General features: G+C 42.3%; 4 protein-coding genes across 24 annotated transcripts in view; 2 read left to right on the forward strand and 2 right to left on the reverse strand.

The window, feature by feature from the left end:
• Nucleotides 1-904: 904 nt before the first annotated feature.
• gtf2a1 (general transcription factor IIA, 1) lies at nucleotides 905-9,711 on the forward strand. 2 transcript variants are annotated; one of them, XM_031872860.1, is made up of 10 exons: nucleotides 905-1,118; nucleotides 2,854-2,955; nucleotides 3,093-3,306; nucleotides 4,071-4,135; nucleotides 5,043-5,118; nucleotides 5,935-6,074; nucleotides 6,518-6,622; nucleotides 6,881-7,156; nucleotides 7,481-7,570; nucleotides 8,409-9,711. In XM_031872860.1, the coding sequence occupies exons 1-10, from the start codon at nucleotides 1,089-1,091 to the stop codon at nucleotides 8,514-8,516; spliced, it is 1,206 nt and encodes a 401-aa protein (XP_031728720.1). In that variant the 5' UTR covers nucleotides 905-1,088; the 3' UTR covers nucleotides 8,517-9,711. The 2 variants fall into 2 exon arrangements, with proteins under 2 accessions (XP_031728720.1, XP_031728721.1); XM_031872861.1 differs by having other exon boundaries at nucleotides 5,935-6,056.
• A 5,729-nt stretch (nucleotides 9,712-15,440) lies between these two features.
• tshr (thyroid stimulating hormone receptor) lies at nucleotides 15,441-35,837 on the reverse strand. Its single transcript, XM_031872840.1, has 10 exons — nucleotides 35,464-35,837; nucleotides 29,973-30,044; nucleotides 28,106-28,180; nucleotides 25,212-25,286; nucleotides 24,580-24,654; nucleotides 23,765-23,842; nucleotides 23,055-23,123; nucleotides 21,115-21,192; nucleotides 18,506-18,694; nucleotides 15,441-18,028 (listed from the first exon to the last, which is right to left on the reverse strand). The coding sequence occupies exons 1-10, from the start codon at nucleotides 35,634-35,636 to the stop codon at nucleotides 16,576-16,578; spliced, it is 2,337 nt and encodes a 778-aa protein (XP_031728700.1). The 5' UTR covers nucleotides 35,637-35,837; the 3' UTR covers nucleotides 15,441-16,575.
• A 514-nt stretch (nucleotides 35,838-36,351) lies between these two features.
• On the forward strand, nucleotides 36,352-74,327 carry cep128 (centrosomal protein 128). Of its 3 annotated transcripts, none has more exons than XM_031872791.1 (25): nucleotides 36,352-37,103; nucleotides 37,260-37,346; nucleotides 37,601-37,724; nucleotides 37,952-38,070; nucleotides 38,407-38,498; nucleotides 39,242-39,314; nucleotides 39,988-40,134; nucleotides 43,275-43,361; nucleotides 43,748-43,822; nucleotides 44,000-44,138; nucleotides 44,930-45,069; nucleotides 46,335-46,406; nucleotides 46,702-46,887; nucleotides 49,928-50,116; nucleotides 50,659-51,120; nucleotides 54,089-54,253; nucleotides 55,377-55,541; nucleotides 59,575-59,634; nucleotides 61,485-61,677; nucleotides 65,529-65,578; nucleotides 66,589-66,612; nucleotides 68,914-68,991; nucleotides 70,513-70,626; nucleotides 72,294-72,402; nucleotides 73,092-74,327. In XM_031872791.1, the coding sequence occupies exons 1-25, from the start codon at nucleotides 36,924-36,926 to the stop codon at nucleotides 73,163-73,165; spliced, it is 3,204 nt and encodes a 1,067-aa protein (XP_031728651.1). In that variant the 5' UTR covers nucleotides 36,352-36,923; the 3' UTR covers nucleotides 73,166-74,327. The 3 variants fall into 3 exon arrangements, with proteins under 3 accessions (XP_031728651.1, XP_031728653.1, XP_031728654.1); XM_031872793.1 differs by having other exon boundaries at nucleotides 40,012-40,134; XM_031872794.1 differs by lacking the exon at nucleotides 70,513-70,626.
• An 11,504-nt stretch (nucleotides 74,328-85,831) lies between these two features.
• Nucleotides 85,832-106,339, reverse strand: part of nrxn3b (neurexin 3b) — a 389,076-nt gene continuing 368,568 nt past the window's right edge. For 11 of the 18 annotated variants that reach the window (XM_031872805.1, XM_031872815.1, XM_031872812.1 and 8 more), the window contains 2 exons: nucleotides 98,972-99,050; nucleotides 85,832-88,717 (listed from right to left, as the gene is read on the reverse strand). In XM_031872805.1, coding sequence (XP_031728665.1) covers nucleotides 87,729-88,717; nucleotides 98,972-99,050 — 1,068 coding nt within the window. In that variant the 3' untranslated portion in view covers nucleotides 85,832-87,728. The other 7 variants (XR_004213678.1, XR_004213677.1, XR_004213676.1 and 4 more) reach the window with 3 other exon arrangements.

Here is a 106,339-nt window from a genome sequence, read left to right on the forward strand (position 1 = left end):
CCCCCCCCCTTATTGAATTCAAATAGTTGTATCCTAGACCGAGTGGATGGATCGTGTGTGTTTGTGTGTCATGGGATCAGAAAAGGAGAGCTTGTTTCTGGAGCTCTGCGATGTGGTGTGATCACACTCTTGTGGCAGCAAGATGTTACTACATTAACAGTGCTCTGCAATCATAAACAAGGCATCAAATACTCCCATATAGAAGTTCCGTTACACTACAGAAATTTAATTACAATGGTAATACACTTAATGGAATGAAAATCTATGAAAAGGGAAGGTACGTTACAAACTCATCGTCAAACCTTAACAAGCAATCATTGACATAAGTACAGGCAAAAATAGCTTCAAACAGAATACAGAAGTGTTTCCAGAGTGAGTTATAGTTAGCACATAGATATAGATTAAAATAGAGTCAGATTAAAGTCTTAATGGAGACCAATTACTAAACACTGGGTTGAATGTGGTTTTACAGTCCTTTCTCCTCTCTGTCCTCAGATTGTGCAATAATTCGCACCGTTATGTCAACTGACTTCTATCACCAAACACTACACATGAATGCTCAAACTGAGGTCCATGTTTTATATGGGTTTATTATTTAATGATCTAGCAGTGTGTGGAAACTATGGCTCGAGGGATATTGTGATTATCTCCTTATATGGGTCATAATATTTACACTTGGCCTAATTCAGTAAACAAGATCACTTCGCATTATAACGCTAATGCGATCTGTGCACGTTTATTTACCGCGTACCACGTTAAACACGTTTAAACTACATTTCCCAGCGGCAAGCGTGTCGCGTGGTCGTCATACACCGTACGAGATCTCGCGCGATGTACGGACTGACCCTGCCCTATGTCTCGCGCACTCGCAGCTCCATGCTCAGTATATAAAGCAGGACAACGACGGAAGGAGGACGGCTGGGAGTCGCAGCCCGGGATTGTAAATAAGACCGTTAAAACTGTGTTTTATTTACAAAAGTAATGCCGGCTGTTTTAAGAGACCGTTCCCAGTTGTTTTAAGTCGTTTTTTGTAATTTTTTGGCTCTATTTCTCGCCTATTTCCGTGTGGTTTTTACACTACGCGTATAATGGCGAGCTCGGCTAACTCGAACCCAGTGGTAAGGATCAATCTCTAAGGATTGTCAGCGGGGAAATGGGGGTTAAGATAAGAGAACGCTGTCAACGAGCTGTTTTTTTTTTTTTTATCATTCAGTAAAATGAATGGGCTTTAACAAACACTTCACTGTTCTATCAAATAAAATGAAGACTAACTTCAGTCAATCGGCCATTTTAATCATTCTTCGAAACTGAGGTTAGATTGTTCTTCAGATGAAGCCGTCTGGTGGAGCGATGGCTAATGCAAGGAGCTGTAACGTTACAGAGTCAAGATGGTGCTGGAAGGTTAGGGTTGGATGAAAATGCAAAAGTTGATTTATGGGCCATTTGTCCAGTCGAGGCTTTCGTGAGTTGGCCGTTAACGTGAGTTAGTTCATAAGAGTATCTCTAAAATCATATGTATGGCTCAATTAATTGGAGTTGATACTGATTCTCTGGATTTGATGTCTGTGCTGTTTCGTTGAGGTCAAAGCAATGCTTGTGTCGATCAGTCTGACATCAACGGACAAGTCGGTAACGTTAAATGAGCTAAATAGTTTATTTTGCCTAATTTACTATATGCCGATGTTCGCAAAGCACCTCGCCACCATCCACTGCGAATGAATTATGCTTTTTCTTTTGATTAAAGTCTCCTTAGCCGAAAACCGCCAAAGCTCAGTCTAATGCCTCCTCATTGTCCACCATTCCACGACCAGCAGCCAGGATAGCCGTCCCAAACCACCACTTGTACCCATCTCATAACAAAGTAGTCCAGCGACACGGACATACTACTTGGTCAAAGCCGAGCAGCCATAAGATAACACACCGAAAACATCCTAGCATTCCGCCACATAATGTTTAATGTACGGGGCTGTCGGGCGCGCGTTTCGCCGCTCCGTAAAATGGCTTCCACGTCTCCCCTCGCTCCGGATCTGGCCCTCCTCTTTTCTGCCGCCTGGTTTTATACGGCCATATTGGCTCTCTAATATAGACTGGCCGGGATGGGAAGGTGCTATTCGACGCTACGTCACCGCCTCTACATATAAACGGCAGAGTATGCTTTAAATGGTGGAGGAGCAGCCGGGCCGAGGGGGAGGAAGGAGAGACCGAGGTCCGTGCTGCGGACATTAGGGACGATGCAGTTCAGTGAACGCAGTGCGGTGTGCTGTCTGTGTCTGTCGCGGAGGCTTCCATTGTTGTGTCGCTTTCCTAACGAGCGGAAATGCGACTGTTGTGTCGCTGTAGACATTTAAACGGTTTACATGCACTATAGTTAGCGCGCGCAAGGTATGCTACATTATCCCGAGGGACACACTGAATACTGTTGGTGGTGACAGATGGACATGTAGCCTACAGACCAATACATACATACTGTATCTATAATAGACGCATTTTAGCTAAAGCCCAGCTTTTATTTCCATGGACCAATTTTAGAATTGAGTTAAATATTTGAAACAGATATACACCGGCTATTACTTTATTATAACCTACTAATTTATACTTATCTGGCGAGGGGAAGCTGAATGTATATCCACATGGTTTGTTAGACATTTAATGTTCTGCTGCTGTCATGGCAGCTGTGCAGCACTATTAGTAACTGATGTGTTCCTATTAAACATTTCTGAATACCAATGCCATATAGTCAATGTAAAAGTAGGCCCTAAATGGTAACTTTGATCATCAGATATGTTTGTTTCCTTACCAAACACAGTGATGAAAACAAGTGTCTTTCCTGTTTCTGTTCTTGCCTCCTCATAGCCTAAACTATATAAGTCTGTGATTGAGGATGTGATCAATGAGGTGCGAGAGCTGTTCCTGGATGAGGGAGTGGATGAGCAGGTGCTTCTGGAGCTGAAAACGGTAACTGCCCCCCCTGTACAGTAATGAAGTATATGCATATTGTGAATGCCCTGGGTGCATTTATGCTCTTAATAAAAATGGGAAATCACAAAGTATTATTAAATCTCACATTCTTTTTCTTTGGCCTGATGCTCCAGCTGTGGGAAAACAAACTGTTGCAGTCCAAGGCAGTGGAGGGCTTCCATACTGAGGAGCAGGCAGCCCTGCAGGCCGCTCAGCAGCAGCAGCAGGTTCAGCAGCAGGTTCAGCAGGTCCAACACGTCCAACACGTCCAGCACGTCCAGCACGTCCAGCAGGTGACCCAGCCAGCACAGGCCCAGCAAGTCATTCTGCCCCCTCAGCAGCAGCAAGGTTGGTCGGCACTGCCACACTGCACTAGTAAACAACAACTAGCTCTAAATGCTACAGCAGAATTATCTAATATCTGTGAATGCTCTCTCTACACAAAGTCCTATACTGACTTCCTACTGAAATGAAGTGGTTTGGGAGAGAATTCCTCTATTAAAAGGCATTTTTGACAGAAGTTGATATACAAAAAGTTTAGTTATTATACTACCAGAGTATTTTTTAACCTTTTTAAAACTGCACATGGTAACTCAAATAAAAGTAACTGTTTGGGTTATTTGCTCAAACTGTCACTATATCCTGACAGTAGTACACAAGTAGTACAAGAGACAGAAACACTCGGGTTCCTCTGCCTCCCTTTAGTGGTCCTGATGCCGTAAGAATCCACCAAAACAACCAATCGCAGCTGTCAAGCTCTGTCAGTGAATTACGATAAGACTGTCTAACTAGGCAGCACTGATCAAATATGAATCAAGACTATGTTACTGCATTGCATATTTCTCTCCTCAAATCATTTCAGAAACATATTTTAGTGTTTTATCTGTAAGATGAGTAAGTTTGTGACCCACAGCACACATTCTCATTTTACAGCTAAACAGAACGCTTAAATATGTATCTGAAGTTATTTAAAGCAAGAAACAGGCGATGCAGTAACAGAATCTTGAACTGTATGTGATATTCTTTTCTTTTAATAGTTTTGTTTGCAGGACATTCTAATCAGTTTTGGGGCATATTATGGTGTGTTAACATCAAAATGTCTCTCTGCACAGCTCCCCAGCAGCAGGTTATTGTTCAGGATTCCAAGATTCTACAACACATGAGTGCAACAGGGATGGTAAGTAGATAATGTCCAGATACAATGAACATACTACTATAGTTTGATGATTCATGCTCATAACAGTAACAGCCAATGCAATGTGACGATCGCTGATCTCAACTGTGCACACATTTACAGTGACTCCCTTATTCACTGAGGCCCTCTGATAGTGTGGTATGTTGTTATTGAGAGAACATGTGTTATCCAGGCACATATTTTACAGTCAGCCAAAAAGAAGAGGAAGATCTGCATGTGTCTGCCTCAGAGCAGGGTGACTGGTGTAGTAGCAGAGGAGAGGAGAGGAAGGACCTGTAGCCTGGATGACAGTGGAGATAAAGCATCCTCTCACACGCTCCCGTTGTCTCACGCACACCGACAAACACACTCTGTCGTCATCGGTTCAACAGAGTGTCAGCACTTCCCATCCTTTTGTGCTTCCTTCTCTCAACAACACTTCGGTTCAGCAAGCCATCTGTTGGTGTCAAGGCCTGCACATGTGCTGTATTAGTAAAGTGTTGTTTTTGTCTTGATTCTCAGACGCTTTGTTTAAGCTTTACTTGCAAATTCCGTTAACCTTTTTGCCATCAAACCTGGCAGGTAAAATGAACAAATGCAAATATGAAACGGCTGCTTTTATCACAGAAGCCAAGGAAATATGAATATTAGCACTTTAATGGTTTAAGTTGTGTTGTATTTCATGAATATTAAATCTCTCCAGAGAAATGTACTTAACACTTCGCATATTCCTGTGTGTGTACCTGGTGTGTAGAACATTTACACCGTGACAACCTTAAACTCTCACATTGCTTGAACCCTAACATCCTGCTGAAGTGAGTGAGTGAGTGAGTGTGAGAGAGAGAGAGAGAGAGAGAACCTGACTGCCGTGTTTCAGTCCCTCATGTGTGTTCTCCTTTTTCTCCTCTAGAGTGCAGCAGCTACAGCAGCAACCCTTGCTTTGCCCACAGGGGTCACCCCGTACCAACAGCTCATCACTAGCCAAGGTGAAACACTCACTGCTTTATCTGTGCATCAAAACGGGAAAAACATTTCTCCCCAAGACATTTTTTGCCCTTTTACCTGTATTGCTATTTATCAATCTGGATAGTCTTGGTGTGAGCTGCCTAGTGTTTGAGATATCGGTTGTATCGTCGGCTTGTGGTGCTCAAAGCTCCAAAAAATACCTTTTGAAAAATTCAACAGCAATGTCTCTAGAAATCATGACCTGGTTACTGAAGATAATCCACAGACCTGGTTGTGAGCAGTTTGATGTCGGCTCGTGGATGAGGGGCTCGTGCTCCTGGCAGCGTGGGATGTAAACATTAATGGCGTCCTCTTTGGCTGACCTCAGTGGTGCTAGGTGAGCTAGCGGTATCGGTTAGCTATAAGTACTCTCGTCCACAAGTAGATGCACGCTTCCTTTTGCGCAGTGATACGGTTGACGGATGTGGTTTGATAGAAAGAAAATAATTTCGACATGAAGCTGCTCATAACCAGGTCTGTGGATTATCTTCAGTAACCAGGTCATGATTTCTAGAGACATTGCTGTTGAATTTTTCAAAGGTATTTTTTGGCACTTTGAGCACCACAAGCCAAGTGCCATATAGTTCCATTATATTGTAGAGAAGACTGACATCTCTACGGTCGATATCTCCAACACTAGGCCACTCAGATAAAAAATATCTAGACTGATATAAAGCCCCACTGGTGAGAGGGGAACTATGTATTTTTGATTTTGGGGTGAACTGTCCCTTTAAGTTAGTTCATCGATATGTTCACTCTTCCGTTACTCACAACTCCTCTGTTTCACGGTCTCTCAGGTCAGATCCTGCAGGTGGTCCGTGCTCCCAACGGGGCTCAGTACATCATCCAGCCCCAGCAGCAGATCCTCCTGCAGCAGCAGATGCAGCCTGGCGGCGTGCAGGCCCCGGTCATACAGCAGGTATGCCCCATTAGACAGGTAGGAACACCTCACTTTGGTCAACAGTCCACCTATCTTTGTTATCTGTGGTCTTCAGAACAACAATCAACAGCTCATAGTGTATACAGATCAGGAAGCTGTTTGGCTGCATGGCTGTGGGTCCTCTGGTGTTGAAGCAGTGGAAGAACCATCTTATGGAAATAAAGACTTGAAATATGTGAAAAGAAATGGCATGAAAATCACTCAAACATCACCGCTTCACCCTAAGAAATCTTATCCATGACCTTTTATCAGTAGCTTCTCTAAATGAAGCAGCATCACTACATGATGAGCCACAATTACAATAAGTCAATTGAGTTTTAAATGAATAGCTTTTGGCATTTTAACATGTAATTCCTTCACAGGTCTCCAAAGACATTACACTAATGTTCATGCCAGAGCTTTTGCAAAATGTGAGTTCTTCCTGTTTACTGTGTGTCCAGGTCCTGGCTCCTCTGCAGGGAGGCCTGCCCCAGCAAACAGGAGTTATCATCCAGCCGCAGCAGATCGTCTTAGCTTCAGGAAACAAAGTCCAGGGCAATACACAGGTCAGCACTTCTTCAATTCCTCCAAAACATATCGAGTTGCTCTCTTCTGGAAGGTTGCTTTACTATTAAGAGTTTTGTCTAAAACATTCTTATGTGGTTCCACTATATCTCCTACCTCTTTATGTTTCTAATGGGCATCTGTGTCTTGTTTGGTGTGTTAATGATATCCGTAGCACAATGTCAGACAGGAAGCTTGATTTGGATTTAAAAACGTTTTTAATACAAATTCTTAACCTGACAATCACTGTTTGCCGTTAGGTGATGCAGGCAGCAGCTCTGGCACAGCAGCCTGGCCAGGCAGCAACAGCTCAGGTCCAGCAGGTCCAGCAGGTCCAGAGCGCAGCTGCACCACAGGTCCTACCGCAGCCACAGAACCAGCAGCAGGCCCAGCAGCAGCAGCCTCCCATGATACTGCAGGCGGACGGCACCGGAGACACCTCCTCAGAGGAGGACGAGGATGAGGAGGAGGAGTATGATGAAGATGAGGAGGAGGAGAAGGACAAGGATGGGGGAGAGGACGGGCAGGTGGAAGAGGTGGGCACCAGAGGAACCAAACGTTGTAGTGAAACAGACACAGAGCAGATGCTGCTGTTTAGTGGCAGCTGTACTGTGGTTCTGGATGAGGTCAGGCTCAGCAGAGATGAGCTAAGTAGCTGTTAGTGAATCAGTGTTTTAAGAAGTATGGCTTTATCTGTCAAAAGGCAGTATGATCTCATGATGAGGAGAAAGTTATGTTATATTGTGTAGTGATATGTTCATTTCCAGATATAATAAATAAAAGACCTTCCTGTAACATGATCAATGGGACACTCTGTGTTTTTATCACGAGGTTTAATGTTGGTTTGGTTTCCTCAACAGGAGCCTCTGAACAGTAGTGATGATGTCAGTGATGAGGAGGACCAGGAGCTGTTTGACACGGAGAATGTAGTGGTGTGCCAGTATGACAAGGTAAGAAGTCATCCATTCTGTGAGAGAACATGGCACAACTAAATGTATGAATATTCAAAATGTGTAATTATCTTATACCTGTTGATTTACACTAGCCCGCATCAATAGTTAGTTTAATTTCAGTATATTAAGTGTGTAACCCTGGTCAGATCAACAATCTACTGCAGGACTAACACACAGAGGCTAACGTTGATTCTCGTTAGTTTTTTCAGTAATAAATAAATAAACCTTTTCAGCCACTATAACAAAATGACCTAAGTAAAACATTCATGTTATCTCAGCTGGAATGCCTCCATCATACAGTCCCATTGTAAAGGTGATCAATGCCTCTTTAATTGTTTGTCTCATGGCAGTTGCTAGCATTTAGTAAAAATTGAGACATTTCGCAATCCTTTACTTTTGGATATTGCCGCTGCTTTTGGTAGATGCCCCTTTTTGCCTGAAGTGTAATGTTTGATCACCAGTTTCATACACCTTTAAGTGTATTACAGAAATATGAAATGCTAATAAGAGGTCTCAGCGAGAATATGTCGCGCCTGTTTCTCTCCTCCGTCGGGGTTTCACAGCGAGCAATATTAGCTGCTCTGTTTCAACAATGATGGGCTAAAAACCGTGCATGCAGGCGGGCTGAAATTCAACGGTGGTGTTATTTCGGGAGATGTCTGCCTCACCCCCCCAATTCAGTGCTTCTAAAGATCTATTGGTCAACGCTGGTTAATATGTATGTGTGTGTATGTGCGTGGGATAAAGACATTAGAGACGTGTCCACTGTAAGATGAAACGGTGTCCATCTGTCTTTGACGCCTACAACATTGATTTCCTTCGCTTTCCTCCCCAGATTCACAGAAGTAAGAACAAATGGAAATTCCACCTGAAGGACGGGATCATGAATCTGAATGGGAGAGACTATGTCTTCTCCAAAGCCATTGGGGATGCTGAATGGTGAAGGAGAAAAAAGAAAAAAACCCGGAGAAAGCAACAGGAGCAGGAACTCTATAAGTCCCTTTATCCAGTTAACAGACACTTCAATATCCTTCCATAGCCTGTGACTGGATTCCTGTCAGGAAACAACCTGTGAGTCTTTGAGAACTCTGACTAACCCAGCGGACTGTGAGGTACCGTACAACCCGGGTGTTGTCAAAAACACCCGGCTGGCCTTTCGGGATGAGAAACCTACAGCGGAAGTGAAAGCCTGCGAACAGAATCCTCTTGATCTTTCTTTGCTTCTTCCTGGCTTCTCTACGTTTTTCCTGAGAGAATTCACACACAGTGGAAAGTAAGCATTTCACTTCATGCAGGTGTAGTGGACCAGGGTGACCTGCCCCGCCACAGGAGGGTCAGAGGTCATTCATTATATCCCCGTAGATGAGAAACACCTTCATGATGCACTGTAGTCGGTTGACTGGATTGAATTTAAGTACATTTAAGTCCAAACTTAGTGCCACCAGTCAAGATCGCTGCCTTTAGAGCGGCCAGAATCAACTTTTGGCTTCTAATTTTTGCTCTTGGATTGTAATTCTGTCTCAATTCATGTTTATGAAAACGGTGCTCCGGAGGGTTTTATGTAGTTAACAACCTGTTATTGTTTTAAACTTTTTTTTAAAAATGTGTTTCATGAAGGGTTAAGAAAAAGAAGGTACAATTACATGAATTCTATAATAACTAATAGTGATTTAAAGGCATTATTTTAATCTAATGAGTGCTCAATCCAAAAATACTGTTATTTTTCTCATCTGCTTCTCTGGAGTTTCATTGCATCTTTAATCTTAACAAAAAAAGGAAGCGCAGTTCCAACACTGAATTCATTTTAGAACTGTACAAACTGTCTGAAGGTGTATCTTCTTTGCTCTTATTTTAGTTCCCTGCAGCCGTCTGAGAATTTGCACTGTCAGTTTATCAATGTTGTGAAATCAGTCAAGTTAATCAATAGCCACAGCGTGCTCTGTTTGTGTTGGGAGAGAAAGTGTGATACAGTGACTGACTGTACAGTGTGTGTGTGTGTGTGTTTGTGTTTGTGTGTGTGCGCGCGCGCGCGCGGTCACCGCTTTACTCTGGTAATGTATTCGTTTGGTTTTTTTTGCACACCCATAATCTCAAAATGTCTGTTAAAACATATTACAATTTCATTTTTTTTCTTTTTTTTTGGTGGGGACAAGGCGATGTCTTCTTTTTCTTTTTCTTTTCTTTATTCCTGAAAATTCCTGAAATGTTCTGTTTTGAAAGGTTGGAAAGCCGCACCAAACTGTGCTCTTATAATCTAATAAGTGTTCCTTTTTTTCTCTGTTGGTTGGACAAAGCTACATAATGCTGTGTTTCAAATCATTTCGTCCACCGTATGTTCTCCTGGGCTTTCATTTTATTCATGACTTTTAAACAAGAATATTTTCTATTGAAGCGAGTTTAACTCGGGGGGGCCTGTGTGTTTCTCTGCAGTTTGTTTTTAGTGCCCCTGTTGCAGCAATTTGAAATAAAGTATGTGTTTTTTGACTGTTGTGTCAATTTGGTTGATAGTTGGCAATATAGAGTATGATTTTAACGAGACTAATAATACCAAGGAAGCACTGACAAGATTACCGATGCAGAACCAATGAAAAATTAAAAGATTTAAATTCTTTTTTACATTTCCCCATACATAATCTAACGGGAATACAATCATATTTTTAATTAAGATTTTTTTGCACAGACTACTAGTAATTGTCTGCATCTATTTTGATGAATGTACACTGAAAACAACGGGCTGAGAAAAACAGGCACTTTAAAATAGACTTCAAATAATAAATATAGATGTGCCAACAGGTTTCCAACATATTTCAGGAAGAACATTCCGCATTCAGTAGCTCTCCATTAGTAAAAGGAAAAAAGTCAGCTCACAGTTGCTTAGTTATTTTATGTTCTCTTTATTGTTGGTTGTTGCGTGTGCCTTTTGAACCTTTTTAATTTTTCTGATAACAAATGGTAGATTAACATGAAAAGAATGTCTATTAAAAATGTATTCTCTGCTTTCCGAATGTTCTGTTGTGTGTTCTAACTGCTGTTCAGATAAGGGAAATGTATTGTTCGCACACTTTTTTTTATTACTTTTTTTTTTAACAAATTAACTTTCGAACAAAAGCCCTATCCCTACTCTTACACAGGCTAAGAAATGAGTGTCACTGTAAACCTCTTAACTCAAGTGGAAAGGTATTCTCTATTACAATACTACATCGGTTCCTATTTTGTAAGATTAACTCCCCAACCCCATCTGATGAACAATTCGTTCATTACCTTTAGTTACTATTGTAACAATTCATTTATGACCTTTAGTTACTATTGTAACAATTCATTTATGACCTTTAGTTACTATTGTAACAATTCGTTCATTACCTTTAGTTACTATTGTAACAATTCATTCATTACCTTTAGTTACTATTGTAACAATTCATTTATGACCTTTAGTTACTATTGTAACAATTCATTCATTACCTTTAGTTACTATTGTAACAATTCATTCATTACCTTCAGTTACTATTGTAACAATTCATTCATTACCTTCAGTTACTATTGTAACAATTCATTTATGACCTTTAGTTAATATTGTAACAATTAATTTATGACCTTTAGTTAATATTGTAACAATTTATTCATTACCTTTAGTTACTATTGTAACAATTCATTTATGACCTTTAGTTAATATTGTAACAATTCATGTATTACCTTTAGTCACTATTGTAACAATTCATCCATTAACTTTAGTTACTATTGTAACAATTCATCCATTATCTTTAGTTACTATTGTAACAATTCATCCATTAACTTTAGCTACTATTGTAACAATTCATCCATTATCTTTAGCTACTATTCATTTATTACCTTTAGTTACTAACAATTCATTTATTACCTTTAGTTACTAACAATTCATTTATTACCTTTAGCAATTTTAATCACTTTGCTTTGATTTATCTATTATAACTATCAATTATTTGTTGCTAACTATTCAAACCATGTATGTATTACCTTAGCTAAGTGTTCACCTGACTGCTCACTTGCAAACTACACGCTCAAATGCAACTTGTGGTGTTCAAGTCTTACAGCTGACCCAAAATGTGTAGACTATATATTCTTTAATCATATCTTATTTTCTTTTCTTTTTTTTCCAAATGAGTTTAGTCACACTAATCTTTCCACGTGTGTTAACAGCTGCAGAAGTAGCCTGTGGGGTACAGGGAGCCCTGTTTGGAAATCACTTCCTTACTACATCTGATGCTACATGGACGTGTGAACCCTAGAATCTGCCTCAGCCTGTCTTCAATTCAACTTTTGGAGCTGTGTAATCCGGTGTCTGGATGGCTGTCAGTGTATGCACAGCACTGGGCGTTCTCCCTGCCTTTCCTCTAATTCCTAACTAAACTCATACAATCCCTGTGTATTTCCTTGTGGGCAATTATGAGATAAAGGTGTGGTGCTGTCTGGGATTAAAGCTGAATCAGAAACTTCATGGAGATTTCTGCCCTTGATTGTAAATGGATTTGAGGCAAGCTGTCACTTCTACGATATATCATGCTTCACAAAGACTTATTCAGTCCCGAACAGACCTAGTGGAGGAAGAATGTAACCCTGGCTACTACTGATGAAGTGGGCCCCCTTGCTACTACTGGGCACTCCGACCTAAGAGTCTGTGCTGCTGGCCATTGAAGCTTATAATGAGGCCCTGGAGATGTCTGACTTAGACTCTATAGCTTTCTCTGCTTACCACCCAACTGACGGGGACTGCCAATCAGCTGCATGGTAAAATAGAGTTTGTAGGCTTCAGTGGAATGTAGTAGCCAGGCCTGTTGGCTGAGACATGTTGAGTTTATCGTAGTCTGTGAAGCTCTTTCAAACAAAGAGCCTCTATCCATTTCTAATGGAGATTCCTCCTTTCCTGGTTTTCATCCATTGTTGAATTCCATGTAGCTACTTCAGTTTCAGGGTTCTGGTATAGGGCATGCTGGCTCACTGTCACACTGTCATGGCTTAATGGGACACTTGAATAGAACAGAGCCATTGTTAGTTATTAATAACCCCTGTGCTCTTCCTGCTATGAATCGCCCACTGTCCTGTGAGGTAAATTCTTATCTTTGAGCTTGCAGAAGATATCCAGTTATTTCAAATCAAAGGGCAAAAAGTCATGAGAAATTGTGTTCTCATTAAAGTCAAGTCTTTTGTGATTTTGTCAAATCAAGTCTAAATAACAGTAAGCTCCAAGTGAAGGGCATGTTTGTTAAACAGTGTCTGACTCCCCCCCCCCCCCCCCCCAAAAAAAGCTTTCCAGCATATGACAAGTATGCCCACTTCACTGAACAATTGAGCAGGTGAGTTAGCAGGGTTTATTGTGAAACTTGTTTTTTTGTTCTTCACACAAATACATCTGTCACTTTATGTATGTACAGATGAGTTCCACACTGTGAAATGCATAAAGGTAAAGAAGATTGGGATTTCTATTGCCTCTCTTGGGCTCTGGGCTCTCAACATGTTGACTTCTGAGCCGGCGGTTTGCAGCTAACGGTGCTAACGGTGCTAACAGCGCTAATAGTGCAAACTACTGCAAAACTGCCGACAGAGTTAAAGCTCTGTTTACACTTTTTGCGTGGCACCGTGGTTCAAGTGCTCAACATGCTGTTTGTTGCATTTTTCTCCTAAAAAAAGGCAGACAAACTAAATGTACTGTGAAGAAGTGTAACCTGTAAAACGCCCTAAACCAACCTACACAATGCACTACAACAATTTGATTTAGCTGGCAATATATATACTCAAACGTAAATGTTTTAGACTTCCTGTTTCTAGAGCATTTCAATAAGAATTGGCCATTTTTGTAAAATCCCCAGACATCATAATAGTGCATATATCAATTAACTATTTAAGACAGTCAGTCTGAAAAGCTCAGAGGGTGTTAGCAGTGAGTGCCTAGTTACAAAACTTTAGAGGTGCACGACTAAGCACTGCGACCACTTGCTGGCTTCACCAGGGGGAGTCTAAACCAAGCTTAACAGTGTTTACCTGCGGGTGAACCAAAGGGCGAGTGCTATGCTTCCATGCATCAGCTGCCACCACTGTATGAGAGCAGTGCAGAGCAGCGACCGTGAGCCAAACAAGGACTTGCGGCTGGCTATGCAAACAAAGCACAGAGAAGCTCGGATTCATTCTCTGCTCAGGTAGACATTACTCTTCTATATATTTACATAGACAATAGTTTTTTGGTTCAGAATGTTAAATACGGCTCTATTAAGTATTTGAAACACCGTATTTTTGACAGAGACCATTAGCAAGGTGTTCCTCCTGTGCACATTTAATTAGCAATAAGTCGTTCTGATTTAGTCATTTTGGTCTCATGCCATGCACTCCACCTGGGCAGCGTAAAAGAGTTTGTAATGACCCAGACATTCACACAAATAGATAACACACAGAGTGAGGTTCTTATTGCCCTGCGTGGATTGTTCACGGATCAACTGTATGTCATGGTGGAATGTTTGGTGACAGTAGAAAATATAGAACTTGTTCTAAGTGTTATGGTTGAAGAGTGGAACCACTTTCAGAACAACGCTGACTTCAACTCTGTGGTTCACTCTAGTAGTGATTGAAGAGTTCTTTTTCTGTGAGAGAGAGAAACTTGACTCTTTGAGAGGACTGTCCATGCCTACTGGCCCATGGAATAATTTAAGGAGGGACGTCATAAATGCAGGGATTTTCTGTTCCCAGCAACAAGAGCTGGATGGATACTTGAAGACTCTGACCTCCTCTGAGCGACCAAGGCTATTCTAAATGTTATGATAAAAACCACAATTCCTCTGTTCAGTGCTTCACATGATTCTTTTCCCACTGTATTTGAGTTTAGCAACATAATCTGGTGTAAGCGCGATTCATTGTCGTGTCGTGCCCTGCTTATTTGAGGAACTGCTTGGCGATGGGTTTATTTGAAATACCGATCGAGGAATGATGAGGCAGGCCTGAGAACCAGCTACATGAAGAGTGTCAAAATAAATCCAGTCCAAGTCTCAATCGCTTCGTTTGGCTCTTTCAGTCTGTTGGTTTCTCTGATATAATCTCTGATATTTTGTTATCCTAAATTGAGGTGTAGTTTCAGAGGGCAGGTATGTCACCATCCCCAGTACCTTCGCGCTCACCCTCGCAAATGTGAAGTGGTTTTGATTTTTATCAAACTGGACATGTGCACACTCGTGAAACAAGTATGAAATGTGGCTTAACATTAACTGTCAGTGGAAGGGAGGAGGCCCCTCACAAATGCAGCCAGGCACATCATGCTCCAGCTCCAGTGCTTAGCATTTGAAGGGTCCACACTGGATTGTTGTTGATGGGTGATTGGAGGAGATGGACACAATGCTGTGGGAAATATTCAGCTGAAAATAATGACCCGAAAGCCTGGAACTGATGCCACTCTTAATACTTTCCACTTTAAAAATCAAAATCCTTCCACTTTTTGAGGTTTCATCTCACTGATATTTTGAGAATCCATAAGAGTGGTATAGGGTTGGGAATGTACTATATTTTCCATACTGAAACACACTGTTCAGCTGTCTGGTCAAATAACTTCACAACGACTTTGCAAGCTCAATTAAAAAAGGTCTGAAATGATCTCTCTTTCCTGGAAAGTCCCCCCTGTTCATCTGTATATTTCCTTGAAAAAAATGTCACCCAGCAGATGAAATGCTAACCAGATGTTAAGCTGCCATTGGCAGAGGGTGTCCTTTAACTCATAATGGCTCAATATCGCACAAGTTACAGCAGTGCAGCTCACACATGTCTCAGCTGTATTCGCTTTAAGCTCTCCCGGCGAAGGCAAAGCTATCTCTGCTGATTGTATAAGTCACTTGTTTCCGTAAGAGGATGGAAAAATGTCACGATCATGCTAGAAAAACAATCATGACATTCCAGAGGAGAGACAAGGCTTTAGCAGTATATATTTGTGATTATCATACCTGTCTGTAATTTGTAGAAAATTGCTAATAATCAAAATATGTCTTGTGTTTACTTTTGTAATTGGATCACATGCTCTCTGGAGATGAGGACGTACCTCTGCAAATTGTTTTGCTGGATCAATGTGAAAAAAGGGAAAGTAAAATATCTGGTTACGTAATAATAAAAAACTCACAATAACACAAAGAACAAAATTATACAAATATTTTATGAATCTAACAAAGTGATACATCCGTTTGGTGCAGGTATAAGCCACATGAAAATACAATTTCAGAGCACTGTAAAAAACACTGCTTTCCAACATCACAGTCTAGTATTATACGATTCCTGTCTATATTTACTGTTTAGTTTCTGGTTAAAAGGTTAACACCAACAATGTGTCCTGTTTTTATCCATAAATCACCAAACACTATTGTGTACTTACATTATATTTGGAGGTATTGAGATGACAATAACAAATGCAGTATTTTTTCCATTTTCTGGATAAAGTTTCCACTGTGAACAGCACTGAGCCAGCAGGCTGTCCTTGAATAGAATTACCAAGTATTAATAGGGTGCCTCAGAAAAGTTATTTTATCACAGGAAAATTAAGTATTTTTTAAAATCTGTTATAATTCCTTGTATATCAATGCTAGATTGTGCAGGGATAATCTGAAATTAAAGAAAATCTCAACTAAATTAAAGGTACTGAAAAAAATATTGTATTCATAGTTATAAGTATGTTTGAGTTCTTATCTTTACTATTTTTAAAGATAAGAAGAAGAAAGATATTTTTTCTTTACTGTTCTTTTCCAGTCTGTCCCTCCAAATACAAAGGACTGAGATGAAGTCGGGCTCACATTTCATTGACATTTGATATTCTCCAACAACTGGAACCGTAAAATCATCACAGCCGAAATTGTGAAAACAGCTGAACTTGGCCTGCAAGCTGAAGCAGATACAGAATACTGGATCTTTCTGTTAAATATCCAAACAGATCTGTCCACAAACGCATCAAGGCCTCTCATTTCCCACCGGAACCTGCCCTGCATTACTACCTTGAGCTGGTGTTTGGCTCACGTGTTCAGTCTCTGGCTCTCTTCAGAACTTGTCAGCTGGCAGACTGCTTGGTGGTCGGTTTGTCCGGAGCACTTCTTCAGGTGGATGGGCACTTCTTCCTGGCCCCCATTTCCAACTTTCTTAACCTTATCCTTGTCTTTACGGTTCTGAGATGTCCCGCTGCTGCCCTTTGACGAGACCGCCTGGCCTCTGAACAGCTGTGCTCGCTGCTGACAAAGGCCCACCTTACTGAGGAGGATGAATACGTCCCCCCTGAAGGCTTTTGTGAAGATGGCGTACAGGAACGGGTTGGCACATGAATTGAGCGGGTAGAAGAGCACTAATAAAATCTTGGAGTTGGAGACGGTGATGAGCGGCCGGTCCAGCGCGGCCGACATGGCGTAGAAGGAGATAGGCGCCATACACAAGAAGTCAGTAAAGATGAGGACAGCCATGCGCTTGGCGATGTTGGTATCCTTGGATCCAGAACGGTAGTGAGGGTTATGCACTGCGCAGTAGATCTTGAAGTAGCAAGCACAGATAACAAGAAAGGCCAGGATGTTGAGGACCAGCACTGACAAGATGTAGACTTGAGCCACTGTGGACTGGGTGTCCATCGGGAGACAGATGCTGACCTTCTGGTAACTGCTCACCCCAACCAGCGGGAGCAGGGCCAGTATGAGGCAGAAGATCCAGCCGCCTAGCATCACGGCTGCCGCATGGTGCAGACGCAGCTTACGATCCAGCCGCATAGCAAAGGTGATAGCGTACCACCTCTCCAGAGTGATCACCGTCAAGGTGTAGACAGACAACTCGCTTGCGAAGACCGTAAAAAACCCTGCAAGTCCACAGCCAGGGCCCGTCTGCCAGTCTATGGCGTGGTTGAAGTACTCGGCTCGTGTGTGGAGGTCTACAGAGGCGATAAGCAGCAGATAAATTCCCATGCACAGATCTGCAAAGGCCAGGTGACACATGAGGAAGCGAGAGACTGAGAGCTTGTAGTGGCTGGTGAGCAGCACCAGGAGCACCACCACATTTCCCAGAACAGCCAGCAGACTCACAAACCACACAGACACTCGCAGGAAGCCAAAACCCATTATGTCCTCACAAGGATTGAACTCATCAGGCACTGGTGCACATGCCACCTCCTCTCCCTCCTCACACACCACATAATCGTAACGACTGTTAAAGTCTTGGCTGGTGTCCTCCTGGGGGTTCTTGAGGGTCTCTCCGAAACCCACATCCTCATCTGGCTGGCCCCCAAAATAGGCGTGGTAGTGGAGGCTTCCATGGAAGTCACCTCTCCTCCAGTCTTGGGACTCTCTGTGGCTTCCGCCATTTGGATCCTGGTCTGGGATTGTTTCCTCCACAACGTCCCCTTGGAGGGAAGGCATGCCAAGGGGCCCCACAGAGCGCTTTTGATGCTGGTCGTAGAAGGCAGTCAAGTTACAGATAAGGTACTCCACAAAGCTGAAAAACACATACAGTTTGAGTTGATAAAGTAATACAGTGGTCCTAATTTAGACAAAAATACAGAGACCTGGCTTCAATTCTCACTCACACTCAAGCGTCAAATCACATCATTTCATTTCTATATCCAGTTGAGGAAAAGTGGTTCCTATTTTGAAAGTCGTTATTAGTCTGGCTCAACCTTTTTCCTACAATAACAGCAATGATGGCATTAATTATGGCAACACTTTAAGAAGTTATAGGTAAACACGTCAGAGAAACACGTCAATCCCTGCCAAGATCCACACTGTGCAGCTGCCCCACTCAGTATGGTAGATAATCCAAATACACAAAAACACAAGAGCATTCTATTGGACTCTGTTTGTCTTTCAAACACTATGGATACACTTATTGTGATGCATCAACTTGACTTTTCTGACTCTTCTAAGTGCAGTACATTCCTAGAATGCAAAATTAGAAGAATTGACGAATGCTCACCCTCGTTTTTTTTTTAGGTTTTTGAAGCCGCAGCAGTGGCTGGGGTAGGTGAGGTTGGCGATGGTCAGGTGCTTGAAGGTTTTGATTGGCGGCAGTTTCTTGAGGGCCCAGGCATCGCGCGCCTTCAGCTCCCGGAGAGAATCAACACCTGTGGTCGGCAGGGAAGTGATCCCTGTTAGGGACACGTCTCTTTAAGGCAGAAAGGAAATGAAAGAATTTAAGAAGATACAATTAGGTGCATGAACATAGATTTTTGTTGTTGGCTCTAATAATGGCAGAGTGGTCATGAAAGGAAAGTGGAGGGGGCCCCATAGTCCCCTCCAAAGCATGGGACTGTTCTTTGCAACATCCCTACCCCATGCAGGGTTCTTCAAACGTTTAGTGATTTCCCAAATGCGTGATTTTTTCGCCAGGAATGATGCAATGTGTGCATGGGTCAAAATTAACAAAACAATGAAATCCAATATATTGCTCTTCTTTTTCACTGGAACCATACTATAAGTCCTCTGCACGGGCCATGGCAGTGGTCAGTGTGTAGTCTATGGAAATATTGGATTTAAACTATTATATGTGGTATTTCTTGCGCTCTGCCGTCATGCCAAAGCCAGCTTAATCTCATCGGGACAGAGACATGCAGGGGACAGACAATCTCACTAGCATCCTGTGTGATCCTGTTATCAGGACATTCTATTCAGCACCGGACACTCTCCCCCTTCCAGGGGCCAAGTAGAGGCCACATTTTCTCTCGCTTTCTTTAGTTTCCGAACCCATTAAACCTTTAAGTCATTATGCTTATTAATGTAATTAAATAAAAGAAACACAAGCCAAAGTATTTCATATTCACTAAGAGGCCAATTGTTCTCTTTTAGTCCCAGTTGCTCTCCCCACTTCTCTGCCCGTTGCTCGTTTTTCCTCTCATGGGACACATTGTGTAAGGCTGTAAAAAATAATTAAAAAAAGCAGCACAGACTCTTAGTGTCAGTCTGATTTTGTCATTCCCAGATGTTTAACTCATGACCTCATGAAAGTGACCTCACTCAGGACATGTTCCTCAGTGGAACAGAGGAGGAAGACCTGCACACGAACCCCATTTAGCTACCCAGACACTTTATGGCTAGATCAGAGCCATAACAGCAACTAGATAGCCGTGGTAAAGGGTTCTGGCAATCAAACACTTTTAAAATGGAGATTCAGCTTGAAAAACCTTGAGAATGGCAAAAACAATGACAGTATCAGAGAAACGTCGGAAGTTTCTTCCTCCAGCGCTTGCACACAATGCGTTTCAGATTTCCTGGTCAAAGACACAGCTGTGGGGGAATGATTTTTACGCTTTGCTATCCATTTCGCAGACATGTCTCATCCGGTTTGCACATTATGAACGAGGAAATTGTTAAAATCTATCTTGACATGGTGTGAATAATGAAAGTACCAAACTAGGCCTATTATTTATTAATTTATATGAGTTTTTAAAACGGGTTGATTTATGTAAACCAAAATGTTTAACATCAGCCAACCTTAGCGTTCCTTAGTTAGTGGTCATACCAGACCAAGCTGTAGCGGTAACCCCTGCATGTATTGAACTGAGCAAGGGTGTGTTTTATTGCTTATGAGTTCAACATTTGATTTGGTTTTCTTCGTTTGAGAACATTTAAGTACGCTAAGCACAGAAGTGTGTAACCAAAACCATCCACCAACATCCAATTTAACCAATGTATCAATTTAAAGTGTCACTTCCGCCCAGGTCTGAGCCTAAGTCCACCCTTTGTATCATTTTGAAAAAGAAAGTAGTCTGCTCTGCTCCCTGTAGTCTCCTAGTGGCAGTGAGCAGGGATATAGCTGCTGCTGATCACCAGCCCGCTGTTCTGCTCATTTTCTGTAACCAGTGTAACGTTAGCATGAAAACAGGGTGGAATAAGCAAGGTAAGGTTAGCTGGCTAGCTAGCCAGCCACTAAATGAGAAAAATGAAACAACTTGATGCTCCATTTACACAGTCTTGTCATTAACATTGATTCACCAGACTTTGTAATATCCTGATAGCGTTAATGTCCAGCTCGCAGAAAGGAGTTTACAGGCTTGTGCTGTGATTGTAGTGCTACACAGTGGTTACTGAAGAAGTAAAAATGATAACCGCTGTGTGATCAAACCCCCTGATCAGAGGGCGTAAACATTCTTCTATTTTATGACGTAGATTAGTCCCAAGCGGTCGTTTCTACTAAGAATCGGCTTTACAAGCCGAGGGCTGATTTAAAACCATAGACTGTATAGAGACATTTTCAACTATGAAATGTCTGAAATGCAGATTTTTATAAACTTGGTAAGAAATATCAATATTAATGCCAGCATTGATGTGTTTCATCGCAGTACAGTCATATCTTTTAGTTTAGCTTGAGTGTGTGGTTACTCTTTTATAAATGTATTTAGACAGCAGATTAGGATTGTCATTGTCATTTTACATGCTAATAATACTAGGATGATGAAATCTCCAAAGACTTATCACAAAACATCCCACAAATGGATGTAACTGTGGCTCACCTCTTGGAACAATGGTTCTATTGTATGTGAGATAAGAACATGTGTCACTACAAACAGGTACTTCAGGTATACTTACAGAAGCATGGGGCCGCTGATGGTGCCCGCAAAAGCCTTTTCATCCATCTTAGTAAGATACCTGTTCCTGTGAAGGTCTCTGGACAGGAAAGCACAAATTGAAGTTTATTAGTAGAAAAGCTATCCTTCTCATTTCAATCCGACTGACAAAGGCGAGGCATGGCATAATATTTCCCCAAGCCTCATCACCGCACAGTTCTCTGTTTATTTTCTCTTATTTCGGGGATGAAACATGACAGAAAAAGGCCTCACATACATTGTTGATTTAAATTAAACAGTGTGATGGTGTTCTCCTTAAACACACTGCACCCTCACTACACCATCACCCTGAATCCCTTACATCTAATGAGGATAATAGACCTGTGAGTGGTGTGTTTGTCTTGGTCAGGGTGCGCTGGGATCAGTTGTCCCCTCTGAGCAGATCAGGCGCCAACACAAACGTCCGTGTGCAAAGACTCACAAGTCATTGACCAATGGCTTAATTAGGCTCTTATATGGACCCGGGATGTGTGTAGGTGTTGTAAAAGAGGAGATTGATATCATTAATAACTCATATCCTGAATAAACAGGATTCCGGACCAGCGGGTGACAGGAAGAAAGAAAAGATGTTGCGTAAAGAGAAGAAAAGGAAGCACTGCTTAACTTTCTCTTAAGGTACTGAGGCTATTGAATATACAAGTGTGACTCTAAACTGATGTCTACAAGTCACCGAGAGCAGAACATTTAATGCAGACTTCCTGATTCACACTATTGAAAACATATTTTCATGAGAATATATTTATTATGTATAATATATTATGTATTATGTATGAGAACTATTCAAGAGCTGGGCTTAGGCCCTGTTAGAGTACATATGAGACGCTACTGTGATCCTGCTGCTTTTGTGGTGCAATTTTTGGTAAGACGATACACATGCCAGATGTGCCATGCAGAAATGGTTTAGTCCAGACAAAATACAGAGCAACATCATTTTTCTGAGAAATGTAAGACCTCTAAATCGATTGATTTTGGTGTCACATATAAAAAATAAAATAAAAATGTGACTTGAGAATTGAATTTCATAAAAACGCTGTTGAAACAGTGAATCATAAATTGAGACATAACTAACGTAATACACAAGTAACAATAGCATGACACTGCTCTGATTAGTCAGTGTAATAGCATGTCCATTCGTATGTGTCTGAAACTGCTGAACAAAATTAAAGGAACATTTTGTTATTTTGGGAAATATGCTTATTCAGTTTTCTTGAATTGAACAGTTAGATGAGAAGATTGATACCACGCTCATCTCTGTATGATTCACATGAAGCTACAGCCTGCAGCCGGTTCACTTAACTTTGATGTCAGCATAAAGACTGGAAACAGCTGAAATAGTCCTGCACATGACATCCAATAAAACTACAAGCTATTGTCGTTAGACTTAGGTGCGGAATAAATGAGATAGCATGTGTTATTAAGTCAGCTTTAGAGCTGCTGGTAGGTGGATGTCGTTACCTTTGGACAGAGCCAGGCTAGCTGTTTCCCCTGTTTCAAGTCTTTAAAGGAACAGTGTGTAGCATTAGGAGATCTATTGGCACAAATGGAATATAATATTCATAAGTGTCTTTTCTTTAGTGTATAATCACCTTACAATAAGAATCGTTCGTTACCTTACAATGAGCCGTTTACATCTACATACAGAGCGGGTCCTCTTCACTGAGCTGGCAGCCATGTTTCTACAGTAGCCCAGAAGGGACAAAACAAACACCGGCTCCAGAGAGGACCATTCATGTCTTTGAGTCGGCCACCTAAGTTCTCCTACACACTAAATGATGCCAAATCACACACACTGCACATTCAGGAGCCGGGATTAAGCGGCTGCTGGCTGTAGCCTCATATTTAGCGGACAGACATGAGTGCACACATTTGCCTAAATGTCAAATGCCAATATGAAATACCTACACTTGATCTAGCTTGGTTCCATTGAAGGCATGATGTTGGATTTCTCTGAAGCCATTTCCATACAGCATCCTGGAACAAAAGCAGAAGTCAGTAATATCAAGGTAATAGCACTGATTACAATATGTCTCTTTAGATTTAATAACCAATCTACTGAATGAAAATATTTTCCATGTGTTGATGCCTCATCCATTTCTGCGCAGCAGTGACACAAATAAGTAGGACCTGCTGATTTCACATTCTGTGGTGAGGTTTCATCTGTCTGTGCAATTTTGTGGTTCTTAGCCCAAGATTTTCTGTAACATTCTGTTTTGTGGAATAAAATTGCAGTTCCTCTTCCCTCCTCGCTCCCAAACCTAACCGCATACATGTGATTGCCTGTTGTGTTTTCAGAGTCTATGTACTTGTTTTTTCTATCTTTAAAAAATATATTGAGTTCAGAGTGAGGACATGTTTTTAAACATGAGGTCATTTTGCCCAATCCACACTTCTTCTAGTGGCTATTTTAGGGTTTAGATTGGATTAAGGGATAAAGGACACTCACTGTATATTTACTACATTCTTTTATCTAGTTCACATTCCCCTTGTGTATTTTGTATACAAGTGTATGACACAAACATACATGTAAATGCATGAAGATAAGCGGTTATTTTTCTGTACATTTATGCATGTGCACATGTCCATGCATGTGGTTGCTCCTGCACATATCTTACACTGTCAGCACGTCGCTTGTGATGCCACGGAATGAGTTGGCTGGAATCTCCGTGATGAAGGGATGATCAACAACCTCCCTGCAAAGGAAGACACCGAATGGAGAGGAAATTAAGTCGTGTTAATAATAGAATAAGAAATACCTTACGCTGGAAAGTGGCACAGGGAGAGATGTAGTGGATTAATGTATTCTCAAGTATTATGTCTCAGTAGGAAAGTTAAATTAGATGGAGTGGGTGTGAGTATAGATGCTCATTTTGTGTAGACATTCAGAGGGTTATATATGGAAAGGCAGATACCTATTGACAACAAAGATGCACACGTGCAGAAAGCACAAACTCATCTATAGGGCCCATCACACTGGACGCGGCACGGCGTGAAAAGTCGCCGTTGGAAATAATGGGTTTCAGAGATAGTGGCGGCGTTGTTCTGTGTAAAAGGCCCATTATGTGACATTTTGTATACTAATACCACACAATCAAATTCTTGAAGGGAAGTGGTCTTGTTAGTAGCGGCATTTCTCAAAATTGAGACCACATTTCCCATAATCCCGACAATGTTGTGTTCCAGACATTAATGTTGCTTCCTGCCCCTCCGTCTTACATGGAACACAACGGATGGTAAACATCTAAGAGGTGATTTCATACTTTATTCCTTTTGACATTCTTAAAGTAGTATAAGATATAGTGTGACAGTCTTGTTGGTTTATGATAGTTATGGCATTCATGAGGCAATTAATTGCTGACATTAAAATTCCACACGTAGCAGTTTAAACTAGTGTGTTGAGTTTATAAGTGGTAAAGGTATACCAACTTACAGTATGAAGTTCATGTCATTAGAGTGGATGTGGCTCAAGTCAGGGAAGAAAGAGAGGCCGGTATTGAAAATTCCCCTGAATAGCAAGAGGATAGAAACAGTGAGGACATACAGTAGACACAACAGAGACTACAAGCTCCTTTAAGGATAACAGGTACATTACACCAGCCTAATGCAAAAGTGTAATGAGCATTTCTATTACAAACATATTCCTTAAGATCTGAGTTTGGTTTCACGACATAGTTTAATAATAACCAGCCCAATTCATTTACTGGCATATTCATGTGTGACACCAAGTAGACCAGTTGTCTGGTTACAAGCCAGGGGTTCATAAAGGACTTATAAGTCATCATGACACTTTAACATTTTTCTAAAAAGTTAAGAGTGAGCGTTCACTTTTCTGAACTGGACCTGTACCACTGCATTAAACTCAAATGAAGCATGACTCACTCTTGCCCATACTGGTGCACACAATGCTACGAATAGATCACAATGTCGAAATTATTGCCAGACGTAAAGTATTTTAAATATATACAGCATGTCTTTTTGGATTACCATAATGTCAATATGAAGGAGTCAATGACAAAAACAGTATGAGTTCAAATAAAAAAACATGCAATGAAAAATACTCACAAGTATTTGAGGTTTGGGAGATTTTTAAAGGCTTCTGGGTGAATGTAGGTCAGACTCTTTGCATTACGTATCTCTCTGAAAGACCAGACAAGAAACAAATGTCCTCAAAATGCACTTACACATACAAACACAGTCACTCAGAGCATGAGTAAGTACTGAGGAAATTATTTGGACACACATTCAGAAACACACACTTATGACTTGCTGAGAGAACAGAACAAGGTGCATGCCAGTGTGCAAGAGAGGGGAAAGTCGGTGCAGACAGCCAGGGCCGGAAGAAGAGTCCAATTAGTGTTTCATTAGTGTGTTTACTCTGGTCAGCCCTGGGCTGCACCCAACACCTCTCTCTCTGCCCTGTGAAGCCATGTGGTGCTGTGGAACATGTGTCCTGGCCCTTCTTCACACACACCTGGGACCCCACACTCAGCCCAGCACACAGACAGGGTCAGGTCAATGGAAGTCACTGAGTGGGAGAGCTTGATCTTCACTGGTGGTGTTAAAATACTAAAGCTACACTGAAATATCTGAGAGCAGTTTATCAGTGAAAATAACCGTGTCCCAGTCTGCCAAGCAGTCTCCAACTGCTGAGACAAAGAGGTGAGCTGGAGAGTTTGAATCTTTGTCACAAGCCTTTGAACTCCAGAGGGTCAACGACACAGTGTGTTGTAACTTCTATTTCCTTTTACTTGGATTCTCCATTGATAAAGTTGGTTTCTGTGGGTGGTGGGTGGTCTTTTCTTTGGTGCCTTTGGCTGGTCACGTCTGACAAGGTTTGCACTCTTGAATCCAGCCTTTCTAAAAAGTAGAATCAGGTTCATGTTGCCAAGGTAAACGGTACCATCATCACATACTGTGAGAAAGTAGCCTGCACAAAAACGTATTCAAGAAAAGAACACAATCATTTCATACATCAATGATTCGATCATTTAATTGGGCCAATGATGCTCTTATGACTGAATTGTTCACTTTAAGTTAATGTTTTTCACACATTGTCACATAATGTATCCTCTTTGTATATGAAGAGCCTCTTCTAGTTTTTTGTCAGTGCACGGGTCATCATTTCTACATGATATCGATGTGGTCAAGTTAAAGCAACATTTATTGGTTGTTTGGCCACTTGGGGGCAAATAACAATGGCATATTATAGCCTCACAAAGGTGTTAAGGTGAACGTATTAGCAAACTGTTGACTATGTAGTCATCCAGCAGACATGGGGTAACATTAGCATTAACTTGGAGTCGTGTTTCTGGATAGCAGACAAATGTAAGTCCAATATTCTCTCTACTTTTATCCTTTCTTTGTCTCCACCAACTCTTGAGGCAGAGTTGGCTCTTTAGCTGCTAAATGCTCCACCCTGTTCACCAGCCAGTCGCTAACTGTCCTTGTCTGCTGTTGGGTGTTAAGCAGGTAGCATACCGTGTGTTTATCAGAGTTGGAGCTTCTGCTGCTGGAAATGAGGGTTATGAGAACGATGAGATTAAGTTGCAGGCTGTAAAACCTAAACCTGTAAAATCTGCTCAGAGACACTATTAAGTTCCGTAGAGCTGAGGGAAACTGCTGAGTCGGCTAATGATTTGTAACTACATTTACATTGACACATATTAATTGGATCAATGCAGCTTTAACTACCCACTTTATTTCCTGTGGATGACCCAGACAAACATGCTGATGTTGCTGCTGGAAAGATAAAATACCTACTTTCCTTTGTGCCAGTTTTTTTAAGCACAAATGACCACAAATGTTGAAGCTTTCATGAACTGTGTGTTTTTTTATAGGTTGATCATTATGACATTCACATCACTTGCCAACAGATGATCAAAACTGAGATTGATCTATTTACTGTGCCAGTAAAAAGCAAGATTTCTTGACATTGGTGGTTTCTCTTGTTGGTGGCATGAAACAAACTTCACCCAGCTCCCTCTGAATTCTCTGCTTCGACTGCAGTCTTAGATCCACAGCTGCTGTCGGCCTCGAGCAGCCAACAGGAAGCGGAGCATTAATTTGTGTCTGACCCTGAAGGAAACCTGAGAGAGATGCCATTATCTGATGTATTGCACTACACCACACCAATCAGTGGCAAATAGGCCCCAGAGATCCAAAATACACCCCCAGAACACGGATTCAACCCTCAGCTCGCAGTTTGAATTATTGTTTCTGTCTGTGTTTTGATGTCTGGAATTCGGCAGCTAATAAAGAAAGACAAAAAGGAAGGGTAATTGAGATAAAAAGGACAGCCACGTGATAAACCAAGTCATGTCTCAAACGGCTACGCGTGCACACATTTTATACAGTAATTGAAAAGTGGAAACACACAAACTGCTGTGTTACAAAGATGCTGTAACTTGGAACAAATCATTCACATAGGCAGGAAGTCTTGCAGTAATATATGTAGTGCTAGGAGGTGTTCTGCTAGAAAGTGTGTGGTCCTCCCTGAGACCAAGCCATAAATCTTTATCCAATAATTGAGAATAGAGTGCACTCCAAGACTTTTCCCCCTGAGCTGCTTTAACAAGAATATGAAGAAGACAAGGAGAGGACCCACATACTGGCTGTTGTTCAGCCTCTCTGCTCTGTTTAGACCAGGATCGGTAATAATGGATCAGATAATAAGATATTTCACCAAATTGAATTGTTTCACATCTAATTTGCATGCAGTGATTCCCACAACCGCTATTCTTTTGTCAATTTCTTCAAGGGGGAGTGAGGTAAAACTGCTCTGATGAGGAGCAGTAAGTGGTGTGCAGGGAGAAATAAGCTTCTAATGTGTTTCTTCCTTGCTTCCATTTGCTGCTGGCAAGGTTCAGAATTCAGCATTTTTGTCTCCAGAGAGCAAACGGAGCAACTTAATCAATAAAGATCAATAAAGAGCGTGCCATTTTCCTTTCGTTACTCACATATGGGTGATTTTCTTCAGAAGGAAGAAGGAATGCCTCTCCAGCCTCTGCAGCATCACGTCCACTGATATATATCTAAAAGAAATACAGAGCTTATACCAAATCTGAAGTACAAATTGCCTTTGTATTATCAAAATAATGATGTTTTCTAACCATCTGTTTAACTTGAAAGAATGCAGGTACTGTACCAGCGTGCAGGCGAAATACAAGACGTGCTTTAAAAAAAAGAGTTAGTGTGTGGCTCTCAAAATGATCCGAAAGCCTGCAACTCTTTCCTGAATTTATCAACCCACCTTGCCTAAAGCCTCCAAAGTCACGGGTAATTTTACAGGTATGCACCCGACATATACATTACCCAATCATCAGTCACTCTGCTCCAATTTGTTATTACTTGGTAACAAGAATGCTCTTTAAATAAACCATGAATTTAGCACTCGATCATCCTTCACAATGACTAGATGAAAACACAACGTATGTTCTCTTTACTTATATTACTTATAGTCTGACTAAATCTACCATGCAGTCATATTATCTGGATAGAGAGCACTCCTTGCTGCTAACAGAAAACTTCTCATCCACCTCCGTCTTCCTTCATGCATGACTTGGACGCAAATGTCGGACTCAGCGGCTGGGGATCAAGTGTGTATTTTAACTCTACACATCTCTACTGGGAATCTAAAATCACCACACACCCAAAACGCTCTGGAATACCTAGTCAATGTCCAAGCCCCGCTGCGGTCGAAGGACCAACATTCCTATTGAAGGAACGCATTAACGCTTCCAGCTGTGATTAGGAGCCAGCAGTGATGCTAACCAGAGAGCATATCATCTGCTTGGGGTGGGAGACAGAGAGGAAAAGGGTGGGCAGTTTGGAACTGGGGTAGGTTCTCACTTTTTAAGCAAAGCAGTTGAAAGGCAACAGGTGGACGAGAACCACTGTAAAGGGTTTGTGTTTGAATGAGTGCTGGGCAACGATTACAATTTTTTATCGCGATTAATCGCATTGTTATAGCAAAGTTCAATCATGAATTCAAAAGTAGTGTATTGTGCATTTTTATTTTAAAAGTACTGCTATATGAACAAAAGTGTAATAACATTTGGTTTGTAAACACTTTAAACAAATCAGGTGCTTGTTAACAGCAGTATTCCCTTTACACAGCAGCAGTTCTATCTCTTCACTATCTGTGCTCAGTGTGCTGACTTTATGTGAAACGTTCCACTGCTGTGCAACAGGAATAAAATGTTTCAGCACGTTTCATCTAAATGTCTGTCTTGTGTTTTCATGACAGTCAGAGCATGTGAATGCAGCTCTACTGTCTACTGCTCTATAATGCTGTAACTCCGAGGTGATGATGGTTACCCAGCGATGTCCAGTAGTCTCCAGTGAGAGCAACAGCTGGTGCGCGTTGTAACGCCTCGCTTTTGTAATCTTCTCCTTTTCATACAAGTCGTGTATTCTTCTTGTGATGGTGTGTCTTCAGGCTCATAGGTTGCGATCCTAAGAACGTTCCTCAGACCGACATCTTCAACAACACTAACCGGCTGCAGTGTGTTGCTCCACTTCTCTGTGGCATTTGTTAGCTTGTCTTGCTTTTGTTTATCTATACTTCTCCCACACGCTGCATCAACGTAGTCTGCCGAAGACTTCCTCCACTGTTTGTTTGGGTGATTTGCTGGCATCAGCGGTGTGTATTGCATTTAAAAAAAAACTGCGTTAATGTGCGATAAAATTATTGTCGGCGTTAATTCATTAATGCGTTAACGCGATAATAACGTGTTAACTTGCCTAGCACTAGTTTGAGCAGCAGTTAATAAAACGTGTACGAGCCTTGAATGGAATAATCCCTCTGAATAAATTGCCACTCACATCCTGGAGATGTTGACCATGTTGGCAAAGGCGTCTGTCGGCACTGATGACAGACGGGTCTCGAAAAGCCATCTGGTTGGAAAATAAAGATGGACATTTTAGTAGTCACAAACACATTTTACTCTCAATGTCTTCTAATGGCAATTAGCAAGGTGTTCTTTGACATTTACTAGATATCTTGGCAAATACGCTTCTTTGCTTTCTTGCAGAGAGTTAGATGAGAAGGCAACTCTCACATCTGTAAGGTGGGCTAAATATGTAGCTAACTAGAGCCAGCAGATGGTTAGCATAGCTTAACTGGAAACAGCTAGTTTGTCCAAAGGTAACAAAATTTGCTCACCAGTACCGTAATTGACACATGTTTTTATCTGTTAAAAAAAGTGTGATAGCAACATATTGTGGTTTTATGGTGGGTAATATGCTAGGCTACTTCCTGGTCAGGAGCTCTTCTTGGACTCTGTTGCCTGGCAATTGCACTTGGCCAAGAAATAGTCACCCCCATACCTTTTTGTTTTTACACTTTTTGTACAGACTAAACAAAGTAGATACTATGTGAGGTGTCAGAAGGTGATTTAGAAGTGCAGACAGGTGCTTTTTGTTCGTGTGGTACAGAGCAAGGCTAGCTTTTTCCTTCAGTTTCAAGTGATTCTGTTATCAAAATGTAAATTTCAAATCAATCATTTTCGTCTTTACAATTTTCCAATAACTCTCAACAAGAGGAGATCTAAAGGTAAGAGATGAGAAAAAAAGGGAAAGACAGATAAAAGCCCAACACTGATACATTTCAGAATCAGATGAAAGGGTTTTTTTAAGCACATGGTAAAACAGACTCTCCTGTAGGAACATGGGAAAAAACAAAAACCTGGATGTGACTGGACCTGAGCTGGCAGCCAAATGAAACAATGTCTGGGTCTGTTTAGAACAATGTTTCAGAAAAGGTTAGGACCTAAGTGTGGGATACACAGTTACACATTGTTCAGGATACATTAGTACTCAGTGTTACAGATACACTGTGAGAGCTGAGACAGAAAATATTTACAATCTCATCTATACTCCTATATTGTATCCACAAATCAAACCTTTTAGCTTTTTGCTGTTTTTGAGTAAAAGGAGAAATTGTTCAAAATTGGAAAAAAATCAAAGAGAAATAATTTGACATTTTAGGAATTACACTTTTTCAATTGTTGCTTAGATGAGAAGATAAATGTTACACCCTTATCTGTACTGTAAATAGCCTATAAAGCTATAGCCAAGAGATGGTTGGCTTAGCTTGGCATAAAGGCTAAAAGCAGCTAGCCCGGCTCTATCTAAAGGTTAAAAAAACAGCTGCTAGCTGTAGATTTATATTTAACATACAGAAATATTCGTATCTGACTCCTGACAACCAAAGCAAATAAGATTTTCTCCCAAAAACTTAAAGAGTAGTCTATATTGTTGGCACTTTTTCCTAGCTAGTCAAAATGTGTTATTTCTTTCCTGTGATCTTGCAGCAGATGTTGTTGTGGTGGATTTGGGAATGACAACATAGTAATAGAGGAAAGAGATAAGGATGGTAGCCACATGTGTTGATGTCATGTTGTTTCTCCAGAACCAGCCTGAAGGAGGATGCACATTCAGAGTTAGTTCCACTGCATCCTATCTCAACTGGCAACAGTGTGTGCATCCATTTGGAAACAGGTATAAAAAGTGACTCAGCCAAAGCGAGCATCTTCACGCACCTTCGGTTGATCATGGGAACAATAGACTAATTCAGAGCCTGAGATCTGGCCCGTGGGTCTGAATTAGGTTCTCATGGGGTGGGGGTTTAGTCAGTCAGTAGACACGGGAGCACAGCACCCTGCACACGCTCTGACAAACTCAAACAAACAGCGGGACACAGAGCAGACCCTGATACCAAACACCCCTGTCAGAACCGCGCTGTTTCACCACCGCGCTCAAACCCAAATAACAGCATGCATTTTCTCCCAGGAGCACGGGGAGAAGACCAATGAGCCCATCTCGGAGGCTTGAGGAGAAAATTACTCCCCCGACTTCTCATTTTGGATAGAAACTCGAGAAAACACACAGGATGGGAATTGAGTTTGAAGTGGGGAGAAGCCATACAATTCATAATATTGCCAGCGTTGGATTGACATCATAGCTGTGTTTACTATGGGCTCCGTCTCCTGATGTGTAATGGTCTATGGGGACTGGTAGAGAGGGTCAGTTACATACTCGGCTGCACATTCAACCTCCAGTGTGGTTCAATATAAATTCATGTAGAAATGCTTTCTAAAAGATAATTCCCAAAAGAATAATCCGTACTGTCCTCTCAGCCGGAACGCTTGGATATGCAACACACAGTTACCTTTTTATTTCATTTTTCTGTTCTAATCTTGTGTGTTCTGAGTGTACAGTAGCAAGCTAAAACAAAGTTGCTCTTGGTGGTGGACAGTGATTACCTTTTAAATTAGTTTTATTCTAGGTTTTATAAAATATAAAATGAGTCTTCTCCTAATTCCGTGAGGTAACTACTGCAGAAGTAACAGTAACAATTTCCATTGCACGATCCATTGGTACAAATTAATAGCTGGGGAACTGTCAGTATTTCCAGTAATCTCAGCTCATCATGATCAACGTGCCACTTCTCATTTTACAATTAATCCCAGTGCTCATCTGTTACCATTCAGGAAACAGCGTTTTCACTCTTTCAGTCAGTGTTATTAGATGAGAGGTCGAGGGACATCGAATATAACGAGTTATCACATGTTTCAACTCCAATCCAAAAATTCTGAAGTTTTTCAAAGACTGAAACTGCGGCGTTTTTTCCCCTTTTCCCTTGAAGTCTTTTTTTCCTCTTAATTATTCTCAAATGGTCCTCTCGGTTGTTTGAGAAATGTGCTGTTAAAGGTAAATATTGTATTTGAATGCATCGTCCAGACGCAGTCAGGACTCACGCTACGCAGGCTTTTAAGCGTGTCTGTGCTTGCCTTTCCACCTCTCTGCCTCCCAGTGACACATGCACTAACCTCCACACACACAAAGGACTCCAATCTCTAAGTATCCACACATGCATACTCACACACAGACACTCACAGGCGTCTGCTTTGCTAGAACATATTCCTCCACAAAATTATTTTTAACCAGACTCTTTCATTGATGAAGCAGGGGTACAGCACAAACCTCTACCAATGTTGAAAAAAAGTTGGAAAAGGAATATATTTCTCTTATTTGCTTTTTGACAGAGAGTTAGATGAGAAGATTGATGCCAATGAGAGGGGTATTGATCTATTTGAACTATTTCACCAAAAGACAAGGTTCCTATCATGTGATTTTTGAGTAGAATTTTGACCCCGACGAAACAAAGTCAAGTGACTTTCTAAGGCATAGTGCGTGGCTGGAGTTAGTAGGGCTGGACTGCACAGGACTGACCAGGGCAGCAGGGCCGTTCATTCCTCAGTGTGTGTAGTTTACAACAAAATCAAACTCCCTCACGCCTCATCTGCTAGGACATCCCGCTCAATACACAGTCTATTTTGGGCTTATTTTTCTCATCAGGAGGGTTGACAATCCCGTGCTTAGTGGCATGCTTTCATGTCTCTATCCTCCTGGAGGGCTCTGGGTAAACTTTGGGCAGGAATGTGAGGAAATCGTAGGGGACATCGGGGCACGTGGTCAAGTGAATTGGGGCAGTGATCAGGAGATAATTGTATGTGATCGGTGCTGTTGGAGGCGATGCAAAGTGGTGTTTGGGATTGAAGGATGGAGGGATGGTTATTAGTGAGCCTTAGATCAGTGCTTGTGAGGAATTTTGTGTAACTGGAACAGTAAGGGAGAGTATCAAACTGGTTATTTTCTCAACAACTTCATTAAAAGTTCAGCTAATACAATGTAACAGTACCGTCTGATTTATCACTAAAGAATGCTGATTTAAATGGAAATACCCTCCAGTTGTGTGTTTCCACACATGGCTCGGAGTCCCTCTGAAGGGCATGTGCTTTCATCACTCAAGGCCATGTCAAACTGGTCGCTCTCTGTTGCATCATTTCTGCCCTGTACTTAAGCAAATTAGGAAGCGTAAAAGCCCTGCTACATTTTTCAGAGGTGACCCTGACTTATTACATCATGTTGGCTCCCAGGATAACAAGACGACAGATTGCACACAGATCAGCTGTATGTTATCATTAAAAAAATATTTCTGTTGGTTTATTTGCCCTCTGCTAATAAGACACATAGCCTCCTCTCCACTGATGACAAGGGTTTTATTATTTTGGATTATCATCTTTGTAGTACAAAGTGAAGGAAGATGTAAACCTTGGATAAAACTTCTCTTCTCTTTTCTCCCCTTTACACTGTACATCATATCGATTTCTGGGTGTTTGTCGGACAAAATAAGCAGCTTGAAGGTGCCATGATGGGCTCTCACAAGCTGTAATGGGGATCCCAATTTTCTGACATTTTATAGTTTAAGCATTTATTTGAAAAAAATAGTCAACAGAAAATCACTAATGAAAGTAATCATGTTGCATCCCTAGCTGGCAGTAATATTATTATACTATCAAAGTATATACGGTTACTGGAAAGTGGACTGGGTGTACTTCACTATGTGGTGTATACTGTAGTCTGATAGCTGGCAAATAAGATGAGACCATTATCTAAATAGTGTGTGTCAATGTTAGCTTGGCTGTTAGTGAATTAGCATACAATTAAGAAACAATAGGCTATAAACAAACATCAAAGTTGAAGCTGAATGAATAAATGTGAGCAGGTGTGTTTGTTGTTTTTCAGAAATGTTCTTTTTCCTTTATTTAAATGTCTCTTGTCCACAGAGCACGCCTGCAGTACGGGCACTAAGGACCCTGAAATGTTCAGTCTTCTGTGAAATCTTCTGAAGTGGACATTCTGGGTTGCTTCTCTTTCTCTCTGATATGTTTCTCCCTCCATCCTCAAATATCTTGAATACAGTTAACCTACAATTGCAAGATTTAGGGACAATTGATAATGTGATGATATTAGATATTGTACTGTAAACTGTAATGCTGATTAAAGAGGCAAATGAAAAACCAAAAACTGTAATTAAACTCAATCCACCAACAAAAACAAGACTATATATGAGAAATTCAGGTTGTCTTTTTTATTTTTTATTATGGTTCCACTGGTGGAATAATGTTTTGTTTTTTTAAATCAATAATTAAAGCCAATTATAAATCATTCAAAAGTTTAGTGTTCCTTTAATGTATATCAGATTGGCTACATTCCACATGAAATCCAGTATCAAGTCACCCTGACACCTTTGGAACATAGCTTACTACATACTACTGAATATAATACCTCAAAATGGAATAACTACTTAACATCACAGACAGCCGCAACGTCCCTCTGGGGGCACATTGAAGGAATATTCAAGAAGTTATAATGATTTTTCCTCGGGGTTAAGATCACTTCACATTCAGAATGCATGAAAAAAAGCAGCAGAATCACTTTTGCAGATGCCTTTTGCACGCCTACTTACAGTGTCTCCGTGCCTGCAGGAAACCTGGGGAGAATACCAATGTCAAAGCAGGAGATTGTGTGAGTCTTCCACTCAGAGCACTCGCAGACAGCAGGGCAGGAGTCAGCCTCCGACGCTCCGGGGCTGATAGAGAGACTGACGAGCGTAAACAACGCGCACGTTATCACCTGCATGCTGGAGGGCTGCTCGCTGTCAGCTTCGGCTTCAAATATCCCCAGACTGACTTCTGTTTTTCCTTCAGAGTCCTCTTGATGTCCACAACAACACGTATTTATCAATTCAAGTGAAGCAGTCTGGTCTGTGGTGTTTGTTTTAGGTGTATAATCCTCAGGTAGAGACAGTGGTGTGCTCAGTGTTCTTGACAGGGCCCCAGGAGTTCCTGTGAGGCTGTGAAGGTGTAGATGCTGTAGGACGGACAGCTGCAGTTCTCTGCTGGGTTTAGAGGTGGTCTACAACTTGAGGGGAGGGTGGACTTCTGAGGCACTCTTGTGTTAGACTCGAGAATAGTTTTGTTCTTGTGTTATTGCATTCAGTTCTATACGGTGAATATTATAGTTATATTTGTCCAATTATGCCGAATTTATATATTATGCTATGTAGCTACTATAGTCAGTTAACATAAACTGTCCATTTCCCTATATAGCTTTTTCCATTATTTTCTTATTAACAGTTTGGCTTTTCATGTGCGAGAAACAATTCCCTTCTTTTCTTTCCTTTTTTCTTATCTTTTCTAACTGACAAGCGGTAACACTGGCGCTAACGCAAACCTTTGGACAATGTAGTTCACAAATAATGGATTCCCACACTGTTCCATGGTCGCGAGCCTACATTTCCCAGCGTCCCTTGGAGCTGCTGCGAACGGTTGTTTTCCTGCTCGGACGCGGCTAGTTCAAGTTGCCATATCACGGTAACCTGACGGTAACGCCAAGAGCTGCTCTTCTGTTAGCTATCACCAACAAAGCGAAACACCAATGGATCTCGTGTAACGTAGTTATAGCGGTATTAGTTATTCCCTCGGTACCCGCTGGGTATATACAGTGTTTTGCAGTGTTCACAGTATTGTTGCAAGGCTACATTAGTTGGCTAACGTTGGGTTAGCTAGCTAACGTTCATAGTAGTTGGTTTACCACTTGTTGCTAGCCAGCTGGAGCATCCCCATCAACAGTACCCAGCAACATGTTTGGGAGGACGGTTTGAATTGAAGCGCTTTGCTGGTCAGATAGCTTTCTGTCTCCACGGGTTGCTAAGGCAACGATGACAAAGCGCCCATTTCCGCTAGCTATGACCAATATATCGATTGTTAAAAAAGTTCAAAACCAGCCCAGTTTGTTCATTAATCTGATTAACGTTGCAGTCAACAGCTAGCGTTTTGTGCAGACGAAGCCAGGTCAATAATCGTCCGATTTACCTAGTCAGCCGTTTTTCGTCGGCTCCACCGTAAACCTGCTCTGTGCCAAACTATGGATACGTCCAGTGAGTCCGATTCATACGACAGGACCCTAACCCGGGGGCACAGGCCTCGGGGGCGTGAAGCCCACCGCATACCTGGCCGGGACAGGGGCAGAGCCAGCGGGCGTGGAGGTGAGGGTCGACCCGCAGACATCTCCGAGAAGATCAGCACACTGGCGACCACTTTACAGGTATTCTGCTCTGCCTCATGAGACAGACACGTCCAAAGTACACCAGCTTCCCTACACACCTGTTGCACTTTTGGGGTCTTTGTGTTTATTATTGTTTGCGTTTGTATCTAAACGTATCGAAATAATCCTTAATTAAACGCGTATTTTCTGTTGCAGGACACCAGTAGGAACTTAACCAAAGTAGACCGGATGCTGGGCCACTACCGGGAGCATACAGATGACCAGGCTGAAGCCATGGCACTGGTCAGACACCTGTTATGTGGTTTCATGTGCATATCCATAACATTTCAAAGGCAATACTGTACCGAGCTGAGTCCCTAGTTACACTATTTATGTTGTCATTTATGTGATATATATATATATATATATATTTGTTCTCTATTTAAATTTTTTTTTTTTAACCAGGTCTGTTTTTGCTTCTTAACATTGTTTGCTTTTAAACAATTAATAGTTTTACTAGTTTGTTGTTTTATGTCAGATTTGTTTCCCTGCACCAGCTAAGGGAGAACCTTGAAGAGTCCATCAGTCAGCTTCAGACACAGAGGGTGAGCAGACCCAATGGGGCTTCAGCTTCAGCCTCCACCCTGCATACCAGTGACCTGGAGGCTTGCTCAGGATCAGGTATAGAGTAAAGAAAGGATTTAGCTGTCAGCTGTCCCACTCATTGTAGTCTTGGTTCTGGATCATTTGCAAAGAGATGGAACATGAAGGCAGATAACACAGAAATAATACATGACAAATGTATTATTTGTGAAAAGAACATTTGAATATGTTGTGCAGTGAGTTTGTGTTTGGATCTCTGGCTCCTTCTTTAACACTTTATAACAAATGTAGATCTGTAATTTCAGATGGCCAGCGTTTCTACCCTACTTCTCCACTGAAGGACTATACAGGCACTCCAGGAAGGAGCCGGAGGTCTCAGTCTGCCAGTGTTCGTTTTAAAGACGCCAGCCTGTCAGCAGACAATGTAAGAATGGAGACAAACCAACCACCAATCAGTGCCACTTGTTACTGTCATGCAGCTTCAGGAAGTTTCCACAAGAGGGCACACTGAGTCAGGAATGTTGATATGATGCTAATCTTGAAGGGGCTTGATGATATTTTCCTTGAATGAGGTTTTGTTAATGAGAGTATTTAGGCATATATTGTGTTAAGGAGTCCATATTTATCTTTCATTCTACTTTTCACAGTGGTTGCAATAAATGTGCATCTCTGTAAAGGCAGTGATTGCAAATGCTTTTACTTTGCTTTGCTTATGTACAGTGTTTTGTCTTCTGTATCTGTCTGTGGCGGTCCCATATAGATTCACACTCTGCACCAGTCCCTGAGGGATCTGCGTTGTGACCAGCACAGACTGTCTGATGACCTGGACAGAGAAATCCTCAGGAGGAATAGGTATCTGAGGGGAGGGGCAAAGGCTGAACATCAAACTCTAGTTTTTTTGTTTCCACATAGCACATTGGCTAGCACACAACTGACTTCACCAGTCATTGTCATGGGGATTTTTAGAAGTAACTTGACCCTCCAAATGGTGTTTTGTTACCTGCCATAGTAACAAGTAGCATAAATAATCGTGATAATATAAAAGTGTAATTGTATAGCACTTTACAAAGTCTGCTTGTCCTTGAATTATTATTATTATTTTTTTGCCTGAACACTGGTTGAATGTTTGGATAAGGCTTTAGGAATTTAGTACACACTGCTAAAGTCATTCACACAGCGTCTCCTCTTTATTCCTCCCACAGATTTTCTACATTATTCTCCTCACTAACTTTGGCCTGGGCTCTGAATGTATATTGATCTTTATTTTTCACTTCCACTGTCCATAAAAAAAGTTCTTCGTTAGCTTTGAAAACAAATGTATAATTTTTTGGGTCTCTGAAATGTCTTTGATGAGAAAGTGTTAAAAGTGTCATGGGAGACTTAAAGAGACAACACTGGAAAGTCAAAAGGCAGGCAGCAGATCTCTCTTCCCCGGTACTGCTGACCACACCAAATTGATCCACAATATTTTAACATCTGAAGCTGCATAATTATTTTGAGTGGCATCACATTATGCATTCACATTCTGATCAATAATGTCCTGGCAAAGACTTTTTCAAAACTCTGATGTGTGAATATTTGTCTGCTTTTTATAGGTCTGATATTGACACCAGGCGAGCGATGGAGAACCTCACAGACAACACGACAACTTCCCAGAGACAGTCCTCAGTGAGTGTAGCTGTGTGTTTCACCACCAGTACTTTAAGCATGCCGTCCAGCTCTGTGGACTTCATTTTAAAGGGACACTTTGGATTTCTTGAAGTGGGGTTGTATGAGGTACTTCTCCATAGTCACTGTATTACCTACAGAGGATGGTGGTCTGCACGTCCCCAGTTAGGAGAAACAGACAGGAGTACCGGCATGGAAGCAAAGCAAGTTACAGCTCAATATCAATATCAGTTTAAGTGTGCCCCACATTACCATCCTCACAGAACACAGGAGTAGCTGGTCTACTGCAGCCTCGATCGGTTAGGTTGTGTTATTGTGTGACTTTGGTGTTTTAAAGGGCTAGTCCTCTTTTTCAAATGTTACTTCAGTGAAGTCCAACTTAAGCAAACGTTTCAGTATCATTTCCAGGTATGTGGCCCCTCACCTCACCATCACTATTTTGACAAATATGCTTCTCCAACATGTTTCATATTTTTTTATCTTGTCACGTCTGAGGATGTGTCAAGATAAAGGTAATAACTGTTTTTTACAGGTGGGTATGCTGCTTCCTGATTAGACGAGGAATACTTGCATCAGTTCTGCAAAAGATATATTTTTTTGTCGCCCACATTTAATTTCCTGTCGTCTCATTTATCATATCCTGCTGCCATCCCTGCACCGGTGATGACCTCAGATGCCCCCCTCTCACTGTCTGCAGGCATCTTCTCGCGTGGAGCGGTGTCTGCAGGAGCTGGAGAGAGAGATGCATCCTGAGCAAAGTGGCGTGGAGAGAGAGAGAAGGCCTGACCAGTGGGCGGCCATGTCTGACAAACTGCAGGAGGTGATACTCCACCTCACCACTCAGCTGCTGTTATCCCTCCATCCAACACCTCCCCGTTGACACTGTCATGTTCCCTCACATTCACAGAGAAGGGCGAAGAATAATCCAGAGGCAACATGAAGGCGCATCATTCAATGGAGGGAACATAACAATACTTAATTTGAACTTTATTTATCAGAGACAACACACATTCATTTGCTGTACCTGAGCAGGTTGATGTTATAATAAAGAGACACTTCGCAAAACAACATTGAAGCACATAGAAGAGCATAAATGAAGGGAAACCAGTTCAAGCACAAAAGACAATCATAACATTACAACAGACACAACTAAACATATATCATGCACACACACACGTATGAAAGAATAAAGCAGGCAAACAGCAATATCAGTCATCACAAAGACGTGCAGACTTCAAATACACTAAAAGGACACTGATTGACTTAGCAGGATAAACATATACCAGGTACCATGTTGGCACTGCTTATTTATGTGTTCCATTAATGTGATGCTGGGGCTCAGTGGAGAGTAGGGTCGTCCTTCAGAATCGGCGGTTCGATCCCCGGCTCTGCTAGTCGCATGTCGATGTGTCCTTAAGCCCAAAAGTGCTCCCGTAGCTGTGCCTACGTTGTGTGAATGTGCATGTGCATGTTATTTAGTCCTGATGGCAAGTGGATGGTAGCCCAGTGTATGAATGGGTGTGAACAGGTGAATGACGATATGTAGTGTGAAAGCACTGTGAGTGGTCGCAAAGACTAGAAAAGCGCCGTACAAGTACAGTCCATTTACCATTTAAAGGGCTGATTGTCGTATTGAACATTTAGTGACTGGTCTGATGCTCTTACTGTAGTTCAAAGCTTGATTGTATACTAGATCAGAAGTCAAGCAGTCATCACTGCATCCATGAATCATTTTACTAATACTACGAGCAAGTCAATGAAATCGATTTCTTTTTTTCACCATGAGAAATTTGCTGATGCAGATGAAGTAATTCAGCACACTTGCCTGTTGTTTATTCCTGAGTAAAAACACAGACCCCTGACATGTTCCACAATTTATGAATGCTCATATATGCTCACATATCTTAAGCCCTTCTGGTTGCCTTCTCTTGGTACAAAAACGTGTTCATGCGATCTTGATGGCGTTAAGAAATGAATGCTGAAACATTCTCAAGTGATCTTTGTTGAGTGATTATCTTTCACAAAAATAACCTCGGAGCAGATCACAGAAAACCATCAACTGTCGTTGAGATTAATAATCTTCCACACAATTAGACACAAGAGGTTTTTTATATTTACCAGTCACCTTGTGAGTCATCATTGCAATATGTGACACCTGCTGTATGAGGAACTACCACACAGGAGGTTTCTAGTACTTTGACAGGTCTGTCTGTGGACAGGTTTTGTCACTATGATAGTGTTGCATTCTTGTAAGATGCAGTCACCAAACTTGAAATGATGGCCGAGTTTGAAGATGGGTGAGGTCCAAGCAAGAGGTTCGGAAGGGGTCTCTGCCCTCCCACTTTACGGCCCTGGCCCAGTTTGGTGTCTCGGCTGGTGTGATCGCATCAAATGCACAAGATCTGATTCCTTTCATGTAGTTGGAACCTTCAGTAGTGCAAGCATCGGGCAATGTTGGTAAACTGGTTCATTAAGAAACATTTCAAACACTTCTGTGTTCCGTATTTCCCAACAGGTAACACTAGTCAATAAAAGTAAAACAGCATTTCTTATGCTATGGAATTGAAAATGCAAAATAAATAGAATAATAAGAAATATAATTGGCACATCAGGGTGATGTTGAATGTGCGTTAGCATGTTTGATATGTTTGCATTCACAGACCCTAAAGCGGTGGAGCAACGTCGGCACGCCGTCCTCGTCTTCTACACGTCTCTCTCCGTTGGTGTTGTAGCTGATCTAAAACCCGTAGGCGGGTCTTTCAGCTCCGGCATAGTGTGACTGTCTTGCACACCAGTAGCTTGTTGTACTAAATGTTGCTAACGGCGTACAGTTAAAAGTTTCATGGTGGAACTTGCGCTTGTAAACTCACAAAATCTCTGGATTTCACCGCACTTGTTGGGTCACTTCATAGTCGTCATTGAAGGGTTGTCTCTCTGGTGCACTGCAGGCCTCCCTGCTGTGTTAAAAACAGCCTTCACACTATGTCACCTGGCCCTCTTGCTCTGCTTTACGAGACTATAAACCACAGCCAGGCAATTACTTGGATGCAGTGCACATGGTCGCTCAGCAAGCAACTGCTACTTTCCCGCATTTCATGCCAATCATGTTTTTATGGTTTGTTACCTGTGTATTGGTTTCAAAGCATTAATATTTGAGCGAGTGTGTCATTAGGTGCACTTTAGGGATGTAGACTCAAAGCTAGATTCACTCCAAGTCAATAGATGCCCACAGTCCCAGTAAAGAACACATTATCTATTATTGCTCTCTTATGTTGCTACTTCCATTCAGCGACACAAATCAACCTTATTATACATCATCAGCATAATGTTAGTTCATTTTTGTAATAACACCATTTATTTTGAGGACAGCGTTTCGTTGTTTCTCTCCTGCCTGCTGCAGTTCATCAGTACACCACAGAGGGGCACTGTGTAGCTGTATCCACACTGATAACCTTTGGGAGCTACACTGTTCCACACACTTTGTAATGACAGTAGCTACCAATTCATTTGCATCCCTCTCCTCCGTAGTGCCCTAATGGGACACCAGCAGGGCCCAGGGCGATGTGAAATCATGCATTTGTCCAGAAATTAAGGGTAAATAAACAAGCATGAGGACATGAAGAGGAAAATAATCCCTTTTACTACTAAAGAGCAGGAGAGGAGGGAGAGCAGAGGGCACATTTATTCCCCACCGATGGGCCCGCTGTGATGTGAATCAAATAGATGATGAGTCACTTGGGTAGATGTTATTGCTAGCAGCCGGTAATTTATCATCGCAGCCCGCTCAGAGTGAGTGGGATTGAGTGGGATCTAAGCTCTTGTACAAATCCACCATGATGGCACCAAGAATATGAGATTGGGGGGGATGCCATGATGTAATAGCACTCTCGTGTTGCATTCTTACTCTACTCTTTTGTGTGCGCTCTTATAATGATGCATGCTGGGGCCTGTGTTTTGTAGACTTCAGGGAGACGCCAAGTTCAAGCCCAGGAGAGAGAGGAGGCAGTTCCAGCCAGGCTACTGAGAGCAGGCCGGGAGAAACCCAAGGTGAATATGTTTAAAAATGTTTTCATTTAAAAATAAAAGTCAAAACATTTGGTTGGTATTTTGAATTTAGTGCTATGAAAGTTTGCCTTAATACAGTTCCTTCCTGTTCCCTGCATCATTTTACTGAAGTAATAGTTCAAATTCATATTCTTGCTCAGGCAGTTATTTAATTACAAGCTTTTTATCTGAATATTCAATATTTAAACATCCTAATGGTGTCATAATTTTGCCTTGAACTCAATTTGTGTACATTGTGAATTCTGCACACCTGATGCTATACACTATAGGTAATGCTCATTCTGAACCTTTGACACCTCCACATCAGTTTCCAGGACACTACCTCATCATGTATCGTCCTGACTTTGTCATCGTTATGCTCTTCTCAGATGGAGCAGGAACTGGAGGGAGCTAGAAGACTACTTGAACAGTCTGAGGATAGCAGAGAGGCCCTTGTTCAACAGGTTTGTTAGTGTCTCTGTGTTCTCTACCTGATTGTACATGCAGATGTACAGTAAACCTCAGCAGACACAACAATAATCAGTGCAGCATCTTCTCAGAGAACGTCCGTATCCTTTCGCCCGCTGTGAGACAGTCACATGTCTTTCTCTGGTTCTGCTTACATGGCCGGCGACCCCCAGGTGGAGGACATGCGCGGCGAGCTGCTGAGGATGAGGAAGGAGAAGACTGAGCTTCAGCTGAAGACTTCTCAGCCCATTGCTCAGCCACATGGCAACCACACCTTCAGGGAGGAGGGGAGTGGTGGGCAGAGAGGCGCAGGTACTGAATCTAAGTCTGGTCTGTGGAGGTGAGGGAAAGGTGCATCAACAGGAAGACACAGAGGATTAGGATGCAGGTTAAATGAGGACCTAAATGGAACTCATCCATTTAACCGTCATCCAAATCCTCTGTGCAAAAGATTGCTATGAAAACTCTCTAAGTAACCAAAGAAATAGCTGACATTATGTCTAAGAGAGAAAATTTGGAGTAGCTGTAGTGAAAGTATTCCCTGTCAATGCCCCAATGTTTTTTTTGTAATGCTATTGAATTATGAGCATCAAAGGGCCTTAAATAGCAGTGAAAGTTTAAAACAACATTGATGGTTCTTATAAATTTGTCTAAAGTTCTATAGCAGTTCAAAACTAATAAATATGATTTAGGTTCACATCTGAATTTGACATAGATTGTATCAAATATGGGGAAATACTTAATGATGACATTAGTGACAATAGTATTTAGTATTTGTATATCAGCATCTGTGTTTGTTACGGAGAGTTTTGCTTCATTCGCATCATTTATCACTTCATTTATACTCTGTTCACGTCTGCCAACTCTGGGTCTGCCCCAAGTGAAGTGATTGACATGTGAGTCTTGCATATAAACCCCCTATATAGTCGGTAAAGAGGTATAACGAATTCAGAGCAAGGTTAGAAAATAAGTCAAAATGCTCAAATATTCATCTCATTCAAAAGATGTTGCAGTGTATTTCTTCTTCAGTTCTTGTCTCCACATGTAGAGAGATCAATCCTAACAACACTTGATTATGTGCCTGCATGTGTTCATGTGTATAGATCGTTTGAACCTGGAGAAAGAAGTGGCGGAGCTGCGAGCCCAGCTGCACACGGTCTCGGTCGTCAGCGAGGTGGAAGAACTGAAAAGGACTCTGGACCGAAAGGAGAAGGAGAGAGTCCAACTCAGCTTACAGGTGGAGGTGTGTATCGGAGAAGTTGTGTGATTGTGGGTATTTATACAAAACCTACTAGAGCTTATAACATCAGTGATTCAGAGAAGGCATTGCATGTCATTCTTTCGTCATCCATGTGGCGGTCTCTGCAGAATACCCGTAAGAATAGATGCACTCAGGATGTCTCAGCTGGAGTGCAAACGAACACACCAGAAGCATGCTATGGACTTTGTCCCTGTTAGCGTCTCCACCCTGAGCAGGGTTATTTTAGTTTGTCGGGTGCCTCTCATCCGTGGTCGCATCCTCCGCCAACTCCATGCCCCTTTATCCTCTTAAAATTGTCAAATGAAGTGACAGTCGGAATAGGAAATCAGAAATCAACCGCCAGTCGCAAACTGGTGCGTTGTGTCACTTCCATCACCGTAACAAGACATAAAAGCAAAACATATTCCCTTGCTAAGCAGGGGTATTCAAGGCTGTGCAGGGTATCAATAAAATGTTAGTAGAAATAGCTGCACTTTAAAGCATTGGCACATTCCTCTAATCTCTGATATTTCTCTCACTGAAAATGTGTTTAAACTCCCACGCTTCCCTTATTGCAGAGTAGGTGTTAAAAGATGAAGAAGGTGTTTGCATGTATCACCTGGGGCGTCTCGTATGGTTTTTATGTCAAGATCAAAAAAAGATGTTGGAAATGTTTCATTTTAATGGTAAATGAGTATAATGAGAAGAATAGGGTGGAGGATTCAATTTCTCAGTGACTGAATTCATATACAGTCTAATAGGCCTATGAGTAATCAGTCTATGACTAATACTCCTAACTGGCTGTTAGGAGTATTAGTCATAGACTGATACCGACAACATTTTGCTACTTTACCTGCCCTTACTGGGGACTTCAATCAAACTGGAAACTTCAAAGTGATTGTGATTTTCTTGTGGAGGAAGAATGAAGTTAATCCAGTGCAACTCTCCTTTCAGACTACTTTTCAGACCAGCCTTGCAGATAATCCAATAGTGGGCAGCATGACAGTCTGCACCTTCTTTGACCTTTCTGCCTTTGGCTTTTGTCCTCTTCTTTGCTCATAATAACCGCTCTTTACTGTTCTTCTTCTCATACCTATTTGCTTTTTTGCTTTTAAAATCAGTCTTTTTCTGCCCTAAACCCATTCCTCCATACCCCTATGTCTCCCTGTCTCCCGCCTGTCTGTCTTTTTGCTGCCATCAGCACTAGTAGTAGTCACACACACACACACACACACATGTCCTTGACCTTTCTCTTTTCTATATACCAGGACTTGTCATCAGACCTGGCACGGCGGGAGGAGCAGCAGCTACGAATGCTGGAACAGTTGAGGGAGATGCAGGTATTTTTGTATTGGTTATTGCATCTCACTGTCATTCATCAGCGTATAGGTCATTTATATCAAGGACTCTAAACAAAGGATGCTTGTTCTAGTAACCATTTGAATTGGAATCATGCTGTGTGCACTGTTTCATTCTGAGCCACAGGTTAAATGTAAAGACACTGTAAAGCTGCAGTCATGAGATCCTTGTGAATTAGGCCTGTTAGACCTTTTAGCATTGGCATGGCTAAAAAATACTGCTTCAGGTTATGAAGAAGGAATGTACACTTTCTTTATACATTGGCTCATCTTTCAGAGCCGAGGGCAGGCAGAGAGGAGGGAGACGGAGGCCTTGCTCCAGGAGAGCACGAGGAGCAGAGATGAACTGAAGACCAGGGCCCAGGAGGCTGTGCGTCAGTGGAGGGCAAAGTGCAGGAGACTACAGAAGGAGCTGGAGGAGGCGAGTGCCCAGGCTCAAGGCCACACTGACAAGACCTCACAGGTCGGTTGAGGCAGATTTATGCATTACAGGACTTCTGACACCACAGCCTACACTAGCAGCTGTGGCTAAGGAACTGCTGATGTGATGTTAAAATGTGAAACTAGTTTATCTTTACAACTCATTGAGTCAAGTGGCTGTATGCCAAGATATTACTAGTGCAAGGAGTGGAATTGTAGTACTACATTTGAAGTGAGAAACATTAGGGTTATCTCAGCTTGGCATTGAGACTCCATAAAAACAGAAAAGAAGAAGAAAGTAGCCTGTATTACAATCTGGAGGTGCAGGGTTTGAAAGACGTTGGCTTCTGGGATGCTTTTGAGTTGCATTATGGGAAATGTAAGGTCTGGATTTTGAACAGAACTAGGGACTAAAAGTCAAGATATCGCGGCCTTTGTTGCTTCTTCACCCCGTTCAGCTGTTTCTCTGTGATGTTGAGGCACAACAACCTCTGTGCCTTGTGTGTTTACCTAACTAGATTTAAAGAAGTCCAGATTTCAGGAAAGCACATTTTATAGGGATTTTATTTGACCTGTATGTATTTATGAAGTACCTTCTGAAAGCTACATTTTCCATCCACGTATTTGGATGTCCAGTCTTCGTTTATGGTAGTTTTAGTCTATTCAAACTAAAATCACTTCAGCACCAAGTATATTGACAAAGAAATATCCTGAAGGTTTGTCCCATATGGTGCAGATCAGCATTTTACATCAGTTACTTGATGGTAAAGCCTGCATGAAAAATGTACAATATGGATTGTACATACAGTTACATTGTTTAATAAACCAACTTGTGCCACTTGTAACAGGAAAGCAAAACTATGATTATTACACCTTAGCTAGAGTTAAACTAGCACTGTGTCAAGATAAAAACCAAAACTGCTTAGTCAGCTGCTTTATTTGTTCCTGTTGGCAATTGTCGTTCTTTTTGGCTCTTCTTTGAACGAAGTAAAAACTCTCAGCTGTTTCACAGAATCCAGACTGGTGAATCTCATTGCAGCTTATTGCCTCGGTATTTTTGGGTGCTGGTGGGCTACTGCAGCTCTGTCTCAGCTAGGCTAAAAGCTAGCCAGCTGGCAGCTACGTCAACAAACACTGACTGTCTTTGTTGCCTTCACTGAACAGTGGACTCTGGCTCATGCATACCTGCTTTGACTTTGACAGTGTGTTCTAAAAAGGGAAGTAATCAATAAAGTTTACTGAAATGCATTTCTCAGCTCCAGCAGTAGACTGATTTGTAGCGACGCCCCTGGCAGCGAGAATAAAACAAAACTTATCTCAGCCTAACTCTCCCTGAGGTTCTGCAACCCACTGACGTCAGAACACATCAGTGGAGGTGGAAGCAAACTGCTGCTACAACCGGCATCAGGGATGCACAGAACGTAGGAAAGTGACACAGTTTCTACTCTGTTAAAGGTGTGTTCATATGAAGCGGATCTTTCGCCTCACGTTACTCAGGCGAATACGGCCGCTTGAGGATTTCTCAACTCGCGAACATTCACCCCAGCAGCCAATGGGAGGACTCCCTCTGGAAAGGAAGAGGGGCTCACGTCCATAGATACTACATAACTTAGCAATGTTTAATTCCGCCATCAACCATGACCGAAATAAACACTATCACCGCCTCATACGTGTTGTGGAAGACCCAGATAGACCAGAAACTGTTGTGTCTGGGTTCATAACATTCTTCTCCAAGCCGTCTCTGTATAGTACAGACTTTGAGTCATTGAGCTCCCAGTGACCTCATGTGATGCCAAGAAGTTTGTCCTCCATTTCTGAATCTCGGTGAAGTCAGGATAGTCTAAATGTATTTGCGCCGCCTAGCGCAAATTCACATCTATTTGTGTCTTGTATGTAATTGTGCCGCAAAGAACAATCTGCTTTGTGTTTTGTCTTAACGCACCTTCACACAGATGCTATATTTCATATATGTGTAGCAGCTCTGTGTTCTGAGGGTACGGAGCGCATTCAATTTAATTTTAGATCTCAACATTTAAAAGAAAAAACATCAACACCCTGCTATCACTGGGGAAATACAGATGTTGAACTATTTATGAGTTTTCCTGGTCCAGTTCTTCCGTAGTAGAAATGGACTGGACAATTGGCAAAAGCAGCACCTTTGAAGTGTAATGATTGGAAAGAGGAGATATGAACACATACTGTATCTGTTGTAATCCATATGTATGTGGTTCACATGCAGTCCTCTTATGATGAAGAGAAAGAAACTGGTCTCAGTTTTAGAAAGATATGAAAGGAAAATGCTATTTAGAACTGGTGAATACCTAAAACACACCAATAAGTAATGAAAATGGATGCATGCCTTTCTCTGTTCATTTGATTTCATACTTTGTTTTATCTGAATTGCATAGAGGGTTTTGTATCAAAGTCAGATGAGAACTCTTGAATATTGTATTTTTAATAGCTTAATAATGATATAACCAAACATGAAGTAAAGTGGTCTGAGTACCTTTTTACTGTACCTTACAGTGGTTGTGCTTTGTTGAATAATTAAAGGCTGACAATGATTATTAGTCACCTCCCAGTGATTTCCATTCCATTTGAACTGAATGAGTCACCTCAAACTCTCAGTCAGCAGCCTCGCTCCTCTCAGTCAGACAGACAGACAGACAGACAGACTCCCACCTGGCTTACTCAACGTTAATTACAAAATCATTTCTGCCCCCTTAATGAATTAGGGGAGAGAATCAAGTGCTCAATTAAATGATTAGGTTCTGAGCTACAGCAAAGTCTTTGCAAATTCCAGTCAAAGCCAGAGTATTAGAAGCAATCTGCCTTGAACAGACCTGACCATTGTCCCTTATCAGGGAGCTGAGAGCGAGCGCTTTCCTATCAGTGCAAGAGCTGCTACTGCATGTTTCTCTGTCACTCTTTCTCTTGCTCTCATCATTATTGTTAGAGCTCCTTTTTGTACACCATCTTCTGCCTCCTCTTCATTTGTCAATCTTCATTTCCCTTCTCCTCTCCCACCCCCCCTCCACACCCTCTCTGCCTCTTTTGCCCCTGCTCTCTCTTTCTCCCTCCAGGCAGCCAGGGAAAAGGAGAGCTCCCAGGCCCAGTTGAAGGCGCTGAGCCAGCAGACTGAGGCGGCCCGCAGGGAGCTCGCTGAAATCCTAGGGCGATTGGCCCAGCGCGAAGAAGAGCTCCACCGCAAGGACGTGGAGCTGTCCGAGACTCGTCAGCGCCAGTTATCACTGGAGCAAGAAATGCGGGAGGTATGGGGGATTGAGCATCTAGCAATTGAAAATATCGTTCAACTCACTAGAGACACAAAAAAAGACATGTTATTTGTTTTACTCGTAGGACCATAGACCGTGGGTCAGCATTTAGAAGTCGTATTATTCCATCAGGCTGAAAGTCTAGTTCATTGATTGGAGACCACTTTGACTTGTCTTTTCATAAATGACAGCAGTCAGCACTGCGGTAGAAATCAAACAGTATCACACTACCACCATGAAGTATGCTGTGTGTCATGTAATGATGACACCTTTAGTAGTCAGCAAGCATTGAAGTCATGCAAAGGTAGACATATCAATTCTGTTTTGCAAAATACATTTTTAGTGGTTCTAAGCACATGAGCATTTGTGCAAAAATCCCAGTTAACCACAGGCATGGCTGGAGATTTGATTTAATTATTTTGGCAGACCAATTTGTCATGTTCATTTTGAAGTGTTGTTAAAATCAAGAACATAATGACACCTCAGCTACAGAGTCATTAAAAGAGCTTTGATCAGCCTCTAACAGATTCTAACCCTAGGTGAGGGAGGCCTCCGCTGCCCTGGAGGAGGAGGCTCAACGTCTGGCTGCTGCCCAGACAAGACTGAGGGAAGAGAACCAGAGGCTGGAGCAGAGGGCTGACACCCAAGCCCGTCGGTGCCAGATGGACCAGGACACACAGGCCGAGCTCCAGGCCGCCTTAAAGCAGATGACCTCAGCCCATGCTCAGCTAATCCAGAGGTTAGCTGAGGAGGAGAGCTCCAAGCAGAACCTCCAGAAGAGCTCCCTGGAGGTACGGGCCAAGCTGACAGCAGTGCAGGAGGAGCGGGCCGCACTGGGGCAGCAGCTGCAGCTGGAGAGAGAGGTGCATCAGACAGAACTGGACAACATGAAGGCAATGATGGAGGACAGCAGGACAAAGAAGTATCATGATGTGCAGGACATGCTCAAGCTCTGCCACCAGGAGAGGGATGCAATAAAGGCACACATGAAGGAGGTTAAGGTAAGCTCTTTTTATATATAGTAGTATAATTCCATGAAGGAAATGTGCAGTTAAAGAGTTTGCCATTTGGTAAATTTACTTATTTGCTTTTTGCTTAGTTACATGATTCAGTCTCTCATGTCTCTACAGTAAATATGGAGCCAGCATCCAGCTTAGCTTAGTTTAGCATTAAGGCTGGAAACAGCTAGCTCGACCCTGTCCAGAGGTCTGGAACCAGCTGCTACTTGCCTGGCATCTGGTCCCAGCCAAGAAATATCTGTCATAGTCACTTCAGTTTTTGTATAGATTGAACGAACAAGATGTGTTTATAAGCTTTAGAGCTGCTGGTAAGTGAATAAGCTGTTACAATTACAAGAGAGACAGTCTCTGGTGTGCAGGCACGATAACGTTCTGCAGCAGTGAGATGGCCAACAGGAAGTGTCGTATACACAGTGCATGTGTAATCTGACCCACCCCGTTCTGATAATACATAATTGTATGTTATAAACCAGTGGTTCTCAACCTGTTTTGGGCCAACGCCCCCATTTCCATTATCCAGGTCCCTACTGGCCCCATTCATTACAATGTAGGCTAATTGTCTCCCCTTAATATTTGTGTTGATTATTATTTTGTGTTATCACTAAAAAAGCATAAAATTGAATGCCAAATAACAGATCTGATGAACCTGGATAGTTTGAATATCATTATCATTAGTTTCCCAGGCAGCCAAAAAGCAATGTTGATTTTTTTCCCCCTAGGAAATGTTGAGCGTCTAACACTTCATTTCCTGCATTCTGGTGAATTGTTATGCACCAATTTATGGTAGAAATGTTTTTATTTATGTAAAGGAAAACACTTAATTCAGGAGGTAGGTGACAATACAAAATATAATGCAATATATTGCAGGAAGGCCAGGTTCCCAGTGGAAGCCTCAGGATTTGCCCGTGATACTCGGCCGGCTCGCCATCTTCACCAATAGTTTTGGCGTCTGCTCTTTTTTCTCAGTGTGCCGTGAGCTAATCTGGCAAGAAAAAAAAGATATTTTGATCTTTTATAGGATATAAGTAATCTCATGATCTCTGATAAATGATAAATAGGAACCCCACCATTTGACTTTCGTTCCCTTTCTCCTGAAACTAACAGAAAACACTGGATCAGGCATAAATCTCTCCATTGTGTGGCTTATTGTACATGCACATGTTAACTTCACCACCTCAAAAGCTTTAAGAAGCCCAGGCAGCGACAGAGCTACAGGAGCGAGAAAAAGCTTCATATGATGGTTAGATCAAGTCTAATACCACAATTGTGAAAATGTGTATTCGAATTTAGGACTAAGCTGGCATTAAAACACAGACACACAAAATGCCCCCCCCCCCCTAAAAGATATAGCCCCCCTGGGTGCTATATAGTATAGTAGCTGCTCGCTAGGATGGATCAATGATGAGGTACTATTTCTCTGTGTACTGTGCTGTGTGCATGTGTGACACAGCAGTTGACGGTTGATTTGATTACAGAAAATCTGAAATCTTTGGAGATGTCAAGGTCATAACCCAACCAAAGAGAGATGTTTTTTTCTTTGCACCCAGGCACGGATCACAGAGTGCCACACTCTAATTGACATTTAGAGTATCATTGGCACACACTACGAATTCAGCATAGGGTAACGTGCCTCAGCCACTCAACATCTGGCGTATTTCCGACTCAGCGAGACAGACAAAATCCTCATTTGGAGTAATTTTCCTCATTGGCCTGAGCTCTGTACTCTGAGTGCGGGTGAATAGAGGATAGCTGAGCTCCTAATGGTGTGTGGGGCCCCGTGGATCCTCATGGCCATTCCAAAGCTCCAAGCATGAATATTTAAATCCCCGATATCAGACCTCAGAAGTCTCATCAAGGCAGTGCAGGAGATAGGGGATTCCACTTGACTTCCTCCCCCTGTGCCCTCCCCGCCTCCCTCCTTCCGTATCTCCAATGATGAGCCCTCCCGGGTACATTGTTTCTTAAGGGGCATGGTCCTCCCTGATATGGTTGAGCTTAGCCCATTAGCGCTGCTGAATGGCATTAATATCTGACATAGCTCATTGTAATGGTGTCATTTCCCAGCGCGGTAAGGACAAGGGCGTTTGCTAGAATGTTTTAAAGTACCAGCCTACGGGTGCTGCAGATGTCCCTAAGAAGCCCACCCAATATTCACATAGCATAGCCAGAGGCCTGTATTACGATTTTGATACCGTCAACTGTCAGAAAAAGCTAGAAATATTCCTATTTTCTTGTCCTTGTCCTCTCACTCTATCTTCTCCCTCGCTGTCTCTCTTTGTCTTAATCCCTCTCTTACTACCTCCCTCCAGTTCTCATTCAGCATTTTCCATCTGTTTTTCCTCTCTTCTCACTTCCAGCAGTTCTGTTTTTTTCTGTGTTTGTGTCACTCCTGTCACTCCCAGTCCTCAGCCATTGTTGTCCATTCCACTTTACGATATCTTCAGCTGTGTGGTGATATGATCATTGTAGATAGACAGCTTATGTCTGAGGCTGGGTTTTCCTTTGCAAGCTTCAGCTGGACTGAGACATGAATTAAGGATTTAGATTTGCCATTTGAGATAGATTTGACTTGATTTCAGAGTCTTGGAATGGCATTTACCCGTTCACTTACACGATATTCTCTGTGAGGCACAGAATGTCATGTCAGACCTTATTGTGAATTCACCCAGTACCTGCTAGTTTTGACTTAAGCTCTTTTACAAATTGTTAGGGTTCACTGGCATATTTGTCATTCTGTACATATGATCCACAAAGCAGCATTTATGTCAAAAGAATGGCTACTTTGAAAATGTATGTGCACTATGTAATCATTCTCCCTGTATATTTTAGAGCTTGAACATCCCAGAAAAACAAACTGCGACCTGCTTTTAGTAGATCTTTTTTGCAGCAGATAAACCATCAGTCCTTATTATCTCAGATTATTGGCCTTAAACACACCATTCTCTCCCAGGCAGACGCAGCCTCAGACAAGGAGCTGTGTGGGGCGCTGCGCATCAAGTTGGACAGGATGAAGGATGAGTGTGATAAGCTGGCAGCACAGCTGAGCACAAAAGACCAGGCACACACACTTCTCCACAGAAAGTACCAGCTACTCAAACAGGAACTGGATGACAAAGTAAGCCCTGCCTTATTTGCCAAGTTTTTCAAACATACTGACTAACATTGAAAACGGCGAAACTTCCAATAATATTTATGCTGATTCTAATTAATCGTGGCAGATAAAGTCCAAGGACAAGTCCAAGTCCAAGGACATTGACAGGAAAGACAACTAAACTTGTAGACATGAGTACCATCAGCATCCATTGTATTTTTAATAGAACCATGCTCCTCACTGAATGTCTTTCATATTGTAACTTTGGCACCTTATTTTAAGCCATTTATGTTGCACACAAGGAGAAAAACACCAGACATTTGTTTATGTAAAGATAACACATAATCTCTAGTGTAAAGGACTGGCTATTCATGCAGCGGTCAGTAAGGTATTTACTTTGTAAACGAATGCTGGATAAAGTACGACCGCGACAGGAAGCATCACGTTAACATTTTAAAGACACTACTTTCCTCACTTCCTTCCTGGCAGATCTAGGATAACTGTAAGGTCATGTGATCATATAAACCTACGAATGGTTTGAAAGGTTAAGTGCTGCCAAATCAGCACTATTTTTAAAGGGGCCCTATCAATACGCCCCCGGTGTTTTACAGCAGCAGATGAAGTATTGAAACCCTATTCACTTCTCTCACAGGCCCCTGATAAGTCGCATGGGGCTCTGTGGGGATCCATGTATTGATTTAAAATTGGGTGAATGGGAATAGGGGCTCTTATTAATGTAACATGGGTGGTTTATCATCCCAGAGACAGGATAATGATCCACAGCCCCTGGGCAGCACTGATCAGTGGGTTCCTGTGCCTCGGACATATTGAGCGACTGTGTCCTGGTAGGGACCCTGAAACTATTGACGGTGCAGGTCAGAGGAGGAAACTTAACTAGTCTGTTTGTGTGAGTGGAAAGTGAATGGCTCTCTGATGCCTAGGCTGTGTCTGTCTTTCTGCATGTGTATTATCGAGTCGACTGTAGAATTAATCTTGTAACAAGCAGACCTCCACTCATTTACAGAGAACTTGCTGTAATTAATATCTTTCTAGTGCCTTGTGAGATTCAAATAACAACACTGAACACAGCAGACAGCGATGGCTAATTAGAATCCACCGCTGCTCGGCTCTCTCCCATCCTCCACAGGTCAGGTCGGGTGAGAGGAGACGCGCTTCAGAGTCCGGGCTCGTTAAGCTGGAGGAGAAGGTGTTTCGGATGGAAGCAGAGCGAGAGGCAGTCCTCACCTCCATGGGTGAGGAACTAGATACAGCCTGTCGCAGCCTGGCTAAGAACGGTGAAGACAAGCTACAGGTATTTACTTTGGTTTGTTGTGTGTGTTTAAAGCTGCATATATCAATGCTGGCCCCTCTGGGGATTCAAAACACCCTCACAGACGCCGACACAGCACTGGCTCGTTAGTGAACATGTTTACTCCCCCAGCAGACACAGATCAACATGAGCATTCCGTTGGAGATGTCCAATATTGACTCGCTATTTAGCTCTGATGGTCCACCAACTCTGAGAACGTTCTGGACCAGTTGCTTGTTTACTTCAGCTTTTTGTCAGTGCATGCTCGGCAAGGAGCAGACACTCACCTGAGAATGGCTGCATACAGTTTAGCAGTATTTGGGAAGGTTGGTGAGAGTTGTGGAACTCAATATTCAGTTCGTGTGTGGGCCAGAGAACCAGAACACTGAGGTAAAAGCTGCATAGAAGTGCATACTTTTAAGATCATCTCACTTTGCTTTAAGTGTTAAAGTTTGAAATAAGTCCCAATGCTGAGTTCAAACTACGTGTGACAAAAGCAAGAATATGACGTGGCTAGTTATGTTGTCTCCGAGTCTCTTTTGAAGTGTTGCTCAAGTGCTTGTTGATGTATTATGTCGTTAAATAGCACTGGTAACGGGCTAATGACGGAACAGAACAGGCTGAAATAAATACCTCATGATACCCTTCTTCTCTTTAGAAGCACTAATGCAACAAGTTGTAAGACAGAGTAGCGCTTCATTGAAAGTTAAGGAAAGTTAAAAGGGGTAGAGCACTGTCATATCAGAGATGTGGAGTTTACTGGCTGTTGGCAGTTGATGAAAGGAAGATTTTAAATTGCTAAGACCACTTTCCGGTTCACCAACGAGTTAGTGCACATCTTCAAACAGGTCTAGAACCTACATTTTAATGTCATGTTTGACAGGTGTTTTTTTACCTTAAATACTTAAACCTCATGGGGAATCTAATGTTAGTTACCTCCCTGTCTTCTGGCTCAAGTGAGAACACACCATGTAACTGAAGTTCTGTGTGTGAGTGCATCCTGGGAGATCAGTAGGGCTGTGCTGAACAGTTTGAATCTTCATTCAGAAGGTTGACAGCACAATTCAAAATTGACATTTGAATGCTGTGCAGCTTCTTAATTTGTTGCATGTCTATTCATTTATTCTCAACTCGGTATAAGATCAGGCTACACTCATATTATTATTATTATACTGTTTTAAGAATTAGATTCCAGTAGCGGCTTCATAGTTTGTTTCCAACTCATGTAATTCAAACATTTCCAAGAACTCCAGTCTAAAAGTGCGAATTTATTGAAAACAAAATTAATGTAATAATTTCCAAAATTCACAGCATGTTTTTTCTAACAAAAAAATTCTTCTTCAATCCATATTTGTTGTCCTTTTAAAAACAATATTTTCCCTGTGGTCAGAAAACAGTTTGCTCTCTCGCCTGCTGCACACAAAGTGAGGCAGTGATCTAACAGCACCGTGAATTTATACAGCCACAATCACCCAAAATCTGTTTTTAAATATGGCGACAGGCATTCAAATCTTAGTTCTAAAACCTCAATAGAAGCTTTTAAGGTGAAACAATTGACATTCGGTACAACCCTAAACATCGTCGTTCCTGTCTCCTTTCACTTTAAGCTGTTTAATAAAGAAAAATGCCTCAGCAGTCATAATCTCAACAAAAACATCTGGCTTTGTCCTTTCCACTTGCTGTTACATCTCCACCTTTTGCTTCTCTCTAAACCTTGCCATCTTTACCATTTCCTCAGCGGGGGGTGAAACAAACAAACTGTAACCACAGACTCCCAGTCACAGATGTACTCGCATTCTGAAAGAGACGTACAAACCACGCAGTCACACATTTAAATTAGCCGTGGAAGACACTTGGATTCTACGGCGGTGCTGCTGAGAAAATAGTGGCATTCCTTTCACTTCAACCCCACAGACGGCACTTTCAACTCCCAGCCTACTTGTTCAGTTTTCAGCAGTTTCACCTCCTTTTTGTCTGCCACTGCAGCGAGCTGCCTTTGATGGTTCGGCAAAGAGTGAAGTGAGCACGAGGCATAGAGGCATGTTTCATCCTCCCACACTGATGCACGCTCTGCCACGCGCTTGTACACTCCCCGAGACGGAGACCTCTGCACAGCAGTGTTCCATTGCCGCACTTTGAGCTGCCGTGGCAACAACTTGGGATATTCGTTTTGCTTGGATCTGCTTTTGAATGACAGCTGGAAAATGTTGCCTGACACCTCTGCAGTGACGATGTTGTTTGCCGAGGCGCGGGACATAAAGGGTCCAAAAAAACAATCCTGCTGAGTGCCTTCCATGTCTGTTGATCATGGGTAAACACCTTGCCACAAGGGTGTACATGAGAAAATAAAACCAGTGGTACTTTTTGTTGACTTTGTTCGTGGCTGTGTGACAGTTTGTCCGTGTGAATTTGGGTTGTTATGTCTTCTGTCTTTTTAGTTGTGACCTATGTATGGGAGTTCTGGTTGTGCTCTGTCTCTCTGTGTGTTGGGAGGACCGCTCCCTATTAATGGATTTACACAAAAGCTTTTGGAAAGGTTTGACATGGGCAAAGTAGCAATTATTTACTTCTCATATTCCATAGGAGCATATGGCTTTCATCTAATAGGCCCGTACCTTTGGATTAATCCATGTTAACCCCATAGAATATTTAGCCTCACTGGCAGTGTGGCTTTAGGATTGGCGCTGTCAGTTGGTGAGTTCACCACTTTAGTCCAGAATGAAATATCTCAACAAATACTGGATGGATTTCCATGGAATTTGGTACAGACATTCGCCACCATGAGGTGGACATTTATAAGTTTGAGTGAATGTATAGATAGCTATTTGATGGATTGTTATGAAAGGTGGTACACACATTTATGTTTCTGTCGGGATGAATTGTAACAATTTTGGTAACACCCCTGAATACTTTGGTTTATGAGAACTAATGACATTTAAACTTTGTAGCATGAACAGTGTATTCTGACCTAAAGATAAGATCATTGCCGCTATGATAACTTTCCTGAGTTGTACAATCCTGTGTCTGTGTTACAAACACAGGCCTCCATATTCATGGCTCGTTTACTGGACTTCCTGGAACCTACTTCATTTCATTGGTACCTGATGCAACACCCCCCCCACCCACCCACGCAGCCCCTTCCGTTGTTATAACACAGGGCTGTTTTCGGCATGGATGTCCACTTAGTTGTGTGTGAGCCATTAGTAAACATAGGATAGCTGCAACTCTTTCCAAAGACACTTTTTCCAAAACCTTGTGCAGTGGTTTCAGTGCAGCCCTAACGGCCCCTGTACAAACGCAGACCTGACTGTGTACATGGGGTTACAATGATAAACCAGAATGCTTAAAACGTTCCATTTCAGGAACTGGCATGCACGTGTGCATCTCCTCATGTGAAACAGGCAGGTAATGAAGCATAGAGCAGATTGTTAACCTTTAGTGAATGTTCCACATGTGGAGCTGGCACATCTCAACAGTTGCACAGTGTTGGCGCAGGCGTGCTCTCGACTTAAGGGCCTTCTAGTTATGTGACTATTTATCTGTGTATCTGACTGGGTTTTATCTTAAGCATGTGTTTCTGTGTGTGTGTCGGCAGTCATTAGGAGTTTGTATTGCTGATGCTGACAAGCTCTGGGAAGGATAGAACATAGTCCCTGAGAGCTCATTTTGATGACACACACAACCTCTGTGTGTGCACAAGTGCAGTGTTGTGTCAGAGGCTGTTCAACACACACGCCAATTTAAGTTGGCAGAAGCCGTTCTTCACAAAAGTGAAGGGTTTGACAACAGTTCTGATATTGATCCTGTTGTTTGTCCATCCACGTCACACTTTCTGCATTTTGTAACTCCTCTGATGCCCCTCCATATATTTCTGTCAATTTAGACAACCTACTGAACCTGCATAGAAGCCTAACTACATAATCTCTTGGATTTGCAATCCTTTCCGAAATAGTTCTCTTTAACGATCCGAATGTTTTGTAATGCATGCTTACACAGGCAGCTCACACATGCATTAATCTCTGTGCTGTTTTGACAGGCGATCTCCCAGAAACCTGGATTAGTGAAAGACCCCCACCGCTGGCTAGCTGAGACAAAGGTATGATTATTACATGTGCTGCCTTCCTTACGGGGATTTGCTCGAAATAATCAATTATATAATTGAGAAAGCACAAGATTAAGCACGTGACACTGTTACAATGAAATCATGCTCATTCCCAGGCCGACACCATATAGAAGATTAATGTAAGAGGACAGCATAGTCTATGTACAGTGTGATTTGGTCTTTGTGGAATTAAAATAATCTTAGCAACCACATATGGTTGCATTTCTGCTTGTTTAAACCAACATGTTACCGTGGCATAACCTCTCAGTAAAGCATTATTTATAGTCGAGGACAGCAGCTGAGCACTGCTGTGTGCTGAGAGTCTGCAGTGATCAGAATGAAACTGTGAAGTTCAGGGATTTGTGACAGAATGTCTCTCCATAATAATTATCAAGGACAATAGTAAATTGCACTACCCTAAGAAGTCCAGTCGTAGTGCACTATTTCAGTGGCTTTCATCCCTCTATGGCAGCATCATGGTTATCACAATGTTGTGCTTTAGTGAGGCTCTTCTGAGAGGCTCTTCTTCTTTAATGTGTGGCCTTCATGCTGTAATAGTTGTCCCTTGGTTTCTTTCCAAGACAGATCAGTTTCCATTTAGTATTGTAATGATGCACTGTACAAATACAACATGGAATTATGACTGTGATGCATGATACTTTGTTAAAATGTGTTTGCACAACTCACAGTGTTTATCACCATAATGTATGTCTCCTGTCAGAAATGCTTTCAGAGCTCTGTGCATTTACAAGAATAAAACGCCAGAGAACAAGCGAGATAATTAGCTCCTTAGTTAGCAGTTTTGATGTTATTAAATCTAAGCATGATTTACAGGCTTGTAGAACTCAGCTGGAATACACATTGAACCAATCCTTTACATGGCCGTAACAACCCTTTAACTCATTTACATACCCTGTTGCTGACTGTACGCTCCACACTACTCTGACTGGGCCACTGAGCTTTTAGCACACTCATTTTGACTCTTTTCTGAGCATAGAGTTTAACACCATGGTCAAAATGATAAAATAATGATGGACTATGTTTTGTGTTCGAAGAGATTTCCAGAGAATTGTAAACTGGCAGCCTGGTGGCACTGGGGCAAAGAACCTTTTAGATAGAAGAGCAATTAGGATGCTTTAAAGGGAAAACAGAATTCTGTCTTGCTTTTCTTATATCGGACAGTTAAGGTGACTTACTTACACTCATTTGCACTGACGTAGTCGCCATGACTTTACCCGTTGGTTTGTGGACTGCCGTTTTGAAGCCTCGAGTTTTGTCTCTCGCCCTCTTGGATTACGGCCGTCGCCATCTTGGCTTTTTGCAACCAATGAACAGAAGTGACCATATTTTGATTGAGGAGTGACTTAGAGACACTGTATACAGCTCTGGTAGAGACCTGTCAATCACTGTGTAGCCCCGCCCTAAAGCATACCCTGGTTTATGGTCTGTTTGACTCTAAATGGACCATAATGTACTAAATGAACATCATGCTGTATTGAAGAAGACTTGAAACTAGAGATTGAGACCATAAACTCATGTTTACAATGTTTACTGAGGTAATAAATCAAGAGAGAAGTAGAGTCATTTTCTCATAGACTTCTATACAACCAGAGGAGTCGCCCCCTGATGGTCACTAGAGAGAATGCAAGTTTAAGAAACTTCCGCATTAGCTTCACTTTTCAGAACCGGAGGTTGCCGCCTGGCTTAGTGTATTGGTTCCCCCTCCTAATGCCCTGATCCCCTTAAGTCTTGATTAAAACCTTTACCATATGTACCAATTCATACGTACCAGTGAAGCCCATCCTACTTCACACCATTGATTTTGTATTCACTTAACCACCCAGACCAAGATCCGCTGGCTGTGTGAGGAGGTGCGGGAGGGCACCGCAAGAGAGCAGTGCTTAAGGAAGCAGCAACAACAGACCAGGGATCAGTTGAAGGCCCTCAGGCAGAGCCGGGACTCAGAGCAGATGGCTCTCCTGCAGCGCCTGGACCAACAGGAGAAGCTGCTGCACTCCCTCGGCTCTGAAAAGAGAGGTACGTACACAAACGCTGTTTATTAATTAGAAAACATACCTTTGTGTTGATTTCTCTGAGGGTATGATATGTGGGTATAGATTTGTGTAGTGTTTGTTTTGCTCCAGCGGTGGTACTATCGTCATCAAAGCAAAACCACGCTATATAACAGCACAGCATCATAGGAGACTAATTAGGCTATGTGTTCTTTGTTGGGCAGCTAATACCTGATTAAAGGAAGCATTGAACAAGAACTGTTGAATTATCAGTTGGGAAACAGCGTGAATACTTAGCAAGCTCTCAATGGAAATGGAGTTATTCCTTGACTGTTGGACCAATAGTGGTTTTGATTAAACCTAGTCATACGTTGACTTCCTGTTTTCTTTGTTAATTGAATTCAAACACACCGTCATAAAAAGCAGTAACTAATTAAGTGACTGAAGGTTTTTTTGTCACTGGTGCTTGTTAAAATGGCTGCCTGTGCCTGTTCCCTTTGCATCTGATGCGTTGTTTTTTTAGACCGTGCACACTGGCCTGTCTGTTTAGGATTACAAATGTTTGAAAAAGCATCTTAATGTGTGTGAACTTTGAGAACTTCTGTGGAACATGGACTTGTTTTTTCCCGTCTCGAGTCCCATTTTTGAGTGAATTTCTCCTAATGAGCTGTAACTGCCAGAGGAAGAACAACTTGTTTTAGCGCTTCATCTGAACAATGCAGGGAAATGGGCCTAAGTTGTGTTCCATTAACAGAGAGAAAGAGAGTTTAAAGGACACAGAGACCATAGAGAGAGGTATAGTTAGACATGGACACAGAGACAATCCACTGTCCATCGTGTCGTTGTGTTTTTCAGCTGGAGTGGATAATTCTCATAAGATATACTTTTCTTACTTCTCTGCTCATCTCATAGATGAACTGTTAAAGCCAGCACTCTGTAGAACATTGTGTGATGTACAGTACTTGTCTCACAGTGAATTCATTACTGTCAGATTGAGGTTGCAGTCTGTGTTTTCCATCACTTCACATCACTTGCAATGGGTGTGAATGGGTGAGTGATGACATGTAGTGTTAAAGTGTTTTGAGTGGTCGGAAGACAAGCGAGGTGCTAAACAAGTACAGTCCATGTACCATCCACCATAACAGTAGTGTTAGTATAATGGGACCTACCCCAGGTTTTAGTTGAGCTGTGAGTCAGCAACAGTGGACTGCCACTACCAACTCTGTCTTCATTTGAACAGGCTAGCTGAAACCAGAGGTTGGAGTCGCTGTATTCCATAGCCAGATATGTGGCTACAGATGTAAATCAAGTGTGTCGGTCAGTGCAGTCAGATGGATCCAGAACTGGGGAACAGCCAATGAGTGGAACGGAAAAGGATCAATCCCAGTAAGACGTCATGCTCTCAGTAAAGGGACTTCAGTATGTTACTGTGTATTTAATAGAGAGCTTCCCGCATGATTAAAGAGTTGTGTCTGATTCTCTGTTCTTCTAGTCGTGTTTCAATCATAAATGGTGCAACAGTTCATTTATCAACAAAGAAGTTGGCATTATAAGTATAGGAAAAACAATACTTTATTATTATATTTCATGACAATAAATACAGATAAAATGTTTTTGGACATTTGCTCTCTTTCTTATTCCCATACTATGTTGCCACCGTTGTATTGAAACAGTTCGCATAAAGTTTATTCTGTTCAGCATAACGCCCAGCAGAATAAACTTGGGTAAATATTTTGGCGTTTGCTTAATAAGTGCTAACTCTATTGCTAAATGAAGTGAGTTATTCCTTTGATTCAACAGCTCATTAAGCAAAGAACCTGTGATTGTAATTCAAAACAATGTGTTGCAATCAACAACAAACACAAGCAGAGTTTGTGTTTCTGTACAAATAATCCTCTCACAGCAAAGTGTCTTTGAAGCAGTCCAACATATTGAGATGAGTTGCTTTCATTGCATGAGCAGGCTTTTCTCTCGTATGCTGGGAGGTTTAGTGACCGGGACTAGATTTTGGCAGGAGAAGTTGACCTATGAATGGGTTTGGCTGGTAGGATGGTGTAATCATTATCAGTGGAGCTGGGCTCAGACGGTGGGGTCCATTCACATAATAAGTCCCACTATTGCTGAAAGTATCTGTGTGAATGTGATTCACTTATAATAATCTAAACAACTGCTAAGGACCCCATGAAATGGCACAAATACTTTGTTTTAGATATTTATTGTTTACAATGTCTGAGATATTTTGTAAAGAAGCAATTCTCAACTCCATGAGAAACCTTCAATGCATTGTTCTGGTGATAGAGTTGGAAGATAAAACTTTATGGTCCCAGTCAAAGCACTCAAAAAGTATGCAACTCAACTGTGTACTACTTACTCTGTACTTCTACCTCAGGAGAAAATATTGTAGTACATTTACCTGAATGTTACTGATTACTCACAGATTCAGATTTAACTCACAAAATATAACAATTCAAATATGATGCTATATTATTCATTTAACTGTCCAGCATCTTATTAGAATGTAAAGCTCCACCTTGAACAGATACCTGTGCTCATAACGTCTCTCCTTCACTCTTAACTTGAAGTAAACATTTGAATGCAGGACTTTCACTGTGAAGTATTAATAGTTTTACTTTAGAAACAAACTTTTACCACTCCACATCCCAACATTTCCTGATAAAGAAATGAAAAGCAAAGCAAGGCAGCATTTGTCTGGGGCTCCAAATCTCTAGATCTGCCCCTGAAAACAACAGGCAGCTTGGGGCTACTCACGATCACAAACATCAGTGAAATACACTTAGCGGAGGTCATTTCCAAACAGGCTAATTGGTTGCTTGCTTTGAAATAACCACCTTGGTTATGAAGTAGAGCATGGATTTAATGAGTGGAGGTATTTTGAGTTAGTGTGTCAAAAACTTTCACTATTTGAGTTGTAATATCAGAGTAGCTCTGTTCCTGTAGATCTGCCTGTTGACTGCAGGGAAGTGAAGAAAAGTTTGGTTGTAACATTATCCAGCATTCGTTTAGCGTTAAAGTATTATAAACTAGCTAAAATACAGACGAATAAATCTCCACGTTATCTTAACCTGAAGCCTCTTTAGTCAGCTGAACGTGTAAAGGAACACAACGGTGGCTCCGACAGATCACTCATGCTGTTCTCTTAGTAGCTTGTTGGCCTCAGTCGATTCATTCTCGCTTCACATTTACTGACTCTTTCATGAGCTGCTTGGCAACCAGCGGATCAGCACCTTCCAACCATATTGGTACAGTTAGCCATTGTAACCGGACTCTTCTCTCTATCACTCTGTGATTCACTCATGGCCACATTGTTCACTGCTGTAGCTCCCTCCACCTTTTTATTGAACTGAAATCAAATGTTCATGTATGTGTTCATTAAGAGGAGATAATGAACAACAAAACAATGAACAACAAAAACTATTTTTTTCACTTTTTCAATTTAACAAAAAGAAGCCGAAGTTCTAAAATGTTACAGCATTTGCTGCCAAATCTAACAAATGGACAACCATCTGCTATGAGGGTCACTTCCTTGACCTTTGTCTACAGGCAAGCATACAATTCAACATATGAAGAATAAAGTTTGCAATAATAAATGAATGAGTATAAATGTGGCTAAAAATGTTCTGAACAGTTTCAAATCCATGTCTCTATTTTTCCAATAATACCAAATGACATAGTCATAGGAAATGATGGTTCCTTTTGTCTTTAAGTCAAGGTTTTGTTTTTTTTTTTAATGTTTTTGGTTAGATGGTTGAAATAAGGTGTGTAGGACAGAAAAGGCCTGTAAAACAAAGTGTGGAATCCTTTGACACTGGGTCATGTAGCTCTCCCTCAACTCATCAACAGTAACGTGTCTTTCAGAGCTGTTGGAGAGAAGTCGCAGGAAAGAGGAGGAAATGAGGAGCCTTCAGGTTAGCATGTTATATCTTCATCCATCCTTATCTGTTTGTTCATGTGTAGAGCTTTTTTAATATCCAGCTGGTCTTATTTTGCCAAAAAGAGACAGCTGGTACGATTTTTATTTATACCCCACATCTACTTCAAATTCTTCTTTGCTTATCTGAGTCCTGTGATGTGGTGCACAGCCGTGGGCCTGACAGACTGCTTGCAGCCTTGCTTGGACAAGTAGCTAATTACTGCAGACACGAGGCCTTGGTGTTTAAAAGCCGCCAGAGGCCTTGTCTCTGTCTCTCAGTACAGCAGCATCTACACTTGGCAGGCCACCAACTCACCTAGTCTGGATTGAACTGGCCCCCAGTGCCTCACCGACCCTTTACTCGCCATTAAACAGCCAAACTCAAACACACACTAAAATGTCTGCTAAGCATTTTTGTGTGTGTGGGTGTGTGTTGGATTCCGGGGTCCCATCTGTGGCTGCATGATGGCACCTGCCAGAGCTCGCATGCAATTAATCAGCCCTCTCAGACCCAGCCAAGCTTTTAATTATGAAGGATGAAGAGAGAGAGATGTACAGAGGTAAGACAGAGTGAGGGATGCTGACGAGTTAAAAAAATCTAAAATTGTTGACGGGTGGGCTGAGGGAAAGAAAGTAGCCTTGTTACTAACCATCAACACATTACAGGCAGAGGGGTAGAGCAGGTGTGTGTTTGAGTGGCAGATAAGAGGCATAGCATCACTTATGCATCATTAGAGAGGGAAGATCAGTCAGGAGCTGGATGAGTGGTGAGAGCGGTGTGTGTCTGTGTGAGTGTGTGTGTGATAAGGAGCTTGTTGTGTGCTACAGACTCTTCGGAGACCCTGTATTTTCCTTCCTTGTTGGCACACTCTATTTCTCTCTGCTAATCTACCGTTATGAGCAGTTATCTGGAGTCATTTGGTTAGGTTCAACATTACTTTGGAATTGGTTCTTAAGGTTTCTATGCATATAAAGCAACATTGCTGTGTTTGTGTGTCTTTTCAGGACCGTGTATTGGATCTGGAGATGGTAAGGTTTTATTTCTCTAATCAAAGTGATGAAAACAGTTGTATGTAAATTCAGGTTTAGAAAAGGTGGAGGAATGAGATGCCCTGGAGTTGTTAGAATAGAAGTTGTGCTGACTCTCAGTATGATTCGATGCTGCTGTGTCGGCTCTGTTTGTTTAGCAAACCCATAGAGGCTGACCCTGGGTTAGAAATGATTGCTTTAGTCAAGGCTCACAGCTCTGTTAATCATCATAAGTCTTGTTGATGGGGTTAAGAACCGAGCTGTACTGACAATACAGTATTGACATCATCATCCAAGCTGCTGTTGGTCACCACTAACGTCCTTAATCAGCTATTACACGTTACCCCAAATTACTTAGTGCCGCTGAACGGTTATATTGACCCAAGCTCTTCTTACCCCGTTGAAAAAATAAATAAGTAAAACTGTCCATTCATCACAATTATGTGGCACGCTTGGCCAACCTCCAATTAGCTGTTGTGAGAAAGAAGAGGAAAGGGCTCGGACTACTATCTGCTCCCAGCACAGCGGCAGGATGCATCGGTGGTGGGGATAGACCAGCGAGCCTCACTCGTACGTCAGTGCAGCATCAGCGGGACGCCTTGTAACTACCACTTCTTTTGATGCTTAAATGCTCCATCTGAATGGGAAGGCCATTGAAAGATGCGGTGGAGGGATGAATAGAATGGAGTGGAGCTGGAGTAGGTACTTAATCTTCATTAAAGATTGAGTGTGTTGTAACAAAGTCCTCAATTAGCTTTTGACACTATGACATGTCTGTTACTATGCAGTTTGAATAGGGAATGTGTCGGCAGCTTCCTGTAGCCACGTGGTTAAGGCCGATACTATAAGGTCGGCAGGCCTTTTTAATCCATCATACCTTTACAGCATAAACCACTTTTCCACCATTAATCCATGTCCTCAGTATTTTACAATCAATCTGCAATTCATCAATACATCGCTAAATACGCTACCTCTGGAAGAGCTTCAGAGGTAGGGGGAGGCAACGTGACACGCAAGCGTTGAATTAAAGGTGCCATGGGGAGTTATTTTCACACTGAATCGCATTGTTTGTATCCTTGAGGTTTAATAAATGTGTTTAGTTTCCTTCCTTGTTAAACATTTGCAAAGCATTTTTTTTCATATATTTCCAATTGTGCATTATTTACATACATTTTGTTTATATTACCATCACAAACTACTGGAGAGTGAGACAACATTGGCACATTTTACAGAAACATTGCTCCATAGCGTCACTAGTAGTGGATAAGAATGTTGTGGCTCAACATGATACCTTTAAAGTGCTGTAGATAAACTATGAGTGTTTGGAACATACAGAAAAACACAACTTATAAATATATTATCAATGACTTTGGTTTGCTTTTTGACAATAATGGCATCTTGTCAACATATTGCATTGAGTTCTACCAACATTGTAGATTGTGTGTTGAAGTGTTTAAGCATAATATATTATTAAGTAATATATTTACAAATGCACTTGATCCATACACCGTCTAAATGCAGGTTTGTTGTGCATGTGTGAATACTTATCATACAGTTTATTTTAAAGGAAGAATATATGCTCATGACACAAATGATTCATCAGCTGTGCACCCTTGTTCTTTGGGTAGTTCATCCCATTATCTCTGCAAATACAAAGGCATCAGTAACGTGCAGTTAAAGCCCACGGACAGCTGATCCAGCTGTGCAGCCGTCATCAGTAATCATTGCTTCAGGTGACCCTTGACTGGGATGGACTTCTCATTTCACTTTCATCATTCCCTCAGTCTGAAGTGAGAAGTAGTGAGGAAGAGGAAAAGACACGTGAGGGAAAGGGAGAGACGATTAAGGGAATTGTGATGTCGCCCCAGTATTAACCTGTGGATAATTCTCCATTTGCTCTTTTGTTGTTGCATCCTAATGCTTTCAGCTTGCCCCTTAAATGGTAATTGATGGTAATTGTGTTTGCTGTTTTTCCTTGATTTCTTTGTTTGATGAATACAATTATTACACTAAAACAGTATCTGTGGGCTCAATGCTGTGAGCTACAGTCTCCTGCATATCCTCCTGATTTCAGTCTCCTGGTTTCTTTGAACCTCATTCAAAGAATCTCTTGAAATATGTTTTATGGTTTCAGCACAATGCAGATGTTGTATTGATTCTCCGTTAAATCTCTTTGCTGTTAGTCATGTTTGTAGTTGTGTGGATTGAAATGGCCGGAGTTAAATGACTTAATATGAATGTCAGACAATGCAAACGAATATGGTGATGTAAATGAACTGATTTGATGTGTGTGCTTTCCAGAACACCAGAGTAGCCCTGGACCACTTGGACTCAATTCCAGAGAAACAATGTCTGATGGAGAACTTCAAAGATTTGGAGGTGGGTCCAGTTAAAGCCTAGATTACTTTTCTCTGGAATAAAATGTTGTTTTTTTTCCCTTGAATTACCAAACTTGGGTGCAGCGAAACTTCAACTTCAGTTTAATTGAAGTCCACATTACCCAGAGAGTCTCTCTCTGACTCTACAAGTCAGTGAACAACAGAAAATTCAAAGAATAACTTTAAAACCAAAGATTCTTCTTCTTTTCGTTTCACTGAAGCGTGGTGGTTATATGACAGTTTCCCATTTCTTTACACAGTCCTTTGCATTGTTATTGAACACTGCAAGGTCTTTTGAGTTGCAAGGGTTGCGTAGTGGAGGGCAGACAAGGCAGTGCTCCATAGTATGGTCTGCTTCTCCACAGTCACAGGTGGTTGGGCCAGCCTTGTAGCCCCATCTGACCAGAGCAGCTGTTGATCGTCCCGTTCTCGTTCTGAGGCAGTTTAGTGTTTTCCATTGAGCCCATGGTGCTTCTGGGCCAGGGGGAAGGTTTTCAGTGGGGGGTATTCCCATGACAGTTGGAGGAGGGTCATTCTCAAGCTTTTCCCTCCAGAGTTGGATTCTGGTTTCTTCCCGAGACTTTGTTCGGGGCTGGACATGGCTGAGAAAGCTTCTTCTTGACTTTAGCTGTTGGGCCGGGGGGGTGACATCCATGGAGGAGATGGCGTTCATCACTAGTAGATTTTGATTTCTCGACCAAAGATCATACAGTATAACGTAATAGGACTGGAGTAGGTTGCTTACTTGTCAACAAGGTAAAACATCCTGGATTTGCAAGTATCTGCAGAACTCGGCAAAGACTTGACCACCAAGAGTTCAAGGAATGGTTAACGGTGCTCAATACTAAATTCAGGGCATATATTTGGACGACCGTAGCTCACTGGGTTAAGAGGGTTGTCTGCTAACCGCAAGGTCAACGGTTTGATCCTCCACTGGGACGTGTCACGTGTCGAAGTGTACCTGAGCAACTGAACCCCTAATGGCTCCCCGGCTATATACAGGGATGGGTCAAATGCAGAGACAAATTTCCCCCTTAACGGGATCAATATAGTATAATAAATTAAAAATAAATATTGCGACCACTGAGCTAACAGTGCTGACACAATGTTTACCGGAGGGGGATGTAAAGGGAGACAGACTTCATTCTCTGCTCAGGTAGACCACGTAGTGGAGGATCAGAGTTCATTGCAACTAAAATGTTGTCATTAGTTACTTTAATCTGTGCAGTTTCAGTAGCGTTTGGGTCTGAAACCAAACTGAAGCTCATCAAGAAGGTCATAACTGGATAGAGGGGCAGTGAGCTGGCTGGCAACCCTGTTTTCTAACAGTTTGGACGTGAAAGAATGAAGAGACTGTAAATTAGCACCACGCAGAAAACACTGCTCCAATGAATCAATGCTATTCTTCTTCTGCTAAGACTATTGACAAGCTCCGGCTTTTGTCCCTCTGGCCTGGTTAAAAGACAGCTGTGTCTGTTGTGCGGGTGGTTATGGTGACACAGCCTCCATCTTGTGCCAACAGGAGTCACAGCAGCAGAGAGAGATGGTAGAGCAGCGCTACACCAAATACAAAGAGATCGTCTGGGACCTACAGCACCAGCTGGACGAGTCCAAACGCAGAATCCAGGAGTACAGAGTACGACTAACACACACAGATGTGCTTCATAATGCCTTTCAAGAGCCTGACAACAACCCACACCTTTTCTATTTCAGTCACTAATTGCCATGCTTTGTTCAAACAGCAGCCGTTTGGATCAGGATATCCTGACTTTGAGTCATTTATGAGTCTAGCTCGCCCACACCACAGCCGATGTGTGCAAAGCACCTCATTTGCAACTTGTGTGAATAACTGAATAATTCCACATGCTGGTAATGTATCATGGATGGACAGAGTGGGAAAGCTCAAGCAATGGCACAAATGTACGCTTAAACAACACCTGAATGTTACCCATCTCTGTTAATAGCTGCAGTCCTCTTCTGTGCTATGAAGCAGTCATGGGAGCCATCAAGACATCACTGTTGACAGCTGATTGCCATCAGCCATTTGCAGCCTCCCCCAAACAGCCATACCGTCACTTTTTAAATGGTTTTAATCTGCCAGATTACCCCCTTGGTTTGCCAAATGACTCCTGTGTTGAGTGATAAGTGGCGATTACATTAGCGTAATAGCTGCTGCACACCCGGGGTTTGTTTAAGGAAAAGGGATGATCACAGTCAGCAATGCCAACAACAAGCCGCTTCGACATTGAATGTAAAAGTGCGTCTCTGCTTGAACCACTAGTATTCAGACAGGCTCAGTGTTTGTCCTGTCATTACAGGACATCTGTAATATTAATGATTCATAAACACCGGATAAATGGAATCTGTAATATGTGTCAAACTTGAAGAGACACCAGTGACTTGACGGGCCTTGCAACAGAATCCCAAAGTATAAAGAGATGTCTGCTCAGGCTGGCACGCTTGTGCCACCATGTTTACAGGCAAATAAATGTCTGTAGAAGAAGCTTTTATCATACACAGGCCCACACCTTTCATAGAGGGACTCGCACCGCTCTCTTCCCAAACAGAATATTTTATCATTATGTAGAGCTCTTGGGATGCAAAAGAAAGCATCCAAATCTGGCCCACAACTCTCATCTTAAGCTGCTTTGAGCATTATACAGAGCTGTTCACATTTATGGTTGTACTATGTGTAGTTTTACATTGTGAAATGTGCCCATGGCCAAAGGGATGTGGCTTCACCCTCAGTTAGTCTGTCACTAACACTTTGGACCAACAGACAGATATAATATCTCCATTATTGGATGGATTGTTAATAGATTGTGGCGCAGACACTAATGTTCATTCAGTATGTTGAATCATTGCATCTTCACATCATGACTTAAATGCTAGCACACAAGTGAAGATGGTAATTGCCAGTATTACTAATTACATAATGAATGCATAATATGTGCGGGTAAACAAGACTAAAGTAGACAGGCGAGTGTTTGACCCACGTTGGAAAAGGAACCTCTGAGACTTGGTGTAGCAGCCGTGGTGTCTGCGCACAGTTTGCGCCACTTCATCTCGTAGATGTGGAGATGTTTGATTTTCAGAGGATCACCAAAGTCTTTAGGCATGAACACTTCATGGCAAAGCACCCAATGATTGTTGAGATGGACGAGTACATGATGAGTCTGTTGTCCTGACTTGTTTGGGTCCAAGTGTATGTCCTCAGACTATACGTTATACATTACATCACAGTGCTGCTAGCATGGCTGTAGACCCTCACTGTGTCAGTGACCGTGTCCTCCTGTCTTCCAGGACGAGAAGCTGGACTCCACTTCCAGGAGCCTGAGACTGGCCGCTGTTTCTTCCTCCGTCAGAGAGCCCAGCATGTTCCTGAGCAGCTCGCTGAGATCTGACACACTATGTGAGCATTTATACACTGCTGCTACAAACCCTGTGCTGTGCCAGCTCGTCTAATGGCTGTTTTGGTACTCAATCTCTGTGTTGCTAGATCATTTGAAAACGTACAACAGTATTTGTTAAATGGTTTATCATAAGTCTGCACAATGATGGCTAGAATGACAATCCAGGTCACTGCTGCATCCCACAGTACAGTACATCATTATGTAGCTGTGTGATGTACGCATGATGCTGTAAGACACTGTGGCCGTCTTACAGCACTCTCACTTCTCCATTCAGTATTTCAACATGGCACACAGTGCTCAAACTTTCCATCAGCGCTCTGAGAGTGCGTCTGTCTGTATCACTGCCCGTGGCTCTCAGCCAAAATCACTTGTAGCGCTTTCCTAAGCTGCTTACAGATATCTGGCTCAGTGTGAGAGGAGCGTACTTTCTGTGGCTTTGTGTCTCTTTTACCTCCAGGAAGTGTGCTGGCCAAAGTAGATCTATGGCTACTTAACACTGGTATACAATGTAATTATCACATGTATTCAGGACTACTTGGGCAGTGACAGGAATCATTGAGGGCCCACGTGTATTGGACTAGATCCATTAACAATCAACGGGGATACGTACTCCCGCATTGTGGGCTGTGACTGGCTGAGAAACAGGGACGGGGAATATAACTGCTTTTGTTTTGCGTCTGATCCACAGCTCCTCACAAACGACTGACCAGTTCAGACTTGGATGACTCCCCAGTCTACGGGGCCAGACCCCTCACAGATTAGCTCCACTCCAGTGAGCCTTCATCCATCTTTGATTCTACCTGCTGCTCATGCAGAACAAAGAAACAACTTGACTGTACTAGGAAGCTTTGCACTCAACACTAATCCTCCTCTACCTCAACCGGGCAATCACTGAAGGTGCTCAAAAGCAGAGGAGTAAGACAGGTTTCACCTCCACCTTTCTGGACTTTGTGGAGTTTGGACACTGTAAAGGAGAAAATACTGTAAAGTGTTTAGATGTTATTTAAGAACCTGAATTGAATGTATTTAATGGATTTGAAAAAATATTTATACCAAAATAGTTTTACGGTTTTATTTGTTAACAGCTGTTTAAAATATTGTTTAGTGTATTATTATCATGCCAATGCCAAGTTTGTGCTAAAATGTTTACTCCACTCAAACAACACTGGTGCCTTTCAAAACATGTACTTTTGTTTTTTACTGACATCATGAAAATGAATATCTGTTTTTACATCTCTTTTAATGTATTCACCGATTTGCGTTATGGCTTTATATTTTTTGTTTCATGCAGTTTGTAAAAAAAGACTCAATAAGCACAAATAGAAGTCTATCCTTTTAATGTGAAGGAAGTATATGCACTGTGAGTGAATCCCCATGCGGCCAAATGTCTGGTTCTATAAGCAGCGCACACTTGATGTCTCCTTCATTCCAGAGCTAAGTGTTTGCTTTGCAGCAGCTGAGATTCCAGCTTCTCCCACTGGCACATCTTCTGCTGTTTGCTAAAATCCTTCATCGGAGGGAACAACCAAAAGCCACATGAGAGAGGAGCGTCTTCTCTTAAGGCGCTGCTCCACTTCAAAGACGTAAACGCATGCAGTAACTGCTGTGTAAACACTTCTCAGTTAAATCATCTCGTTGGAGCCGTATGTTCCGAGACTTCGTGCAGTACTTTGGAAAGGTGTGTCGTTAAAATGGCAAATAAAAGTCATTTGATTGTTGATGGCCACACAAGTTTGTCTTCTGTACAGTATGTTACTCTGTAGCACAAATATATAAATGGACAGCATTGTGGTAATGCATGTCAGTGTGATGTGAGGAGGGAGGAGTCCTGATGGCTAACGGATTAAAGCTGCTTGTGAAGCCATGCAAGGTGCTACCTGCCCATCAGCACTATCTAACATTCACACACTGCAGGCACAGCCTGCGGGAGTTATTTGGGGTTAAGTGTCTTGCCCGAGGACACATCGACATGGGCTAGAGCCTGCCAATCGAAGGACGACCTGCTCTACCACTGAGCCACAGTCGCTGTAGCACCTCCCTGAGGAAAGGAGCTGCAGGAGGACATGAGGGATCGGAGGGCAGGTGGAATGGGGTTTTCAGGCCTTGCATAAAACTTAAATTAACTTTATGCATTTGCATAGCGCCTTTCTTGTCGTCCGACCACTCAAACCGCTACATGACCACATGCATCCATTCACACATTTTTACACTAATGTGAAGAAAAGCTGAGATGACACCTACCCCTCAGGATCATAACTAATAATAATAATAATCATTCACACACATTTTTACACTAATGTGAAGAAAAGCTGAGATGACACCTACCCCTCAGGATCATAACTAATAATAATAATCATTCACACACCGATGGCACAGACTGCAGGAGCTCTTTGGGGTTCTGTATCTCAACATGCGTACTGGAGGAGCCGGGGATCGGCCTGCCGACCATGTGAATAATGGATGACCCGCCCTCCTCTGAGCCTCAGGGAGCAGCGGTGTTATAAATGTCCTAAAGGTCACAGTATAGGATGTCATTAAATCTCTTTGGTCGTGTGTTCTTCCCATTTCTCCGGAATAGTGCATCTGGTCTTCACGCTTGGTGGGTGTGTTGTTGTGGAGCCAAGGGAGTGCTTTTTCAAATTTGGTAAAATATGGATATGCAACACTTTCAATATTAATAAATGTTGGATAAACAAGCCAAGCAGCAGGGGTGTATGAATCCGTATGTAGTGCATACTGCGTATTAAATGAAGTATGATGTTACCAACAGACATCACACTGAGGCTTCAGCACCTGTAGCAACTCACATCTCTGAAAACTGTCACAGCAGATCTGGGTATTTATTTGGATAAACTGAGTACATATTGGGAATCAAATTGGTGACTGTCTCACATGAAAACATAAAAACTTAACAGAGAGACATTAATAGAACTAAAAACTATTTGTGACGTAAACTATAAACTACTAATCTTAAAGCTGTTAATACTTCACAGTGATGAGTGAAGGAGGCGTGATCAGCACAATGTACTTATGTTTACTTAACTGTTCTAATATGATGCTAGATAGTTTAATGAATAACAATTCATCATGTTTTGACTCCTCTCTCAGGTAAATGAACTACCATGTTTTCCTCTGAAGTAGAAGTACACAGTAAGTACTACACAAGTTATGTCAGGGTACAATGAGTAAGAATTAACATAACAGTCTTTTTCACATCTAAACATAATAAATCTACAGCTGCCTGGGGCCCTTGTTGCGTTTGCACTAAGTGCAATTTGCCCCAGAGGGCTTAGTGGGATGACAGGAATGTGTTTTGCCTAATGGTAAAGTATAGTATGGTAATAAAAGTCAGAGTATATTTGTATAGTATGTGATTAAAAAGTCACAGTATAGTATAGTATGTCATATGAATATCATGTCATAGTATCACGTCATAAACAACTTGACAAAGTCTTTATATTAGTACTGTATGTCAGAACGAAGTCATAAACAAGTCATTGTATAGTTTGTCTTTACATTTCAAATACAATTCATAGTATGCAATTGATTTAGTATCCTAAAGATGGTCTTTGATTTAACATTAGTATCATATATTGTCAACTTTCTTTTTTTCCAAATGTAATGCAGTATCATTTAGTAAGAGTACATTTCAGCCAAACTACTTTTTACTTTTACATGAGAAAATGTTTAGACAAGTACTTTACTGTGACATGAGTTCAAGCTCTTTTAACTTACAGTATTCTGCTATCCTGTCCTCCTCAGAGGGACAGCTCAGTGTGGGAGTGTTTGTTCGACAGTATGAGGGAGGACAGATTACATCACACTAAATAAAATACAGAAGAAGACAAGAGACCTAAACTTGATGAAGATATGTCCTAAAACCAAGTAGAAACTCTGACTTCGAAAATTGTATTTTTTCTAGTAGGAGGTAGCAATTTCTTGGGAGCTCCGAGTTGTCTGGAACACCGCATAAGATCTGTGGCTGTTACAAGCTGAAGACATTTTGATCCACGACATATATCCTGATGAGTTTAGAGGCCTTATTACCTATTTGAGTAATTTCAGTGAACCTCACTGGAATCATGTGTGAGCAGCATGGTGCTTTTAAATCTGAAACAAGACATGCAGGTATCAATTCATGAAGCTAAGCTTCCTAAAAGGAAAACTGATTCATACACTTTTACTAAATCCAAGCTTGTGGGGTTTTTGGAGCTTTGCATATGCCAGTTGTACAAAACAAATCCTTTGAAAGCTCCTGCAGGTGTCTTTTGTACAAAGACAAGAAAGAAAAGAAGAAAGAAAAACTAAGCCATGTCTTCCTCTTTAAGAAAATACAAAGTTTATGTGAGTTTTGTCATTTCTGAACAGTAATTTACTGCCTCATCCTCTGCAGAAACACTGGAATCTCCGTTGTTACTTATTTAACATATCAAATCGTAATTTATTGATGTGTGCATTGGAATGTATTTGTGAATCGTTCTGTGTGCATTTGTGAGTCTTTCTGTGTGCATTTGTGAGTCTTTCTGTGTGCATTTGCAATTATTGAGACTGATCTGACCCCATAGATCTGACCCCATAGATCTGACCCCATACAACCAAGCTTAGAGCAAAGATGAGCTGCGGAGCTGTACCAAGCCGTCACTCGACCCCCGTTTCCCCTTTTAACTTCTAAGTACATTTGGAAAGCCAAGGTCCAGAGAAAATTCTCCGACTGCACTTGTGGTGTGGTGTCTCCCTAAATGTGCTGTACATTTGACATGTATCCATTGTACATCCATTGTGTCATCTACCACAGTGTGGTAGGTGCTTCAGTCAGGGGTTCAGCACTAATCACATAGTCCAGACAGTCTCACAGATACCTGGAGAGACTTGAAGTGTTCGGCTTTATTGAGCAGGGGCACTTTCAGGAATAATATCTGTTCAGGGCTCAAACCTGTGCTCAAATTTCAGTTTGAAGATAATGAGCAATCTCAGAGTTTTGCTTTTTTGCCCCCTCATTCAGCATAGTATTGGTATCTTCACATTTGGCTAAGTAAATCACATTTGGTAAGTTTAGTCACACTTAGAGACAACCCTGCTCCCTGATGTGCTTCTTTATCCTGTAACTCCGTCCTCAGGAAGCCGTCTGCTTATCTAAGCTATATTAGGTTGCAAAACACATGCAGACTCGTGGATCAGTTCTGCTGCTCCCAGCAGACTGGTTCCCATTTACATTCTGCCCCATCATTAGTCCAGCTTTACTCCACTTTGTCAGGTTGAGAGAAATGAATTCACAGCTTTCCACACGTTTGTGTTTATGTGTGTGATCCCACAGAAGAAAATACAGCCTCTACATGAAAATGAAGATGTTTGTAATCTGAATTTCACATGCGTGACAACTTTAACACACATCGGTGTGAGCCAGTCAGAATAAACTGCAGTATGACCGTCGAAGTTATTCTAAGAGTCAGTAGTATTCAGATGTATTCAGAAGAACTGAGACGGCCTCTCTCTCTGTTTGTATAAATGCATTAGGTGACGCATGTTCAGAGCTGACAGTCAACACACAAACACATTCAGACACACCAACATCCTTTCTCATGTATTGTTCCACAGCTATTATGAGGCAACTACAGAAGATTTGAAACATTGCCTACCTTCTGCTCAGCTGTGCCCTCAGTGTCTCTCGGCTCAACTTTCCACCCGTGCACCTCTGGTGTCCCTCTGGTGTCCCTCTGGTGTCCCTCTGGTGTCCCTCTGGTGTGTCGCATCAGTGGCTCATTACGAGTCAGACAGCTCCCATGTGTTGGCTTCAGTTGTGACCCTCCAATCTGTTCCATGATCCACCAAACATGACGACTGTTCTAGTGTACAGATACAGATGAAACCTCCTGAGTTACATGGTCAGCTCCTGGGGGATGACTTCCCTGATCACCAGCCATCCAATGATTTGACTTTGACTCCTTATTTGTCTTTGCGGTGAGCATCAATCACTATGACAACTAAGCCACTCCATTAAAATGTTGCTTAGCCTCCCAAATCAAATTTCATTTCTCCCCCATTGTATTGGAGGTGCAGCAGAAATCTCTGATGAATATCTTCAAACAAATCAAACTAAAACTATGCAGCTAGATTGCAACAGGAGGAAGTGAAACTATAGTGATTTATGGAACTAACATTCAGTGAAGACCTGGAGGTACAACTGTGCTTATTGGTTTCATATCTTATCATGTATTGTTGCTTCCCTGGTTTAGATTCGATATTAATAATCAACTTGAGTATCTTTTACCCACAGGATCATACAACAGCTGCAACTATTCAGGATCTAATCGCTCCAGGGCACGAGGCAGGATGTTTAATATGCGGTGACAGTGGAGAAGCACCTGAGCCATTACTACCCCCCCCTCCACACACACACAGACACACACACCTACACACACACACACACCTACACTTACACACACACACCTACACTTACACACACACACACACACACCTACACACACACACACCTACACTTACACACACACACACACACACACACACGCACACACACAAAAACACACACACACACACACACACACACACATAATGATACTGTATATACAGTATATTCCCCTCTCCTCAGGAATACTGTGATTCCTAAAGTCAAGGCTCATTTCATATCACCTCACTAAATGGCCATTAGTAAACACAGCAGACCCTTGGTGTTGCCTCGGCCTCTCTCAGCCAATCACAGGGCGATGGGTGGTGGCCCCTGCCTCTCACTGCTCCTCTAGTGCTGGCGTAAGCCTCTGCAGCAGCCACCGAGGCTGATTCCCATTAGAACAAACCTATTTGGCTTGCATTACAAACCCATTCAATCAGGCAGCCAGGCTCTGCTTTTTCGTTTAAGCCCGGAGGCTGAGAGTGTATCCAGCCGCCGCTGTTCAATAAGTGAATGGGTTATTGCAGCTGAGTCTCCGTATCAAGCTCATTTTCTCCTGGGCTTAGAGAGGGGGGAAAAAGCGAACATGTTTTTTATGCAATTGTTGTGCAGCGATTTGTATTTATAAGCCATGTTAGAAGAAGATAAAGTGCTGTGTTCGCTCATGGAATATGCAACAGTCACGGGTGAGTGGGGTGATTTCCATGTTTGATGGCAGACAGGTGTGGAGGACCAGTCGCTCAGTCAGCCAGTCGTGACGCTAGAATGACCTCTGCATGGCTCCGGGAGCGCGAGGCTCATCGTCATCATCACCTGTGAGGACCTGAGCCGTAGATCGCACAGAGCAGACGGCGTGACGACCGGCTGTGCATTGACTGGAGGGCCTGAGTGACGAGGCTGTAATAGTGACAGCCTCAGTGTCATGAGTTCATTACTAATTATGAGAATATGTAATCAGCCTGCATTAAGGTGCTGACTCTCATGTCAATACAGTCTGGTCTAAACTTCTTTTTATGATCCTCATATATTTCTGTCATTTTACTTCATAACCTGCTCCACTTATTCTGGATGAAATCTTCAAAACAAATCAAAGAAGTCTTCTCTGTGCAGCTGCTGCAACAACTGGAACACATGGATACCATTATATTATACCATCTTATTATGGGAGAAATGCCACTTTCATTCACTTCCATTTAAATTGAAGTAGTGAAAGGGCAGAATGTTAATGAATGCTAATAGTAAATGATAATGATATTGGACAGAAGGAGTGTGAAAGGAAAGAGCTCCTCTGCTAAGTTGCATCTTAGCGTTTAGTTATAATGTTGTTAAATGGAGTTTTCCTTATCACTCAATTAAAACAGGCTGCCCCACACACGTAGAAATAAGTCTTTACTTAACATTTACAGCCATAGCTGCCAAGTACAACCGTTGAGTAGCTAACTGAACAACCAACAAAGCTAACGTTAGCTTGCTAATGATGAGGGGTAGCCTATATTATCGACACATCTTACCAGACACTTTTATAAAATACTGTTTAGTTTTGACTCAAACTTTGAAATGACATTTCATAACATACAACATAGTTTAAATTACTGAACACTGTGTCAATAATAGTGTAAATGACCTAATAATCTAAGCCATTAGCTTAATCTCATGTTTCCCACTCATGAGTGAATACTGTTAATTCTGAAACACACACATTTCTTTATGAATGATATTAATATCTACATTTATAATGATTGGATGTTTAGTTTAATATATGTTTTGTCCCCTGCAACGGGAATTCTTCAAGTTATGCTATTCAAGTTGTGTTTTAGTAGTGCGACATAATTCAATTAATCTCTGTAATTGTATTAACTGGAACAACCTATTGCTGTGTCGTGTTTTTCTGTTTCTGTACGTCTAATATAAATGAAGTTTCAGCTGCCAGGACCGAGCTAGGAGCCATCCAAATAAACCAGATGGATGTTTTTAAAAGTTTCATATAACCAGGCAACTCAAGGAAAAACAGATTGTTATTTGCTGGCTCGAGGCAAAAGGCCTGTTGTGGAATTAAGTATTGAGTTTGTAGTGTTATTAGGAGAAGAGTCACCTTTACCAGCAACACTGATCCTACAGCAGTTTAAAAAAGAGCCAAAATAGTTATTTTTGATAATCTTGATAAAGAATGTGTCACTTATGGATGAATTTTTCTGCACTTGATCTTTATCACTTAATGCAGCCAAACCATCTCAAACGTAGGTTGAGTTGTTATGAACTCAAACACAGCACATCTGATCTCAGCAGTCAGACAGCCCCAACAATTATCTGCCACCGTCACTTAGGATCAGATCTTATTTTGCTGCGGTTTTGCTGCAGTCACCTTCACAGCAACAGAAACGCTTTCACCATACTTTTTTTTTTTTTGCCTCTCAGATCCCAACCCGCCTCACTTTCCATCTGGTCTGAACAGGCAGAGCTGGGGCCGGACTGTGGGCTGTGCGGGGGCCCCGGGGAGTGGAGCCGCCGCTGAGATGCTCATTGCTTCATTGGGATTCTCACTGGATCCAATCAGACTGTCAAGCTTGGATGGGAGGCCTGTCTCCCTCGGTAGTGGAAACAGCACACACAATCAGAGTTTTGAACATCACTCACAGATGGAGACAGAGACATGCAGTATGAGTGTGCACCCGCGTACTTGTGCACCCTTCACCAGCATCATACGCTCTTGCATGCCTGTTGGTGCTGCTGACTGCACAGCAACAGTACAGCAGTGTTTTGGTGTGCAGCTTAGGCTCTTTGCTCTCATTTGCTTCTGTATTTCATAGCCCGGCCTCATCTGGGGAAACTAACCTACTTCAATTTTCTAATTTTTGTTCCATTTCAGCGATAATCCATTCAAAGTTATGGTAATATTACTCTAATGTCAGTACAATTAACAACTGGAAGTGGATGCACTTCGTCAAATTGCTCAAAGTGACAGTAGACTTTGGTGTTTGTGGAGTTTTGTTTGTATCAGACTTTTACCATGCGCACTAACATGCATTATGCATGCATGGCAATAAATACCCTGGGGTCAGAAAGCGTGAGCCGAGCTGCCAGACCTGGTCCCTAGATGGCACTGTGTCCACTAGGCGAGGACGCAGCCAGGCTGTTTATCATGCGGCTGTGTCAGCCTGTAAAAGCTTTTGTCAGTGGAACTGAAGATTTAGAGTCCAGATTAACGCATTCATATCTTGGCAGTTAATTAGGTCTGAGGAGCTAACTGAAAGCTTTGGCTGCTGCATGATGGAGAGCAAGAATAAGAGGTGTGCTCCCTGCAGGCAGACACAAAAGGGAATTAAGTGCACATATATACACCTGACTGTACTGCCAATGCACTGTGCACTGTGACATATGAATATGAACGCAACCACCATGACATTTCTTTCTTTGTGTGTGTGTGTGTGAACTTTGATGTGGCTTTAGCGTGTCAAAGACACACGCACTTCTATTTGAGGTTTGCTAATATGTGCGTGCCCTTCATAATGCTGGAGTTAAGGTCAGCGGGCTCATATTTTACCTGTCAGGACTGATCACCATCACTTTCACAGCTGCTGTGCCCCAGTCCTTGGAGGATACAGCATCTCTTCTGAATCTTTACTGGGACAAAAGAAAGCTTCCTCTATAGAGGAAGAGGCATACAATGCTACAGCTGCCAACGTGTTGACAGCATCCGGCCTCTGTGTGAGCAACAACAACAGGTTTCATCCGCATTCACTGTCAGAGCTGATGCATGGCTCTTGTAAAGCCGCTGTTTATTTCAATGGCAAAAACATGCCATAAAGTGTTTATGTGGAATTAACCAGTTCATTAGTTGAAGTAAAATTTCATGACGGGTCAGCCTTTAAATGCGCGAACGTGAGCTGAGCTGCTAATCTGTTGCCGTTCCAGAGACCGTATATACAGGCTGAAGGCAGAGCTAATGTAGTCAAATACACACAGAAATCCATTTGCAAAAGCCATTAGCAAATGTAAATTGTTTTTCTGTCAATTAAGATATGAATTATCCAGCCAGCATCAGCAGGATTGATGTAATCTACTTCTACTAATTTGACTAAAAGGAAAAGTAGTTGCTACACATAAAATCCAATCAATAAACGTTGTCAGCCAACAACTGTGTAAGGAATGGGTTGTGAATATCAAATGGGTGCGTTTCCTCCGCTGGCTCCCTGCTGCTGTGAATCTGAACGTGACTAATGTTGGGAAAACAACAATAGCTCACTGTTCCAGGCTTTAGCTCAACGTACACAGCTCTTGTTTTGGAGACTTTTATTTATAATGATCACATTATTAATTGTTTATTTGTTATGTGATATTTGGCTAAACTATTATGCTTTTATGTATTTTCTGTTTCTGTCGGTGGTGATTTATGCTGCAATTATCTCTGTTCTCTTGATGATATTGTCGTGTTAAGTGCCTCATAGAATTTGCCTTTAATTTGAATCTCTGCTTTGTGGAATAAGCCCTTTTGTATTTTAGAAATGTCTCTGCATTTTCCCCCAAAAATTGCCATAGATTCTCAGTGGCATTTCTGGATTTGGAATTTCTTTTGGTTGTCTGACCAGCTTCCTTTCTTAACGTACGATCTCACGATTAGACTCATATTCATCTTCCGGTGTGATGTGAATAAAATTCATCGCTGACATAAATAAGCTGTGACAGTTGAGGTATAAAGGCAGAGCGGTTCTAGCCCTGGTGCAGAGTGCACTGCAGCTCCAGCCTCAATTTACAAAACAGCAGATAAATATTGAGTGATTTCAAAAAGGCCAGTCAGCTCAGAGATGAACCAGAGACCAAGATTGACATGCCATACAACTGGAAAACATCTTCAATGACTTGACATCAGTAACTATTTCAATATTTGATCAAAACTGATTTAATACCTGAATCTGACTTTTTAACATCTGTTTTACCAGTTAAAAATATTGTAAGTAAATAATTGCTGTGAAACAGCTTATTAGATATGCAACAACAACAAAACAGAGTTTAACTCTGAGGAGAAACACAATAACTGCACTCTGCTAACTACACAGCTAACGCTAAAGCAAAAACGCTGCTGCAGGTTATCTAGTCAGATAAAGTAGCTTCGGCTGAAGTTAAACTAACTTCACATGCTGATTGTTCAACAGCTGTTATCGCTAAATGAGAAATGTCGTAAATGATGAAGTGACATCTTGATATAGTTAGTTATTCCACAAACAAATGAGGCAGCAGCTAAATTTCAATGATGGAGAACAAAAACAGTTACATTTCTGTTGAATGACAAGTCTCAGCAGCTGCCATACTGTAGTGGATTAATGCTACTGGCTGTGGTTAAACCACCTTTAAAGCACAAATGAAATGTATTACCTTGTAAATGAAAGTATTCAATGTAGATTTAACTGTAAATATGAATATGTTTATTATCTATTGGCCCTTTCCCATCTACGTTGTGTCTTGCAGACTTTGAAACTTTTCAGTAGCGATCCGAACAGAAAAGAACCTGTATGAAACCTCCCCAGGACCCCGATGTGGACCAAACAGCCAAAGCTGGTCCGATGAAAAGAGGTGGTCTCTGTGCGGATCACACTGAACCTTGGTTTGGTTCAGTTGTAAGAATGACCAATGACAAGTAGTTGTGGTGGGCTATCGTCAGTGCAACAAAACAAAATAAGCTGCAGTAGCAGATGGGGGGAGGAGGCCAAATGTCAGTTGGAAAAACTCACAGAAATTCTGACACTTTTCAATTATTTTCCAAGAGGATACAAGAGAGAAACACCACCTGGACATCTGGAGACTGTGGCAGCAGTTTACAAAGATGCTGCTGGTAGTAATGCCAACTAACAACAGGCCAACGTCACAAGCACACTCATCTACAAACCAATCACCTGAAAGTGGAGGGAGATGCAGCTCTTTGGGGTACAATAATCTGCCTAAAAATGTATGAAATAAAGTCCTTACAACCTGCCTGGAAACCTGCTCTTTGGGGCTCTACTATGTTCACAAGCTGGGCACAATGTTCTGTCAGCCCATCGCTGCTACAGTGTGTGCTGTGGCTGAGATGAACTGAAAGACACTGGGATGCTCTGTAGAGCTGAGAGGAACAGCAGGGTGATCATTCTCGGTAGGTTCATCATTACAAGCAGCCCCCTCCACGTCATGTTAGAATGTGTTAACATACACATACTGATTACTTACTGCTCTCTGCACTGCAGTAGGATGAGCAATGGATTTAATATCATTGCTTGCTAAAATGAATGTTGTTTTCTTACACATTAACTTTTTATTGTGTTGACTTATACAGAACAAATCTCCCCCCAAAAAATGATTGTTGATGTTGAATGTGGGTCTGGCTCAGAATGAACAGAACAGTCCCTCTATGGACCAAATCCCTGCTGGCCTGCTTGCTCTCATTGCCTCTGGCAGAATGAATGAGTTCATATGTAGTCATTGTGCTAGCTAGATATGCTCACACACGCCGCTCTGATATCCTACATCAATGGGCTATTGCAAGGTAATGACCAGCTCTGTGAAGGCCCATTTGCACAAAATATGGACAGTGTAAAACCGAGCTGGGGAAGCAGGTGCTGCAGCCATTGAGAAGCTCATAACCCGGCCATGTGGTTGTGGAGAATCTGATTTGGCTGTGCACTCTCATAAAGGCTTGACTCTAAAGAACCCAAATCCATTCCTCTGCTGTTGTGAAGACTCTGGAACCTCTAATAACCGTTTTCTCCATCCGTCCTTTTTTCTCTTGTTGCATCGCTGAACAGTGTGTGAATTTGCATAATGATCTGTAGGTAAATGATGGTGTTGCGCTGCTCTGCTCTGGACTTCATTTGAATGGAAATGACAGCACTTTTTGCTGTGAAAGGAAATCATTGAAGCGATAGCAAATGGATGAGAAATTGTGGTTGGGTGAATTGTGTTCAGAGTAGGTGCTATCTATCTCGATCTCGCCGCTGCGTCTCCTCCCACCTTTACACCACAACACGGATGAGTGAGAGACAGCCCACCCGCAGTCCAACATCCAAAGATTTTGGGAACAACATTTTTTATTTCTGGGAATTGTTTGGAGTCAAAGGAGCATAAGACAATAATAATTAACTGGTCGAAAAAGCCAAGTACCAACACAAAAAATCAAAGTGAACATACAAGCCAACTGATTTTGCATGAAAATGAGAACAAATAACTTCAGCAATAAATAATGACATAAAAAACAAGATATTGCTAGAAGAGAATGTCATAAAAATGAGACATGAAATTAAGCTACACAATAATCAGAAAAAAACAAACGCAAAAAGACGAATTGAGCATACGAGAACATTGACGAGTTTTTAAAAAGGATGAAAGGAAACAAAAATAAAAACACCTGTAAGTCAGTAAGGTGCTAGCTATAGCGCTCCGAATCCGTCATAATCTGTCTTTATTCTCTTCTTCTGTTTTGTAAAATTTCCAATAAAAAATAAAGAACATGATGAAATTCATTTCAGAATAAGGAGGAATCCCGACTACAAGATCTGAGGGAGTTGTTTGCTAATTGATTGACAGCTTCCGGTGAAATATTCATGCGACTGAAGAGGAACACCATCCAGAGAGACTAGACGTCTAATCTAACAACATTTGCTCTCTGCCTAAACAAATGTTCCTGCACATCACTGTTTATCTCCAGGCAAAGGAATAAAAATCATTTCTTTGTCGTGTTGCTCAAGCAGTAAAATCAAATCAAATGGTCCGTCTATACAAGAAGATGATTTTTTTTTTTAAATGAACAGAAACTTGAATTTTCTGTACAATATTGACCTGCAAAGCACAACGGCTATGATGTAAGAAAATATGTAAACATATTTGCTGTTTTTGACACAGTTGTCTGTGACAACAGATAGAATCTCACTTGTTCACACTGGAGGAAGTCTTCAGTCTGGACTTTTCCTTTTTTTAAGATTGCGACAGTTAAATCTCAGCTGGACACATGTTATGATAATGCATTCTGCAACAACATCTCAGGAAGTGGATTGAAAAGTGGACAAAAAAAATGCCAATCAGAGATTTAGAATTGAGAGAAATAACAATGCATTGTGCATTGTGCCTGGTGGATCCACTCTTACACGCTTGAACACCATCTGGAATTTGGTTGCCATGCATAGCAGTCCGATCCTTAACTGAGACGTGAGGGAGGGAGGGAGAAATATTGAGATACATAACTGTATCACATCCTGCTGAGCGGTCACTGAGGACTGCCTAGTCAACCCTGACTGGACATCATCCTTCAAAAAAAGGACCTAAATCCAATAAATAAATAACTTACTAAATGAATAAATAAAAAACAAACAGAAAGTAGAAATAAAAAGACAGCTGTAAGTACTTATTTACTTTAGCTCATATCGCATCCATGAAAGCTACATTTAATGAAACCGTTTGTGATGCGAATCATGTTTTGACTTCCAACTTTCCCGACAATCATGGTTTCTTGAGGTCCCTCACTTACACAGATGCCAGCACCACGTCACATACACCTCACATGCATGCTCAGAACGGCCGAAATGACAGTGATCGTATTTTACAGGGTTACAATGGACAAGGTTGTTAGAACTCCAAGGGTCACACACCTCTTGACAGTCACTTGGGGCCGTGTGGATGTTAGAGTGATCTTATTCACACTGCCAAATGTCTCCAGCAGGGACTCCTTAAAAAGATCCACATTGAGTCCCGGTGAAGTTGTACTGCATTGTCTCTCTGTAATGCTTACAATAGTAAGTGTGCTTCCATAAGCCAAAGTTCTTTTGTAAATGTTTCATTGACTCATTAAGTCTTGAGATCCTTTTTAAATCACAGCTGCCAATATGGTACTGTCAAAATGTTTATAACTGTGTTCCAACCAGTTTATTTTTCTATGTGTTGGGAAATGATGTTTGATTTCTATACATAATATTCCTTGTCCTTGTCTTTCGGTCTCTTGCTACTAGCGCTGCCTTTGGTGCTGCCGCTGGGCGTTTTATCCTTCACCACAGCGCCATTGGTTTGCGCTGAGTTGCTGATGTAGTTGCGTGTCTCGTCCACCTGGTAGGAACCCTCGTCCCTGTTCCTATACTTGTACATGGCATAGAGGAGGATGAGGATGCAGAGAGCGGCGGCTGAGACAATGCCCACCACCATGCCCGTGGTACTGCTGGATTCTCGGATCACCTCTGAGGCCCCCGGGGGCACCCGCCGCACCACGCCGGGCACGGTGGGCAAGGCGGCAGGCACCGTGCGCAGCATGGGCGAGGTGATGAAGGGGCCCCGTGGCTTGGTGCCGTCCAGATCGAAGGACGTGGGCAGGGGCAGCAGGACTATGTCCGGCTGCGGGGGTTTTACCTCGCGGTTGTTCATTTTCCCGGCGGGCAGCTTGGGTGGCGTGTCCGAGGGGACTGCCGCCGGCGCCGTGCCCCGGAGGTCAGGCAGAGGCGAGGTGGGTGTAGTCCTACCTGCCTCAGAGGCTTTGCTAGGCCTCAAGTCCTTGGCCTCCCACTTGGGCGCGAGGGCTTTGTAGCCGCCTTCATAGGCCGATGTGGTCAAGATCTTATCTGTTACCAGGGAGAAGGTGGTGTAAAAATCTTCATCGTCAGTCGGGGGCAGGCTAGAGTCGAAAGCTTCGCCAGAGCCAAACCCCGAAATCACCATGCCATCATCATCATCATCATCATCACCATCATCACCACCATCACCATCATCACAATCATCGCCGCCTCGGTCCGACAAGCAAGGTACCCCCGCCTCAGTGGCCATGGCCAAGGATTCTTTGGTGGTCTCAATAATGGTGAGGACAGGGCGGAGGGTTGGGGGGAGGGGGATGAAGGGAGAACGGGTGGATACAGAGGGGATGTCTATGGGGTCCTCGACTAGCACGGGGATGACTAGCTCCCCTCCTGGAAAGTGAAAGAGAGAAACAGACAGCAGTCAGAGGGCGGTCTTCAGTCAGCTGAACAAGAAGCAGCCAAACACCGAAAGAATGTATAAAGCAAAGCTCAACATAGGGAAGAAATGAACTGAAGAAAAATAAGGAAAGAAAGAATGGAAAATACTGTACCAGTGCAAAAACAATGAAACTCAGAACCAAACAAGACCAAACTGAAAGGAAAACAACAGCCATAGATAAAGTCTACGTTGCATCAAAAGGCTTTGAGGGACGCACCAGGGTGAGCCACATTAAACTGACTCCACATCCTAACTCCACCGTATCCTCCATGTTTTCAGATAATGCTCTATCAGCACTACATATGTACTGCAGTCATGGATATCAGATGTTCTATGTGCTGCATGAATATTCACGAGTTACTGTATGAAAAACTGTGACTGATGTGTAATGCCACACAAATTGTGGCCCAATATTTAGTTGTTTCCGATATTGCTGCACATTACTCCACATAAATGACTAGTTCAGTCTTTTAAGAGGCTTGTTTCATTTATCTTCAAGTGCAAATCCTTTTTAGTCCGTTCAAAACACTGAGCACCAAAAGATGTGCTGTGTGTATAAAGAGAAGCAGACGGTAAATGCATTTGTTTGCAAGTCAAGTGCAAGCCAGTGGGCCTGAAAGCAGGATAACTAAGTCTGAAATGAGAAAGTGTTGGTAAGGAGTTTCATATAGCAGCTGAGGGAGGGGCCTGTTGACCCACACGGGAGGAAAATACTAACTGAGAAATGACAGAGAACTAAAAAGAGAAGCGGCAGTGTTTTTGGACAGGAAGTGCTCCAAAGTCCAAAAAACATCACTTCGAGCCTCTTAAAAACCTGACGGGCACTTTAGTTCTATCAGAGGGTCACACACTGATCTACAAGAGAAGACTGTCTCAGCCAGTCAGCGCTCACAAGTCATAAGAACTGAAGGGAACAGCATAAGTGGGCTCCCCTATCTGCCCTAGCCTCTTGCCTTTTGAGCCCTACAGTTACCACGATGGCACAAAGTCACCGGGCAGTTCAATCACACCTGAATGTTTGCTGGTTTTTGGTGGGAGGATCTCGCTTGTAACAGCTTGTGCTCTCCATTTTGGGGTGAAATCACTATATTATTCCAACCCTGTCTCCTACAGAAATACGTTCCCATACTACCAACTGCATTCTCAATTACATATCGAGGGTAACGTATTTTTAAACACCTGATTAATGTTATGAATGGAACCAAAGCAGAACAAAACTGTTAGAAAACTACCTGCTTAGGTTTAAACATCCTGGTTTCTCATGTTATTTCATTATTATTAGTCAACATTGACTTCTGGTTTCACACAGGACTCAGACATGGTGATAATCCCGTGTTAACCTCCATCTTTGGTGGACTATGATTAGAAAGGTAATTGTGATACATCACAAATATGTTTCCCTCTAAACGTGAATAACATTGCAGTTTCACTCTATGGGAACTGATTATTCATAAGACTTACAGACCTGTGTGTTTAAACATGCACTCATTCTAATAACTCCAGTTGGGAACACTTGATACCGCATGCTTTACTGCTAAACCTGTTGTTCGACGACTACAAAGGGTTTGAAACATTCAGATGTCTATTGAAGCTGCTTATCCTCTTGCCAAAGTGGCTTGTTTGTACATTGCAAAGGCTCACAAACAGGGCACTATAAAGAGATGCAAACCTTTTGGAACAATAAAGAAAAGAACACAACAGAAAAGAAGGAAACCAAAATAATAATTAAGGCATTGCAAAAAGAGTTCAGAGTTAGGGCAAACATTGTAAAAGAAACATTCACAAAGCAAAGCCACAGATAGAGTTATCCACAGAGGGATTAGTAATAAGTAGGTAGAAAAAACAGGTAAAAACAAAGTCAGCTCGGAAAATCATAAAAGCCTTCAAAAAGAGAAAGAAAAAGAAAAACAGTTTTCAAAGGAAGAAAGCATACCATCACTTTTGTCAACTTACATCAACAAATTGCCCGCATGATTTTGGCAGGAAGAAAAAAATGTTTACAAAAGAAAGTTGTGTAAGAATGCCTCTGGACAAGTTAGGTTAGTTTCTTTTTAGCAGTTTCTCATTAATTAGTATATATTTATCTCTTTAGACAGGATGGCACAGGGAGGCAACAACACATACATCCACACATCATGACATGAAAAATATTCCTCACCATTCTGTTCAGCATAACCTTTTTTATGTTCTTTTGATAGTCATTTAATTTTTGTATGAAAAGAAAAGTTTATATCTATAATTCTTGCTTTGATAGATAAGTCTCTCCATAAATATCTACAGCCTGATTAGATGACTCTCTTTTCTTTCTTTTTTAAACTTCATTAATGAACAAATGGATGACTGTACATATCTTAGAATCTCTACGTAAAGGGTTTGGGAGGAGGGAGTGTGAGACGGGGTGGGACCTATGAACATACTAGGAAGGAAATGACATAGATGGGGGTGAACGTGTACATCAGTTGCCATGTCCATGTAAAGGCGGCACGAAGCGGTCGGGCGGCATTAGAGCTTTTGGCTGTAAGGAAGGGATGGGGATATACAAACAATGAGCATATACATGCCCATCTACAGAAGAGAACAGCACTCTCAACACTGACAGTTTTACAAACCCTAAGCTGCAACTTATTTTGCCATGCACAAAATTAATTGAGTCATTCATTGATTAAATCCAAATTTCATTCGGAGATAGCTATCAGATAACAGGAAGATATTAGAGATCAGCATAGAAACACTCTGGAACACTTTGCACAGATAGTGGTGAGGGTCTACTTTAGAGGTGTCTTCTCTTTTTTCTCTATGAGGACGTGAATTTGAAATCCCAAATGCAGCTGCGTGCTTTTGACAGCCAGTCTTAAAAACCTCCTGTTGTTTGTGAAGTCGTTGTTCGTTCATAGAGAAAAGAGAGAGCTTCTTTCTAATTCGGGAAGAAATCATCAAAACATTGGCAATATTGATTCTTAGCAAATTAGCAGATAGTTAAAATTTAAACATTTTCAGAATAGAAACATAGATACACATATATGTGTTTGAACATATATGTACAAAAAAAAACAAATATAATTAAAACAGAGTAGCAAGCAAGAAAGACAGAAAGGCATTAAATTTCTCACACTATCAAAGATGAACAACCAGAAAGCACACACTGAGGCAGACAAAGAGGAGGGGGACAGTTTATAGGCAAAGTGTCACCACCTTCATATAACTAATAATAAAGACTATTATTAGTTACTACTACATTTCTCTTGTTAGTATCTTAAAACACAGGACAGGGCGTGCAATCTGGATGTACGTCAGAGAAAGACATGGTTTTATTTTGGATTTGAGTTCCACTATAAGAAGTTGGGTTAATGCATGCTTAAGTAAGTTGCATTTAGGGAGAGTAATATACAATAACAATACAGCAAGCCATGGGACAGGTAGGGGAAGGGGCTTAAGATGGGGTCAGAGGCCAGTTAAAGGTCACTGCCACCCAGGGCTGTGGAGTGTTTTCTCAGGCAAAGGAGCCATTCATCAGCAGTGGTCAGGGCTGATGCCAGCATTATGTGGCATTTAGGCCCATGAGACTGCCAATTAATCAAGAGGGGAAGCAGAGAGATAATTAATGAGCTCATTTGTATTAAGTGTTTGGATGCTTTGCGTTATGCACATAACCAACAGCCTCTGTGTGACAGATAAACACAGTGTTGGCAAGGAGTTCCACAAGAGGGCTCAGGGTGGCGTCTCTCTTTGTGAGAGGCCCATTTGTCTTCAGAGATCCGGGTTTGGTTCATCCTCTGCAGGCCGGCTACAGAAACCTGCTTCATTACGCAAAACTAGGTCCACAAGTTACGTGTGATCGAGGAAAGATGGCGTCCGTCACACTTTACCGACTCTGTGTGATCAACACTGACGTCTTAAATGTGCATTTCCTGCTCTTCCTACCATGCTCCACAGAACGCACTATTGTCTGACATGATATAGCGTTTTGACTGCAGTGTGTCTCCTCAGCTAACAGTTACCGATCACATTGTATAGCTGCTATAATATTCCACTTATGGTATATAAACAATGCCAGTGCAGAGTAAGTGATTTCATGTGAGGATTTATTCATCAGACTCTGCCCTCGTCGTCTCGGCCTTGTTTGCATCCTTTCACTCCGTTCTTGGTCAACAGCTTTCGGCAACTGTTAGCTTTGCACCGTATAAACAAAACACTTGGATGGGAGGAGAACCGCTGCTAGTCAAGGGTCTCCAGTCAAGTCAGTGCAGAGGACCTTGATGTTTTGGTAAACACTTTAATCCTGTGTAAGCTCTTGCACAAGCGTTGCACATCTCGCTACATTTCTGTAGCAGACAAACAATGTGGTTTCTAACGCACTCGTCAAGATGGATGGGTTTTATTCTAAGCCTCCGCCTCCCTGGCAAACAAATCTCTATTCCTCTGTTTTCTGTCTTTTTTAAGCAAAATAAAGTTAAGACTTCAGATTATTAAGAGTTTCTTTACGCCGGTGCCTACTGGGTAGCATTTTCATCAACGGGAAAAAACGATCCAATCTTTTTAAACCATGAAAATGTGAGCAAAACTGAATTTTCCACCGATTCTGTTTTTCATCATTGGTGATAAAAAAAGGACTGCGGCATGCCTGTGCTGGCTTTAGAAGAGGAATTAAGTATATGTAGTTATTTCTAAATGGCTGATTGACTACCTCAGCAGCTTGGAGGCTACAGATGCAGAAATCTTAGAGCAGCACTTTCTCTTCTCTTCCTTCACTACTACTCCCTCTCTCTTTCCCTCACGTCTCTCTCCTGATCCCCGTGTCCATCCAGCGTTTGCTGAGGCTTCCGAATGGAGATGAATCCCGACGGTGTGTCAGGGATTTCACGATGCTACACCATAAAAGCGGAAAGCCCGTGCACCAGCACCAACCATGGATGAACTGAGTCAATGGGATTTCAACGCTGTAAAATTGTGGGCGAGTCAGTGGTTTGGGGCCCTGAAATCTCATTGTAGCTGTGCACATTGTGCCCAGACACCTGCTGTAGCAGATTCATTCACTTCTACCCTCCACAGTTAGAGAGCTGATTACCAGAGAGCCAGCAAAACACAGATTCTCAGTGTGGACACACTTAACGGGACATGCCAGGGATTATATTGGTGCCCTGTGCATTGGCTGAGCTTAGAAACATGTACCTTAAGAAGCTGAGCACTTTACCCTGCCATTAACTTATCTTACCTGTACACACCCCTCCCGATTTCTCACTGATGGACAGTTCATTTCCATCCTAAAAGTTGATGGACGTTGTGTTTACAAGCGGGGAGGTCTACCCTGTACTGATGCATGAACTATCTCCGGCTGAAGGAGGGGCTTCCTGAAGCCGCGGCACAACGCAGGTAGCTCTTAATCTGTCATCATGTGGATGGGTGCAGTCTGGCGTATTAAATCGGCGTCTCCAGCAGGCGTGGCGACTCGCCCCTGTCAGCCGCTCGATTTGCTGTACAGCTGTTAGGCTGCACCTCCGCAGTAGGTGGACATGTGTCAGCTGAATGACCTTTAAACTGATCTGGGGCCTGTGTTGAAGTGACAGCCAGCCTGATGGGGCTTGACAGAAGCCATGGCTGACGCCACAAGGAAACCCAGTGATCCGTCCCTATCATACTTCATTCTGTACCCCTACACGTGTCGGGGCTCTTCCAGCAATGAAGAAATCCACCAACATCACATCCATGCTTCTAGCCGAACATTCATTTGATCCACAGACTCTTTACCCACTAAGGCCAAAGAGATGAGGAGAGATCTATAAATATGTTTGATCTGTGCTCCACTTCATCAAAGGCTGATAGGGTAATGGTGCATGCTGGACCATTTAGGGCCCTTTTATTAAATACACAATCTTTTTACAATCTATCTGGCTGTCACAGAGGGCAACAGTTGCCCTGTGTGCAGAGATTTGTGGGAGGCTGTCTTCTGTGTTGTTTGTTTAAACAGATGGGAACAACACACCGGTATGTCTATGCTCAGTGGCAACATTCTTTTAGTGCAGCAAGTAGCAAGGGGATGCTGGTGTGCACAAAGCTATCTACAGGTTAACAGACATCTTTGGTTTCCTTTACCAATGAGGACAATCACCCCTACCCTTAAACCTGATGTTTTGGCCATTTGTAGTCAGCGCAACATTGACATATTATCAAGAAGTTAATAAGTGTAATGTCTTAGCAGACTGTAGTTTAACAGTATAGTTAGCGTAGTAAACTAATGTTACTGGCCCGAACATCAAAACAATGAGCTGAAAGAGGCTAAAACGCTCCACACTGCTGAAGGCTTGTCACTATATGAGTAACTCCTTTCATATTACACGTCAGTCATTTCATCCACTATTATTATGAAAATATAGAAAATATAGGGATATAAATAACCTGATTTCTCTGAGCTTATGTAAACAATATATTCTAAATATGAACACAACTGGGATAATCCTCATAAACGGGTTATTCATGTCCATGTAAACACTCACTGTTGGCTCTCTTTCCCAGGTTGTCAAAAACCAACGCAAATACTGACGCACAAGGCACCCTTTAACATCTGTATGAGACGAACCAGGCTTTCAGTATTAGACAGGCAGAGCATCTGCTCAGGGTGTGCATTCACTCCTGACTTATTTTAAGTTACAAAGTAAGTTAACTCACTTAACTTATGTATGTAACAAACATACTTATTTGAACCCAAACCATGAACTTTTCCTGAAGCTAACCAAGTAGTTCTGTTGCCTAAACATGAGTGGGGCCAAGGGGTCCTGAACCAGGTCCTTCTGTGACGAGTTGGGAATGCTTACCGGCATCACAAGAGTAAATAGAGCAAAGCCAGCATGAATGTATCAACATTGTGTTGTTTCTGCTCCTACAGGTCTGAATGTCTGCTCTGTCATTCTGTGCATTGTTAGCTTGTCGTAGTACAAGTCTAACTTGAAGTGATCTTTGTCTGGTCTCAGTAATATTATGTCTGAGGCACTGAATATACTAATCAAACATTTAGCATTTGCACTTTATGAAATTCATTTGCATCAATTAATAAAATATGACTAAATATTAATCAGAAATATTGCTCAGATTACACGGTAATGACAAGCTGCAACTCCGTTAATCACTGTGAAATTGAATGATGAATTGAACTGGTATTCGCTGTTCTCTGAACTGAGCGTTGCATGTTTTCCATTAGTGGTCGTCTTAGTGAATTCCTGCACATAGTGAAACTCTGATTGTCAGCTGGACTTCTAGCGATGTCAACGTGTTCAGCTCCTTATTCAGAGGATTGTCCAGAATCTCACTGCACACGCCTTATTTGCCCTCTTGTGGAACTCACGTGGGATAAAGGGAGAAGGTAAGGTTTAACAGTTTCATTAAACAACACAACCACGAGACGACCACGTACAGCAGACAGAGACAGGCTGTTTGGCAGACACAGACGGAGCACTGACAGAGACAGCAGGCACAAGCACCAACACAACACGCCTCCGAGGGAGGAGCGGCCACGGGGCTACAGCGGCAGCGCAGGACTGCCGCTGCTGTAGCCCCGAACACATACACTGACATGTAGTAGAAGCCAGCTGGGGTTAGCCTGAGACTTATGGGTGGAGAAGAAGCAGTACACAAAATGGATGCCAATCATATCCATGCAGAAGCGGGGGGAGTGGGGGGAGAGGATTATAAATACGTCTACAGAGCTGCGGTACAGTCCAGTACAGTGTGCATGCCACAAATGCCTTCTACTTGGAGCAACAGATAGAATAGAAAAACAGATATACTTTGTGGCAATAAAAGTCTTTTTATGCCATCTGCATTCAAACAGACATGTATATGCAGAAAGAAGGTGGGTGAGTCGGGATGGAGGTGGGAGGGTTGGGGGTTAACGCTCGGGAGGGGAGACAGGGAGTCATTCTTTCACACACAACTTTCTTGAGACAGAATGGGGTTGCCTGCACAAGGCCAAAAAAAGGATGATGGCAAGAAAAGATTTTGTTGCCGTTCATTTCCCTACATTGTATCGAAAATGGGGGGGAAGGATGTTTCTCTAGAAGCCGTATGGCATAAAACATAAACACAAACTTGATGAGGAGCAGGACTTTGAATTTTCCAACCACCAAAAGTTCATGCGGCACAAGATGAGGCAAAAACGGGAGGAGTGGCTTTATCCTTGCTTGGAGGATGGATGACGAATGATGAGGAGGACACCAAAGAAAAAAACAACCACAACAAAACGAGAAAATAAAATCACCCCAATCAACCCGGCTGGGCCCGTAAGTAAAGCCAAAACAAAAATAAAAAGCTCAAATATAAGGCGACCCAACAGCTGGGTCCAAATCGATACAGAAGAGAGATGTTCATATGTGCATCACAGGAGAAAACAAAAGAAACAAAATGCAACAGAAAACAAACCAACATCATGTCATGCAGCTGTTCACACGACTGGAGCGGGGCAAGGAATGAGGATATGAATTTCTGTGTCAACATGGTGAAATGTACAGTATGTATGAGTGTGTATGGCTACATATGTTGCCACTGTATGAGGGGAGGGTACCATGTTCTCTTCAGTAGAAACTTCTTACACTGCGCTTCCACTTTTGAGAATACTTGGGTTTGATGTTTTATTAGTGTCGGGAACGGGAAAATAGCAGTATGAGCTGCAAAAATGTGTCCATTCAATTTCAATAATCTCTGATTAAAGAGAGCGAGCCATGCTTATAGATAAAGAACCTAAATACTGCACTGCCTGGAGAAAATTACTTTCTCTTCATATTAAAAGCCATAAGAGCAAGGACGTAAATGTGCTCATAATTTGAAGGAAACAAACGCTATAACAGCGTGATAAGACTTCAAATACAATGATTGGAGGAAATGAATATCTACTAAAGTACACGGAAAGACCTCATTTCCCAGAAAAATAAATAAATGACTTACTATCTTTTTTCCAAGCAGAGATAACAAAGTAAAAGGGGCAATGCAATCTTTCAATTCAGGCTTATTATTAGCAGTAAAAGTGGACACATGCTTGGTGCCAAGATGAGCCACATTAGGCAGATTAACGTGGCATCAATTAGTCTGCTGGGATGGCGTTTCGAAGGACAGTGAAGCAATCAAATAGCCTGAGCTGTTTTAAGGGGAGACACTCTTTACATACTGAGCCAGCTTCGATAACACTCTCCTGGTTCGCTCCGTACTATTAGGATATATGCCTAATATATAACTGCCCCTGGGCCCGAGTGTGACTGACAGTTTCTTGTTCAAAAGACGTCCAAACCCAAGTTGCCTCAAAATAACCACTCATTTAAAATCTGCAGTTATATTTCCAGCTGTGATTGTATTTTTGAAACTCCACTGAGTGAATGTCTTATCACTTTGATTTAATCACAAAGTGATGTGTGTGTATCTGTGTGTGTGTGTGTGTGTGAAGGGAGGAGAGAAGAGAGACGATGTGCACAGAAATTCGAGGATATCTGTTCTCTATTAGAATGTTTCAGGTAAGGCAAGCCTCCGACGAAGGAAACAGAGGTACAAACGAGGAGAAGAAGGAGAAGGGAGGAAGAGGCTCTGTTGCAGTTAGTCTGCTACATATCACAGTATCTATGCTGAAAGCATCGTTGTTCTCGAAAGAATCTCAAAATGTATCCTCTGTCAAGAGAGACGCACACACACGCACAGCAAGAGGAAATCAACGAGTACAGGACAGATACATTTTGAAGCATCAGTGCGGGCGACATGGGGCTTGATACTAATTTCGTACTTTGTTGAGTAAAGTTTTGCTCTCGACCGAATGCTGAGAGAACAAAATTAGTATCAACGCTTTGTCATGTCTGCATCCAGTGGCCCCATAGCTAAGTGTAACTTGTTTTAGAGATGAAAGGTGTGAGCTTTGACTGCAGTAGCTGACTATAAGATGTATGCATTTACAGTTAGCTTCCTACTGAGAGCATGCTAAGGATATAGGAACTTAATTCTTACTGCTTTCATCAATCTCCAAAGAGTTCTTTAGACTTTAGATATATACTGAGAACCCCTTAAACTAGTGTAGATTTCTCACAGTGGCTACTTTTCGGAGGGCTTTTTTGAAGTTACACTTGGAGCTCCCATGGGACATGATGCTAAGAGGAGAGGCTCCCCGGTAGCAAATCAAAGAAAGATAAGGAGAAATAGACCAGGTTCAGAGCAAGCACAACTCGACACACCCATCCCACCTGCATGTCCCGAGTCGCACTCTTCCAGGTCCTCGTCGTCGCTGGAGCACTCCGCCGACGAAACGATGTCATCCGTTGTCTGCGGAGAGAGAGAGACACATTGACACACGTGCACAGGGAAACGTGGTTAGGCCTGGGGCGGTACAGTGAGTCCTCAACTTGCACACAGCCATTCCATTCAGGGATATCTCTGCATACACAGACCTCTCCGCCTGTCCTTCGGCTTCCATATATCACTTGGAGTCAATCATATTTCACAGTGTTTATCATTCTTCACTTTATGTGCTTTCCACCTCCACAGATAATTGTTTTCCTTTACCCTCCGCACTCTGCCTCTGATTATTTATTGGCCCTCTCCTCCTCTGTCATCCGCAATCAATGGCCCCACCAAGCCCTCACAGATCAACACTTCCCGGCTTCTGATTTGTGCTAAAGGGTGCAGGAGGGAGGTGTGGGGCGGCAGTCTCGCTAGCGACACCTGGACCAGCGATGGATTATCTGCACCCTCCAGTTCCCACAATTCTGATTTATCCCCACCCCCTTCCCTGCGTTCGGGTCAACCCATGGAGGACGGGGACGGGGGGGACGGGGGGGACGGGGGTTGTATTTCAGCTGTGGAGCGCTGGGCAGCCAGCGTTTATTAGAATGAATCAGCGGGGCGATAAAATAAACCCTGTCACCAAGCAGGGTTATGAAATCAGAGAGCTGATTGAGTTTTCCAGTCCTGGCTGAGGGTGTGCGGCTCTAAATATCATTGAGCTTGACAGACTAATGAAACGCACCCCCGTGCTTGTGCTGCTGCTTCCAACAGTGCCCCGAGAAAGCTGTCTGCCTCTACCATACACACACACACACACACACACACACACACACACACACGCACACACACACACACACACACACACACTGATGTTCAACATGTCTACCAAACCTCACTGGGAGAGAGTGTATTTTTCAAAGCATATTCCTAATGCGTGGTGTGATTATGCATGATGGACTGTGCTATTTTCTGTCAGTACATTTGATAATGTGCTAATGCATGTTTGTGCTGGTATGTATAATGCACCACATTATGTACTGTACTCCAGCACGAGGAGGCAAAAAAAAAAAAAAAAAACGTAGCAAGAGGGGAGGCTGGAAACAAATTTGCTGTAAAATATGGCCCCTTGGTAAACATGACTATTTATTGAAGCCACATTACAGGCGTAAAAGTCTTGGTTATTGCTGAAAGAGGGTTATTGCTTGTTATTATGATAGCGGGCAGATGTGGGAGGCAGGGACACAGAGAGATGAAAAACCCGAGCCACTTCCAGCAAGTCTGTTCCAGCAATTTCAGCCCGGGACCATCTCACCATAACCCAGAATCAACTGAAAACACTGCCTCTTGTCCATTCATGCAGCATTTCTCTGCAGAAGATGCCGACAGCATCGCAGCACAGAGACAATATTTTGCTTTATTATAATTGAATAAATATTTTGGAAGAACAGAGATTCACCTGCTAACAAAGCCCGTGCATCCACAGCCTCATGTATGCGTTTTGCTGTTAAGCCCCTTCTGAGACTAGCAGACAGGCACTTCATTATGTAAATTCTACATGTCAGTGTGATGCCTGAATAAGCGGCCGAGACAATTTTTTGTAACTGTTGCGATGGCAACCTGACTAGGCCAGTAGTCGTTACATGTCCAGTCTAACAAGGGTCAAATGTGAATTGAATCACATCCCGTTTACATGCACTTCAATGGTAAAGGTAAATGGACTGGACTTGTACAGCGCTTTTCTTGTCTTTTCGACCACTCAAAGTGCTTTCACACTACATGTCATCATTCACCCATTCACACCCACTGATGGAAGGGGCTACCATGCCCACCATCAGGGTTAGAGAAAGCTAAACTAACATAGTTATATTAGTGCACATTGATGTACAGACTATAGCAACACATGGTTACAGCGAGTGCACAGAGAGAGGTATTAAGACATCTTGTTCCGTCTTCTTTAGAGCACTGCAATACATTTGTCATGTCTCTCATTCCTCATGCATAAAGAAAATAAAAACATGTTGAATAAACCATGAAATACTATCATGAGATATTCAAGTTGTAGAGATTCTTCTCCTGTCACATCAGTCTGTAAAACTTAGCATTCATTTATCTTAAGTATACTGTAGTGTATTCCCCCCTGCGGTGAGGGGCATAGGAAGAAAGAATCCTCGGAAAATGGATATGATCATCAGAACATCAATCTCCCCAAATGCTCCCAGTATCCATGCAGCGATGTGAGCAGAGAGGAATACAATGAGAGACAACGTTTGGCATTAACTGTCAGACTGCAGGCTAAATACAGGATTTTTATATTCCATTAAAAGAATGATTAGGGCAGTGGCTACCAACCTTTACCACTACAGCTGTATCAAGAGAGCTCCATCACCCCTTCATCTTGTTACAGATGTGTTCCTTTGAACTGGTGTTAAATGGATTGAATTTCTTATTGATGATATCAAAGTGGAATTTTTTGGGGGCGCCTCTGCAGCTTAGACGAAACCAGCAGTGTAAGAAATTCCATCGCAACATTCCTTCACGGACGGACATTTCTATGACTCTGCAATAGAAGGTGTGTGGCAGGCTAATGAATGCAATGAGGGTCAAATAGCACAGCTTTTAACCCCGAGCTAAGCCTCATGCAACTCCTTATAATCTCTTCACTTGAGGGCCTATGGAGGCCAAGCCCTGCTCGGCAATGAAAAAATCACGAGGAAGTTCATCTTTATATCTATTCAGAGAGAGGACTGACTGCCTCAGCTCATGTATGGTAAAGGTTGAATCTAAATGATAGAAGGACACACTCCATTCCATGTGTTCCCTTTGCATTTGATTGAAAATCCTCTAGGACTCAGAGTGAGACGCCCTCTAATCGAGGAGACTCTCATTCCACTCGTAGAAATTGAAGAGGGCGTTTGAAGTGCGATGTTTGATATTTGTAGATCCACTAGATGTGCGCCTGATTCATTCTCATGATCATAAGATGTATCTCTGTCACAATAGTTCAGAGTGGAGTGCTTCTGATGAAGGGCTCATTTTTCCACATTTAGCCAGATGCAGAACCAATGAAGTGACATGAAGCTCACAGTCTGCTCTCGGTCGCCCAGACGTCGAGGAGAACGTATAGCATGAGGCTAGATGATGTAAATGCAAAGGCAGCTCACAGGGTGGAAGAGGTAGCATGTGTGTGCAGCGGTGGGCGCCTACAGCAGGATATAGCTAAATGGTGCACTTGGCCAGCGGGACAACAAAAACTGATTTCACAGCTGGGGAAATCCAATTCTCTGTCTAAATCTCCATAACATAGAGTGGGATATATTTTGGCAGCAAAGTGATTTCTTTTTTGGTGTAATTATTCTCAACAAACGTCCTCATCGTCATTTTGAAGAGTCTGGGTGGCAGGATTTACAGGCTGGTTTGTTGTGTGTGTGGGAAGCTTGAATATGCATGCACATGCCTTCTACTTCCTGTGTGTGAAGAAAAGCGTGTAATACACAATGATTTCAGTGCATAAAAAGCTCACAGGCTATGTGCATCATGCCTGATTATCCTGATTGCCTTCAAATGACGCTGAAATTCCCAACCCACCAAAAACCACCGCCCAATCAATAGCCAGACTTCATTAAAACACCATTCACCTGTGACCACTTCAGCACATCAACTAAAAGGATCACAGCAGCGATCGATGGCGATAGCCACCCTCCTTGGGAGACAAGGCTCAAAATACGCAGCTTTTAGTTCCACAACTGACGGCACTGACAAACAAAATGGAGAATGTCCAAAGACGCCGGGCTGTCTCTGTCTCCACTAAGCTTCTCTGGGGTTTAATCAGGACTTCTGGAGCAATGCAGAGACCATTAACAGGCGGAGCTGCAATTACCTCAGCAACTGAATGGAGTGCATGCTACATCACCAGTCAGGCCTGACCTCAGAGTGAACAATGAGGCTGCAAGATTGATTAACAATAAACCTTAAGGTTGCAAACCCAACACTTATTTACCATGAAACACAAAGAGCACTGTGCCTGTTCAGCACATATCATATATTTTATATTAGGCTGCAGTAGGAGTAGTAGAGTAGTAGCACTTTTAAAGGCCAGCTTCAGATATTTCACCTCAAACATCACACACTGATGCAATATGTTTTACGTAGTACTTTTCTGGTTTTGGATGTAATTGCTGCTCGTGTCCATACTGGCCCTGATGAGATCCCTTTCCAAATATGATTCCAAGATTTGGGAACAAAATCAGTCCTCACAGTTCTTGTTCTTTGCAAAAATGCAGCTGAAGCTCACATGAGGCTGTCTGAGTTACATCATGTCTACACAGGAGACGTTTCAGACCCGCGTTACAGTCGTCCGTCTGACGCATGTCGGAAGAAACGGATACATTTTTTGTTTAATCGATCTAGCCGTCGACACGCTGCGCAACAGCTCGCATTTCACTCGTGCATTTACACATTTTTCTATGCTTCAAGTCTATTTCCTCCTTCTGCATATACAGGGGTTGTGTGATGGCTCACCTGAACGCAGCCTGTGTAGACACTGACAGAGGACTGAAGCTTCTCTCTGTTAACATGCTGCATTGCTATGCAGGCCGTGTAGGCCCTGTGTTAAACAATTACCTCTTTGTGTCACTATCGCTCAGCAAGGAAACACAAAGAGGACATTTCTTTACCTTTGAAAGATACCCACAACATTTGACTTACTTAGGCTGCTGAAGCCTTTTATTAGCTTAAGCTGAAATCCATTTACAGAGGGCTGATGTGTGGTTCCACATCACTTCATTGAAATAACATTACGAAGGGACGTCTACAGTGACAGTCTGGACAGTAGGAACTCATAAAGAGACCAATAGTTTTTTCAATGTACATACATCATGGGAGTGTTACATCACAATATAAATGAAAAAATGTGAACTTACCCTTTAATTTCAACATATTTGTAACATTTGGCCATGTGAGCAGGGCGTGTCTCTTCATAAGCTGTCAGTGACCAAAAACAACAACATCTAGCCTTGCTCCCTTCTAGCCATACTCGTAGCAGCAGCCGTTGCCCTGCAGGTTGCCAGGCTCTGCTACATCAAGCAGATAAATGTAACCTGTCTGACAGATTTCCTAAAATACGCTATTCAATACAGCCGAAGCCGAGCCAACTCTTCACACTTTTAAAGTATCAAGCAAAACACAATCCACCAGTTAGAAAACTCAAAGCAGAAAAAATGATTTTTTTCATTGTTCCAAATGATTTTCATCAGTGTGCTTAATTACTGAGGCTTTCTATCTAATAGACTCGGCAGGAGTGAACTCACACCTTCTCTTCACACCTGTGCAGAATAATAGCTGTGACTGAACCCCTGCAGACTCCACCGTTACATTTAACAAGATATTACACACTATCAACTTGTGAGGAAATGACATATAGTGAGCTTATTTTTCTCCGGGTAGTTCTTAAAATATACCACCATTTAATTGTGTGCTTGCGGCCGTCGTCATACTATTCAAACTGAGGCTGTTTCAACTTGGAGTAAAACTCTTCTAAACCAGGAGCAGCTGCTGCATCTGCAGCTGTGGCTGCGGTGGAATATTCCGCTGAGCGTGACGGTGATTCGATCGGTCACATCAAAGCAGCGGCTTGTGCTCGGCAGGGGGAACAGAAGGACGTGATGCACTCGACCACTGTCTATAGTTTTCTCCTGGGTCAGTGAGAGCAGTGTCGAGGCTCAAACGCAGCCACGGCCCCCGAGTTACGAACGTGACATGAAATATGAGCCTGAACAGTGCTGTGACTTGGAGAGGCGAGAGGAATCTAAGCACACATGTACAGTACAGTGAGTCATATCAGGATGGGGGGGGGGGGGGGGGGACGTTGCTCCTGAACACACCACGGTCTTATCATAACAAATGACCTTCACATGGTTCTGTGCCCAGAGGCTGAAAGAAACACTGAGAAACGAGGGAAGTTAGACATCACAACCCCAATATCAAACCCAATTGCTTTCTTTACTATGCCAGGGTGCCCACTGGCTAAAGCTGATGTTTTTGTTTGTATATACTGATGGGTATGAACCCCAAACAAATCAATTTTCCTCGAGCGCCTCATCCTGGCAGTCGGTTGCCATGGATATCCAATGTGGCTGCATGTTCAGAGATCAAAGTGACGACGCTGAGGCAAGGGCAAATCAAAGACACGCAATTCAAAGCAACTTCTTCTTCCCCGAGGTGGCGCTTGGTCACCTTGGACATGTATAAGACATTACACAGAGGTAAGGATGACTCCCCCTCCCATCTCCTCTTTCTCGTTATCTCATTAGCCCCCATTCCTCCACTCCACCGGCCCTTGTATCAAAATGAGATAGTCATCTCGATGGCGGAAGCTTCGCCTTTCTATTGACGGCTGTCTGATGTGCGTGTTATCATGTCTGATCTGGGCTTTGACAGGCCGACAAGGGAGAGGCTTGTATTACAAGAATAATCAATGGCACTAGGCCATATCCCTATCAATGGGCTGCCACAACTCTTTCTGCTCATGCTCCCCGTCCTGTGACTGATAAGATGCTTTATCACAGAATGAAGGGCGCAGGGGGGTGTTAAAAATAACACACGGTGGCTATTCTAATAAAACGTTTGAGGATGGTGTTTGATCTTCGTATTAAAACAAGCTAACATAAGCAGTGCAAAGACGCTGGACGCCCTGCTGTTAACCCTCTCCTTCAATGTAGTGGATGAATTAGAACGGAATGAGCTCCTGAATCAACTCGTGGGGCCAAAGCCACACGCTAAATGATTTCCTACATCAAATATTGATATTTGGAATGAGCACTCTCGGTGGGCCTCTCTTAGCGGGCTCCTGTAGTCAGCACATTTCCCCAGGTCTTTCCAGGTGTATGGAGAAATGACAAGAGGGCTCAGGAGGTGGGTGAGGAGATCGGGGGGGCAGCTGGGATGTGGGGGGAGATCACCGCGGTGTGTTGCCTTCAGCAGAATGGGTTATGTGCCGAGTATTTCTCTTTTTCTCAAGGACCTGCCTGTGTACACAGAGCAGCGAGGCTTGCTGGCTCACAGCAAACTCTAATTGCCCCGAGGCCAGAGCAGCCACTTCCAAACAGGGTCATTCATCTTCCCATGGAAAAGGAAATGGTCTTTGGCCCTGATCCTTAATCAACCCCCCCCCAACCCCACCCGCTGCAGTGTACAAGGTCATCAGGGAAGCCCTGTGACAAACAGACTCACACTTATACGTGTGTACACACACACACACACATACACACACACACACACACACACACACACACACACACACACACACACACACACACACACACACACACACT

This window comes from Anarrhichthys ocellatus, unplaced genomic scaffold (assembly GCF_004355925.1).
Source record: "Anarrhichthys ocellatus isolate YVR2014 unplaced genomic scaffold, GSC_Weel_1.0 scaffold66, whole genome shotgun sequence".
Lineage (NCBI taxonomy): Eukaryota > Metazoa > Chordata > Actinopteri > Perciformes > Anarhichadidae > Anarrhichthys > Anarrhichthys ocellatus.

Bases quoted from the DNA above. Each gene is read 5' to 3' on its own strand.
- gtf2a1 (XM_031872860.1), top strand. From the start codon at position 1,089: ATGGCGAGCTCGGCTAACTCGAACCCAGTG. The intron at 6,075-6,517 runs GTAGGAACACCT...CTGTGTGTCCAG, and splicing joins AGGTATGCCCCATTAGACAG to GTCCTGGCTCCTCTGCAGGG. The intron at 7,157-7,480 runs GTGGGCACCAGA...TTTCCTCAACAG, and splicing joins AGGACGGGCAGGTGGAAGAG to GAGCCTCTGAACAGTAGTGA.
- tshr (XM_031872840.1), bottom strand. From the start codon at position 35,636: ATGCAGGTGATAACGTGCGCGTTGTTTACGCTCGTCAGTCTCTCTATC. The intron at 28,181-29,972 runs GTGAGTGGCAAT...TATTTCTTTTAG, and splicing joins ATGGTCAACATCTCCAGGAT to ATATATATCAGTGGACGTGA. The intron at 18,029-18,505 runs GTGAGCATTCGT...TGTGTTTTTCAG, and splicing joins AACCTAAAAAAAAAACGAGG to CTTTGTGGAGTACCTTATCT.
- cep128 (XM_031872791.1), top strand. From the start codon at position 36,924: ATGGATACGTCCAGTGAGTCCGATTCATACGACAGGACCCTAACCCGG. The intron at 45,070-46,334 runs GTGTGTATCGGA...TCTATATACCAG, and splicing joins AACTCAGCTTACAGGTGGAG to GACTTGTCATCAGACCTGGC. The intron at 72,403-73,091 runs GTGAGCATTTAT...TCTGATCCACAG, and splicing joins GCTGAGATCTGACACACTAT to CTCCTCACAAACGACTGACC.